The sequence below is a fragment of the Capricornis sumatraensis genome, chromosome 20, assembly GCF_032405125.1.
Source record: "Capricornis sumatraensis isolate serow.1 chromosome 20, serow.2, whole genome shotgun sequence".
Lineage (NCBI taxonomy): Eukaryota > Metazoa > Chordata > Mammalia > Artiodactyla > Bovidae > Capricornis > Capricornis sumatraensis.
In genome coordinates this window covers 53,885,054-54,020,839 of record NC_091088.1, presented here as the reverse complement: position 1 = coordinate 54,020,839, position 135,786 = coordinate 53,885,054, and the positions used below count along the sequence as shown (strand labels likewise).

The window sequence follows — 135,786 nt, the reverse complement described above, 5'->3', positions numbered from 1 at the left end:
CCAGTCATTAAGACCCTTTTTTGTATAGTTCTTCTGTGTATTCTTGCCACCTCCTTTTAATCTCTTTTGCTTCAATTAGTCCCTTATGGTTTCTGTCCCATCCCTTGAATGAAATGTGCCCTTGGTATCCAAATTTCTTGAAGAGATCTCTAGTCTTTCCCATTCTATTGTTTTCCTCTATTTCTTTGCATTCTTCACTCAAAAGGCTTTCTTACCTCTCCTTGCTGTTCTTTCAGTTCAGTTCAGTCACTCAGTTGTGTCCGACTCTTTGTGACCCCATGAATCTTAGCACGCCAGGCCTCCCTGTCCATCACCAACTCCTGGAGTTCATTTAAACTCATGTCCATCGAGTCGGTGATGCCATCCAACCATCTCATCCTCTGTCATCCCCTTCTCCTCCTGCCCCCAATCCCTCCCAGTATCAGAGTCTTTTCCAGTGAGTCAACTCTTCGCATGAGGGGGCCAAAGTATTGGAGCTTCAGCTTTAGCATCAGTCCTTCCAATAAACACCCAGGACTGATCTCCTTTAGAATGGACTGGTTGGATCGCCTTGCAGTCCAAGGGACTCTCAAGAGTCTTCTCCAACACCACAGTTCAAAAGCATCAATTCTTTGGCGCTCAGCTTTCTTCACAGTCCAATTCTCACATCCATACATGACCAATGGAAAAACCATAGCCTTGACTAGATGGACCTTTGTTGGCAAAGTAATGTCTCTGCTTTTCAATATGCTATCTAGGTTGGTCACAACTTTTCTTCCAAGGAGTAAGCGTCTTTTAATTTCATGGCTGCAGTCACCATCTGCAGTGATTTTGCAGCCCCAAAAAAATGAAGTCTGACACTGCTTCCACTGTTTCCCCATCTACTTCCCATGAAGTGATGGGACCAGATGCCATGATCTTAGTTTTCTGAATGTTGACCTTTAAGCCAACCTTTTCACTTTCCTCTTTCACTTTCATCAAGAAGCTCTTTAGCTCCTCTTCACTTTCTGCCATAAGGGTGGTGTCATCTGCATATCTGAGGTTACTGATATTTCTCCCGGCAATCTTGATTCCAGCTTGTGCTTCTTCCAACCCAGCGTTTCTCATGATGTACTCTGCATAGAAGTTAAACAAGCAGGGTGACAGTATACAGCCTTGACATACTCCTTTTCCTATTTGGAACCAGTCTGTTGTTCCATGTCCAGTTCTAACTGTTGCTTCCTGACCTGCATATAAGTTTCTCAAGAGGCAGGTCAGGTGGTCTGGTATTCCCATCTCTTTCAAAGTTTTCCAGTTTATTGTGATCCACACAGTCAAAGGCTTTGGCATAGTCAAGAAAGCAGAAATAGATGTTTTTCTGGAACTCTCTTGCTCTTTCGATGATCCAGCAGACGTTAGCAATTTGATCTCTGGTTCCTCTGCCTTTTCCAAAATCGGCTTGAACATCTGGAAGTTCACGGTTCACATATTGCTGAAGCCTTGCTGTTCTTTGGTACTCTGCATTCAAATGGGTATCTTTCCCTTTCTCCTTTGCGTTTCGCTTCTCGTCTCCTCTCAGCTCAGACAACCGCTTTGCCTTCTTGCATTTCTTTCTCTTTGGGATGGTTATCATCACTGCCTCCTGTACAATATTACAAACCTCCGTCCATAGTTATCTGTCTACCAGATCTAATCCCTTGAATCTATTCATCACCTCCACTGTATAATCATAAGGGATTTGATTTAGGTCGTGCCTGCATGGTCTAGTGGTTTTCCCTACTTTCTTCAGTTTTGCAATAAGGAGCTGATGATCTGAGTTACAGTCAGCTCCAGGTCTTGTTTTTGCTGATTGTCAGAAGCTTCTTCATCTTCTGCTGCAAAGAATATAATCAGTCTGATTTCGGTATTGACCATCTTGTGATGTCCATGTGTAGAGCCTTCTCTTGTGTTGTTGGAAGAGGGTGTTTGCCACTGGACCACTGAGGAAGTCCCTTCAACTCAGTGGGCAGCGGTTAAAGGGGGAGGGGCCAGGGGAGGGCTGGGAAGAAACCGATTGGGCTATGACAGGGGGCGGAGCTTGCATAGAACTCACAGGCTGTTTTGAGAGGCTGTGGGAAGGGGAACTGAGTAAATGGGCGGGGTCAAGGCTAGAGGATCCCAGAGGTAGCACCGCAGGGCGGGGCCAAAATTAAAGTCCAGTGATTCAAGAGATTTAAGAGAGGCAGGGCAGGGGACTAGGCCGCGGGAGGCTGAGAAGAAGCTGAGTGGATGCACTGAGCTGAGTGAGGCGGTCGGGGGGTGGGTCCACAAATGCTGCCTGCTGGGAGGAAGGGGCCGGTGGACAGAGCACATTAGGTAGTGGCGGGCTCTTTCCTGGGCAAGCTGGAGCGCGAATCTCTCGTATTTAACCCTATTATATCCCACAGAGGGCTTCAGAGGCTGGGAGGTGGAGCACGGCGGGAATGGCTGGGCCGTGGAAAAGAACCTCATAATGATGCCGGGCGCTCCTTCCCAGACCTGCTTCGTGACTTCGTTCGAGTGAGTGGCCCTTGATCACTGGGGCGAGGGAGGGGGAGCCCCACCCTACGGTCCTCATCCTCACCCTCACCCTCCGTCACACTCTCCTTCCCACGTGCATGTATTCAGCCATTCGACTAATAATTGTTAGCCTTGTGAATTCCCTCTTTTGTCAGTGACCTGTTCCTATTTTTAATACTTACTTTATTTATTTGGCTGCATCAGGTCTTAGTTGCGGCATACAAACTCTCAGTTGCAGCATGTGGGATCTAGTTCCCTGACCAGGGATCGAGCCCAGGCCCCCTGCACTGGGAGCATGGAGTCTTAGCCACTGGACCACCAGGGAAGTCCCTGCCTGTTCGTATTTTTATTAAGGTTGATGTCTTATTCTCGTTGATATACAAAAATTTCTGCATATTCTAGATGTCAGTTCTTTGTCCATCCTGGACATTACAGAAATCTCCCACTCTACCATATGAATTGTGTCCATGGTATTCTTTGTTATTTTCATATGATCAAATTCATCTTTTTGCTTTAGAATTTGTTTTTGAAATTTTGTTTAAAAAAATCCTTCCCTCCCCTTAGATCCTAACAGTATTCGCTTCTACTCTTTTCTAGTAACCTCATAGTTTTATCTTTTACATTTGGATCTTTAATCCACCTTTGAATGTGATGTTCGGTAAGGATCCAGTTTTTTTTGTTTTTCCCTCTACATACTGAGCCAGTTTTCCCAAGACCATGTACTAAAGAATCCTTCCTTTCACCATGGAATGTCAGCGCCACGTCCATCATTTATAAAGTTCCCATACATAGCTAGGTGTGTCCTTGAGGGCTCTGTTCTGGCCAGTTTATCAGTTCTCATGATAAATCACTATTTCTGTTATTATGGCACATTGCAGTTCAAGAAGGACTATTTACAAAGGTACAGGCAGAACACAAGAGATACTGCAGGACCCTAGGCTAGGGGAAGGGACATTATCACCCCTAGGCCTGGCAGGGTTAAAGGAGGAAACAGTTATCGAAACACGATGTCAGAGAAAGCTGGGAGGAGAGGGCACTGTGGAGAGGGTCCGTCCTTAGAGGGACACAAAGTCCCACTATGATCCCTTGGGAGGGAGCCAGGAGGATAAATACCCTGATTCCACTCTCTTCTCCCTTCTATCTGCTGCTAAACTTCCCATTGACTGACCCAACAGGAAGCAGAGGAGAAGGGAGACCCTTCCATACAAGCAACACAATCTTAGGCAGGGGGCCTCTTGAATCGTGAGGAGACCTCAGAACTCTCGCTCAGATGTCTACTATGGTGTGCCTCTATTTACATTCATGTTCTGATCCCCACAAATATAAGGGGCAAGTCTGCATACGGTCCAGCCTCCTGGCGCCACAGCGGAGTGAATGATGGAGGGGAATCTGAGAGGCTAACAGGGATGCCCACAGCCCTAAGGGGCTACTTCAGACAGGGTAGTCAGGGGAGGCTTCCAGGAGGAGGTGATTTCTGGGCTGTGATTTGAATGATGGAACTCTTGGCCCTCCACCCCGCATTATCCCCCTCTTCCTAGATGGTGCTTTAAGAGGCAGCTTGTGGACTTGGTGATGGAAGGGGTGTGGCAGGAGCTGCTCGACAGCGCCCAAATCGAGATCTGTGTGGCCGACTGGTGAGTGAAGAGTAGCAACCGGCCCGCACCGCCACCCCGGTGGAGGTGGCAGTTTTACAGAAGAGGCTCATTTCACACCGAGTCACCCCCACGGGCTGGCACTGCTATTGTGTCCCCTTCATAGTGAGGGTGAAAGAAGGGAAGCTATGCTCTCATAGTAGAGCCAGGGAGGGACGGACCTTTGGCGAGCCCAGGCTCTGGCTCCACCCTATGAACATCCAGGCTCCTCCCCCGGCTCTGGCTCCACCCCAGGAACACCCAGGCTCCTCCCCCAAGCTCTGGCCCCACCCCAGGAACACCCAGGTTCCTTCTCCAGGCTCTGGCTCCACCTCAGGGGCACCTAGGCTCCTCCCCCTAGGTTCCCAGGCCTTGCATCATCAAAGTTCCTGGAGGCCAGAGACATAAGTGGGTAGCAGAGACCTGAAGGCTCATCACCACCTGGCAGGTGGGGTGCCCGGGAGAACTGCGGCTGCATCTACCGGCTTCGGGTCCGCCTCCTGGACGTGTATGAAAATGAAGTGGTCAAGTTCTCGGCCTCACCCAACCCGGTCCTTCAGTGGACTGAGAGAGGCTGCAGACAGGTGGGTCCAGACCGCCTTCCACACCACCCTTGACCTGTCCAAAGGCACACCCACTTCTCACCCTGCTCAAATTCGGTTCTCAGCTCTCAGCACCACCATCTGTATCTATAATAACAGCTAACAATTATTAAGCCCTTATTACAGGCCTGTCCAAAAGTTTTACCCATTAATTCATTTCATTAGCACAATGGCCTAGTTATTCAATCGACATTTATTAAGCATCTAATGTAATGTGTACTGGTCACTGCTGTAGTTGCTCGGAATGCAGTGGTGAACCAAAATCCTTGCTGGAATGCATGTGGTGAACCAAAATCCTTGCTCCATCCCCATTCTAGAGTTGGGGAAACCGAGGGATGGAAGAGGCACCCAAACTCACCCTAAAGCATGCAGGGCTTGATTCAAAGCCACAGTGGCTCCTGAGCCTAAGCTGTCACGGTCATCATACCTCACTTACCAAAGTAAACTTTGGTCTTCTGGTTCAATTCCTGATCGCCTCCCTCCAAGCCCAACCCAACACTCAGACTCAGGATCTAGAAAGTGAAGGGAAGTCGCTCAGTCGTGTCCGACTCTTTGCAATCCCATGGACTGTAGTCTACCAGGCTTCTCTGTCCATTGGATTTTCCAGGCAAGAGTACTGGAGTGGATTGCCATTTCCTTCTCCAGGGGATCCTCCTGACCCAGGGATCGAATCCAGGTCTCCTGCATTGCAGGCAGACGCTTTACCCTCTGAGCCACCTTAAAAAGTGAATTAAAAAAAAAAAAGTGAGTCAGACCACGGATTTCACCTGCCTGTAACCCTCCCACGGCTATGTCTCAGAACAAAAGCCAATATCCTAACATGCAGTTATAAAAAGGAGTGCAGTACAGATTCACACCTCAACATGGGTGAGCCATGGAAACACTGTGCTAAATGAAAGAGGTCAGACACAAAGGCCATATATTGTATGATAGCATTTATATAAAATTTCAAGAATAAGCAAACCCTAGAGACACATGCAAAGAGCCAACTCACTGGAAAAGACTGATGCTGGGAAAGACTGAGGGCAGGAGAAAGGGGTGACAAAGGATGAAAGGGTTGGATGGTATCACCAAGTCAATGGACGTGAGTTCAACAAACTCCAGGAGACAGTTAAGGACAGGAAAGCCTGACATGCTGCAATCCATGGGGTTGCAAACAGTCAGACACGACTTAGTGACTGAACAACATAGAGACAAAAAGCAGATAGATTAGTGGTTGCCAGAGGACAGAGGGAGGGAGGAATTGGAAATGACAGCTAATGGATTTGAGGTTTTTTCCTAGGGTGATGAAATGTTCCAGATTTAGATAGTGGTGATGGTTGCATAACATTACAAATATGCCAAAAAAAAAAAAAAAAACCCCACTGAATTGCAGTCTTAAATGGTACGTTAGGTGAATTTGAATTTCAGCTCAATTTAAAAAATTACAAAAAAAGCCAGAAGCAAGGGACTTCCCTGTGGTTAAGACTCTGCTTCCACTACAGGAGGCATAAGTTCCATCCCTGGTGGGGGAACTAAGATCCCACAAGCCAAGTGGCATGGCCCCCCAAAATTAAAAGCCAGAAGCCAAAGTCCTTCTGGGGCCCATCTCAAATGCCCCACGCGATCTGCCCACTGCCTCCCTGACCCCCTTTCCTACTTCTCTCACTCTGCTTGAGGCATGCTGCCACCTCAGGGCTTTTGCACTGTTGCTCTGTCTGGATCACTCTTCCTCCAGATCCCCACCTCCACCAGGTTTCTGCTCAAATGTCATCTCAGTGCAGCCCTTGCTTACTCAAATTACAACCCCGCCCACATGCAGAATTTCCTCTGCCCTTTCCCTCCTCTGTCTTCAGCGTCAGAGTCCAGACTCTCAGCTTCAGCAGGAGATTTATTTATTTATTTTTGGCAGCAATGGGTCTTCATTGCTGCACAAAGGCTGTTCTCTAGTTGCAGCGAGCGGGGGTTACTCTCCAGTTACAGTGCATAGACTTCTCACAGCGGGGGCTTCTTTTGCTTCAGAGCACAGGCTCTAGGGTTTGTGGGTTCAGCAGCAGCAGCACACGGGCGTAGTTGCTCCAGGGCATGTGGGATCTTCCCAGACCTGAGCTCAAACCCATGTCCCCTGCCTTGGCAGGCAGATTCTTAACCACTGGACTAGAAGGAAGTCCCGGGATGAGCTCTTTGGGCTGCTTTCTGCATTGCGATATCCCCAGTGCCTGGAGTAGGGTCAGGTGATGGTGACGATGTGTCAAGGAGGCGGAGGAAGATGAGCCCCTGGAGCCTCACTCCCTCCCTCTTCTTCTCTGCGCAGGTCTCCCACGTCTTTACCAACTTTGGCAAGGGTATCCGCTACGTGTCTTTTGAGCAGTATGGAAGAGACACACGTTCCTGGGTGGGGCACTACGGCACCCTCGTGACCCACTCCAGTGTGAGGGTCAGGATCCGCCTGTCCTAGGCAACCAGCCTGACCCAGCCTTCCTGGACAGACCTCCATCTGCCAGACACTAACATCAATCAAGGGCGGCTTTTGCAGCCAGGAGCCAGAGAACGCCTGAGGAAGGGTTTAGGGAGGTCCTGTGTGGCCTGTTCCTGGCACTCCTCCAGTGAACCCCATTTGCTGCTACTTCAGCCAAGGAACCAGGGATCCAACCCAGGCTGGTCACTTGCTTCCCCAGGGCAGTGTCAAAGAGTAACTCAGAGACCTGTATTGTACTTGTAAAGTTCTTTTCCACACGTGTGCTAATCAGTTGATGCTGGTTTAGTCACCAAGTCGTGTCCAACTCTTGCGACCCCATGGACTGTAGCCCACCAGGCTCCTCTGTCTATGGGAATTCCCAGGCAAGAATACTGGATTGCCATTTCCTTCTCCAGGTGATCTTCCTGACCCAGGGATCAAACCCACATCTCCTGCATTGCAGGTGGATTCTTTAGTGACTGAGCCACCAGGGAAATCCTATCAGTTGATGTGTTAGTAGCTCAGTCGTGTCCAAGTCTTTGTGACCTCATGGACTGTAACCCACCAGGCTTCTCCATCCATGGGATTCTCCAGGTAAGCATACTGGAGTGGATGGCCATTCCCTTCTCCAGAGGATCTTCCCAACCCAGGGATCGAACCCACTGAGTCAAAAAACGAAGGCCAAGCCCAGGTTAAGAATAGAGGAATGCTGCTGACAATCCTGGACAAGGACTCTTGTCAGCATATTTTGGGGGTAAGGCAATTGCTGGCAGGGAGCAGAGGTTGTCCTCGGGGGACCGACAGGGGCCTCAAAGGGAACCCATCCTCTCGTTTGGGGGAGTCTCTGGGACTCAGTAGTGGGGCCCCTGCAAGCTCCTCCAGCACAGCACCCAACAGCACCTGTTCTCTGAGCCATACAGGTGCCATTTCTTTCAGAATTCCTAAGGCGCAGTCTGCACTGACCCCCAAACTATATCCTCTACCCCCACCTCCTGGCCCTGCGTCAGGCAGCCCTCCTTCTGCCAAGGTGACAGCCTCCTTTTCTCCACACTTGAGCCCACTTGGAGGACTCCAGGACCAAAGCTCCTTTGGTGTCTTCCACTGTTTCCCTAGCTGAGTGCAGCTGACAAGCTAGCTTAATAAAAAATTGGTGCAGAGCGTGAGCTGATGGGGGATTTTATCTGTAACTGATGTGCTTGTCTGCCCCCAGCTCTGATCCTAGAAGGCCGTGTGGGATATTTCCAAAAGTGAGAACCTCAGGTGTGCTAAGTGCCATGCAAGAAGTGGGTGAGCTTCGAGAACACAGATGGGTCACCAGGACTCAGCCAACAGCTCCCCTGCCTGTTCTCAGCTATTCTCCCAGCAGTTCTCAGGGAGGTACCCTGTTGTCACTACCATTTGGTCCAGAAGGAAACAGGTTCAGAGTTTAAAAGGCCTGCCCAGGGTCACCTCGCTGGGAAGTAGGGGAAGCCAGACTTGCACCAGACGTTGGGCTTCAGAGCCCAGTGATATATGCTCAGCTCCCAAATCTTAAAACCACGGGACTGCCCCAGTGGTCCAGTGGGCAAGACGCTGCACTTCCAGTCTGAGGGGAGAGAGTTCAATCGTTGGTAGAAGAATTAAGATCCCACATGCCCCACAGTGTGGCCAAAAAACAGAAAAAGAAACCTCTAACCTGGCCAAGCACGTGATCGGGTGAGGTCCGCATCACTCTCAGTGCCATGGAAATGGAGCCAGAGTGGGCAACAAATATACCTGGAGTCACAGAGCAAGGAAGAGGTGGAAGTAGGATTTGAACCCAGGTGTGTGTGTCTGAGCAGAGCCATGCACGCCAACCAATCCCGGCAACACCGCTTTGCCACCAACATTACAATTACTGCCACTTTTCAGATGAGGAAGCTTGACAGGAGGGCTTTCATGTCCAGGCCCTTGGCCTGAAGGGAGGGGAACGGGACTTCAGCGCTGCCCACCTGATTCCAAAGCTTATAACAGCAGTCACTGCATGTGCTATTATACATGTAAAAGCATCTGGTTTAATCGTCACCAAATCCAAGAGGGGATACTGTGAGCGGAGTTATTTTTTTTCTGGTGAAGGAAATTGAGGCCAGGGGAGATGTCCAGTTGCCAAGACCACAAAGAGGGTGAATACCACACAAGAGGGTTCAGGTCACATACCTTGGGGGCTGGGGTCTTTATTGCAACCCCTCCCCAGTAGATGGCAGTACAGAGTCTTGTCTCAGCAGAAGAGGTTGCTGGAGCCAGCATGAAGCCAAAGGTGTTGGGAGAGGGGCACCCAGGACCCCTATGGGTTAAGGGTCCACTGGTCTGGGCTTTGAACCCAGACCAGCTACTTCTAGAGCTGGACTTGCTTCCTGAGGGCACTGCAGGTGCACCAAGGGAAAGAAAGTTCTCCTGCGTGATGATCCACCCACCGGGTCCCCCACAGTCACTTCTTCTTCTGCACGTGGCCACAGTCGTACTTGCCGCGCACGACCTTGAGCTTGACACCCGGCAGGTCCTGCGTGCGGCCGCCCTCTACGAGGACCACGTGGTGCTCCTGCAGGTTGTGGCCCTCTCCAGGGATGAAGCAGACGGCCTCCCGGCCAGTGCTGAGCCTCACGCGGCAACACTTGCGGTTGGCTGAGTTGGGCTTCTTGGGCTTGCGGATAAAGGTGCGCAGGACCACGCCCTTCAGCTGTGGCCGGCCCTCCGTTGGGCCTGGTTTCGAAGGCGGAAACTTCGGGGGGCCCCGACGGTGTAGCTGGTTCAGGGTGGCCATGGGACGCATGGACCAAGGCCGGGGGGCCAGGGCTAGGCCTGGAAAGACAACCAAGAGGGCGGAAGAGGGATTATTATCCTAGCGAACAGATAATAGCATCAGCCACTCGCTCTTTTGTTCGAGATGCCGTTCCAAGTACTTCCCGGGGCTATATTTATGACTGGGGGTACTCATGGCTGAGAGTAATATTAATAGCATTTATGGAGCAATCACCATGTGTTGGGTTCTTTTTTGAGCATTTCGTAAGAATTAACTCACAGGTTTCCACTGGGTCCTGTACTGTTCTATGCATCATATCTATATTAACACACACCGCCCCACCGCCACCCTATGAGGCGGAGGGGAGGCTGGTCTCTGGGCCGTGTCACTCCTCCTCCTGTCACCCCGCTCCCATCCCCATGAGCAGATTCTGTCAACTGAGACTTCAAAACTGATCGGAATCCCCTTCCTCCTCCACAGCATCCACCCTGGTTCTGTCTACCCTTGATTCCCACTGGACTCTCCTGTCCTCCTCCTCCCAGGTCTCCCTATTTCTACTGTCCGCTCCCCACACGCAGCCAGAGGCACCCGGTGGACACTGAGTCAGATACATTCCTCCCCTGCTCAGAGCCTCCCTATGGCTCCATCTCAGTCAGATGAAGAGCCGTCCCCCACTTACCATAATTTAGGGACATGCTAAGGCCACGGAGAAGGCCGGACCAAGACATTCCACCGCCTGCAGAGTCCCTGTATAAGGGGTTAAGAGGAAGTGGCCTTCATTACTCTCCCTACTTAGTGAAATGAAAGTCACTCAGTCGTGTCCGACTCTTTGTGACCCCATGGACTATACAGGCCATGGAATTCTCCAGGCCAGAATACTGGAGTGGGCAGCCTTTCCCTTCTCCAGGGGATCTTCCCAACCCAAGAATCGAACCCAGGTGCCCCACACTGCAGGCGGATTCTTTACGAGCTGACCCACAATGGAACCCCAAATTCTCCCCCACCCTCCCTATTTAGCCTTCCGGTTAAATCTAACCAATTTCCTCTACCGTATAACCCCAACCCCTAACGCTGCTAACAACAGAAAGTCCCTCCGTAAATTTAGGCTTGCACTGAATAAGCTCTCGGGGAGCCAACTGTCTCTGCTCACATACAGAATAAAACGGGAACCTGAAGGGAGACCCCGGAGGTTTGGAGAACTCGAGATTTGTAGACCTTACAGACCCTAGCCAGGTCGCCGACACGCAGAAACCGATCTCTAGCTCGATCTGGGGACTACCCTGGCAGTGATTGGCTGGTTCTGCCTCTCGTGTACGCAGAAGCAGCGGGGAACAGAGAACGATTGGACAATGATAACGTCAATCTTGGGCAACTGTTCTCATTGAACTGTTTTTTTGAGGCATGGAAGGGCTTCACCCCTTCCAGGGTCTGATTGGCTAGTCTCGAGCAGACTAGCAGCTTTGTAATTGGTCTAAATGCGTAGTGGGCGGAACGAAGGGTGCCTGACTCCCTGTCCGCCTTCCAAGATGGCTGCGTCCGTAGTGCGGCGCTTGGGTCCTCTAGTGGCTGGTCGGTGCCTGCGGCTTCGAGGAGGCTGTGTCTGTAACCAGAGCTTCAAGAGAAGTTTCGCTACGGAGAGACAGGACCGGAACCTCCTGTACGAACACGCGCGTGAGGGGTACAGCGCGCTCCCTCAGCTGGATATGGAACCACTGTGCGCACACCCGGAAGATGCCGCGCGCGCGCTGGAGCTCCGCAAGGGGGAGTTGCGGTCGAAGGATCTGCCCGGCATCGTGAGTGCGCTTGCGCGGCCCAACCTCCGCGGGGCCTGTCCGCTTTGCCTATTGGCTGTTCGCTTTACGGACGAAATGGGCTTACAAGATACTATCCCGCAGAGGGCGTGCTGATCGCAAGAATTTTAGTTCCTTCCCAGTTTAGCCAATGTGATGTGCCTGGCATCTAAGTACGTGTCAGATACCACGGAGTGCTAAGGCCCTACTGTCCATATAGCCGTGATGCTCCTAGTCCATAAAGCGTACAGGGAACTTAGTGTCTTCTAGCGTCCTCTGTGCTCAGACCTCTTGACAGGCTTATGGTAAAGCCACAAAGGAAAACGGGAAACAGAGATATGAATCAGTGGATAAGGGGAGACTCTTGCCTTTGGGGAGTGAGAGGAAGAAGTTATGCACTTACCCCACAAGTATCAGGCAGTTGCTGCTCCTGCTGCTAAGTCGCTTCAGTCGTGTCCGACTCTGTGCCACCCCATAGACGGCAGCCCACCAGGCTCCCCCGTCCCCGGGATTCTCCAGGCAAGAACACTGGAGTGGGTTGCCATCTCCTTCTCCAATGCGTGAAAGTGAAAAGTGAAAGTGAAGTCACTCAGTCGTGTCTGACTCCCAGCGACCCCATGGACTGCGGCCCACCAGGCTCCTCCGTCCATGGGACTTCCCAGGCAAGAGTGCTGTTAAGTAGTGTTATTTTATGAACGAATGTGTTTTTGAACATGTTTAGGGATGGGGGAGCCTGGTGGGCTGCCGTCTATGCGGTCGCACAGGGTCGGACACGACTGAAGCGACTTAGCAGCAGCAGCAGCAGGGAGTGCATATGTTTTGTACCTGGTGTTGAGAATAAGGCAGTGAATATTAATATTCATACTACTGGGCTTCCCCGGTGGTTCAGACGGTAAAGAGACTGCCTGTAATGCAGGAGACCCAGGCTCGATCCCTAGGTCGGGAAGATTCCCTGGAGAAGGGCAGGGCTACCCACTCCAGGATTCTTGCCTGGAGAGTTCCATGGACAGAAGAGCCTGGCGGGCTACAGTCCATAGCATCGCAGAGTTGGACACAACTAAGCGACTAACACACACATTCATACTCTGCTGCTGCTGCTAAGTCGCTTCAGTCATGTCCGACCCGTGCGACCCCATAGACGGCAGCCCACCAGGCTCCCCCGTCCCTGGGATTCTCCAGACAAGAACACTGGAGTGGGTTGCCATTTCCTTCTCCGATGCCTGAAAGTGAAAAGTGAAAGTGAAGTCACTCAGTCATGCGACTCCTAGTGACCCCATGAACTGCAGCCCACCAGGTTCCTCCGTCCACGGGATTTTCCAGGCAAGAGTACTGGAGTGGGGTGCCATCGCCTTCTCCACATACTCACTCTACTACTGCTAATAAAGCCAGCACTTACATAATACTTCATGCTGGTGAACTAGGACTGAAATTAGCATATTTCTAGACCCTGCTGAAGTGCTGGGGGCGATAGGGACCCCAAATCCTCCCACCCCTCTCTTGGACCCCACACCCCCTCAATACATCCAATCTAGTATAAGTGCTTTATACAGATGAGTCTCCTTTAAGTTTCACAGCAACCCTGTGAGATGGGTGCCATTGTTTCCACAATTTTAACAGAGGGGAAACTAAGGCTCAGAGAAGTTAACTTGAAACAAACATATGGCAGTTCCTCAAAAAACTGAACAGAATTACCATGTAATCAAGCAATCCCACTTCTGAGTACATACCCACCCCCCCCCCAAAAAAAAAGAAAAAGAAAAAGCAGGGACTCAAACAGATACCTGTATGTTCATGTTTATAGCAGCATTATTCACAGTGCCCAAAAGGTAGAAGTAACCCAAGTGTCCACTAATCAATGAATGGATAAAGAAAATGTGGTAGGGACTTCACTGGTAATCCAGTGGTTAAGATGTTAATCCAGTGGTTCATGTTCCAAAGCAGAGGATGTAGGTTCGATCCCTGGCCAGGAAGCTAAGACCCCACAAGCACTGAGGCCAAAAAACCAAAACGTGAAACAGAAGCAATCCTGTAACCAATACAATAAAGACTTTAAAAATGGTCCACGTCAAAAAAAATCTTATAAAGGAAAATGTGGTAAATACTTGCAATGGAATAATATTCAGCCTTAAAAAGGAAGGGAATTCTGACACATGCTACAATGTGAGTACTCAGTTGATCAGTCATGTCTGCCTATTTCCAACTCCGTGGACTGTAGCCTGGCGGCCTCCTCTGTCTGTGAGATTTTCCAGCAAGAACACTAGAGTGGGTTGCCATTTCCTCTTCCAGGGGATCTTCCCGACCCCTGTGTCTGCTGCATTGCCAGGTGGATTCTTTAGCACTCAGCCACCTGGGAAGCTCATACTACAAAATGGATTTATCTTAAATATGTTGTGCTAGGTGAAGTAAGCCAGTCGCAAAAGGGCAAACACTATGTGACTCCAGTTCTGTGAGCCTTCTGGATTTGTCTCAGTCAAATCCACACAGACAGAATGTAGAATGGTAGTTGCCAGGGGCAGGAATGTCTAATGGGTACAGTTTCAGTTTGGGAAGGTTCAGTGGTTCCAGAGATGGGTAGTTGTGATGCTAGCACCATATAAACGTATTTAATGCCACTGAAATGTACACTTAAAAAACAGTTAATATGCAAAATTCTATGTATATTTTATCCCAGATCTCAACATGGCAGGAGCTGAGGCAGCTGCGGGAACAGATCCGGAGCCTGGAGGAGGAGAAGGGGGCCGTGACGGAGGCAGTGCGGGCCCTGGTGGTGAGCGCAGGGGTCCTAGGCAGGTGTGGGGCTGGCAGCAAGATGCCTCTGGCTACAGGTAGCTGGAAACCCAGTTTCAGGAGTTTGAAGGATATGGACATTCATCATCTCACACCACAACTGTCCAGGGCCAGGCATCCCTGGGGCTGATTCTTAACCACTGGACCACCAGGGAAGTCCCTAGCTCATCATCTGGGGGACACCAGGCAACAGCCTGACTGGGGAGCTCCTGCTCTCAGCCCATTTCACAGACCAGGATACCAAGGCTTGGAGAGGGGAAGAGATTTGCCCAAGAGCACACTCTGGTTGGCACCCAACTTTCAGTCCCAGTTCTGCCACATGCCCTGGTGCTCAGGACCACAGAAGGTTCCGAGGATCAAAGATTGTCGGTGTCAGGCCTCCATATGCATGCTCAAAGACTTTACCATGCCGAGTCTTAGTTCTCTCATCAACAAAATGGGAATCACATTGATACGAACCTCCTAGTGGGGGTTATGAAGAAAACGGATCATCTGAGAGTCCTCTGCACATGGCTAGACAGGAGGCAGCACTAAACTGAGCTACAGGGTGTGATTGCTGTTATGTTTTGCCTCCTCCCAGTTTTACTGATAGAGAAACTCGGGTTCAGAGTGGAGGAGGGCCCAGCCAGGCACTGACAGAACAAGGAATTCAGATCCCCTAGCCCTGACCTTTCACCCCTCTTTTCCCTCCCCCTCATCCCCAACTTCATCACTCTAATCACCTCCTCTTCTCTTTTCTACCAGGCAAACCAGGACAACAATGAAGTGCAGCAGGTACTACAGAGAGTTGATATCCTGTCCCTGATCAGGGGTGGGCAGCACACATAACCATTATCAGTCATAAAGTCTCCACTGTATATGATGGAAAATGTAACTCAAGTAGGAGTAAGAAAGATAACAACAGGCTCTGTTGATTCATAAAACTAAAAATCCTGGCTTCAGGTACAGCTGGATCCAGCTCCTGGCTCCTCCGTATTTGGTTCAGCTTTCTCCCCTTGGGGGAAGGAAAGACAAGGTCTGGTGCAAAGAGGACCATTTTCCTGATACTTCCAGACAAAGCCCTGGGGCTGATTGTCATGAGTTTGTCTTGGATCACATGCCTGTCATTAAGCCAATCACTTTGGCCGAGTGATGGAATGTTCTAGTAGGCCAAGCCAGAGTCATGTCCTTGTGGACGTGCCATGAGGTGGTGAGGGGAGGTTCCTGAAAGGAAATTCAGGATGTTGAGCCCGAAGAAGAAGCAACAAAGTCCACTGCAGAGGTTATCCTAGCCAGGACCCCACTCTCTCCTGGGCTGACCCGATGTGTCCCACTCCCAGGACCCCCAGTATCAGAGTCTGCGGGCACATGGCCGGGAGATCCGGAAGCAGCTCACACTCCTCTACCCCAAGGAGGCCCAGCTCGAAGAGCAGTTTTACCTGCGGGCACTGAGGCTGCCCAACCAGACCCACCCAGACGTGGTGAGCCCCTCGCCGGGTGGCAGGGGAGGCCAGGGCCCTGTCCGGCGCCCCCTTCCCTCTGACACCCACTGTTTCCCACAGCCTGTTGGGGATGAAAGCCAGGCCCGTGTGCTCCATGTCGTTGGAGACAAGCCAGGTAGGCCAGAGCCCAGGCTGGGGGACCCAGGCTGGGGGCGGGGGCTCCTAGGGTCTGGGACTGTGTCTGGAGCCTGTAAAGCCCTGGGCTTTCTCACACTGTCTCGTGCGTGTGTGTGTTCCTGTGTGTGCACGTGTGTGTGCGTGTGGCTGGCTCTTTCTCCTCTCTCTCTCCTTTTCTCTCCCTCCCTCTCCCCCCACTGTCTCTCTAATCCCCTTTCTCTCTATCCCCTGTTCCCTGTCTCTTCTCCTCTTACCCCATTGCTTTTCATCCACATACAGCTTTCTCCTTCCAACCCCGGGGCCACCTGGAAATAGCCGAGAAACTCGACATCATCCGTCAGAAGTGAGCCCCCCCTCCCAGACCCTGCCATTCAGCAACCCCCCACCCCAGCAGCTGGCTGCCGGCTCCACTTCACTGGGCTCAGCATGGGATATGGAACCACCAGGGCCTCGCCCGGCATGAATGTTTGATGACTGGCCTCCCGCCTGGCAGCTGGGCCTCTGCCCCAGGGTGCTTGAGTCCCCCTTCTTCCCCCACCAGCCCCAGCCCACAGGCCCCCACCTGTCTGCCCATCTGTCTCCCAGGCGCCTGTCGCACGTGTCTGGCCACCGCTCCTATTACCTGCGTGGGGCTGGGGCCCTCCTGCAGTACGGCCTGGTCAACTTCACACTCAACAAGCTCATCCACCGGGTATGGGCCAGGATGGGAGGGCTGCCTGGAGGGGGTGACATCGATGCTGAGGTCCAAAGGCTCAAGGTGGAGAGGAGGGGGTGACCTCTACTCCAGTCACTGTTTTCAGAGCTTGTGTGTATCATTGGCATACTTCATTCATAGGGCAGCGTTAAGAGGAGAGTGCTGTTACTGTCCCTTCTAGAGATGGAGAAGTTGAGGGAGGAACTGTCCAGGACCTCTGGCTCATGTGTGGGGCTGGCCTGAGAGCCTGCAGCTGTCACCATTGGCTCTCACTGCCAGCCTGCAGTGGACAGCGAGTGTTGGGGAAAGAACAGTGTCTGTTGAAACGGGGGGGGGTCAGCAAGGGCTGAGGGCTGGTCATGCAGCAACCGATGGGATGCTGGTCACAGTGAGGGGCTCGGACATGTCCTGAGGGCGCTGGGAGTCTCAGAGGGTGTTCACTGGTGGGGGACACAGTCAGATCTATACGGAGAACTACACCTCCACTGCCCTGTATGGTAACCTGAGTGAGGACATCGGGAGGCCCCAGTGATAGGGCCCCAGCACCCCAGGGCCAGCTCCATGCCCACTGCTCGGGCCTGCCTCAGTGTCCTCTCCAGTGGAATGGGCTTCAGAGTGACACGGGGCAGCTGTTAGCCCCCACGCAGTGTCTGTGCTTCAGGCCTGAGCTTGGGGTCTGGTGGGGGTCCTGGCTGTGCTCCTCACCCCTTCCCTACCCTTTCCCAGGGCTTCACCCCCATGACGGTGCCAGACCTTCTCCGAGGAGTTGTGTTTGTGAGTGAAGACTCTCCATTCCCCATGCCCAGCCGTGTGTCAGGCCCTGTTATGGGGCCCCCAGGCAGCAAGACCAGCCTGTCTCCCCCAAAGAAACTGCCCTGGGGCTGGGTTGAGGGGGTCGCGTCATAACAGGGAACTCGGGGTGAATCTGGGGCTTCCCAGGTGGCTCAGTGGTAAAGAATCTGCCTGCCAATGCAAGAGCTGTGGGTTTGATCCCTGGGTCAGGATAATCCCCTGGAGGAGGAAATGGCAACCCACTCCAGTCTTCTTGCCTGGAAAATTCCGTGGACAGAGGAGCCTGGCGGGCAGCAGTCCATGGGACCACAAAGAGTCAGACACGACTGAGTGACTGAGCGTGCACACGCATGCGGGGGGCTTCCCTTCCTTCCAGGGGAGGAGCAGGGGATGTGACGACAGAACGGGGGCCCCTGAGGTTACCTGTCCTCTGGCCTCCTCCCCAGGAAGGCTGTGGGATGACACCAAATGCCAAACCATCCCAAATTTACAACATCGACCCCTCCCGCTTCGAAGACCTCAACCTGGCCGGGACAGCAGAGGTGGGCCTTGCAGGTGAGAGCCACCTGGGGGCCAGAGCTGAGTGAGAGCCCCTCAGGGGTCCTCAGAGCGGAAGGGACCGGAAGGGGGCAGCCGGGAGCATCCCGGGGGTGGCGGCTGCACGGCCAGGGCCTACGTGTACAGTTGTATAGGTTGTTCCAGCCACGTGTCCTGACATGAGGTGGTGTCTGCCAGAAGGGACACCTTTTCTAATTCCCACAAAGGTTTCCTGTGGGTGGATGGATGGTGGCCCAGGCTGACCCCTTCTGTCCCCTTCTCCTCCTAGGCTACTTCATGGACCACTCCGTGGCCTTCAGGGACCTGCCAATCAGGTGATGCCCTGTTCCTTTAGAACTTGTCCCCATCTGTGACATCCCCTGTCCTCTCCCTGACCCCACTTACCCACCCCTCCGCCAGGATGGTTTGTTCCAGTACCTGCTACCGGGCGGAAACAGACACAGGGAAAGAGCCGTGGGGGCTGTATCGAGTACACCACTTCACCAAGGTTGGCATAGCTAGGACTGTGGCTGGGACACCCCAACAGCCTAGCGCCTCCTGACTCCTGTGCCCCTCACTCTGCCCCAGGTGGAAATGTTTGGGGTGACAGGCCCCGGGCTGGAGCAGAGCTCAGAGCTGCTGGAGGAGTTCCTGTCCCTTCAGATGGAGATCTTGACAGAGCTGGGCTTGCACTTCCGGTGCGGGGAGGGGCCAGGGGCTGAGGTGGATGGTGGGGTCTGGGGTCGGGGACAGAGGGTGAGGGGTGGGGAAAGGCTGGCTGGGTGCTCCCCCATCCTGAAAACCCTCACCGCCTCTTCTCCCCTACCCTCTTTTGCCCGTATTAAGATTGTATACAGGATGTCTACCTGTCAACCCATAAAAGCCTGTGTACGATTCAGTGTCGAGACCAGGTCCCTTGCCTCCCGTGACTCCCCGTCCCTAGCGTGCTGTCTCATCTGCCTAGTCCAAATGGCTTTTTGAAATACTGTTTCATTTACTTATTATTATTACTGGCGGTGCTGGGTCTTCATTGCTGTGCGGGCTTTCTCCAGTCGCAGCGAGTGGGGGCTACTTTAGTGGCCGTGTGCCGGCTTCTCGTTGCAGTGACTTCTCTCGCAGAGCATGGGCTCTGGAGTGCTTGAGTTTCCCTGGTTGCGACACGCGGGTTCAGGAGTTGCAGCTCCCGGGCTCCAGAGCGCAGGCCCAGGAGTTGTGGCTCCCGGGCTCCAGAGTGCAGGCCCAGGAGTTGCGGCGCGTGTACTTTGTTGCTCCACAGCATGTGGGATCTTCCTGGATCAGAGATCGAACCCATGTGCCCTGCATTGGCAGGTGGATTCTTAACCACTGAGCCCCCAGGGAAGCCCCAGGACGGCTTTTTACCTTCCAGTGGGAAGGGGAGGTTGGGAAGAGGGCACACCCCTTCCCTCTAAGGGGGTGACTGGACGTTGCGAGCCCCACGGCCTCGCTCACCCTGTCAGACAACACGTTTTCAGGAGAGGCTGAGGAGTGTGGACTTTTTTCTGGGTGACCCATTACAGAAATCTGGGGGTGCTGTTGCTATAGAAGGAAGAAGCGCCAGGTGAACAAACAGCCCGGTGACGTGGCCATCTCGTCCCCTTCGCCACCGTCAGCTCTTTATCACCTCCGTTTTCCTCTTTTGGGGCTTCCTCCCTTTCCGTCACCTCCCACTGCACCCCCCCCGCCCCACCTCTCACCCGCTACCCTTTGCCCTGTCTTTCTCCGGGGCTCCAGAGTCCTGGACATGCCCACACAGGAGCTGGGCCTGCCTGCCTACCGCAAGTTCGACATCGAGGCCTGGATGCCAGGGCGAGGCCGCTTCGGCGAGGTGAGCCCCCTGCCTGGCGGGGCCCTCAGAGTGAGAAAGAGGACCCTCCCCTCCACTGCCCCCCACGGCCCATCATCTCAGCCCACCCCACCCCCACGCCCAGGTCACCAGTGCTTCCAACTGCACGGACTTCCAGAGCCGCCGTCTACACATCATGTTCCAGACCGAGGCCGGGGAGCTGCAGTTTGCGCACACAGTGAGCCCACACCCTCGCCCGCCCTGCCCTGCACCCCCACGCCGGAGACCCACCACCGCAGCCCCTCCCCTGGGCCCGCTGGAGCCTGGATCTGAGCGTCCCCTCCTCTCAGGTGAACGCCACGGGCTGTGCTGTCCCTCGGCTCCTCATCGCCCTCCTGGAGAGCTATCAGCAGAAGGTGAGGGGCAGGGGTGGCGGGAGGGTCCCACGGTGGGAGGTGGAGGCCGGAGGCTGGAAGGCCGGCCGGGCAGCCGCCTGAGGCCTGCTCTCTCCCCAGGACGGCTCGGTGCTCGTGCCCCCTGCCCTCCAGCCCTACCTCGGCACCGATCGGATCACCACCCCCACCCACGTGCCTCTCCAGTACATCGGCCCCAACCAGCCCCAGAAGCCCAGGCTCCCGGGCCAGCCTGCCTCGAGCTGAGGACTCATCCTCGTTGGCCAGTAGGGTTGTCACCACTTCCTGGAGCTTAGGGGTCCCTGGGCCCCTGGGACCTGGTGTCCTGAGTCCCTTCTGATATCTACCTTCTTCATGTCCACTCCTCACCTGGGCCTCTGGGCTTCAGGGTCCACCTCTCCTATGCCTCTTTTTCCTGGGGATCAGTCAGAGACCCTGTTGTCATTGAGGGTCCCATCCTGCAGTGGGAAGCAGTAATTCCTCCAAGGGGACTTGGAGGTATGGGGGAGGGCAGAGAAGAGGGAGAGGAGGCCTCCATGCCTCCTTCCTTCTTCCCACCCTCAGTGGTTAAGAGAAGGTTCCCTAATAAGTAGTCAGAACAAAGGCTTGTGTGGGTCTGTGAGGGAGGGAGGTAGCCTGGCCGACTTGCCAGGGATGCTGGCCAGTTTCTCAGAGGTGCTGAACCATCCAGGGGTCTGTGGCTGCAGGGACCATGCCAGAAGTGTCCAGCACCCCCGGAGCAAGTAGAGGGTAGCTTGGGGGTCACTGAGGGAACCAAGAGGATGCTGAGGCCTCTCCCCTGACCCTGGGATAAGTGGCACCTCACACCCAACCTTCTGCCTCAGTCCCCAGCTCCAGGTGGGGCAGGAAGCAGCCTGAGCTCCGTGAAGCCAAAACCCACTCCTCCCCTTGGAGCCCCCACCTCCGTACCTGGAACTGCTGTAGCAGCTCCTCCAGCTGCAGCACTTCAGGTCATCCTCGGCTATTCTTACATCCACATCCCATCCTTCAGCAAACCCTGGCAGCTCCTCCTTCAAATTATTTCCAGGGGGTCTCTGGTTGCCCAGTGGTTAAGAATCCACTTGCCAATGCAGAGGACACAAGTTCGATCCCTGGTCTGGGAAGATCCCACGTGCCATGGAGCAACTAAGGCTGTCCTCCACAACTACTGAGCCCAAGCTCTGGAGCCCAGGAACTGCAACCACTGAGCCTGTGTGCCTAGAACCTGTGCTCTCTACAACCAGAGAAAGCCTGTATGCAGCAACGAAGACCCAGTGCAGCCAAAAATAAATAAATCTTAAAAAAAAAAAAAAAATTCCCAGATCCTGCCTTTGCTGCCTCGTCCCCTGTCCTGTCCATCCTTATATCTCCCGTTTGGAGAATCGTAGCCGCCTCTTCTTGCTTCCTGTCCCCCCACACAAAGCTAGAGGGACCCTGTGGGCAACTGCGTCAGGCCTCCCTGCTCAGAGCCCTCCTGTGGCTCCATCTCCCTGGGGGGGGAAGGACAAGTTGTCACCGGGGCCCCCGGGAACTGCCCCCCACCTTCCCCTTCTGCCGGCCTCTTCCCTGTTGTGCTCTGGCCGGCCCCACAACCTGCCTGCCTGTTCGCTCAGACTCAGTCCCAACTTAGGCCTCTGCACTCGCTCGACTCTTCTATCCTAGCTATTCTTCCCCTAAATCTTGTGCGATTGCCTGCATTTTATCCCTCAGGCCTTAGCCCAAATGTCACCTCCTCAGAGAGGCTCCCCTGACCAGCCTGGCCGAAGTAAAACCCCAGGCTCTAGCTGCCATGCTCCTGTGATGTGCCACAGCCGTTTCCTCCTTGCCTTTTTTTTTTTTTAATTTTTGACTGTGTTGGGGCTTGGCTGCAGTGCGAAGGCTTCTCCCTGGGTGTGGTATGCAGGCTCCAGAGCACGAGGGCTCAGCTGCCCCATGGCACGTGGGATCTTAGTTCCCTGGTCAGTAACCAAACCCACGTCCCTTGCACTGGAACATTAGAAGGCAGATTTTTTTTTTTTTTAATTTGACAGCCTCTGATCTTGGTTGCAGCATTGATCTTACTTTCAGCATGCAGGATCTTTCACTGTGGTACGTGGATTCCCTAGTTGTGGTGCGGGTGGGCTTCAGAAGTTGCCTCGAAGGCTTAGTTGGCCCTGGGGCATGTGGGACTTAGTTCCCTGACCAGGGATTGAACCTGTGTCCCCTGTATTGCAAGGCGGATTCTTAACTGCTGGACCACCACGGAAGTCCCTCCTCCTTCCTTGAGTGTTGTCTGTCTTCCCCTCTCCAAGAGGCCAGGGAGGTTTGCCCGTAGCCTCATTCTCTGTTGTAGCCCCAGGGTCTAGAAGAGGACTGGACATATAGTGTGTGTCTAATAAAAATTGCTGGGATGAAGGAGCTCGGGCCCGTGTAGTTCTCCGTGTCAGGCACCACCCAAGCTAATCTGTATGTGCATCACTTTAATCTTTCCCATCAACTGTGGAATAGGTTGTCACCAGCCCCGTTTCACAAGTGAGTTAACAGGTCTTGGATGAAGCAGTTGTCCCAGGGCTGCACTGCTGGTAGCAGAGGAGCTGGGACTCGGGTGGGGTCCAGTTACAACTCTGAGGAAGTAGATTTATGAGACCTGCTTTCCAGAAGGCAAGGGGTTGCCTGAGGATGGTCTGTAAGTGGCTACCTCTGCATTCAGAGCAGGTCACACCTCCCAGCGGGGCCTTAAGCTCATCATGCTAACACGTCCACTTCTTTGTGACCCTGTGGGCTGTAGCCTGCTCTGTCCATGGGATTCTCCAGGCAAGAACACTGAAGTGAGTAGCCATTCCCTTCTCCAAGGGATCTTCCTGATCCAGGGATTGAACCCAGGTCTCCTGCATTGCAGGCAGATTCTTTACTGTCTGAGCCACCAGGGGAGCCCCAGTCAGACCCTGTTTATGTGGGAAGAGAAGCCCCTACCCTCCAAGCAGGCATTCAGGGGCCGGAAGCTGGAGAGGAGGGTGCAGGGCAGCGCGCCCCCATGAATAATTGAGGGTCTCAGACAAACAGGTCTCTCTCCGCCCCGCAGCTGTTGCCCTGCCTCAGGCAGTGAGGGGGAGGTGGTGACATCACTTCCCTGTGGGGGCCACTCAACGGGGGAGGGCGGGTGTGGGTTATAAGGAGCTGCCACCCTGGGCACACAGCGCCAAGGACCCTGGTCTGCACGCCCTACCATGCAGCGCCAAGGGTCCACCATGCTGCTCGTGCTGTTGCTGCCTGGTCTGCTGGGGGCTGGTGAGTGCCAGAGATCAGGGCAACCTCAGCAGCCAGCTGGGGTAGCAGGGACTCAGGTGACCAGGGATGGGGACAGTGCACCCAGCGGGGCCAGACTAGAGCTTTCCTGACTGAGCTTCCAAGGAGAGCCAGTGCCCCTGGCAGGTGGGCTGGGGGGGGTGGGGGGAGTGTGGTGGACTTATGGGTACAGGGACGACCTCGGAGCTGGAATCAGCACCAGGGACAGTGCCTGGGGTCTGAGCCCAGCACCCACCTCCTTCCCCCACAGCCACCGCGGCTCCCCTGGCACCCAGACCCTCCAAGGAGGAGGTAAGGACTGTGGCCCTTTCACCCCACCTCATCTCCCTGGGACCCCAGCCCCCTCCACCATCTCCGTCTCCCTTCCAACCCTCCTACGCTCTCCTTCTCCCCACCTGCTCTGCCTTCAATCTCCCCTCTGACCCTTCACCCCCAGCTGACGCGCTGTCTGGCAGAGGTGATCACAGAAGTGCTGATGCTGGGCCAGGCGAGGCGAGGCCCCTGCCTGGCTCTCCTCCACAGAGGTAAGAGGTGCTCAGGCCCCAGTTTCTCTTAGGAGCCCCCGCCCCACCAGGGGTCTGCCCAGGGCTGCCTGGAGGCAGTGGCATCCCCTTCTCATCCCAGAGCCACTGTCTGGACTGGCACAGCACTGTTAAGCGTGTCCAGACTGAAGGAGCCTGGCCCACAGCCCCACCCTTTGGGCTCCCTGCAGGGGTACAGGATGGGGGCAGAGTGTCTCCCAGTACTGACCCTCCTCTCCCAGGTCTGGGCTGTCACCTGGGGGACCTCGGGCACCCCCACCCCCCGGAACTCGTCTAGGTCTGTCTCCTGATTAGCTGCACAGAGAACATCCCCTCTTTCCATCAGAAATGTATGAGACAGAGCCCTATGGCTGTCAGTCCACGGAAGAGAACGGCCTACTGGTTGGGGATTTTAAAAAGCCAGAGGCTGGGAAGACGAGGTCCAGCCAGGAGGTGAGGGACGAGGAAGAGGAGGAGGAGGCAGCAGAAAGGACCCACAAGTCTGAGGTGCGGGAACAGGCCGTCCGTGAGCAGCTCCACAGCCGGCTCCACCAGGAGGACCATGAAGAGGAGGAAGAGGAAGAAAAGAAGAGGGGGCCCATGGAGACCTTGGAGGGCCTGTGGAAGAAGCATCTGGAGGGCGGCAGAGACCCCCAGAAGCGCATGGCAGAGCAGGCCAGCGATGAGGAGACGGCCCAGTTCGAGGCCGAGGAGAAGGGAGTGCAGCTGCTGGGTGAGGGCCGCAGCCTGTGGCAGGGGGTCAAGGCGGGCGGAGAGAGACGCGAGGACCGCCACCACTCCCGCCAGCCAGAAGCCGAGCCCCAGCAGGAAGAGAAGGAAGAGGCTTCGGACAGGGAGGTGAGTGGAGGCGGCAGTGGGGGAGCAGGGTAGACCAGATGTCAGTGGACATCCTACCAAGTAGCCACCAACAGCAACATCCACCACGAATGGGCTGACACAAGGAGCAGGTAGCAACATCTAGGCGGGCCTTCCCCTGACCAGGAGGGCTTCCATGCCTACTTCCCGTACAGCAGCCAAGAGACCACCCTTATTGCCCAGAAGCGCCAGAGTTAGCTACCATCGCTAGTCTGTGACCAGTGTGTTGGCCCCATGAAAAGCAGCGGCCGTGCCCAGTTCACTGGGCCTAGGCGGACACCACTGGCGGGTCGTGGAGAGCAGAGCTGTCACATGATCAACAGCAGTGACAGAAACGGCCCTCACCTCACAGATGGATCACAGCATGCAAGCTGAGCGCCTTTGCTAGTCCTCTGTCAGCCCCACTGGCTATGGCAGACAACGTAGGCCTCACCGCTGGCCGTGTTAGCCCACGTGACTCTTCCAGGGTCAGCCAGCGGGGTCACTATCGTAGTCCATGACGACCAGGGAGACCGCTGCGGTTGCCACTGTGTGAACTGACCTGGCCCACATCTGTGGACAGCCCCTGAGGTGGCCTGCCTTTGAAGGTGGGTGCTGAGACCCCGCTTCTGTTGCCGCCAGGGGCACGATGTGGAGCGGCTGGAGCACGTGAGCGATGAGCTGAAGAAGGCGACGGAGGTGCTGCGAGAGGAGCTCAGGAGGGGGGGCTGACCCCTGACCGCACGTCCTCCTCCCCCACACACCCTATACGGCTTAGTACCGTTGATCCCCAACCTGTCACCCCACCCTGCTCCCCAACCGGCAGGAGAGGGGAGAAAGGTGTGCCTTGAAACCAGGCCTCAGGGGCCAAGTCTGAGCTGGGTGGAGGGGCTGGGCTCCGCCTGACTCAGGACACAGCCCGGATACCCTAACCCGCTCCAACCCCCGACCCCGAGTGAATAAAGCACAGAGAAAACCACCAAGGCTGATGGCGTCGCACTTGATTTCAGAGGGACGGGCTCAGGAACGACCTGGAGGCCTGGCAAGGCAACCGCTTATCTAGTCACTGGTTGTCGGAATTGACATTTTATTAAATTGGAAACTATTAACAGTTAAGTCAGATGGGGTCGTCAGGGAGCGGTTTTGACGCTGGGGTGGGAGGTAGCTGGTTGGGGCTCCGGCCACCGTGGACTATGATGTCGTCGTATTCATCCTGGGGGCAGAGGGGCCAGGCAGAGGGGTTCAGGCAGCTGCCACCTTGCCTGCTGCCCAAGTTACCCCACCCACTGTGGGAACTGGGTGCTGCGTCGAAGCCCGAGGTCCCCGCTCCTAAGTCTAAATCCCAGCTCCTAGTTCTCCCACCACTTCTTCCAAGGTCACCTGTGTTCTCCCGGCCCTGCGGCCTCTCCAGTCCTTCAGCCGCCACAGGGAGGTCTCCCCCTCTGCCCCACTTCCTCCTGCCTTTACCCAAATTCCTCAACCCTTGCCAGTCAGTGACAACCCCTGCCCACAGTCATGTCTCGCTGCCTGGGTTCTCCAAGGAAGCCCCTTCACCGGTGGCTGAGGTCGTTCCCCACCGCTGCCAGTGTTCGAATCACTGCTGCCCAAGGTCACCTTCCCGCAGCCTGCGTTCTCCCGCTCTTGCTCCCCGAAAAAAAAAATTCCTCCTGCGGCCATCCTCTGCTGCCTGTGTTTACCAACCACTATGACTGAGGTCTTATCTCTCTCTCTGCCTGAGTTCTGCCTCTGCCACTGCCTTCACTTCTCACCTGCCAGTGCCCGAGCTCTCCCCACCACCCCTGTCCAGGTCTCCCCTGATACCACCGGCACGGCTGCCTGAGTTCTCTAATCAGAGCAGCCCCAACGTCAGTGGCTCTCAGTGAGCTGCCTAATGTCTTCTCTCCCCCTTCCACCTGCCCGCTTTTACCCTGACCACCCAGCTGGGCCGCCCACTCTCTCCTGACTCACGCCCTCATCCCCGCTCTCGTCGCTACTGCTGCTGCTGCTGCTGCAGGGGCCAGGCTTGTCCTCGTCCTCAGGCTCTGGGGCTCCGTGAGCACGGAGGAGGCGGGCAAGGATGGCGTTGGGCCGAAGCGTGGCACTGCCGAGTGGGGTGCGGCCACCATACATGCGGACAGCGGGGTCAGCACCGGCCTTCAGGAGAAGCTCCAGTACATCAGCTGCTTGGGCCTCCACGGCCAAGTGCAGGGGGCTTCGGCCGCAGGTGGGCTCCTAAGGGGTGCAGCAGAGAGGTCACTGGGGCCCTGCCCAACTCGGGGATGACCCCCCACCCTGCCACACCTTCTCCGTAGGGTGGCTCACGGGTTTGTTGAGGTCAGCTCCTGCCTCCTGGAGCAGTCGGACCATCTCTGCATCTTTGTGGATGACAGCCACGTGGAGTGGGGTGTGGCCTAGGGACAGAGTGACCGATGTCAGGTGATGGAGGGGAGGGGACTGGGCCCCCAATGCCACCATCTTTGGGCAGGGTTTTGTAACCTGAGGTTGACGGAGTTTGGGGTCTGACTTCTGCATTCCTGGGTACATCAAAGAGGCCCTGTATTCCAAATCCCTTAAGTCTCAGGTGATCTGGAACTTGCTGGCAGTGCCAATGCCTGGGTTGTGGGGTTGTCTGGGGCCTAGGGGTGAAGAGCCCAGGAGCTTCGGACAGGGGAACTGAGTCTCTGGTCTTACTTCACAAAGAACCAGGTTCCAAAATTCCTGGGTCCATGTCCTTGGGGGGTGAGGTGGTCCTTGAACCCTGGATCCTGACCTTCCACCTGTGGTGGGGGTCTGGTCCCAAGTACTGAATAGTTGGGCTTAGAGATGGGGGAGGGCCCTGGGTAGACAGAATCTATTTTCCCATGAGGTCTGGCTGAGGACAGCTGTCCCTGAACCCCACTATCAGCCTCTGGGAACCTGAGTCGCCAGAGTTTCAGAGGGCCTGGCCTTTGAGTTCCCTTGTCCCAGGTGGGCTGGGGCCTGTGGTTCTCAATAACCTGGTGCTGAGCAGGCGTCCTTGGTTCTGATGCCTGGGTCCCTTGAGTATTGTTATTATTCCTGGGATTATTTCCCAAGGAGCCAAGCTCTGCATCAGGAGAGCTGAGCCCAGAGCCAGCTGTCCCCGCTCTTCTTGGGAGCCTGGGCCCTTCACGGTGACTGGGGACCCTCACCCTCATAGTTTTCAGCCTCCAGCTGCAGTTTCCAGTCTTCTTCACTCTCATCCTCTTCTTTCTCCATGTCAGGTTCAGAGTACAGGGCAATAGGGGTGTGGTCGGTGTCAGGGGTATGGTCAGAGCCCTGAGCGAGGTAGGTTTTGGGGGCTCCCCTGGGGTGCTGGGGGCGAGGCTGGAGCAGCACGCGAGCGCAGGCGTGGGCCCCCACGCGGCAGGACAGGTGCAGCGCCGTGTGGCCTCCACGCTCTGCCACCAGCAAATTGGCACCTGCTGCATACAACTTCTCTACCGCGGACGCCTCCTCCAGGATGGCCGCCAGGTGCAGGGCCGTCTGCAGGAGCAGAAGGTAGGGGTGAGGGGCCATACTGAGAATCCTGGCCCCCAAGCCCTACGCTGTCCACAGGCGGCTCACCTGGCCCAAGTCATTCTGCAGGTCCAGGTACTCGGTACCAGCTGCAAAGCCTAGGAGGAAGTCCAGGAAGGGCTCATGCTGATGAATCACCGCCAAGTGCAGTGCCCTGAGAACAAGGACCAGGGTCAGAAGGCAGAGGTCAAGTATTCTTTTTATGGTTTGCTTGCTTTCATTTCCAAGGCTAACCATTCAATATCATGGTAATCCAAGCCTATGCTCTAACCAGTAACACTGAAGAAGCTGAAGTTGAATGGTTCTATGAAGACCTACAAGACCTTTTAGAACTAACACCCAAAAAAGATGTCTTTTTCATTATAGGGGACAGGAATGCAAAAGTAGGAAGTCAAGAAAAACCTGAGTAACAGGCAAATTTGGCCTTGGAATGCAGAATGAAGCAGGGCAAAGGCTAATAGAGTTTTGCCAAGAGAACACACTGGTCATAGCAAACACCCTCTTCCAACAACACAAGTGAAGACTCTACACATGGACATCACCAGATGGTCAACATCGAAATCAGACTGATTATATTCTCTGCAGCCAAAGACAGAGAAGCTCTATACAGTCAGCAAAAACAAGACCGGGAGCTGACTGTGGCTCAGATCATGAACTCCTTATTGCCAAATTCAGACTTAAATTGAAGAAAGTAGGGAAAACCACTAGACCATTCAGGTATGACCTAAATCAAATCCCTTATGATTATACAGTGGAAGTGAGAAATAGATTTAAGGGACTAGGTCTGATAGACAGAGTGCCTGATGAACTATGGATGGAGGTTCATGACACTGTACAGAAGACAGGGATCAAGACCACCCCCATGGAAAAGAAATGCAAAAAAGCAAAATGGCTGTCTGAGGAAGCCTTACAAATAGCTGTGAAAAGAAGAGAAGCAAAAAGCAAAGGAGAAAAGGAAAGATATAAGCATCTGAATACAGAGTTCCAAAGAATAGCAAGGAGAGATAAGAAAGCCTTCTTCAGCAATCAATGCAAAGAAATAGAGGAAAACAACAAAATGGGAAAAACTAGAGATCTCTTCAAGAAAATTAGAGATACCAAGGGAACATTTCATGCAAAGATGGGCTCGATAAAGGACAGAAATGGTGTGGACCTAACAGAAGCAGAAGATATTAAGAAGAGATGGCAAGAATACACACAAGAACTGTACAAAAAAAAGCTTCACGACCCAGATAATCACGATGGTGTGATCATTCACCTAGAGCCAGACATCCTGGAATGTGAAGTCAAGTGGGCCTTGGAAAGCATCACTATGAACAAAGCTAGTGGAGGTGATGGAATTCAAGTAGAGCTATTTCAAATCCTGAAAGATGATGCTGTGAAAGTGCTGCACTCAATATGCCAGCAAGTTTGGAAAACTCAGCAGTGGCCACAGGACTGGAAAAGGTCAGTTTTCATTCCAATTCCAAGGAAAGGCAATGCCAAAGAATGCTCAAACTACTGCACAATTGCACTCATCTCACACACTAGTAAAGTAATGCTCAAAATTCTCCAAGCCAGGCTTCAGCAATACGTGAACCATGAACTTCCAGATGTTCAAGCTGGTTTTAGAAAAGGCAGAGGAACCAGAGATCAAATTGCCAACATCTGCTAGATCATTGAAAAAGCAAGAAAGTTCCAGAAAAACATCTATTTCTGCTTTATTGACTATGCCAAAGCCTTTGACTGTGTGGATCACAATAAACCGTGGAAAATTCTGAAAGAGATGGGAATACCAGACCACCTGACCTGTCTCTTGAGAAACCTATATGCATGTCAGGAAGCAACAGTTAGAACTGGACATGGAACAACAGACTGGTTCCAAATAGGAAAAGGAGTACATCAAGGCTGTGTACTGTCACCCTGCTTATTTAACTTGTATGCAGAGTACATCATGAGAAACGCTGGGCTGGAAGAAGCACAAGCTGGAATCAAGATTGCCGGGAGAAATATCAATAACCTTAGATATGCAGATGACACCACCCTTATGGCAGAAAGTGAAGAGGAACAAAAAAGCCTCTTGATGAAAGTGAAAGAGGAGAGTGAAAAAGTTGGCTTAAAGCTCAACATTCAGAAACCTAAGATATTGGCATCTGGTCCCATCACTTCATGGGAAATAGATGGGGAAACAGTGTCAGACTTCATTTTTTGGGCTCCAAAATCACTGCAGATGGTGATTGCAGCCAGGAAATTGGCTTCCCTGGTGGCTCAGAGTGTAAAGCGTCTGGCTGCAATGCAAGAGACCCGGGTTCGATCCCTGGGTAGGGAAGATCCCCTGGAGAAGGAAATGGCAACCCGCTCCAGTATTCTTTCCTTGAGAATTCCATGGACAGAGGAGCCTGGTGGGCTACAGTCCACGGGGTCACTAAGAGTCAGACATGACTGAACAACTTCACTTTCACTTTAGTCCTTGGAAGGAAAGTTATGACCAACCTAGACAGCATATTCAAAAGCAGAGACATTACTTTGCCAACAAAGGTCTGTCTAGTCAAGGCTATGGTTTTTCCAGTGGTCATGTATGGATATGAATGTTGGACTGTGAAGAAAGCTGAGTGCCGAAGAATTGATGCTTTTGAACTGTGGTGTTAGAGAAGACTCTTAAGAGTCCCTTGGACTGCAAGGAGATCCAACCAGTCCATCCTAAAGAGGATCAGTCCTGGGTGTTCATTGGAAGGACTGATGCTAAAGCCGAAACTCCAATGCTTTGGCCACTTCATGCGAAGAGCTGACTCATTGGAAAAGACCCTGATGCTGGGAGGGATTAGGAGCAGGAGGAGAAGGGGTCGAGAGGATGAGATGGCTGGATGGCATCACCAACTCTGTGGACATGAGTTTGAGTGAACTCCGAGAGTTGGTGATGGACAGGGAGGCCTGGCATGCTGCAAATCATAGGGTCGCAAAGAGTCGGACATGACTGAGCAACTGAACTGAACTGGGGATTTTTTCTTTGGTGGGTGGAGGGGTTGTTTGTTTGTTTTCCTTATGAGGACAAGCACTCTTGCATTCATTTCTTCAACAAACATGGAGGACCCACTGTGCGAAGCACGATGACCCACAGTTCTAGAACCAGCCGTCAGGAATCTGGGAGGGTCAGGTCAGAGTTAACTCAGCAAATTTATTTAATCAATGTGTTTTTTTGTTTTGCTTTGGTTTGGTTTGGTACTTTTTGTTTCTTTGGTGTTTTATTTCATTTTTCTGTCTTTGTTTTTGGCCACATATGGGATCTTAGGTCCCTAATCAGGGATGGAATCCTCGCCCCCTGCAGTGGAAGCATGGAGACTTAACCATTGGACCACCAGGGAGGTCTCCAATGTTTACTAAGTAGGACTTCTACTCTCTCCCAAGAAGAAGTAACATGGACCAGGTTTCAGGCCCATCTCAAATCCACCAAAAAAATCGACACAGGGACTTCCCTGGTGGTCCAGCGGCTAAGACTCTGTGCTCCCAAGGCAGGGGGCTAAGGTTCAATCGCTGATCAGGGAGCTAGATCCCACATGCTGCAACTAAGACCTGGTGCAGGCAAATAAATAAATATTTAAAAAAAAAAAAAACACACACACACACACACTACAGCACCTAAAATGAAAAATATGCTGGATGGCATTAACAACAGATTACATATTGCAGAAAACAGATTAGCAAACGTCAGGACTTCACAATAGCAACTGTCCAGAATGAAACACAAAGAGAAATATTTAAAAATGGAAAGAACGTCAGTGAGCCATGGGATATATCTGTACATAAGCAGCCCAATATATCTGTAACTGAGGTAAGCATGGGGCTTCCCCGGTGGCTCAGCAGTAAAGCACCTGCCTGCCAATGCAGGAGTCGCAGGAGACACAAGTCTGATCCCTGGGTCAGAAGATCCCCTGGAGGAGGGCATGGCAACCCACTCCAGTGTTCTTGCCTGGAGAATCCCACGGACAGAAGAGCCTGGTGGGCTATAGTCCATAGGGTCGCAAAGAGGCAGTCAGAGGAAAAGATACCTTAAGTACAGAGGAATAAAAATAAGCATGACAGCAGATTTCACAAAGGAAATAATGCAAGAGAACACAGCGGAGCCGCTTCTTTCAAGTACTCAAAGACAGGCTGTCAACCTAGAATTCTTTAACCCAGCCAATATATTTTTCAAAGACAGAGACAAAAATACATGCTTTCCACTACACAAAAGTTGAAGGAACTCATCACCAGCCGACCCACATCACAAGAAACGTCCAAGGAAACTTGTGAGCAAAAAGGAAAATGACATGAAATGAAAATATGGAAAACAAAAGAATAAAGAACCCTGAAAACAGTCACTATATGGGTAAGTACATAAGATTTTTTCTTTCTCAATATGTAAATCTCCTATCTTCTGATAGGGTTTAAAAAGAAATGAGTGTTTAAGCAAAAGTAACAACGTCTAAAGTTTAGAATACACGGATAAAGGAAATCTGTGACAGCAACACACTGAAGGCCAGGAAGAGACAAATGGAAACACACGATTCTAAGGTTCTTTTATGTTATGAGAAGGAGCACAACAGCACTTGAAGGTGGCACATAATAAAGTTAAAGTGGGGACTTCCCTGGTGGCCCAGTGGTTAAGAATCTGCCGTGCGATGCAGGGGACGCAGGTTCGATCCCTGGTTGGGGAGCATGTACTAAGCCCACGGGCCACTAGAAGCCCTAAAGCAGGAGTCAGCAAACATTTTCTGTAAAGGGCCAGATAAATAATTCAGGCTTAGTGGATGCTATGGTCTGTCTATTACTATTCGGCTCTGCTGTTAGCATACAAAAGCAGCCATTTGTGATATGTATTGATAAATGAATGGGCGGCATGGCGGGATTCTAACAGAACTTACTTTACGGAGTCTAAAATTTGGATTTCATGTCATTTTCACTTGCCATGAAATGTTCTTCTTTTGATTTTGTTCCAACCAGTTAAAAATGTAAAAAACCATGCTTAGCTCACAGCCATACAAAAGCTGGTGCCTGGCTGGATTTTGCCTGGAAACCAGTTTGCCAACCTATCTTTCCCAGCAACCAGTAAAATAAAAAATAATGAGTAAAAGGTAACAAGCCGACAAAACAAATACAATGGAACAAAATGTGCTCATTCCAAAAGGCAGGAAAAAAAGATAAACAAAGGAGAGATAAGTAGAAAACTAATAACAAGATGACAGACATAACCATATCAATAATTAATTAAACACAAATAGTCTAAACACTCCAATTAAAAGGTAGACACTGGACTTCCCTGGTGGTCTAGTGGTTAAGAATCCACCTGCCAATGCACTGGCAGGCAGGGGGCATGGGTTTGATCCCTGGTCTGGGAAGATTCCACATGCCGTGGGGCAACTAATGCCATGTGCCACAACTGCCTGTGTTCTCTAGAGCCCGTGCTCCCCAACAAGAGAGACCACCACTATGCGAAGCCTGCACAGCACAGCTAGAGAGCAGACCCCGCTCACCACAGCTAGAGAGCAGACCCCGCTCACCACAACTAGACAAAGCCTGTGCACAGCAACCAAGACCCAGTGCAGCCAAAAAGAAACAGCTAAATAAACACAAATTTTTAAAAACGGAGAAGCTGTCAGAGTGGATAAAAAAGCAAAACCTAGGGTCTTCCCTGATGGTTTAGTGGTTAAGACGTTGCACTTCCAATGCAGAGGGCCAGGGTTCAATCCCTGGTCAGGGAACAAGATCCCCCATGCTGCAACTAGGAGCCGATGCAGCCAAATAAATTAAAAATAAACATTTGAAAAAAAAAAAAAAGCAAAACCTAACTATATGATGCCTACAAGTAACAGCTTTTCAAATAAATTTAAAACTAGGTTAAGAATAAAAAGATGGAAAAAGATATACCATACTAACGCCTGTCAGTCAAAAGTAAGTAGGAGTTTTTTAAAATAAGAGTAGATTTCAGAGCAAGGAATATTACCCGGGATAGTGCAGATTATTTCACAATGATAAAGAGGTCAGTTCAGGAAGAGGACACAATAAACCTAAACATTTGCACTCCTTATAACAGAGCATCCAATCACATGAAGGAAAACGTGACAAAACAACAAGGAAACCCACAATTATTACTGAAGATTTCAATACCTTACTCTCAATAACTGATAGACCAAGTAGACAGAAATTACCAGCAAGGATATAGTAGACTTGGAAAAGAGAAGAACCAAAGAAACCAGCACAGGACTTACAGGTCTAGTGCTAAAGAATCCACCTGCCAAGGTAGGGAACACAGGCTCAGTCTTTAACCCGGGAAGATCCCACATGCCTCGGGGAAACTAAGCCAACGCGAAGCAACTCCGCAACAAGAGAAGCCACCAAAATGAGAGGCCCTCACACCGCAACTAGAGAAAGTCCGTGGGCAGCAAGAAAGACGAAGCACAGCCCAAAGTAAATCAATAAAAGTTTTAGAAAAGAAACCCATACAACCTCTAACTGACATCTGGAGAACTACACTCAACAACAAGATAACAGACATTCTTTTCAACTGCACACACAATAGAATTTAACTAAAAACCAATAAAAGGAAGGTATTTGGAATATCTGGAAACTAAATAACATACTCCTAAATAATCCACCGCCCAAAGAAGAAATCAAAGGAGAAATTAGAAACTATACTGAATTAAGTGGAAATGAAAGCACAGCACATTAGAATTGATGAGATACAGCTAACGCACTACTTCGGGAAATTTACATGAATCCTATATTAGAAAAATAGGAAGGCCTCAAATCAATGACCTCAGCTTTCACCTTAAGAAACTAGAAAAAGAACAAAAATAAGCTCAAAGTAAGCAGAAGAAAGTAAATAACGAAAGTCAAAACAGAGATAAACACAACTGAAAGCAAAAAAAGAGACGAGAGAAAATAAATGAAAGCACAGCTGGTTCTCTGAGAAGACCGGTGTTTCTTGAGCGCCTCCTATGGGTCAAACACTGTTCTGTCACTGGGGCTACGGCAGTAAACACAACACACAAAAACCCCGGGTACATTCCCTCAATTAGGTCTTTATGACGTCGTTCCTTCTACCTGGAATACTCTCCCCAGATAATCTACTTGTCTCATTCTTTCCTGCTTTATTTTTCACCAAGGAAATTACTGTCTTCTGACATACCATTTTTCTTTCGTTCGTTTTTCTGTCTGTTTCTTCTCTCTCTCCTCTCTCTTTCCAACTTTGTGTCTATACGGCTTTCTGTTTCTTTCTTTCCTTCTCTCTTTCTTTTTTGTTCCTCCTACTGTTCCTTTCTTCCTTCCTGTCAGTCTGTCTGCCCTTCCATTTATAGACCCCCCACACTAGAACGTAAGCTCCACAAGGCATAAGTTGTTGTGCTTTCTTCACTGCCTTATCACCAGCATCTACAACTGGGCCTGAAACGCTGTAGGTGCTAGATAAATACTTGTTTAACAGATGAATCCTTGCTGTCAAAGAGTTTACATTTTCTCTTTCAATGTAGGATTTGAAGATCAGTGCTCAGAAAGTGGGAGATCTTAGAGTCAAAAGCCAAATGTCAATTTTGGAAATCAAAATTTAAAGCTCCTAAATTAGGAGCTAAGGATCAAAGATCATTATTTGGAGGTAAGATGTCAGAAGGAGCCTGTGAGCTATAGTTTTAAGATAGGTCTCAGGACTGGGGTCAGGAAGCTCAAATTGAGTTTTGAATGTGGAATCAATCAATGGATATGAAACTCTGAGGGCCAAAGTTTCAGAAAGGACGGGGTTATGATAAAAACTAGCTTGGAAATTGATTTTATCAAGGGTTAGACTTGGGGGTTAGAGGTCAGAGTAAGCATTAGAAGACAGATTTAGGATTAAGAGTTTGGAAAATCAGTATCAGGGACTAACAGGGAATCAGATGTGGGATCCTAAGGCTCGGTGTGGCAGGCTAAGGTTCACTCACGTGTCGCCATCCTCAGTGACGTAGCCGAAAACGAGGGGCGCCCACGACAGCCCCGGGCCCAGCTCCGCGCCTAGCCCAGGTCCTCCGGGGGCCGCCGCGTCCGGACCCAGAGAGCCCAGGCCGCTGTCGCACCATTCATCGGCGTCCGCAGCTTTCCCCAAACACGCGACCCCGGCCATAACCCCCAAAGCCTCAGGGGACCCCAGCGGCTGCCCGCCAGTCGCTGGGCTCTGCCTGGAATTCTGGCGCTTCCGCCCTGCTGGGAATTCCCCAACACTCCCCCCGGACTCATCCAATCAGAGTCGGCTAAATAGTAAACGCCCCGCCCTCATACTACACCGTGACCAATCAGAGTATTCAGATGGACTGCGACTCTCTACCCTTTCCCACTCATTCCGCGCGCCCTTTACCAACATGGCTGCGGACGCGAGGCACTCTGGGATTTGTAGTCCGGCTCTCGCGCGTCTCCTCGTACCTCAGAGGGGCACGCTCCGGACGTTTTTCTATGCCTCCTGGGAGTTGTAGTTCTTTGACCTATCTCGGCCCCCTCCTGTTTCCGGTGCCGTCACGGGATAGAGCAGTCGGTGACAGTCCCGAGGGCCCCCGCCCCGCGCCCATGGCCGATCCGGATCGTGAGTCGGGGGCCCTGGTGGGAGGGTCGGGCCGCGCCGGGGCCTGGCTGAGGGCTGCAGGCCCCGGGGCCCGAGGGCGGGAGTGGTGGGGCAGGAGATGGGGGCTGCATGGAGGGGAATGAGGTTCAGGGAGCCGTTGTGATACATATAGCTGGATAGATTGGTGGGTTTCTGGGTCGCGAGGTTTTAAGGGTCCGTTTGCCACGTCCCCTAAGTGACTAATGATAGCGTGTGTCTCGCACCTTAGTTGCTAAGGACCCTTGTTACTAGGGACTTAGAATACCGCTGTCCGGGTTGCTAAGGGTACCTGGTTGTTAGTGGAAACTGTAGGGTGCTGGGGACCCCTGGTGTCCCCTCCTATCTCTTCCTTCCTCTTCTAAACCTGCCATCTCGTCCTTCCGTTCCGCCCCCACCACCTCTTCTTGCAAACTTGCCTCCAGGCCCAGTATCCCTTATCTTCTCTTTCTTTCCACATTTTCTTCTGCTTGTAAGCCTAACCCTCCCAGCGCACGCTCACACACTGCTGTGTCCCTCCTAACTCCTCCTAAGTCTTCCGTCATGCCCTAGTATGCTTTGCTTTCTTTTCGCTTTCCTAAGCCTCCGTGTCCCAGCCTCTTTGTCCTTCACCAACCACCTCTCCTCCCAGCACTCTCCACTCTAATAAGATCTGCTTTTCTTCCTTTCCCCCCCTCCATCTACTCCCTTTTGATACCCCCACCCCGTATAACTAGGTTGGAGGTCTTGTTGCCCCTCTCTGCACCCCCACTTGGAAGCCCTTCATTCCCCCTTAACCACTCCCTTCCCTGTAACCACGTCTGCTCCCCCTCCTCCCCCAGCCTCTGACCCTGAGGAGACCCAGGCAGGGAAGGTGCAGGAGGCTCAGGTGAGATGGGGACAAGGGTGGAGGGAAGGAGAGAGATGGACTTCCCACGCCCCACACCGGGGGGAGGTGGCAGAGGGGAGTCAGATACCCCAGGGCCCTCAGCTCACTGCCCCAGCTCCTCACCCCGCCTCGCCTTGTGGTTCAGCTCCTGGGGGAATGGTGGGTTCTGGGGCCTGTCAGAGAAGGGTGTGTGGCCTCAAGCCTAGGCCTGCCCTTGCAAACTTTCCTTTCTCCCTGCACACCCCTCCTACCCGCCTTCCCTCCTGAACCTCGTTCCCAGTGGGCATGGAAGAGATTTGGTTCCTGAATTCACAGATCTCACAGACGTCTGACTCGACACTGACTCTACTGGTGATCATGAAAGTAGCGCAGGGCACTTTGGGAGCGCAGAGTAAACCGTGTGAGATCACACAGATTCCGGCCAATCCCTTCCCGGCAAGAGTCCACAGGCTGATCTCAGAGTCAGACTGAGATACAGCACATGGTAGTCAGTGGAGAGTAACTTAGGATTTTCTTAGGTAAGGTGAGAAGTGGTGTCCCAGGCAGAGGGTATCCTGGGGGGCATGAAAGAGTGTCATGTGTTCAGGACTCAGGTGGCTGATTACCTTGATGGTTAGCATTTACTGAGTATTTAAGCCAGCTGGGTACTCTGCTTTGTATTTGATGGGCATCCTAGCATCCCGGGGGCAGCAGTGGAGGGGAGGAGTACAGGTCTACTGTGGTTATTTTATAGCCAAGGAATTGGGAACTGAGTTCTTTAACAACTTGTCCTCTGTCCATTGGCTAGAAGAGCAGGGACAGGTTTTTAACCCTCAGCGCCTTGACATATTGCCTCCCAGAAACTTCACTGGAAGCAGGGGTCACAGAGGCTCCACCATCACCTTCAACTTCCCCCTGAGACCAAGTTGCTCCCACATGCTGGGCAGGGCCCTCGCCTCCTTCCACAGAGCTTCACTGTCTGCAGCCTGAAAGCGTGCCAGCCCACCCACAGACACGAGGTCGCGGTTCACATGTAGGGCAGAGCAGAAGCTGTGACGAGAGCGCCCCACAGATGCACGGCTGAGCCACACCAGGGGGACAAGAGCTCCCTGTCAGGCCAGGCTTCTGCCTCGCCTAGCTCCCAAAGCCTGGCCACTGTCAGAGAAAAAGGTTTCATGTGGAAAAGGGACCCTCAGTCCCAAAGAGAGAGATCCGAGGGTGTAAATTGCAGCATTGTGCAATACAGCCGAACTGGAAACAGCCCAAACGACTGTCAGTTGATGGGTTAAATGAACTATGAACCGTACAATGCAACACTCTGTAGCTGGCGGGTCCGTGATATATTGTTTGGTGGAAAATGCGAGGCGCAGCATTGTACTGTGGGGTGACCCATTTCTGGGGAAATAATGAGTTTTCAGTTCAGTTCAGTCGCTCAGTCGTGTCCAACTCTGCGACTCCATGGAGTGCAGCATGCCGGGCTTCCCTGTCCATCGCCAATTCAGAGAAAGAAATCTGGAGTAATTACCATTGTACTGTTAATAGTGGCTATCTTGAAGGGGAGGATGGGGTGGGGGAGGCGGGGCTGTGGGTGAAGGACTCAGGAGGCAAGCACCTTCAAGTTATACACTGCCTAATGGTCAGAGTTTTGTAAAGCTTATAGATACAATCTTAAAGCAAGGAAACCTGGCTTTCCTGGTGGCTCAGACAGTAAAGAATCTGCCTGCAATGTGGGAGACCTGGGTTGGGAAGATACCCTGGAGAAGGGCATGGCAACCCACTCCAATATTCTTGCCTGGAGAATCCTATGGACAGAGGAGCCTGGCGGGCTACAGTCCATGGGGTTGCAAAGAATCAGACACGACTGAGGGACTTCAAACATTTTTACCCAGTGGTGACCGTGAAAAATCCCAGACTTCTTCGAGCAGGCATCATGGTAAACGCCACAGATGTTTGTGATCAGATGATTAAACTGGGGAAGCCAAAGAGAAGGGCCTTTGATGTGGAGGGGAAAGGGTGGACCCAGACAGGTCAACACAGAGAGAGGAGGAGAGTCAATCAGAGATGGAGACTGAGACTGGGAGCTAGGGCGGAGGCTGGGGCAGGGCCCCTGGAGGGACAGGCTGGCCCACATGGAGCCCCGGGGAGAGGCATGCTATGGCAGGAGGGCAGGCGAGGGAGGCAGGAGACATCTGGCAAACACGGGGACAGGAGCCACACTGAGTTAGGGCCCCAGCAGGAGGAGCAGGTTTGGAAGAGATACTGAGGTCAGTCTGGGACACCGTGAGAGTGAGGGGTCTGGGGTCACACTTAGGGGGAGGCATCCGGGGGCTGCAGAAACCCTGGATCTGGAGACAGAAAGGTGGCATCCTCAGAAACTAGGCTGAGACCACTGGCGTGCATGGGGGAGCTGACCCAGGGAAGGCGGACAGAGACGGGAGGGAGGGCCTGGGACAGAGTCCCAGACCCGCGATTTGGCCGCCTGGCCGAGGAGAGGAGTTGATAAAGGAGATGGAAGGGTTGGAAAGGTGGAGTGGGAAGGCTTTAAGCCAGAGGGCTGACGGCGCAGGGTGAGGACCGAGGCGTTTCTACCAGCATTATTGACGTAGCTGATGCGGGCTGCGGGGCGGCTGGGCAGGGCAGGGGACTGGAGGGGATATGAGGTGAGGACGTGGACAATGGGAGGTGACGAGAGCAGTCACAAGCACTTCCTGAGCACTCGCCACCACCGCCGCCCCCAACCAGGGCTGTTCTGAGAGCCTCACATAGGAACTAACTTCTCACAGCCCTCCAGGTGGCCTTCCTCAGTCCTCCGAGCTCCACTTGTGAGAGCTCAGAAAAAACGCAGTCACCCACAGGAGGCCGCACTCTTCTCGAGTTGCAGAGTTGGATTTCCAACACAGGCGGCCTGTCCCACAGCCCACACGCGCCCCCAGCACGCTCCCCGCTGCCCTTCACTCCCTCGGGCCCACCTCCCAGCCCCAGCCTTTCCCCGGAACCCTGGTGTCATCCCCTCTTCCCCTCCCTAACCCCACTTCTGGGGCCTCGTCACCCCACCTCCACCCCTTCCAGGATTCAGATTCAGACACTGAGGCAGGAGCCGCTGGCGGAGAAGCAGAGAGTGAGTATCTGCCTTGGGAGCACGGTTCTGGGGGGTGCTGGAGGGCAGTTTAAGGCAGGGATCCGGCTGGTGACATGCAAAGTGTAAAACAGATGCAGCGTTTCAGGATCCCTGGCCTGGCCAGGCATCCAACTGTTAGTCGTGGGAAGACAGGAGACCCCAGGGCTGGGCAGGGGAACTCAGGGCCTCTGTGTCCCCTTGAACAAACACCCACCCAACCGCTGTCTCTCTTCTTTTTGGGCAGTGGACTTCCTGCGGAATTTCTTCTCCCAGACTCTGGGCCTGGGCACCCAGAAGGAGCGACTCCTAGACGAACTAACCCTGGAAGGAGTGAGCCGCTACATGCAGAGCGAGCGCTGTGAGTTCCCCGCCCTGGGCCCCTTCCTGCGTGACCCCGCCGCTTCTTCTCATGACTTCTCAGCCCCAAACCATTCACAGCTTACATCTGCAAGTCGCAAGAAACCCAACTCAAACTGTCTGGTGCCAAAAAGGGAGTGTGTTGATCCTGTAACTGTTGATCCTGGAGTGGCTGGATTCAGCAACTTCTATGCTGAGCCCTTTCTGGCTCTTCTCTGTATTGGGAGCTCCTAGAAGCTGTAAAAACAAGTTCCACCAGCCTAGCAGCTCCCACTGAAAAACAGCATTTTTCTCCCAGTGGTTCAAGCACAAGAGCAGAGATTGGCTCCTATTGGCCCAGCTTGGGTCACAGTCCTACTCGCCGAACCAATCACCATGTCTCTATTGGTCAGGCTTGCTTATTAGAGTGAAGATGATGATAATAGTAGTTACCTTATAAGATTATGGAATAGACTCTTCCCCCAGGGATCCCCATGGCTTCCTCCCTTCTCTTTGGGACCACATGGACTGTAGCCTGCCAGGCTCCTCTGGCCATGAGATTCTCCAGGCAAGAATACTGGAGTGGGTTGCCATGCCCTTCTCCAGGGGATCTTCCTGAGCCAGGGATCAAACCCTTGTCTCCTGCATTGCAGGCAGACTCTTTACCGTCTGAGCCACCAGGGAAGCCCCAGGATTATAAAGAAGGATTACATAAATTCATAGATGTAAATGCCTGAAACAGAGCAAGTGTTGCCTAAGTGTGCCCCGTGACGATTCTTATAAGAGGCTTGTTCTGGGTGTGGTGTAGAGATCTTTTTACCAGGTCACTGGGTAATTTATGTTTCTTGCCTCGAGTTGAGGTCACCAGAGTCTGAGAAACCGAGCCCTAAGCAGTCCTTGACGAACAATCGACCCTTGGAGGGTCGTGAACAGCCTACTGTTGAGGACGTCTCCTGCAGTTTCCCTGTCCTCTAGCTGCTGCCATCTCTCCACAGGCAGCCAGGCCGGACACCTGAGCCTCCCCCTCCTGGGGGTCCTCACCCTGATGGCCTTCATCCATCTCCTGCCTTTGTTGTTGTCATTTAGTCAAATTATGTCTGACTCTTTTGCAATGCCACAGATTGTAGCCCGCCAGGCTCCTCTGTCCATAGGATTTCCCAGGCAAGAATACTGGAGTCAGTTGCCCTTTCCTTCTCCAGGGGATCTTCCTGACCCAGGGATCAAACCCTCATCGCCCACGTTGGCAGGTGGATTCTTTACCACGGAGCTACTCAGGAAGCCCCATCTTCTGGCTTGGGTGGGCCCCAAAGAGAATACAGGCAGTGGCTATAAAGCTTTCGTTCCGCCCGTCCTCCTGCACCTGGGTTTTAGAATAATTGATGGTGCCTGTGAGGGGATAGTAATAAATAATAACAATGAATTGGGCTCTCACCTTTTGCCAGGCACTGGGCTGTGCACTTGGGAGGCGCCCCCTCATATGGTCTTCACAGGAGACCTGTGAGGAGTCAGCTGGGCAGAAGGGGAAACTGAGACACAGAGAGGTTGTAACCTGGGGCAGCTTACACAGCTGGCGAGAGTGCACACTCACTCCCGTCCACTGGGTCTGCCAGGCCTGGTCCGATGGCATCCTGACACCCCAGAGGCCCTCACACTCGTGTGCGTCCATCAGCCGACTGACAGATGCCAAGGTTGCTGCGTGGCAGGGCTGCCAGCCAGCCACCAGAGAGGCAGTCAGGCTATTTCTGCACAGCCTGCATGCTTGTGAAATGATTCCACCTCTCCCCTCCCACATTTTCCCATCTTTTCCAAAAGCTGGTGACATTGGGGGAACAAAGTGCGTATAGGGATACAAATCACGAGTCTGAAGTAGTTGAGTACTAGTGTCTCGAAGAATCATTAGTGCTAGGCATTGATCTCAGCTTCTCAGGAGAGAATTCCTTCTCTCAACAGCCCCCACGAAGCCAGTACAGTGATTGTGCCCATTTTACAGAGCAGGAAGCTAAAGCCCCGTGTGGTGATCTGAACTAAGACCCACCCCTGCCCCACCCCCTCCACAACTCTGCTGGTGCACAGGAAAGCAGGGATTGGAAGCCCTTATCCACTCTGCTGCTCGCTGGGTGTGAGCTGAGAATGGCCCAGCTTGGATCCTCACTTGAAAATTAATTGACTTCTGGTGGCTAACATGCATTTGATTATAGAGGGAAGGAATAGGATGGAGGAATGTGTATCGTATGTTGGAAACAGATGGCTGTACAATATTGTGTCCAGGAGATAAAGAGGTGGCCAGAGATTTTTTTTCACAATAACCTGCAGCACTTCCGGGGGAACACACCCTCCTGGCCTTCTCCCTAAGATCTACCTCTCACGAAGATCTCCTATGTTTGTCTAGATCTAGCTAGGAGGAGAAATTTCTCTCCAAGTGGCCTTTCAATGAATCTTACTACACTGGTGTCATCTTAACCAATGGATTCTTTGACCTCATGCTGGCTCTTCCCTCAGTTAACTGTATGACCCCTTCCCCTGTCTAAGCCTCGGTTTCCTCATCTGTAAAATGGGAATGTTAACACCACCCACCTTGAAATGGCTGGGAGAGCCATTCAGGGATCTGGAGTGCTCGCCGCAGGGCCTGGCACAGAGTAAATGGCTTCAGGGACTGTGATAGGTGAAATTACTTAAAAGGTAAGAATGGGAAGGGGAAACATTGCTCTTTTTTTTTCAAACTTTACTTTCTTAATCATTACATTCAGTCTCTGATAATATATCTGATTATTAGACAGCAATGCCACTAATAAGTTTTTTAAGTTGTCAAAAATCAATTGTAAACATCAGCTCAGTACTTAATTTATGGCAAAGACAACTCTCTTAAGGTAAATGGTTCATATTTTGGAGGAATGTTTGATCTTCAAAACAACAGTAAACAAAGGTAAGTTGAAAAAGAGAAATGCACACGCTGCCTAAACTCTCCTCCTCCAGGTCGCAGGGTCATCTGCTTGGTGGGAGCTGGAATCTCCACTTGTAAGTGCTCCCCTCCCCCAAAAGCCACTTCCTGGTTGGGGTGCCCCTGCGAGGGCCTGGGGAGGAGCTGTGTTGGGGGGTGTGAAAGAAAAGGGGCCAGAGTCCCTTATTGATTACCCCTCCTCTCCCAGCTGCGGGCATCCCTGACTTTCGATCCCCAAACACGGGCCTCTACGCCAACCTGGAGAAATACCGTCTTCCCTACCCGGAGGCCATCTTTGAAATCAGCTACTTCAAGGTGCGTGTCACACAGGGAGGAAGGTCTGTAGTAATGAGGGGTGGACAGGGCCTCCTGGCTCCTGCTCACATCTCACCAGGGGCATCTGGGTGCCCGCCTGCCCTCCGGCTCTCTCTCCCACAGAAGCATCCAGAGCCCTTCTTTGCTCTTGCCAAGGAACTCTATCCTGGCCAGTTCAAGGTGAGCTCTTTTTTGTGGAAGTGGGGACAGGAAAAATTGGGAGCCAGCAGGCATGGGAAGGATCCCTTCAGGGCCCTTTAGACAAATATCCTACAGCTATTAAATACATGGGCCCTGGTGGCCTAATCGTTAGGATTCTGGGTTTTCACTGCCATGGCCCAGGTTCAGTCCCTGGTCAGGAAACTGAGATCCTGCAAGCCTTGAAGCATAGTAAAAAACAAAACAAAACAGTGTGGGCTTTGGGCCCAGACTACCTGAGTCCAAGTCCTGTTCTCTCATTTCCTGCTCTTATGTCCTTGGACCTCAGTTTTCCCATCTGTAAAATGGAGCAGATAATAGTCCATGAAAAGAAATGCTGTGAGGCTTAAATGAGCTAATGATACATGTAAGAGCCCAGACTCTGGAGCCAGGCTGCTTCTGTGCTAACGCCGACTCCACAGTTTGTGTGACTTTGGCCAGCCAGTCACCCTCCCTGAGCCTCAGTTCCCTACCAGTGAAACGGGGATAATGAAGGTCTGTGCCTCATGGTGTGAAGATTCCATGAGGAGAAACAGGTCTGGAACAGTTCCCGGCACAGGGCGGTCTGCATTCAGCATTGCCGTGCTTGCTTCCCTCCAGCCCACCATCTGCCACTACCTCATCCGCCTGCTGAAGGAAAAAGGACTGCTCCTGCGCTGCTACACACAGGTAGGTAGGACCTCGGGCATCCTGGGAGGAAGCGGGCGGGCAGGAGGGGTCAAGAGCTCAGGCCGCAGCCTCTCTGTTGTGTGACTTGCAGTCAGTCACGTCGCCTCTCTCAGCCTTAGTTTCCCTTTCTATGAGACAGAGGCCAGGGACTTCCCTGGCAATCCAGAGGTTACGACTCCATGCTGCTTCCAATGCAGGAGCACAGGTTTGATCGCTGTTCAGGGAACAAGGATTCCACATGCCACACAGGATGGAGGAAAAAAAAAAAGCAGAGGCCAGAACCACTTCACCCTCTCAGGCCTGTGGTAACGTGGCAGTGACCTCCCTCAGGGCCACCCCATGAGTACTGAGAAAGGACCCCTTCTCTGAGCAGACACCTTTGGCACCATAGTTTTTTGGGTTTTCCATCAGATGATCTGAAGTGACTTGGTCTAGGATGATCACTGAAGCGTAAAAGTGTTAGTCGCTCAGTCGTGTCTGACTCTTTGTGACCCCATGGACTGTAGCCCACCAGGCTCCTCTGTCCATGGGATTTCTCAGGCAAGAATACTGGAGTGGGTTGCCATTTCCTTCTCCAGGGGATCTTCCCCATCCAGGGATTGAAGCCAGGTCTCCCACGTTGCAGGCAGATTCTTTACCATCTGAGCCATCAGGGAAGCCCAACACGGTCGCTGCACCCTGACAATTTTCCAGTTGGTGGCTATAGAATCTTAAGAAAGGGGCACCTTCTTATAATTTGCACAAAGGCCTTGTGTGGGCCATGGGGCCACGGCTTATGTATGTCAGGCACTTAGCTGAGGGCCTCACCGAGAGGTCCTCAGGTAAGGACAGCTCACATTCTTGACTTCCTAGTTGGTGAGACTTTGGGGTCTCGCACAGCCGATAGTGGAAAGTGTGTCTCTACTTGTGTTTTATAAATACGTGTTGAATTACATGATCTGCTAGAGCAGTGATACCATGCCCGCTCTAATTCACATCTCAGAACCCGAATTTATAAAATAGAGAGAGAACCCATGGGTAGAAATAGGTGTTCTGTTATTTTCTTCCTGGCCGGGCAATCTGGACCCTGCAGCCTCAGAATCTGCCACCAGGGGGAGGATGAAGTCTTTTTGTTCAGGTCCAGAATTCTCCGAAGGGGGCAGGTACTCCCACCCAGGGCTGGTAGGGGTTGGGGGGGAGCCCCAGGTCAGGATAGACTTGACCTTTTGCCCATGGAATGCACTCAGGCATGATACGAACAGCTCACCTGAAGCCAAGCACCTTCTGTGTGTGATTTCATGAAATCTTCACCGTGGCCCTGCTGTCAGTCCTGTTCGTCAGCTTCTGTCCCGGTGTTTACTGAGTGCCAACAAGTGCCAGGCTGTACAGGCAGTAGACAGAAGGAGCAGACATCCCTGCCCTCCTGGAGCTGACACTAGGGTGGGGAGGGACAGTGGACGAGAAGGATGAGTCAAGTATCTAGTCTGAGATGTTAATGCTTAATGTTCATGTTAACGCTGAGATGTCTATGGAGCACTGGGCTGAGCAGAAAAGGGGAATTGGAAGTTCTGTGTGTGAGTGGGGAGAAGGGTGCTGTTGTGAACAATAAGTCAGGGAAGGCCTCACAGAAAAAAGGGACATTTAAACAAAGACCTGTAGGAGGGGAGGGAGGGAGCCATGGGATCATCTCAGGGAGAGGAGCAAAGGGAACAGCCAGTGCAAAGGCCCTGAGGTGAGGCTGCACTCGGCATGTCCAAATAGCTGGATCTGAGTGAGCGAGGACAGCAGTAGGAAAGCACAGAGGAGATGAGGTCAGGGAGGTGACAGGTGGGCCATGTGGGCATTTGGGGCCCACCGGGAGGGCTTTGTCCTTTGCCTAGTGGGAGATGGAACCACAGGAGTCCTCTGGACAGGGCCAAGACGTGACCTGCCCCAGGTGTTCACAGGGTCCCTCTGGCTGCATGTGGAGGACAGACTGTGGGAGGGAGCAATGGGGGTAGGGATGGGTACAGAGGCCAGGAAGGGGGCTGCAGTGATGGTCCAAGCAGGAGAGGATGGAGGCTGGGCCAGGGAGGGGGCTGTCCAAGGGGAGAAGTGGGTGACTTGTGAACCCGTTTTGAAGGTGGAACTAACAGGACTTGCTGTTGGATTGAATGAACAGTTCTTGAGAGAAGCAGAAGAGTCAGGGATGGCTGGACATCTCTCAGCCTGAGCACCTGCTGTCTTTTACTGAGAGAGTGGGATGTGCAGGCCTTGGGGGCAGAGGAGGAGTTTGGCTGAAGGCACATTGAGGTTGAGATGCCCATTAGACAGTCACATGGAGCTGTAGGCGGATAGACAGCCAGACACTAAGGCTTCTGGACTCGAGCTGGAGAGCAAAGAGACCAGGAGATCACAGGGGTCCCAGCATGAGAAACACAGGGCCAGGACCACGTGGTTCATCCCAGATGCTCAGAGGGCTGACTCCCCAGCTCCATATGAGGCACTCCCCTCCCCTGCCCCAAACCATGAAAGCACAGCAGCTACAGGGTATTTTTACATGAAAGCCAACATGAATATGTTCTGGGGTCAGTGTGAAATGTGGTGGCATTTCCCCTTACTTAGAATACTTCACACACAGACTTAAGTCTACATATATATTCACACTGGCGCATTACATTACACACAGCTGGAAACATTTTTTCCACTCTCATGTTTCATGAAACCATTCTGTTTTTCAACTCCTCCTCACCCTCTTCTTCAACCTCAGCCCCTTTTTGAGACATTGACCCAGTTTTCTGCAACAAGCTGTCTTCAGGTCTTCCTGATTGTAACGATGTAGCACTTTTGAAGAGATGCTATTTTTATCTCAAGACACAAGGATCCATTCAAACAGAAGAACAGTTGTCTCCTTCAGTCAAGTCACTGTGATCTCCACTCTTTTGAATCTATATCTGTGGCATTCACATTATACACTGGATTTATAGTCAGCTTTCTTTTCCTTAAGCCCTTATCTAGAAGACCCTTCCTTATACTCAGCCACATAGCAGCTTCATGCTTTTTATTAATTAAAAAAAAACCTCCCATTTATAGGGGAGGAGCCTATTTGTTTTTGGCTGTGCTGGGTCTTCTTGCTGCACAGGCTTTTCTCTAGTTGCAGCAAGCGGGAGCTGCTCTCTCGTTGCCGTGCAGGGGCTTCTCGTTGCAGTGACTTCTCTTGTTGTGGAGCACAGACTTCAGGGGCTTTGTTTGGGCTCCAGTAGTTGCTCAGTTGTCCCTAGTTGTCCCTTGGCAGGTGGGATCTTTCCAGACCAGGGATCAAATTCACATCGGCATCGGCACACGAATGTTTTAACACTGAGCCACTGGAGAAGCACAATTCATGCTTTTTAAAAACATGTCAGTCAGAGACATGATGTCTTGAAACCAAAAGTGAGCTAAGGTTTGACAATCAAAAGAGATTACAGATGAAAACTCAGACTTCAGGCTCCTCTTGCAGATCTGGAAGAGCTGGCTGCACCCTGGGTGGCTTTCTAGGGGGAGTGGAGGGGGGAGCAGTTGACTAGAGCTGAGTGACCCACCTCCTCACAACACCCTGTTCCCTGCCTGGCACTGAGGCCAGACGCCAGCTGCTCTGTGTCTCCATGCGGTCATTGCTGCTTGTCCTTTATACTGAGCCTCTTGGGCCGAAGTCCCCAGCCCCAGCTTCCCTCCCTGGGGGCCACTACTGTTGCCTGCTTCTTGGGTTTCCTTTGAAAATAGTCCACACTTAGGCAAGCAAACAAAAAAATTCATATGTTGACTTTTTCCACATCTTGTACACAGGGCCTTCTAACATCTTGAAGAGATTCCTTCATACTAGTACATATGGGTCAGCCACATCATTTTTTTTTTAAGATAGATTTATTTTTTCAAGATTTGTTTGTTTTTTGGCTGCACTGAGTCTGTGTTCCTACATGTGGGCTCTCTCTAGTTGCCATGAGCAGGGGCTGCCCTTCGTTGGTTGCACGCTAGTTGAAGAGTGCATTCTAGTTGCGCTCTTCATTATGGTGCCAAGGCTCCTCGATGCGCTGGCTTCAGAAGTTGTGGTGCATGGGCTCTAGAGCACAGGCTCAGTAGTTGTGACGCTTGGGCTCAGTTGCCCCAAGGCTTGTGGAATCTTCCCAGCCCAGGGATCGAACTCATGTCCCCTGCATCGTCAGCAGACGCTTAACCACTAGAACACTCAGGAAATCTGGGCACATTCTTTTTTTCTTTTTGGCTGTGCTCACAGCTTGCAAGATCTTAGTTCCCCAACCAGGGATTGAACCCAGGCCATGGCAGTGAAAGGACCAAGTCCTAACCACTGGACAACCAGGGAACTCCCCAGCCGCATTTGTTTTTGTTATTTGTGGGTGCCCATCAAAAGTGGCATCAAGGGACTTCCCTGGTGGTCCAGTGGCTGACTCCAAGCTCCCAGTGCAGAGAGCCTAGGTTCTATCCCTGGTCAGGGAACAAAATCCTACATGCCACAACCAAAGACCCTGCATGCACCAACGAAGATCAAAGATCTCTCATGCCACAACCTGGTGCAACCAAATAGATAACTTCTCTTAAGAGGCATCAAAAGGTAACACAGAGGCCCGTAGGTAGTCCTTTGATATGCCATTTAGTTATTTGCATGAGTAGTAGTGAGTAGTGTTAGCTGTTCAGTCATGTCCAGCTCTCTGCGATCCTATGCACGGACTGTAGCCCACCAGGCTCCTCTGTCCATGAGATTCTCCAGGCAAGAATACTGGAGTGGGCTGCCATTCCTTTCTCCAGGGGAATCTTCCCCACCCAGCCATCGAACCCAGGTTTCCCTCCTTCTTTACCATCCGAGCACCTGGGAAGCCCAGTTATTTGCATACACACTGCTTACTCGCGTGTGAGGAAGCTGGTAAACTAAGTCCAGGAACAAAGGCAAAACTAGCATTTCTACCAGGCTGGGGCAAGGGAAAGCTGCAGAAAGTCTGGAAACAGAGACTCTTGTCTGCATGTTTTGGGGATAAACTGATGGCTGACTGGAAGCAGAGCGGGCAGTTGGAAATGGAATGGTGGTTCACAGAGTCTCTGGGAAACCTTATTGGGTCAGCTGTGGACCGCACGTTCCTGGCCATCTCTGTAACATCTGCTAGGTCCTCCAGAAGCCCCTGCCTCAGTGGCATTTCTCGTGGGCAAACAAAAGCTGCTCCAAAATGGCTGGAAAAAGCACAAATGTGAAAGAGACAAATATCCTTGTGTGTTGACTAAGGAAAGTAATTCTGTCTGAAAAGAATTTAATATACTATCTATGCAGCAGATCACAGTAAGAAACCCAACTGTTAAATAGGAAAACTGTAACTAAAACTCAAAAAAACTTCCTGATTCATTGATTTGTGTTAATATCTGGCCAAGCCTGCCACAGACAGCTGTGCAGGTTGGGTACTGCACAAGGATGCCAGATCTGAGAGGGTTGTGTTTACAGCAGAGACACTGAAGATCGGTACATTTATTTCACCAAATTTCTGGCCGGTGCCACTAGAGAGTCTGGTTCTAACAGAACAAATTTTCCGCAAAAGGAAAGGAAAATGACCTGGTTTTGCAGAAAAACACCAGGGCTAGTTGGTGGCAGTGGCCTGGGTTCATAGGCACTTGAATTTGGGCCCCTGCCTTGAAGCATCCATGACTTACTTTTCAGAGGCACCATCGGGGGAAACAAAGAGTTTTAGACACACCCCTGCCTCTCCCCTCCTCTCTTCTCAGCCTATCCCACTTGCCTCTCTCAGCTGCAGTCCCCTGCTCTGTCTTCTGACCCCTGGGAGGGGACGGTGGTTCACTCCTGACCCGCTCCCCTCCGTGTCTCCCTCCAGAACATAGACACCCTGGAGCGAGTGGCTGGGCTGGAGCCCGAAGACCTGGTGGAGGCCCACGGCACCTTCTACACGTCCCACTGCATCAGCTCAGGCTGCCGGCAGGAGTACTCACTGAGCTGGATGAAAGGTGAGGGGCTGGAGGTTACCCCCGAGGGCAGGCTTCTGTCCCCTGTCTGCTCCTCAGCACCAGGGAAAGGGTCTCCATACGCAGACACCAGCTCTGTCCTGTGCAGTTCTGTAGCTCTTCCTTTCTCTCTCTCTTTTTAAAATTTATTTGTTTATGTATTTGGCTGTGCTAGGTTTCAGTCGAGGCATGCAGGATCTTTGATCTTTATTATAGCATGTGGGGTCTTTAGTTGGGGCATGTGGGATCTAGTTCCCTGACCAGGAATCGAACCCAGGCCTCCTGCATTGGGAGTGTGGAGTCTCCGTCACTGGACTCCCAGGGAAGTCCCTGCAGCTCTTTTTAGCAGGTAATGGCAGCCCCTAAAGATGTGAGGTGGCAGTGGGGGTTCTCTGCTCCCAAGCCCATCTCATAGCCAGGGTATAATGGATGCAGGCTCCAGACACGGCAACGTGTGTTAGTATACCAGCCTCCATGTGGTCATGCAGCCTGTTGGATGAGGTCATGAAACGCTAGCCCTTTGTCCTTTGGGTGTTCTGACCCCTTCTTATATGAAGGCCTCATCCAGGCCAACACAACTGCATTCTAAGAAGAGCAGAAGTATCTAAGAGAACCTTCTGGGGTCAAGGGCATGTTCTATGTATATCTTCACTGTCCAACATAGCAGCCATCTGCTCATGAGGCAACTGAGCTCTTATAATGTGGCTAAAATGAGCAAGGAGCCGAATCTCTAACTTTCTTCAGCTTGTATTAATTAAAACGTAAAAGCCACATGTGGCTCTAACCACCATATTGGACAGCACTGCCCCAGAGACACAGGGTTCAGCCAGCCCATTAGCTGGATTCAGGTGAGCGGAGTCCATGACATGTGAAGTTGCACACAACGCTGGTATGAAGTTTGGGTAGGGGCTGTCTCTAAGGGAAGAGACTCCAGGGCTTGCTAAAGTCATTGTCCCTGTTCACGTGAGGGCAGAGTGTCCAAAAAGAGAAGAAGAAAAACCCAGTCAATCCACATTTCTAGAATGCCAGTGAGAGTTGATTTCTGATATCCATTGTGCTAATTAAGAAGCCACTTATTTCATCCATGCAAACCCATTTCTGACCTTCTTTATGCTGATTTCACAAAGCCTCTGGTGTCCATGTGGGACAAGGACAGCTGCAGTGCTGATAGTAGGGCTTTGGGAGTGTAGCCCTTCTGACAAAATGCCAGCTGACTGCCCTTGGGGCAAGGGTTCCTGAATAGCCCAAGTGCAAGCAGCTGGGGGTCATGTACAATTAACATTACCCCATTATCTGTCCCTTCCAGCAGTAACACAAGCATCACCCACAAAATATGAGCTGTCAATGCAGAAATATTTTAAAGTAAATGGCAGACCTTAATGCATTGCTCTATATAAATATTTGTTGAAGGAATGAGTGAATATTTGAATGAACAAGCAAGGATTCTGTGGGTTGCAAGTGACAGAGGCCTTTACAGCTTTGATCAATAAGCAATGAGGAGGATTGTCCTAGCATGGTGTGTGTGTTGAGGAGAGGGGGTCTGTCACCGAGCCTAAGAGTGGGAAGCACCTGGACTTAAGGTTTTGTCCCCATCCCAGGATTATCTGCATAATTCTTCCCTCTCTGCCACTGACCTAGCACCTACCAGGTCTCTCTGACCTGACGCGTGATGGAAGTAGGGCTGCCCTCAAGGGCCCATGGGAAGGGCTTCCCCGGTGGCTCAGTGGTAAAGAATCCACCTGCCAGTGCAGGAGACGTAGGTTTGATCTCTGATCTGGGAAGATCCCACGTGCTGTGGAGCAACTAAGCCCCATGTGTGCGCCACAACTATTGAGCCAGTGCTCTAGAGTCCGGCAGCCTCAACTACTGAAGCCCATGCGCCCTAGAACCCATGCTCCAAGAAAAGCCACCTCAATGAGAAGCTCATGCGCCACAACTAAAAAGTAGCCCCCACTCACCGAAACTAGAGGAAAGCCCGTGTAGCAGTGAAGACCTAGCACAGCCAAAAATCAATAAATTAAAAAAAAAAAAAAAAAAAAGACCCACGGGAAGAACTTCACCCCCAAGTCCAGATTCCCCAAGTTGGGGGTTGGTGGAACCCAGTTGCCCCTTTTGGGGACAAGTGTCTGCTTGTTTGTTCTTTCATGTAATAGCTGTGGACTGGTGCTGGGAAGAGGTCCTCCCTGGGCAGGGCAAACGCCCCAGGAGGCTCCTCCATGACTGAGATGTGTTTGTATTGACAATGAAGGGGGTGGCGCGGGCAGGCTGCAGCCCCAACCCAGAGCCTCTTACCTCCTCCTCCTCCTCCCCTTCCCCACGCCCAGAGAAGATCTTCTCCGAGGTGACTCCCAAGTGTGAGAAATGTCAGAGCATAGTGAAGCCTGGTGAGCCTTGGGGCCTGGGACCCTGCACACCCGCTAACCCCTTCCCAAGAAGGCCACGCTCCCCATCCATCCACCCGACCCTGGTCACCCTCTCTCCCTGACTAGGGAGAGGGGGTGCCATAGCCCCCTGGCCTATTCCCCACTGCCCCATCCACACTCCTGCCCCCGCCCTGGGGTCTGCCTTCTGCTCCTGCCTGTTCTCTCTCCCCCTCCCTGTCTCTGTCCGCTGCTTTTTCACCATCTCTTTCTGTCCCCATGTCTGTCTGTCCATCTGTCTCCCCCTCAGATATCGTGTTCTTCGGCGAGAACCTCCCAGCGCGTTTCTTCTCCTGCATGCAGTCAGTAAGTGTCCAGGCCGCCCCGTCTCAGCCCACGCGGGGGCAGCCTAGGTCCTGCCCTGCGGCAGGTGGCTTCCCCAAGTAGCTGCGGGTGGGCTTGCAGTCGGGGGCGGGGGCCGGCAGCTGACCTCACTGGCCGCTCCCGCTTTGTAGGACTTCCTGAAGGTGGACCTCCTTATCATCATGGGCACCTCCCTGCAGGTGCAGCCCTTCGCATCCCTCATTGGCAAGTAGGTTGGGGGCTGGGGCTGTGGGGGGCTGCTGGGAGGCTGGGGGAGCCACGACAGGCCCTCACCACTCAGATCACCGTTCCCCAGGGCTCCCCTGTCAACCCCGCGCCTGCTCATCAACAAGGAGAAGACTGGCCAGGTGAGTCCTCTTTGTCCTACCCCCCCCACCCCCACACACGAGCCCCACATCACCTCCCCCAGGCCCCCTGGGAACCAGGGGACAGGTCTCTGGGGAAGCCCAATGCTCAGACCTGGGGATCTTGAATCCTCAGGGTCAGATTCCAGGCTATCCCCACTCCAGGCCTCTGGGTCAGTCACCCTTTTTTGTCTTCTTTTTCGTCTATAGTAGGCCTTCGTTGCTGTACTTGGGCTCCCTCTAGTTGCCACTAGCAGGGGCTACTCTAACTGCATTGCATGGCGGGCTTCGCATTGCGGTGGCTTCTCTTGTTGCAGAGCACAGCCTCTAGGGTACGGGCTCAGTAGTTGGGGTACACGGGCTTAGTCATCCCGCAGCATGTGGGATCCTCCCAGACCAGGAATGGAACCCATGTCCCCTACATTGGCAGGCGGATTCTTAACCATTGGCCTGCCAGGAAGTCTCATTCACCCTTTCGAGGGGATGATAGAACCCCAGCTCAAAGCAACTTAAGCCAAAACAGGAACCTTAGCTTCCTGTGACTGAAGAGTCTGGGCTTGCTGGTCCCCGGGCCGGCAGTGGTGCCATCAGGAGTCACTGTGCCGTGTCTCAGCCCCCTTTTCAAACTGAGGTGACCTCTGTCCCAGGAGGGGCTCCCTCCCGGGGACAGCTGTTTCCTCCAGCAGGCAAAAAACATACTGTGTGGCAGACACTGTGCTCAGCATTTTCTCTGTATTAACCCACTGATAGCATCATCCTAGGAATGGGTGTGTTGATTACCCCCACTCTACAGAGAAGGAAACTGAGGTTCAGAGAGGCCAGGCCACTTGAGTGAAGTCACAGAGCTGGGATTCAAACCCAGGCCCCCTGGCTCCAGAGTCTGTGCTCTGAGCTCCCCCTCCCCCACAGACTGACCCTTTCCTCGGGATGATGATGGCCCTCGGAGGAGGCATGGACTTTGACTCCAAGAAGGCCTACAGGTGAGGCCCTTGCCTGCAGCGGGGTGAGGTGGAGCCTGGGAGGGACAGGGCCCAGGTGGGAGGGAAGGCACGGAGGCAAAGGACAGGCAGAGCCACCAGTGCTGGGACAAGCCTGGGAGCTTTGACTCTTCCCTCGCCCTCAGGGACGTGGCCTGGCTGGGTGACTGCGACCAGGGCTGCCTGGCCCTTGCCGACCTCCTCGGCTGGAAGGTGAGGAGCTATCACCCCAGCTCACCCCAAGCCCAGTCCCTGGATCCCCCTCCCACAGGTCCTCTGACCCAATGACACATGATGACCTCTGACCTCTGTGAACTTTGCCCCCTGCAGAAGGAGCTGGAGGACCTTGTTCGGAAGGAGCATGCAAGCATAGATGCCCAGTCGGGGTCTCGGTCCCCCAACCCCACTCCTTCAGCTTCCCCCAGGAATTCTCCACCACCTCCCACCAAGGAGGAGCCCAGGACCACTGAGGGAGAGACACCCCAGTGACCACTGCGTCTCCCAGGCAGGACCCCCAGCCTTGGGACCGCTGAGCCCCAACCAGCCCTGGCCCTCCTCTAACTTACAGCTCTTTTCTGGGGAGCTCAGAACATTTCTTCAATGTATTAACGATTCCCTCCCAAAACTGGTGTCCCAGCACCCCTGACCTCAGCAAATCTCTAACATTCTTGGGGGCAGAGGCTTGGGCAGCCTGTCTCTAACAGCCCACAGCCTCTAACCACCCCTACGGCTGAGGATCAGCCCCCCTAATCTCTAACTGCTCACAGGGCCACGGGTAACTCCAAACTGCTAACTGTCCCAGGACAAGAGTCCCAGGGCCCACACGCTCTCTACTGCTCCCAAGGGTCCCTGGTCAAGTAGATGAAACCTAACCTACCCTGGGTTGGGGGTTGTGCCCTCCATGCACCCAGTGGGGAGATCCAAGCCTCAAGGCCTCCCAGGCCTCTGCCTCCAACTCTGAAAGTGGGTGCTAGGCCCCCTCTCTTGGGTCCCACTTCCTATGTGGGGGTGGGCAGATGGTGTTGCTTATTAGAGATGAATTAAAAACAAAAAACAACTAACGATTAGCTGTCTGGCCTCGCTGTTCTTTTCTGGGGCCCAGAGGGAAGCTGCCGGAGGAAGGGGGTTAGATCTCCGGCCGCTAAGGAAACCATCATGAGAAGCAGCGTGAAGAGTGCTGAAAGGTGCTGAGAGCGGGCTCGGGGCCGTGGGAGCCTTGTGTTGTGGCTGTTATCCCTGGACTCCCAGGCACCTGCCAGAGTCCCTTCCTCCAAAGCCGGGTCACCCAAGGCCTGAGCCCCCAGAAAGAGGGAGGAGGGTCCCTTTCAGATCCCCCCAGCCCCGCCTCTTCCCCTGCCAGCTCAGCTTCCTCTCTCTCTCCGTGAGGAACTTTCACTTCCTGCTACTTCAGGCCTCCCCTCGGAGAACAGGTAGGGGCCCCCAGGGGACCGAGCAGCTGGCATCACCACCCCCCTCCGCTACACTGACCCGCAGCCTCCCTGTGGCATCAGGCAGCTGGCCCTGTCACACCCTGCCCAGCACCCCTTATCTCCTTCTGCCTTCTCATGGGCCCCAGGCAAGCCTCTGCCTCCCTCTCCCCACCCTTCCTGCCTGCTCTCCCCTAGGCAGGGCACCTGCTCTCTGTCCCCCACTTCCTAACACCCTGGACTTCGGGACAGTGGGCTGATGGACTGATTTAGCTGTTTATTATGCATCCCTTATACCCACCCCAAGAAGAAGGGAAGCCCCTGGGAGCAGGGGCCTATTCTGCCCATCACCCTTTCCCCAGGCACCTAACTGTGGTCCTGTACTTCGGTAAATATCTGTTGGATGTACGGGCACACGGATGGATGGATGGAAGGACCTAGGATTCCTGCTCCTGGGACTGCTGCAAGGAAAATATTTTAGAATGCCCTCCTTAACTGATAACCCACCATAGGGAGCTATACCAGGTTAAGAGTTGGGATCCAGTGGCTACGGGGACAGATGTGTGACAAAGCAGAAAGAGTAAAATGCCAATAGTAGAATCTAGGTAGTGGGTACATAAATGTTCCCTGTAAAATCATTTCAATTTTTTTAAATTTGCTTATTTTGGCCGCGCTGGGTCTTTGTTTGGGCCTGAGGGCTTCTCTTGTTGAGGACCATGGTCTAGAACTCCTGGGCTCAGTATTTGCAGCGCACATGGGCTTACTTGCTCTGCAGCATGGTATCTTGGGCTTCCCTGGTGGCCCAGAAGGTAAAGAGTCTACCTGCAATATGGGAGACCCACATTCGATCCCTGAGTGGGGACAATCCCCTGGAGAAGCGAATGGCAACCCACTCCAGTACTCTTGCCTGGGAAATCCCACAGACAGAGGAGGCTGTGGCGGGCGACAGTCTGTGGGGTCGCAGAGTCCCACACGACTGAGCGACTAGCACTTTCACTTGCGTGTGGGGTCTTAGTTCCCCGACCAGGGATAAAAGCTGAACCCCCTGCATGGGAAGGCCGATTCTTAACCACTGGACCACCAGGGAAGTTCCTATTTTAATTCTTCTGTTTGAGACCTCTCATGATAAAACCTTGGGGGAAAATATTTGAAGGCCCCTTTGTGATCAGGGAAGGGAGGAAGAAGAGACATCCTATAGTGTGATAAACATATTATCACATTTACAGAGTGTCTACAATGGGCAGAGCCCTTTTCCAGGCCCTGGGTTTTGACAATGGTTGTTATTCATTTGGTCCCCTTTCATAAGGCTTTCCTGGATGTTAAAATATAAAATAGCCTCCTGTTATTGCTGCTAGTCACTAAGTCCTGTCCAACTCTTTTGTGATCCTATGGACTGTAGGCTCCTCTGTCCATAGAATTTCCCAGGGCAGAATACTGGAGTAGGGGACTTCCCTGGTAGTCCAGTAGCTAAGACTGCACGCTCCCAGTGCAGGTGGCCCACGTTTGATCCCCTGTCAGGGAACTAGATCCCTGGCATCCCTTCTGCATGCCACAGCTGAAGAAACTGCAGGCTGCAGCAAACGCTGAAGATCCCACATGCCGCAAATAAGACCTGGTGCAGCCAAGTAAATATTTTGTTAATTAAAAAAAAAAAGAATACTGGAGTGGGTTGCCATTTCATTCTCCAGGGGATCAGTCTGACCCAGGCATCAAATCCTCTTCTGCATTGGCAGGCAGATTCTTTACAGCTGAGCACCTGGGCTTCCCTAAAAAAATATTACCCTACCACTTGGTAAATAGCTGCTATTTTGAGTCCTCTTCCTTTCCCCCTACCTCCCCGTCCCTCTCCCCCTACCGACCTCCCCGCTAGGATCCCCAGATCTCCCCACCACCCAGGAACTGAAGAATTAACACCTGGCACAGCGAGGGGTCTCAAGTCCATCCTGGTTGGTCCAGGTCTCTGCCATGTGGGTTGTAAATATTTGGAATATTACCCCTGGGCTGGAGCAGCCTTGAGACATACTTTCCTCCCTGCCAGAGGCCAGACCATGGCTCCCTGGCCTCCTGCACGCTGAGGATGACGGCCCAGCCAGAGGACAAGGCCTCAGCAGGCCCCACGGACCGGGAGAGGTGAGGGTTGCTGAGGCTGTCTCCGCCTCCCTGGATTCAGAAGCCCCTTCCATCCAAGTCCCACCCACCCCCAGGCAGGACCCAGAACCCCATCTCTGACCCTTTGCCCCCAGGCTTCCCCTTCCTGTACCTCTGACCCCATCTCAAAGTCCAACTGCCTTCCTCTGTCCCCTGGTCTCCTGGTCCCTGCCTGTCCCAGACTAATCCCATCACAGGCGAATGGAGCTGGCGAGACCCCCTTAAGGGTCCTTGGGACCCCAGAGTCACTCCTTCGCCTTCAGAGGACATGGGGGGTGTGGCAGATCCCAGAGCTGGATGCCCACAGTGCGAAAGCCCTTCTGGACCTGTGGCCACCAGGGGTAAGTACTCACCCCTAGGCACCCTCTCTGACCCTCCCCATGATACCCTGAACCAGTTAGGACCCTGCCGGTTGCCAGTGACAAGCACAACACAAACCGGGCAAACCGAAGCCCTGCTTATTGATTCACATGACTGAAAAGACCAGTGAAAGTGAAAGTGTTAGTCGCCCAGTCATGGCCGAGTCTCTGTGACCCCATGGACTGTAACCTGCCAGGCTCCTCTGTCTTTGGGATTTTCCAGGCAAGCATACTGGAGTGGGTAGTCATTCCCTTCTCCAAGGGATCTTCCCCGGGATAGAACTCGGGTCTTCTGCATTATAAGCAGATTCTTTACCATCTCAGCCACCAGGGAAGCACAAAAAGTCCAGAAGTAAAAGTAATTTTATGGATGTCTGGATCTTGAACATCAGACAATATATATATTTCTCTTCATCCCATTTCTTGGCTTTTTTTTTTTTAACCACACTGCACAGCTTCTGAGATCTTAATTTCCTGACCAAGGCTTGAACCCAGACCCCCTGCAATGGAAGTGCAGAGTCCTAACACTGGACCTCCAGGGAATTCCTTGGTTTGCTTTAAACTTTGGGAAATTCTAAATATTTTTCAATGCAAATAAACACTTGTTCTTCAATATCTCTGGCTTTTATCTTTCTAACTTAACCAGAAAGACAGCTAAAGGTTCTAGTTCTGCTCCTCAAACGACATCAAGGACATCTCAGCAGTTCTCCTAGACTTCCTTTATGGTTGCCCAGCGGCTGCCCCAGACCCAAGCACATGTGTGCATTCCAGGCAGGAGGAAGGAAGAAAGGAGGCACCAGCTGCATTTTTTCCTTTTACCAGCAAAAACAAAAGCCTTCACAATTGATTCAGAATATACAGACAAGGCCCAGGTAGCACTATTTTTTAAAAGTTCACCTGGAAAGGATTCCCTGGCAGTCCAGTGGTTAGGACTCTGAGCTTCCACTGCTGAGGGCTCGGGTTTGATCCCTGGTGGAGGAACTAAGATCCTACAAGCCATGCTGTGCAGCCATAAAGCAAACAAACCAAAAAATAAAAGCTCTCCTGGGAATTACGCAGCCGAGGTGAGAACCAGTGCCTACATTGATCACTACCTATCTGCTATGGCTGGGCCTGTTAATGCCCTGAACGAAGCTAGAGGTCTGCAAGGAGTAGGGAATAGATTTGGATAAAGCAATTCTAGATGGCTGGCCCAAGCACAGGGCCACATCTTACTTACCAGGTTAGCAACCCCAGTGTAAAAAGAGGCCTCTTTCCAAAGAGCTCCTGTGGGAGATTTCCATTGGCTGCATTTGGTTCATATGCCCATCTCTGAACCAGCCACAGTGGTCAGAGAACACTCAATCCTACTGGCTAGGTCAGGTCACGGACCCACCCTTAGGGCTCTTGGGAGAGTTAGTCCAACCTGCAGGACCTAGAGTAGAGAGTGGAATAGAGTTTTCTAAAGGAAATTTGGAGTGTGGGACTCAAAATAAAGGAAATGGACACTAGGCAGGCAATAGTAATAGACTTCTGCAGCATTCCTCTTCAACTTGGCCTTTGTCTCCCTTCCCCCAGAGTTTCCTGGTCATAGGACATGATCCCGGACAGGTCCTGGTGTTGAAGACAGGACCTTCATCAGGGGAAGTCAACACCTACCAGATCCAGAAGCTTCCTGGAGGTAAGGAGCCTACCCTCAAGTTTCCAGTCTACAACAAATTTATCACCAAGATCAGTCATTTTTCATTGTAAAATATCTCCTGAATCTTCCTAATCCTCTCTACATCCATCACCCTAATCCTAACCACCATCACCTCTTGCCCAGACAATTGCAGTGGCCACATTCCTTGTCTCTGTGCTCCCACCCTTTTCTTCCTGCAGTCCATTCTGGACATAGCAGCCAGAGTGGTATTTTCAAACATCAACAAGATGTTATACATTCCTGCCTTCAACCCTGCAAAGGACATGCAACATCTTTAAAAAAAAAAAAAAAAAGAAAGTGAAGTCACTCAGTCGTGTCCGACTCTGCGACCCCGTGGACTGTAGCCTACTAGGCTCCTCCATCCATGGGATTCTCCAGGCAAGAATACTGGAGTAGGTTGCCATTTCCTTCTCCAGGAGATATTCCCAACACAGAGATCAAACCCAGGTCTCCCACATTGCAAGCAGACGCTTTACTCTCTGAGAAAGTCAAAGAAGGGAAGCCCTGCAACATTTTAGATAAACATTAAACTCCTCATGGGACTTCCCTGCTGGTCCAGTGGTTGAGACTCCATGCTCCCAATGCTGGAGGCCCGGGTTCAATCCCTGGTTGAGAAACTAGATCCTGCATGCTGCAACTGTTTTCATGCCAAAATGAAGAGCCCATAGGCTGCAACTAAGACCCAGTATGGCCAAATAAATAAATATTAAAAAAATAAACTCCTTATCATTGCCTATAAGATTATGAGCACTTGCTCATAAGTAGTGAGCACTTGCTCACTACTGCCCGTCATTCTCTCTGCTCTATAGACTGTTTTTTTGAGCAGGCTCTTGCAGGCTAAATGTGTCCTAACTTCAGGGCCTTTGTATTTGTTTTTCCTGTATGAGTGCCCTTCCTTGAATGGCTAGTTTAGTCTCCATCCTTTCGACCTCTATAGAAATGTAATCTTCTTTGACCACCACAGATAACGATAGCCCTAGTCACTTTCAATCACTCTCTATTTCATTTCTGGCACTCAATACACTATACACTTAGCATTATTTGTTTGCTCATTCATTTTCATCTCCCTCCACTAAAAGGTATGCTACAGGCAGGCAGTGAATGTATCTGCCTTTTGACAAATGTATCTCCAATGCCTGAAAATAGTTATCTTAATAAATGTTGCCTAATGAATGAATCATATTTGGTGGCATAAGTGGGATGCTAGCATAAGAACACAGGAAAAGAAGGGGACTGCAACGGCTAGAAATTTTTCTGTTCTGAAGGTTCTTGGGGGGAACTGCAGGATTGGGGAAGAGAGAGTCCCAGAAAAAAGAATGCTGCTACCCCTCAAGTTTTCTAACTTATTCCTTCTTGCCTTTTTTCCCTTCCACTACCCCAGGTGTGTGTCTGGAATCCTCTAAGCTCTGCATGCCAGATCTGCCCCATCTCCTGGCCTTCCTATCAGCCAGCAGGTACAGGTCATCCATCAAATGTGCTAAGGAAGATCCTTCCCTATGACACCCCACCCACACTGTGGCTCCTGCTTATCTTTTCTCAGGGATATTTTGCCTAGAACATTGCTCTTGCCCCCTCCTACCCTGAGGCCTGAAGACCAAAACACAGGTGAGACATGATTCTCTAAGGAAGAAAGAGCCCACCTATCCACCTCCTCGGTCCAGGAGGATGGTACCTAGGGGACTGAACTACGGGGTTTGAGGGAGGATAAAGGGGACTGTGAACTGAAGGGGGACTGGAGGGGCTTCCCTGGTGGCTCAGATGGTAAAGAATCCGCCCACAATGCGGGAGACCTTTGTTCGTTCCCTAGGTTGGGAAGATCCCCTGGAGGAGGACATGGCAACCCACTCCAGTATTCTTGCCTAGAGAATCCCCATGGACAGGGGAACTTGGCAGACTACAGTCCATGGCATTGCAAAGAGTTGGACACAAGTGGGCGACTAAGCCCACAGCACAAGGGGACCTGAAAAAGTTGAGGGGGGTGGTGCTCAGCTCCTGGGTCTGAGTGAGGAGGTACCAGGAACTGAATCCCAGTTCCTCTCATAATGAGGCTGAACACTAAGACTCCAAGGCTGGCCCCTTGGACACCTCACTCCTGCTGTCCCCCAGATCCTCTGCAGACTGACAGCAACCAACTCAACACCTCAAGGAGGGTGGTCTTCCTGGTGAACAAGCTCTACCTGGAGACCCACAGAGGATGCGGGATGGAGCAGACCCTGGCAGAGACAACTCCAGAGACTGCGGAGAGACACGGTCCAGGTTAGATAAGCAGGCCCGGGGCCCCTGAGGGATGAAGGAGCTGCTGCTGCTCTTCTGCAGAACCCAACTCTCTCCTCACATCAGCCCCCAGGAACCCAGCCCCTCACCGTGTCTCCTGGGTGGAAGGCCCACTCAGCCCAGAGGAACACCATCTTAGGCCAGCTCTGGCCAGCCTGGTGGAGGAGAAGGAGGAAAAGGAGGAGGAGGATGACCAAGACGATGAAGAAGGACCTGAGGACATGCTCACTCAGCACGTCCGGGCTCTAGCCAGGGCCCGGAGCAGCTACGTGGCCAAGCAGTTCCGGGGCTTCCGGGCACGCCTCACCTCAGATGCTGGGGGCCCCCACAGGCCTGGGGACCCGGCCACAGAGCTGCTTCAGGACGTCCGGCACCTCCTTACTGACCTCCAGGATCATTTAGCGAAGGATCCCGATGTCAGGGCTGTCTTCGCAAGCAGGGGGCCTGGGGCCCCCCAGAAGGAGGAGGATCTAGGTAAGGGGGAGGGCTGAGAGGGAACTGAGAACCCCCACAGGTTCACACTTGCCTTCTCTTGGCCCTGCATCGGTGTTCACATCCAACTTCGTTCTCTCCATCTCTGAGCACATCTGTTTCCTTTTCTACTCACGCTCCCTGTCCCACATGTAGCAACACCTGCTCTGTTCACCACTGCTCCGTTTCACGCATATGTGACAGCGCATATTGTCTCTCCCAAGCGGCTGTTCATTCCCAGGATCCTTCTTCCATATGTGCTCACACTTACGTGTACACAAGTGGGTGGACAGAGACTAGGGAGGGGTGGTGATTGGTGATGGTGGGTCAGTGGAGAGAAAGTGGCATGGGTCAACCTGGCGGCCCTGCCTAACCCCATCTCAACCCCTACAGGCCCCGCAGTGGAGGCGGCCTTGTACCGCGCGGTGCTGGCGCCTCTGAAGCCCGCCCTGTGGATGCGACTCCGCACGCTCCGCGCCTCACAGCTGCGGCAACTACGGCGGCGACAGGTAGCCCTGCGGGCAGAGGCGGGGCCTCCGGGAGCCCAGGGGGCGGGGCGTGAGAGGCGAAGCCCCGCCCCCGCCCTACGGAGCCGCATTCATGCGCGCCTGGCGCACCTCCACGCGGCCTGCGTCCCGCGCCGCAAGGTGTCGCTCCTGCTGGCGGTGTGCAGTGACGTCTACGAGGGTCTGGCTCGTGGGGAGAACCAAGGTAAAGCAGGGTTCTTGAGTCTACCTGTATGTGGAGTGACTTGAGGGTTGTGGGAGCCGGGCAGCAGGCGGCTGTGCGCACGTCGAGCGGGAGAAGACGGCAAGCTCTACGCGGACCCGGGGTGAGGGTGGTTTGCATACGCAAAGTGGAAGGGTAGCCGGCACTCGCAGTCTTGGGGATGGGATGGAAGTTGCCAGCACGTCCCCTCCAACCCCAGAGCTTGTCCTTCCCTCCCTTAGAGCCCCTGGGGGCCGACGCATTCCTGCCAGCGCTGACAGAGGAACTGATCTGGAGTCCAGACATTGGGGAGACGCAGCTGGACGTAGAGTTTCTCATGGAGCTCCTGGATCCGGACGAACTACGGGGAGAAGGTGAGCCCCCAGCCCCAGAACCCCGGGACCCGACGAGGGGCGCCCTGGGCCCCCTGCCTGCAGTGGGAGGGAAGGCAGGCAACCTGCGGGGGTTGGGGAGGGGGCGGGCTTCGGGGGAGTTGAGATGGCTGCGCTGACCTCCTCTTCTTGTCCATAGCCGGGTACTACCTGACCACGTGGTTTGGGGCGCTGTACCACATTGCCCACTACGAGCCTGACACGGCCCGCGCGCCCAAGGGCCTCAGCTCTGAGGTCCGAGCCTCCCTGCGCCAGTGGCACCGCAGGCGGACCCTGCACAGACAGAGCCCCGCCGGGGACCAGGTGATCACTCCTCAGGACTGCGGGTGGCAGGGAGGGCTGGACCTGTTTCCTTTCTGACCCAGGCTCCTGCCTCTCTCCGCAGGCCAAGCTGCCCTTTGAGGAACCATGGGCGATAGAGATTATGCGAGAGACCAAAGATGATTAGAGATCTCAGACCCTTCTGCCCCACAAGCAAGATTCAGGAGGCATCTGGGACAGCACCAACTTCTGACCCCTGTCGTTTAGAGGCAGGGATTTCCAGGAAAAGGAAACAGGTCTGAGGAAAGACCTCTGAACCTTTACACTGGCTGTTCCTGTTCCTGGCATGCCATTCCCCATTATCCACCTTGCTCCTTCCTTCCCTTTTTTCAGACCCTTTAGGTAGACATCACCTTCTCAGTGAAGCTCTCTCAGGCACTGCTGTCTAAAACTACAGCTTCTCTGACTGGATCCTCCCTGGGGTAAACAGAATAATGCCCCTCCCAAGATGTCCACCTGCTAATACCCATAATCTGTGAATATTTTACCTTAAGTGGTAAAAGGGACTTTGAAAAGTGATAGTGTTAGTCTCTCAGTCGTGTCCAACTCTTTGCGACCCCATGAACTGTAGCCCACCAGGCTCCTCTGTCCATTGGATTTCCCAGGCAAGAATACTGGAGTGGATTGCCATTCCCGTCTCCTAGAAATCTTCCTGACCCAGGGTTCAGACCTGGGTGTCCTGCATTGCAGGTGAATTCTTTACCATAAGCGCCACCAGAGAAGCCCAAGAGGGACTTTGCTGATGTGATTAAATTCAGGATCTTGCGATGGGGAGACTATCCTGGATTCAGGTGGGCCCAATGTAAATCCCTTATAAGAGGGAGGCAGGGAGATCAGAGTCAGAGGAAGAGATATGATGATGCACACACAGATTGGAGCGATGTGGCTAGGAGCCAAAGAATGTAGGCATCCTCTAGAAGCTGGAAAAGACAAGGAATGGATTTTCCCCTGGAATCTTAGAGGGGACTCAGCCTTTGACTTTGTTTGTTTCTTAAAACTGAAGTATAGTTAATTTACAATGTTGTGTTAGTTTTAAGAATATTTAAAGAATACATATGTGTATATATATATATATTCTTCAGATTCTTTTCCATTACAGGTTATTATGAGATGCTAAGTACAGTGCCCTGTGCTATGCACTTGGTCCTTGTTGTTTACCTATCTTATATACAGTACTCAGTCGCTCCAGTTGTGTCCAACTCTTTGCGACCCCATGGACCGTAGCCTGCCAAGCACCAAGCTCCTCTGTCCATGGGATTCTCCAGGCAAGAATACTGGAGTGGGTATTTTTTTAAATATTTATTTTATTTATTTGGCTGTGCTGGGTCTTAGTTGAGGCCTGAGGGGATTTTCAGTTGCAGCATGTGAACTGTTAGTTGCAACATGTGGGAAAAGTCTAGTTCCCTGACCAGGGATCAGCCCCCTCACCGGGAGTGCAGTGTTAGCCTGTGGACTACCAGGAAAGTCCCAACGTGGTCTTTCTTTGGCGTGTGTGTCTGCGTTTTAATCTCCTCTTTGTGTAAGGACACCACTCATGTTGCATCCCTGGAGAAGGAAATGGCAACCCACTCCAGTACTCTCGCCTGGAAAATCCCATGGACAGAGAAGCCTGGTAGACTACAGTCCATGGGATCGCAAAGAGTCGGACACGACTGAGCGACTTCACTTTCTTTCTTTCTTTTCTTTCATGTTGCATCAGAGCCCATCTGTATGACTTCACTTTCACTTAATCACCTCTTAAAAACCCTTTCTCCAAATGTAATCATACTCTGAGTTCCGGGGGTTAAGACTTCAACATATAAATTTGGGGAGGGGACACAATTCAGCTTTTTGATGCTCTGTGGGCAGTATCTTGAGACCCTGAATAACTTGTCCACCAACAACTTTTTAGCCCATGCTCTCAGCACCTCTCCTTGATCCTTGCTGAATCATTGGGTTTATTTGTACTATTCTATTCTGTTTATGGCCGTTTTCCACTTCCTGGAGTGAAATGATGTTTCCTGTATAAATAAACGTGTTTAATTTTTTGAAAAGTGAATCGATTTAAAGAAAACGATTAACTAGCTAAGTGTATAGGTGACACATGGATACGAGGCAAAGTATGGGAAAGTGAAACTAAAAGGCTGATGTTTGGAGTATCATTGGTTAATTACGGCTTTGGCTTCACTCTGAAGCTCTGGGCTTCTTCCTGGATATCTGCTTTTGGACTCCCATTCCCATAATGTCCCAAACTGGCCACAGCATCTCCCAGAAACCCATTCCTCCTTCTAGTCCACATTTCAGGGGTCCCGTATGATCCCCAAGTCCCTAGACCAGAGCCCAAGCCTCACCCTGGACCCTTCCTCTCCTCCCTCTTTCCCACACTTCCTCCCCTTCCACAGCTCCATCATGGTCCAAGCCCCAGCCTCCCCCTGCCTCCTGGCTCCCAGTCCTGGGAATCCTGCCTCATGCCCTCCAAGTGGCAGCCAGAGGAAATTTTAAAAATAGATCGGAGGTCTACCTCTCAGGCCAAAAATTAGGTTTGTAAGAAACACAATTTTTTTTTTTTTAATTCTTTGAAATCTAAGTTGAGCCCTCCTTCCACTATGTTGGGAAGAAATTTTAACGTGAGAGGAAATTTTGTTTGTTTAATAGCATAAGCCTCCCACTTCCCCCTGGTTCATCCTAGGCCCTAGTGACAGAAGTCAGCTGGAGACAACCCACCATCTTGATCTTGAGGCCTCATCCTGCAGTTCCACCATTTGCCTGGGTCACATGACCCAGCTCACTCCAGGAGAAGGCCTGAGCACTGCCCAGGGCCCTGGAAACCCACAGGTTCCCAGAGGACCTGCCAGACTCTCATCTCCTCCCACTCACCCCCTCATCACCTGCTCCAACCTCACTCACCTCCTCATTGCTCCCCACACCTGCCAGGCAGCCACCCAGCCCAGGGCCTTTGCCGGACTTTCCTCTACCTGTGTTGGAGGAGAAGGGGGAGCGAGAGAATGGTCACATCACAGGTCTTGATGGGGCAGGCTGCCAAAGATTCAGGATGGGCGGCCAAGTTATGGTCCATGGCTTCAGGCAGAAAAGAATTTAAGAGCAAGCTGCGGTAAAGTGAAAGCAACTTTATTTAGAGAGAAACACGCTCCACAAGCAGAAGTAGGGTCACCTCAGAAACTGAAAGCAATCTTGGGAAACACACATTCCATAGACAGAATGTGTGTCATCTCAGGTGAGAGAGGCTCTGGAGTATGGGGGCGGCGAGTGTTAGTTTTTATAGGCTGGGTAATTTCATATGCTAATGAACAAACAATATTCTAACTATTTGGGGGAAGGGGCAGGGATTTCCAGGAATTGGGCCACTACTGCCCTCATTTTGGCCTTTTATGGTCAGCCTTGGAACTGTCATGGTGCCTGTGGGTGTGTCATTTAACATATGCTAATGTATTACAGACAGGACTGAGCGGCTGAACTGAATGTATTACAATGAGCACATAAGGCTCAGTTTGTTGTTGTGGCAGTGGTTGTTTAGTTGTTCAACTTGTCCAACTCTTGCAGCCCCATGGATGGTAGCCTGCCAGGCTCCTCTGTCCATGTGATTTCCCAGGCAAGAATACTGGAGCCGGTTGCCATTTCCTTCTCCAGGGGATCTTCCCTACCCAGAGATCGAACTCGCATCTCTGCATCATCTTCTCTATGACTTCTCAAAAAGTGCAGCCTCCCTTCCTGTTTATCTTGTTAGGGAACCATTGACCAAAACCACATGCCTTGGCCAGGCATGATGCTAACTGCTTGCCTGAATTGTCTCAAAGCAGGAGGTCCTGATTAAAAAAAAAAAAAACAGGGTGCTGTCACCGATAAGTAACCAGAATTCAGGAGGAGATAAAAGGAGGGAGGACACACCAGCCCATTTTATGTCTTGTAAAAAAAAACTAACTCAGAAGAATTTGCTACTGCTACTGATGCTGTGTCCTGCCAACCTCCCAGAATCTTCCTTGCTGGAATCCATCTTGGTTGAAAGATGCACTCGGCAACCAGGAAGGACCCTGAGTCAGAATGATTGGCCAGAGACAATCTGGAAACTAATCCCATCACCATAAAACCTGAGAGTGCAAGCCATGTGGCAGAGCAGCTCTCCTGGGTTCCCTTAACCTGCTGCTCTCCACCTGGGCGCCCCTTCCCAATAAAGTCTCTTGCTTTATCAGCAAGGGTGTCTCCTCAAACAATTCATCTCTGAATGTTAGAAAAGAGTCCTCACTCAGACCCTGGAAGTGTTGCATGGAGAAGTCAATTCTGATTCCATGTTGAAACAGTTTCTCTGACTTGCTTTCCATTGCTTTTATGATGATGATCATACATAATGGCCTGCCTCAGAGAATCCTGCCCCTCTGCCTGACAATTAAAGTGCCTTTGTTCAGAACCCTGTGCACCTGTAGGTGGCAGGAAGGAAGAAATTAACATATCTTCCTGAGGTTTACAATTCTAGGGGATATTTGCAAGATTAATGACTATGTTTCTGTGTTTCCTTATCTCTTCATCTCTGATATTTAAAAGAACCTGGTATCCAGATCCAGATAAGATGGTTATTTTAAGACATTAGCCTGCCATCTTGGTCAGCCAGCTCTCTAAATAAAGTCGAATTCCTTGCCTCAGCCCCTTGTCTTGATGGCCTAGGACCAGTAGAAAGAGCTTGGACTTGGTAACAGAAGCAGTCCCTCTTCCTGCAACAATCTGATACTATGTATCAATTATTCTCAGCAGCAATTTGTTAAAAATACAAATTCTGTAAATAAATGCTCACAAGTATGGTCAATGGAGAAGGCAATGGCAACCCACTCCAGTACTCTTGCCTGGAAAATCCCATGGATGGAGGAGCCTGGTGGGCTGCAGTCCATGGGGTCGCTAAGAGTCGGACACGACTGAGTGACTTCACTTTCACTTTTCACTTTCATGCATTGAAGGAAATGGCAACCCACTCCAGTGTTCTTGCCTGGAGAATCTCAGGGATGGGGGAGCCTGGTGGGCTGCCATCTGTGGGGTCGCACAGAGTCAGACATGACTGAAGAGACTTAGCAGCAGCAGCAGCAGCAGCAGCAGCAGCAAGTATGGTCAAATGATTTTTGACAAGGGTTTCATATCATTTGACTGGGGAAGAATAGTCTTTTCAATGAATGGAGTTGGGAAAACTGGATGGATACCCACGTGCAAAAGAATTAAGTTGGGGGACTTCTCTTGCAGTCCAGTGGTTAATACTTCATGCTTCCATTTCAGGGGGCTGGGTTAGATCCCTGGTCAGGGAACTAAGATCCCTCATACTGTGCAGCACAGCCAAGAAAATTAAAAAAAAAAAATTTTTTTTTTAAAGAATAAAGTTGGACCCTTTTCTAAAAACGTATACAAAAATTAACCTGAAATGGATGAAAGACCTAAATGTAAAAACTATAAATCTATTAGAGGAAAACATAGGGGGAAAGTCCTGTGACATTAGATTTGGCAGTGATTTCTTGGATATGACACCAAAAGGACAGGCAACAAAGATTAACTGGAATACATCAAAAATTTTAAAGTGTGGGGAATTCCCTGGCATTCCAGTGGTTAAGACTTGTTGCTTTCACTGTTGTAGGCCTGGTTTCAGTCCCTTCTAAGGGAACTAAGATGCCGCAAGCCACACAGCATGGCCAGAGGGGTGGGGGGCTGGTGGGGGGGTGGGGGTGGTGGAGGGGGTGGTGGTGGTGGGGGTGTGGGGAGTATGCATTAAAGGAAACAATCAACAGAATGTAAAATCAACCCATGGAATAGGGGAAAGTATCCACAAATCATAAGGGATTAATATCCAGAATATATATGATATATATATATATATATATATATGATTTCTAAAACTCAGCAACAACAACAACAAAACCCAAACAATAAAAATTTTTTTTTAACAGGCAAAGGAATTAAATGGAGATTTCCCCAAAAAAGATATGCATGTGGCTAAAAGGCTCATGAAAAGATAACGTGCTCAGTGGTGTCCAACCCTTTTGAGATCCCATGGACTGTAGCCCACTAGGCTCCTCTGTTTATGGGAATTCCCAGGCAAGTATATTGGAGCAGGTTGCCATTTCCTCCTCCAGGGGATCTTCCCGACCCAGAGATCGAACCCACATCTCCTGCATTGCAAGCAGATTCTCTACCGCCAAGCCATCAGAGAAGCCTTGAAAAGATAATAAATATCTCTCATCATTCAAGAAGTGCAAATCAAAATCACTACAAGCCACCATTTCATGACCCTTAAAGAGGCATGGTATATGAGACAGTCATTTCCTAGGCAGGTTGATAAGAAGTCTAGGGGTCCCCAAGGAGAGAGGGGTCTGGAATTCTCAAGGAGGAAGAAAGGACAAACTTTTTTTTTTCCTTCTCTACATTCCTTAGGATTATAGAACAACAATGTATTCTGCCTGAGGACAGTCTCTGGATTAAACCTTCTGGCTAATTCTGTAAATTATGGGAGTAGACCTGCTCTTTACAAGGATTATATAACTACAATGTATTCTGCCTAAGGACAGTCTCTGGATTAAACCTTCTGGCTAATTCTGTTATCTTAAAATGTAAATTATGGGAGTAGGTCTGGTGAGGTCTTTACAACCTCCAGACATTCTTTGGATTCATTGGAGAGTATATAAACTCATTGATAACACTAATAAGCGGGTACTCTTTCTGCCCCCTTCTGATGCCTATGTCAGAAGCTTTCTCTATCTCCTTTATACTTTAATAAAACTTTATTACACAAAAGCTCTGAGCGATCAAGCCTCGTCTCTGGCCCCGGATTGAGTTCTTCTCCTCCGGGGGCCAAGAATCCCGGCGTCGTGATTCAACAACAACCTTTCAGTATGTTTCGCTTATTTATTCTCTGGCTCCCCAGCAACCCAAGGGTAGATACTAACTGTTTAGTGGCTTGCCTGCCTGCTGGAGGAGGTCTTCAAGAGAACACACATAACTGCCAGTTGACCCGAGAGCTGGACCCAGGCCATCAGAAGCTCCTCACCCCCTCCCCTGTCCTTGGAATGTACACTGCCCACTCTTCCCACAATGGGAGTTGTTCCAAGGGTACACAACCCTGGGAAAGTAGGGTGTTGAGACCATCTAGATGGTATACCTGACGGCCCAGTCAAGGCCTCTGTACATATAATTTGAAGATTCTTGCAGGTGGGTGCAGAGATCTGCTCATCTTTTGCTGCCCAAGATAAGCCTCCTATGAACCTTCCCTTGCTTGTTACACCTGCCGTCTACCACCAGGTTTGCTCTGGTGACTCAGACAGCAAAGGATCTGCCTGCAAGGCAAGAGACCCGAGTTCGACCCCCGAGTCACAAAGAGCCCCTGCAGAAGGAAATGGCAACCCACTCCAGTATTCTTGCCTGGAGAATTTCATGGACAGAGGAGTCTGGCAAGCTACGGTCCACGGGGTCACAAAGAGTCGGACGGGACTGAGCGACTAACACTTTCACTTTTCTATCTGGACATCCCTCTTTCTTGGCATCTTCTGACCCTCTATGTCCAGAGGCCAGTTTGTGAATCAACAATGCCACAACCTTAGGAGGTAAAGATGGTATTATCAGCATCCCCTTTTCACAGTGTAAGACTCAGAGATAAGGGGTCTTGCCCAGGCCACATAGTTAGGAAATGGCAGAGCCGGAATTTGGACCAGGTCATCTGTCTGTTAGCGTGTGTGTGGTCCCAACCTAGAAAACCAACTCACCTGGGCTGAGAGAAGTTCTAAGTCGAACACCAGCTGCCCAAGAGTGGGAATTTTGTGCGTCTTGGTCACTACTGAATCCCCAGTGTCTAGAACAGGGTCTGGCAGTACCCAGTAAATAGTTGTCTGATCAAGGAATAAATGAATTAAAATAAATACTAAATTTTCAACCAGCTTATTATTGTTGTTGTTAAAAGTAATAGAAGTTGAGGGCTTCCCTGGTAGCTCAGTAGTGAAGAATCCACACGCCAATGCAGGAGACACCGGTTCCATCCCTCGTTGGGGAAGAGCTACTGAGCCTGTGCTCTAGAGCTCAGGAGCTGCAACTACTGAGCCTACACACCCCAGCTACTGAATTGTGTACGCCCTACAGCCTGTGCTCTGAAGCAAGAGAAGCCACTGCAATGAGAAGATCACAGCTAGAGAGTAGCCCCTGCTCTCCACAACTAGAGAAAAGCCTGAGCAGCAGCAAAGGCCTCACATAGCCATAAGTAAATAAATAATATATTTTTTTTAAGTAATAGAAGTTGGTTGGACACTGTGGTACACTACTTTGGAAAATGACTTTTCTTTAAAAGTTAAATATATACCCACCATATGATCCAGGCATTCCACTCCTGGGTATATACGCTAAAAAAAAAATGAAAAATATCTACACAAAGACTTGTACATCAGGACTTCCCTGGTGGTCCTGTGGTTAAGACTGCAAGCTTCCAGTGCACTGGGTCCAGGTTCGATCCCTGGTCAGGGAACTAGATCTCACATGCCACAACCAAGCTCCAGTTCAGCCAAATAAGTAGGATTAAAAAAAAAAAAAAAAAAGACATGCACATCGATGTTCACACCACCCTCATTTGTAATTGCCAAAAATTACAAATAACCTAAATGTCCACCAGTGGGTGACTCGTAAACAAATTGTGGTGACTTGATAAATAAACTATTGTATGCAATGGAACAGTACTCAGAAATAAAAAGAATGCATTATTGCTAAACATATACGAATCTCAAAAGAATTATACTGAAGGAAAAAAGCCAGACATGAGAGTACATCCTATAGAAAATCATTCTAAAAAAATGCAAACTAACCAATAGTGATAGAAAGTAGATTGGTGCTTGTCTGGGGATGTGTGTGTGTGGAAGGGTGAGGGATGAAGTGTTTATCAAGAAGCAGGAGGAAATTCAGACATGATGGATATGTTCATTGCTTTTGCGTCATTATCTTTTTTTTTTTTTGATGTTCTTCAGAACACACATTTAACTTATTTATTTATTTTCAATTTTTGTTGTTTTTATGGTTAAGCCATCGCTGCTGCTGCTGCTTCTTTTTTTGTTGTTATTTATTTGGCTGCACTGGGTCTTAGTTGTGGCACATGGGAACTTCCATCCTCTTTGTAGCATGTGGGAATCTTTTAGTTGTGGCATGGGGGATTCAGCTCCCTGATCGGGGATCAAAACCAGGCCCCTGCATTGGGAGCATAGAGTCTTAGCTACTGGCCCACCAGAGAAGTCAGCTTTTTTTTTTTTAATTGAAGGATAGTTGATTTACAATATTGTGTTAGCGTCAGGTATAGAGCACAGTGTTTCAGTTATACGCGTATATATTCTTTTGCAGACTCCCTTTTTAATTTTTTAAATTAATTTATTTTTTATTGAAGTATAGTTGATTTACAACGTCAATGTGTTAGCTTCCAGTGTACAGCTAAGTGATTCATATATTATATATATACATATATATGCATGTGTGCAGGCTAAATTGCTCCAGTCATGTCTGACTCTTTGCAACAATATGGATTGTAACAAGGCTCCTTTGTCCATGGGATTCTCCTCGCAAAAATACTGGACTGGGTTGCCATTCCCTTCTCCAGGGGATCTTCCTGACCCAGGGATTGAACTCCTGCATTGGCAGGTGGGTTCTTTACTGCTAGCGTCACCTGGGAAGTCTGTGTGTATGTATGTGTGTGTGTGTGTATACATATATATATACTCTCTTTTTCAGATTCTTTTCCCGTATGGGCTATCATGAAATATTGAGTATAGTTCCCTGTGCTGTACAATAGTAGGTCTTTTGTTTCTTTGGGTCATTATCTGGACTGTGGTGGTATTTTCACAGGTTTATATGTAAGTCAAAACTCATCAACTGTATACTTTATAGTTTTAATTTTATTTTTTTAAATTACTTTTGTCTGCACTGTGTGGCATGTGGGATCCTAATTCCTTGACCAGGTATCGAACTTGCACCCCCTGCACTGGACGTTAGGAGTCTCAGCTACTGGACTGCCAGGGAAGTCCCCATCAACTGTATACTTTGAATATGTATGGTTTCTTGAAAGTCAGGCATATCTTAGTAAAGCTTGAGGAAAATTAAGTCACAACTCTGTAATGCAACTGAGAATTTTTCCCCTACCAGGCCAGCTTTACCCATTAACCCCTAAAGGCATCTGAGTTTTCAATTTGAGGCCCAACAGACCATGAAGCTATTTCCGTTCAAAGCCCTGAAGAGGCTTTAAAAAAAGAAACCTGACCTATTCCTGCTTTGGGGCTTCTCACATTTCTCTCCTGAGACCCTGAGCCCACAGGAGACCAATTTCTTGAATAGGTGAAGAAAAAAAATTAGATTATGCATAGGGGGAAAAAAAAAGAAGCTCAGCAGATGGGAACATGGCTAGTTACCCCACTTAAAAGTGGGGAGGTGGAGTGGGCGGTGAAGATGCAGGAGAGGGGATGTGGGGGGAGGGTGGCTGTGGTTCTCTCAGGAAGCAAGAAGAAAGGCACTGTTGAGCAGAATATGCTGTTAGAAGGTTTGCTTATTTTATTTTATTTATTTGGCTGTTCTGGGCGTTAGTTGCAGCACATGGGATCTTCAGTCTTTGTTTTGGCATGTGGTATCTAGTTCCTGATCAGGATGGAACCCGGGCCCTGTGCATTGGGAGCATGGCGTCTTAGCCACCGGACAACCAGGGAAGACTCGCTGGTAGAGATTTGAGAAGATCTGACATATTCTCTGGGAGAGTCAGGGGATGTGTGTATGTGTGCGTGTGTGCGTCTATGTGCACGCGCATGCACGCTTCGTTGCTCAGTCATGTCCGACTCTTTGCCACCCCATGGACTGTAGCCCGCCAGGCACCTCTGTCCAGGGGGATTCTCTAGGCAAGAATACTGGAGTGGGTTGCCGTGCCCTCCTCCAGGGGATCTTCTCAACCCAGGAATTGAACCCAGGTCTCCTGCATGGCAGGCGAATTCTTTACCATTTGAGGCACGAGGGAAGCCCAAGAGACCGGGGACACAGGAAAATTTATTACACACCATTGTGCATCCATTCCAAGTCTATGGGAATGAATTTAAGGTGAGACCGGTTAACATGATTGTATATTTTTCTCCACCCACATTCACCTGCACAGATGCAGGCATGTGATAGATGGAACCTTAGATTTAATAAGGATTGTGGTTTTGCAAGATGAGTAGGGTGGAGTGTATAGAGAATGGGCATAAGCTTGGGTGCAGTGATTACAGTGGTTGGTCAAGGAATTTAATCTGTGGGAAGGTACGAGGGAGCTGAGCGACCATGGAAACATGGTAGGGCTAATGAATTATTGGAGTTGAGCTTCTGAAAGGAATGAAATAGATGGGCAATAGGTACAGAGTAACACACATGAAATTGAGCTTCTAAAGAGGCCATGGTTAGTGAGACAAGGTCTAAGTATGGCCATGGGAGGGACACACAATATCATAAATCCACTATACTTCAATTTTAAAAATTATTGGGACTTCCCTGGTTGGTGGTCCAGTGGTTAAGAATCGGTGAATCTACTACACGGGACATGGGCTTGATCCCTGGTCCAGGAACTTAGATCCCACAAGTCATGCAGCGGTCAAAAAGTAAATACATAAATAAAATTTTAAAATTAAAAAAAAATTGTGTGTGTTTTTAAGGCTACAAGCCAGCGGCACCCCCACCTCCCTCTGGACTGGGTTTTGCTTTAAGTGTTCTAGAGTGGTTATGCACACCCCCAACACTGACATGGACACACTCCCAGGAGAGCTGGTCCTGGGAGGCCATGGAACAGGTCTTTGTCAAATGGAGAGGGAGAAGAGAGTCTCCTTAAAAATGCAGCATCTCTTAGTGGATAGAGGACCAAAAATAGCTGGGGATGTTGGCCACCGCTATGAGCCCTGCAGGCATTATTTGTGCCTCAGTGGTAGAGAATCAACTTGCAATGCCGGAGATGCAGGTTTGATCCCTGGGTCAGGAAGATCCCCTGGAGAAGGAAATGGCAACGCACTCGAGAATGTTTGCCTGGAAAATCCCATGGACAGAGGAGCCTGGCCGGGTACAGTTTAGGGGGTTGCAAGGGTTGGACATGATTGAGTGACTAAACCGCCATGAGCCCCGCAGTGGGGGTAGTTTTGAATCATGAGGAATTTTGACCCCTCAGACCATCCTGTGAGCTCAAAGTTCAAAACACATCCATAACCTGCTCACTTCAATCCCTCCACGCCTCCCATCCTGATCTCTTCCACCTTCTCCAGCCTTTCCCTTGACTCAGCCTCCTCACTGTCTTCCTGCTCCCATCTCACCTCCCAGTCAGTTTGCCGCACCCACAGCCCACAGCCGCAGGGCTCCCATGAACACCTGATCCCGACCAGGGCCCTCCCCTGCTCATGACCATCCTGAGACCTCATCTCAAAATCCTCCCCTCCCTGTGGCCCAGGAATACACTCACAAACTGCCCTCTCCCTGTTCCCTGATGTCATCACTTAGCATTTACCCCTTCCTCCCTTTACTCCTGCCACAAAGTGTCAGTCGCTCAGCAGTGTCTGATTCTTTGTGACCCCATGGACTGTAGCCTGGAGACTTCTCTGTCCAGGGGATTCTCCAGGTAAGAATATTGTAGAATACTGGTAGCCATTCTCTTCTCCAGGGGATCTTTCTGACCCAGGGATCAAATCCCGATCTCCTGCATGGTGGACAGATTCTTTACTACCTGAGCCAACAGGGAAGCCCCAATTCCTGGAACACATCAGGTTCACAGTCACCTCAGGGCCTTTGCACTGGATGTTCCCTTGGAATGCTCGTCCCCCAGCATCCACATGACCTCCTCTCTCTCCACTTCAGGGCTTTGCTAAAGTGTCATCTTGTAAATAATAATAATAATAAAATAGAGACTTCCCTGGTGTCCAGTGGTTAAGGCTTTGTGCTTCCAAAGCAGGGGGCTCAGGTTCAATCCCTGGTTGGGGAACTAAGTGTGGCATAGCCAAAAGATTTTTTAATTTTTTTAAATACAATAATAAAATAAATATCATCTTCTCAGTGAGGCTTCCCCTGAACACCCTTCTGAGCCAACTGCCCTCATGCACGTCTCATCCTCCTTCTCTATTTTACTGTCTTCATAGCAGTTATCATCATCTGATACACGTTTTACTTGAAGATTGTGCATCTTTTACACTAGATTGTAAACTCCAGGAAGAAGGGAGTTTTTCCCTATCTTGTTCATCATTTTATCCCAGATGCCCCAATTAGTGTGAGCTCAATAAACATCTGTTATATGAATGGTCCTTGGAGGAATTAAAACATACCTACTTCTGGCTCCCAAAGAGCCCAGATGCCAGTAAGGTGACAAAAATTAAATAATTAGATATTTTCACGTCAATAAGAGCAAAGATGGGAAATCATGATTATGTATAGGGGCTAACTAGGCAGGGTGCTCAGCAAGTGACATTTGAGCCAAGGCCTGTCAAATGAGGAGCAAAGATTTGGGAGAAAAGTGTTCTCTAGACAGACTAGTAGCCAGTGCAGCGTCACGAATGAGCTTTGGGTATTTGATGAACAGAAGGAAAACCAGTGTTAATGCCATGTGGAGGACAAGGGGAAAGGGTTAGGCGTGGATTTAGATGGGCCCACAAAAGGTTAGATTATGCCCTGGAGGTGCTAAGGAGGGGAGGATTTGTTTTTTCAGAGGCTAGTTAATCTTCAGCTGGTCTTTCCCTTCTCCCGGCCTCAGTCTCTGAACTGGAGGTAGATCTGAGGTCCCGTTTGGACATTCTCAGCACCTCTCAAGACCAGCCAACGATGCAGGTTGAGTGCACCTGCACCCAAACTCAACAGAGGCCCCAGAATGCGAAATCACTTTTCCAACGCCACAGAGCTAGTAGGTTCACCGCCCACATCTGAAAGCTGACAGTCTGACCCCGGGACCCACGCTCTTAATCTCCAGGGTATACTGCAGCCCCACCCCACCCCCACTCCATAACCATAACAGGCACTGCAGTGGTTATGCGTCTTTGCGGCAAATTCTTCTGTATCTGCCACTTACAAGCGGTGGGATCCTGGGTTAGTTGCTAGCGTCCCCTGAGCTCATTTCCCCGTCTGTATAATGAGCACCCCAACATTCACCTCAACCAACACAACACTTGGCTGACCAGGAGCAAAGAGGCATTGATTCCCAAACAACTGTGCTACTTTCTGTGAGGGATGTGGGGCGGGTGTTGAGAGGTTGGGGTTGTTTGGGGAAAAGGGACGCGGAGTCTTCCCATCCTCTCTTTGCGTTGTTTCCTCCATTCAGTTGCAGGGCAACTCTCGGTCTCCCCCCGCAACAACCCCCCCACGTTTTTTTTCCCCCCGCTGGAAAAAGGTCGTGGTCCCTTTAAGGCCCGCCCCTCCCTCCCCCAAAACTTCCCAGTGTCTGCTCTCTTTTCGATCTCGGACGGCCGGCCAGGCTCGCCGCCGAACTGGTAGGGGATGGGGGCGAGGGGTCAGGGAGGGGTGCGGGGGCATCCCACGGAGGCGCCGCCTCGGGCCCGCGGCCGCGGTCGGCGTGCAACGGGTGGGGGAGGGGCGGAGGTTGGGAGCTCGGGGGTGCAGATAACGCGGCCGTTCGGTCGCCCGCCGTGGACGCGCTCGAGGGGGCGAGCGGCCTGGAACGTGTTGCGAGGGGGACGGTTCCGCCGCATCCCGTCGGCGCGCGCCGGCGCGAGGGGCGTCCGGGCCAGGCGCGGGGGCGGGGAGGGGAGGGGCCCCTTCTCTTCCCCTCCCCCCACCGCATTCCTCTGACGTCGGGACCTCGGCGACCCCGCCCTTCAGTCCGACCCGCCCCGCCTTAATTCCGTCGCTCGGATCACGTGTTGGAGGCGCTGCGCCGTCCCCCGTCTCCTTTTGGCCGGCCCGTTCGGATCTTTCCGGAGTGACTGAGAGCTGATTTAGATCCAGATCAGCCTACCCCAACTTTCATCTCCCCAAACTCACAGAGCTACCAAGCCGATCTCACTCTCTTAGTGCCACTGACCCCATTTCAAACTTAGTTTCCAAGAGGACACCCTATTTCAGGAAGCCCCTTTCGCCCGAGTGGAAAGGTTCCGTAGCATCTTTAGCCTCTTCCATTCTCCTTCCCTTCCCCCCACCCCGGCTCCACCCCCGGACCCCTCACCCCCGCCCCCGCCCCCCCCCGCCGCCAGCAGACAGCCCCGTAAATTTATAGAGTTCTTTGGGCCGGATCCTAGGGTCAACCCCGGACCCCGCCACCCCCGCTCCAGGCGTTGGCCGTCGTTGGACCCTAGAGACTGGGTGGGTGTTCTCTGCGTGGGTAGCCCTACCCGTCCCAGAGGAAATGAGGCCCGTCGAACACTTAGAACACCATAACTGCTCGCCTTTGCCGAGTAGCTAGCTAGCACTGTGCAGGGTGCTGTGCCTGGCGCTTGGTGGCGGGCGGGGTCGGGGGCAGCTTCTCTAAGACCAACACACAGATCACACAAGCACTTTCATGCTACGAAAAAGGGCATTCACCAAACTGACAACCCAGAATAGTAAGGACTGTTGAGTGAAAACCGTTGGCCTGAGCGATCAGGGGTTATCATGAGGGAAACCGAGGGTCTGGGATGGTAGGGCCAAGAATGCTTTTCAGAGTGAACAGAGCACGAACAAGAGAAATTTTAGAATTTTAATCCCTAATTCTGGCCGGAGGGATAGTGGATGAAAGTGTTCTAGTTCGAAGAGCCTGCTCGGGCATAGATCGAGAGGTGCGAGAAAGATTCTTCCCTTTCTGCAAACTAAAAGGAGTTATTTGTGGTTGAATTTAGACGTGAAGTGGTGAAAGGACGCGGGCGAATTGGACAGGGTCATAAGATAGACAGCAGCAGCAAATGGTTTAATAGTGAGGAAAAGGGTCAAATTGAGTTCAAAAATGTTTTTCCCTCTAAAATTGTGAAGGTTAGCAATGGAGAGGAATAGGAGATAGGGATCGGTACAGAGCTGCACTGGCAATTGCCCTTCTAAGAGTCTACCCTGCCGATGCTGCTCACAGGAGTCAACACACACTCTTGGTGCTCCAGGCCTTCCCTCCTCTGGAGGGTCGCCCCGCCTCTGGAGGTGACCGAACGTGATTCGCGCATGCGTCCTCGGCCCCGATCCTTTCGTAGACTGCGCCAAAGTGGATTCCCCTTTTTCACCCAATCAGGGGTCACCAGTGGGCCTAACATCTAGTAAGAGGACTCTTTCCACTCTCAATTGACTAATCGGGCGTCTAGCTGGAGATCGGCGTCTGTAGTAGCCATTGGAGAGAGGCAAAGGGAGGGGCCGTCTTGTCTCCTTGTGGAGAGGCACGGGGAGGTAGTAACCGTGACTGAAAGTCTAAGGGGGCTTTTGGCTAGATGGATTACCGAGAAAAACCAATGAAAGTGGGAAGGAGGCGGGGCTTTTGACAGTGAGGGTGTGCTGCTCCTATCAGGTACTCCTAAGGAAGCCATGCCGTGCCAGAAATCCAACCAATCAAGTTAGAGTTTATTTTAAGGCGGCGGGGCCAGAGAAATGACTGGCAGAGAGCTCTCGCCTATAAGGAGTGTCTCAGACAAACGAGGGCGGGCACTCCTGCAGAAGGGCGTGCGCTTTACCCAGTAGGCGCGCAAGGCGTATGGAGGCTTCCCCTCCCCCCGCGGCGGGACCAGTGGCTCCCCCTATCGGGTGGGGGCGGCGGGTGACGGGCGTGTCCCTCCCCCAATGAGAGGCGGGGGGAGGCGGGTTCTGCGCCGCCATGTCGCGGAGGCTGCTGCCCCGGGCGGAGAAGCGGCGTCGGCGGCTGGAGCAGAGGCAGCAGCCGGACGAGCAGCGGAGGCGGTCCGGAGCGATGGTGAAGATGGCGGCGGCGGGCGGCGGAGGCGGCGGTGGCCGTTACTACGGCGGCGGCAGTGAGGGCGGCCGGGCCCCCAAACGGCTCAAGACTGACAACGCCGGCGACCAGCATGGAGGCGGCGGCGGCGGCGGCGGAGGAGCCGGGGCGGCGGGCGGTGGCGGCGGGGTGAGGCCAGGGTCCTGGACGCCGGAGATCGCCGGGCAGGGAGGGAAATTTTCTCACTTTGAGGGCATTTATTTGTTGGGGGGCTGTGCGCACGCGCCCAGGCTCTCGCCCTGTAGAAGGGGTGGGGGAGGGGCGGGCGTTGGGCAAACGGCGGGGTTTGCGCGAGGACAAGCGCTTGCGCGTGCGCGCTCTACAGAGCGGGGTGTAGGGGGGCGGAGGAAGCTGCTCGCGCTGCAGGTGGTGCAGTGCGCAGGCGTCGCGGGCTGGCATGTGGAGGCCGGGCACGCGGCCGGGCCGTTTTTTTTTTCTTTATCATTCTCTTCTCTTGCCCTATGCGCAGGCGCACTTCTCCTGTCCGGGCCTCGTGGGCGGTTGTGCGGGGGATGGGGGGGTGGGGGGGGGACTGCTTGAGCGGGAACTAGTGGGTGGTGGCCTTTTCCGCGCCTGAGTTGGGTATTATGCCTGAACGCTGTTTAGTTTTTGTAGCGTCATGTTTTGTCTCAATACAGAAATTTATTTACTTGAGGGTATTTACCCAGATCAAAGTATGCCTCGTTTTGTCGACATTGAAAACCGGAAGAAAAAAGTTGTGAAAGGTCTTTTTAGATATTTGGAAGTTGAACCATGCTTTGGAGTCATCACAAGTTTGCTTACAGTTTCTGGGGTTAAATGGGTGCGGTAGGTTTGGTGAACGAAAATGTTCCCTGAGGGGTGGGCGCTTTGGAAGGGATTCAGCCTCTTCAGTGTCCTACGTCGAAAAGACAACCAATTGTTACTTCTGGCTTGGAGCCCATTTTTTCTTCCCTGGAAGTTCATGAAATCCTGTCCGGTTCAGCCATTTGCAGGGTTTTCCAGGGTTTAGTGGCGCCCTGTAGCTGTGATTTACAGGCATTTAAACCGTGCGAGAAGCTTCATTGCATGCATAATAAAGGTATTTTAATACTTAACACTCTTCTGTGAGATAAAGAATGTTATTAACTATTACACATTTGATCTTGTAGCTAAACTAGGGAGCAGCTGGGGTTAGAACTGAAGAGGGCTGTGGAACTCCAAATCGCTGAGCTGGTAACCTCAGGCGGGTGTGGTGCCTGTGGTTTGTGTGGTTCATTCCTGAAATAGAATCCAATTCTGCCCCTGTTACATGGGCTTCTGCCTAGTGGTTCTCAGACGGGAGGCTGGGCCCAGAGCCCAGGAGAGGTGGAGAAGCTTAACTTTCCTCTTGATTCTCAGAGACATTTGTCTGTGGGTGGAGAAATACTTCCCCTGGGAAGGGAAGTGTCCTGGTTTTTAGTGATAGGTGGTTTTGGTTTTTTTTTTAAGACTTTCTTCACCCTCTTTTTCCTTAGTTTGGTCTAGGTAGTATTTTTCAATACAGATTTTGGTGGGAGAGTAAAGACTAGAGGCAGTCAGGACTGGCCAGGATGCCACAGCATCTGAGGCACCTGCTGGACCTGGGGATGAGTGGTGGGGAACAGCAGTGTTAGGCTGTGTGGTGATGGCATGTTCCTCCAATAGAGGATGGGCAAAGAAGCTCGGGTGAATGGAAAGGGAATGTCCTGGTTCAGGCTGCAGCAGAAAATTGAGTCCCCTTTCCAAGCCACTCTTCCCACATTTCTTTGGTCAGTTGGAAGAGATTGGTTCTGGGAAGAATGAATTAGTAAGATGGGGCTTGAGATTTCCTTCGTCTCCCATTTTGTTTTCTTCAGAAGTTAACAGTAAGAGCCATTAGTCAAGTGACCATCCACTTAGGCCTTCTGCTCTGCTGACCCAGAATCCTTTTGGGATGATTGGTTGAATTGCTGTTCCTTATTGTCTGCCATGTATGTTCTTCCTGGGTGACACGCAAATGTCTTATCCATCTGAGTCCCCAACAGTGCAGAAGCCAGTAGGCCACCATCTTGTACAGCAGAAAGTAAAGTCTTGGTTTTGCTTCCTTTCTCAGGAGAACTACGATGACCCGCATAAAACCCCTGCCTCCCCAGTTGTTCACATCAGGGGCCTGATTGACGGTGTGGTGGAAGCTGACCTTGTGGAGGCCTTGCAGGAGTTTGGACCCATCAGGTACTCAGTCAGAGGCCAGGGGTTGGGCTTGGGTATTCAAATGAGTTAACTCCTTGGTGTCCTATGTGTCACCGGGTTTCTGGTTGCAAGTAACCTATTTCAATTTCAGTCCAGATTCCTTTAGCTAGGTTCTGAGGCTTCACTACTCTTGGGGTTAGCCGTTGTACTTTGGATAAGTTACAGCAAGTTCTGTGCCAAAGACTGTAATGCCAAAGCTGCAGACACCTTTTGCTTGTCATGCCATTTCCGGCAAGGGGTGTAAGGTACAGGTCAGGATGCCATGACAGGGTGCAGAGCACTCGAGAGGCCAGGGGGCAATCAGCTCACAGAAGGTTGAGGCTGTCCTCTGACTCTCATCGTCTCCATCCCCCTATGATGATTGCAACCTGTGTTCTCTCTGCCAGCTATGTGGTGGTGATGCCTAAAAAGAGACAGGCATTGGTGGAGTTTGAAGATGTGTTGGGGGCTTGCAACGCCGTGAACTACGCAGCCGACAACCAGATCTACATTGCGGGCCACCCAGCTTTTGTCAATTACTCTACCAGCCAGAAAATCTCCCGTCCCGGGGACTCGGATGACTCCCGGAGCGTCAACAGTGTGCTTCTCTTTACCATCCTAAACCCCATCTATTCCATTACCACGGTGCGTGCCAGTGGGTATTTGGTGATCATCTTCTGTAGAGTCTCTCTCCCGCCATTTCTCCCTGTTCCCTCTCCCCTGAGTCAGACCAATTGGCTGGTGCCTTTTCATCTTGCCCGTCTTTGCTTTTTACAGGATGTTCTTTATACTATCTGTAATCCTTGTGGTCCTGTCCAGAGAATTGTGATTTTCCGGAAGAATGGCGTCCAGGCCATGGTGGAATATCCTTTGCTGGGAAATGGGTGTTCCTTGAGATGGGAGCTCACAGGAGTCCGTATTTTCAAGCAGCGTGTGTCTCCTGAAAACCTGCCTTGTGCCAGATGCCTCCATAGAGCCCATGGTCTCCTGGAAGGGTTAGTTAATAAACAATCACGTGTAAACAGATGACCCTTGAACAGCACAGGCTTGAACTCTGGATCCTCTTAAGGTGCATTTCACTTACTAAGTGCATACTTCAGTAGGAGGTTATCTGTAGTTGGTTAAATATGTTGGTTTTCAACTGCACAGAGATCGGTATCTGTAAAACACACCCATGTTTAAGGGTTAATTGTGTAGTGTGAAAGTGCAGTGCAGAGTTTAAAGCGTGAAGGGAAGGAAGAGCATGCTATGAGCTATAAGGGGAAGGAATTTACAGAGGTTCTGGGAAGGTCTCTGAGGAAGTGACCTCCTGTTTTCATGTGGAGGTGGGAACTGATAGATGCGCCACTGAGGACACCAGCTCTGCAGAGGTCTGCAAGTGGGCAGGCGCTTAGTGTTGGAGAAAGCAAACAACCTGACAACTGAGGAGTAGCCAACAGCGGGTTCCCTAAGACATCGGAAGAAGTTAGGGTGGCCCAGGCAGTGGGGTGAAGCTTGGATCAGGGTGCACAGGGAGCTCACTGATGGGTTTTTCAGGACAGGAACATAATCTTGTTGACATTTCAGATGTTCAGGCTTAGTCAAGACATGTAGCATGAGGGGAGGATTGGGCTGAAGAAGGTGGTTTGACCTTTGATGGTGACAGAGAAGGCTGATGCTAATATCTGGGTTGCGGGGGGAGTACAAGTCATAGAACTCTAGCTAGTGTCTCTGCTTCAGCGCAGCACTCTACCATAGTCTCCATAGGAGTGGCTATGGGCAGTGAGCTCACCCCAGAGCCCAGTTGGAGCTGTCTTTGGGTGCTGCCTTGCCCTCATTCTTCTTTGGCCCAACTTGAGCTCTTTATGAAAAGCTCTTGGGATGGGACTTTGCCTTAACTTGATTCACGTTTGACTCTGTACAGAGTGCCCAGCGAGCTAAGGCCTCACTCAACGGGGCTGACATCTACTCAGGCTGTTGCACTCTGAAGATAGAATATGCCAAGGTAGGTCTGGGAAATGGCTGCTCCTTTTCCACTTCTCAGGTGAGCCTAGGGCCTGGCTGATCTCAAGCTTTGTTTTGTCCCTGCAGCCTACACGCTTAAACGTGTTCAAGAATGATCAGGATACTTGGGACTACACAAACCCCAATCTCAGTGGACAAGGTAATCCTGATGGCCGCTTTATTCTAAACACACCCGCCTTGCCTTCACTTGACTAGCTCACTTCATAGACCTGGGCTCAGGGTTATGTAATGCCATTGGGCTCCCTGTGGACATGGGAGGGCCTTAAGGATCAGCTCTTGGAGAATGCACTCCTGTGGAAGAGGGTAAATAAGGGGCCTCTAGGTCCTAGCTGCTGCTTGCGGCCCTTTGACGCAGCTGAGGATGCAGGGTCAAGGCAGAGGCCTGGGTGGGGTGGGGAACAGTAGAGGCCCTGGCAATGGCCTGCAAACCAGTGGCGGCTCCCAGGCAGGTTCCACTGCTCACCTTCTCGGAGCCTGCTTAGGGTCACTGACTCCATTCTCACTGGGCTAGGAGTGGCCCTCTTGCTCTCCACCATTGACAGGGTCTGCTTGTGGGGAGCGAGACGGGGGAGGGTGATGAGGGCTCCCAGGCCTTTGCAGCAGAGCCTTTGAGCAAATTGACCTTGTGGAGTTCAGACGCCCCGGATTGGAGTGGGGCAGACACGCCTTGCCTCACTTGTAAGGGGACGCAACGTCTCTGCAGGGGCCCCAAATGGACAACCCTCTTCCTAGAATCTCTCAAGAATGGTTTGCCTTGGATAGGAGAGAGAGGTGGAGCATTGCCTTTGAAAAACAGCAGCACCCCCTCAGCCAAACCACCCGTCTGTTTCTGTTTTGGTCTGATTGTTTGGACTAGGCCATGGGCTGAGGGAGGTGGCTGGTCGCTGACATCTCACTGGCCCTGGGAAGCCAGAGGCGCCTGTTCTTAGGCAGGCCTGTCCTGCTTGCCCTTGCTGCTGGGAAGCCGTGGGCCGGGTGGGCTAGACTCTTCCCCAGGACCCTCACAATGGGCGCTGTGGGGCAGGCTGCCCCCTCCAGAGATCAGAGGCAAATTGGTGACCAAGTGAATGTACCAGAGCGGGCAATGGCATTACATGACTGCTAACAGAAACACGGCAACCAACCATTTCTTCTCCAAGGAACATAAGTAGAAGATGTGCAGACCGGCAGGGGCTAGTGGCAGGGGCTGGCTGTGCATTGGTTTTGATGCCTCTCAGCTTTGGCCGCCCCCAGGCCCGGGGTCAAAAAAAAAAACGAGAGCTGATGAGGTGACCTGGAGTGAGGGCGGTGCTTCGCCACCCCCTCGGGAACCAGACTTCAGCGGCTCTGCCTCTGCACATTGCTCACCAACACACAGGGTAGAAACCACTAGCTCTTCCTGGAGAGAACAGAACACGCAGCCTCCACCACGTCCCCAGAAACAGCCGCAGACTTGAGCTCACTACATCAAGAACACCACCACACCGCGCTCCAAGGAACAGCTACAAGCACAGAGACAGAGGCAGACAGAGACAAAGAAAGAGACGCAACATGGCAGCAGACACTGCTTTTTTACTAAACATTAAAAAAAAAGTCAAAATCCAAGCAAACTTGAACCCGAAAATGTACACAGAAGTAGGAAACACAGAGAACAGAGCTCTCCCAGCCAGCCAGCGGCGCTCTTTTCGGAGAACGATTCATAGACTGAAGTAGATTCCATGGGCCTCCAAGACAATAGGATCCTCTCCATTCCTCGCCATGTGGGTTTGTTTTTTTTTTGTTTGTTTTTTTAAGTCCTTTGGTTTGGGGAGGGCCTTCTTTTTTTTTCTTTTGTGTTTTGATATTTTTTTTTTCTGCAGTCATCGGCTGCCAACATAATCTGCACCAGCTGGAGATCAGAAACCAAAAAAAAAAAAAAACCACAACAACAGCAAAAAAAAAAATCAAAAAGTCAAAACAGACCTAAAACCAAACAGCTCAGAGGTACACAGTTACCTGCTGGCGGGTAACCAGGCGCGCTCCCAAGGCCAAAAGTGCGGGCGTAGTGGGGCCACTGGCACACCTTACAACCAGGAGACACGCACACGGAGCTACACAGCCAGCAGCACCGCACTGCAGCACACTGTGAGGAGTGACAACACGGAGGGACACTACCCACTGCATACACCTTTATTTTCCACTGTTCTGGTATCTTCTGAGGACAGAACATCTGTGAGCCATTTTTGACTTAAATCGAGACATTGACTTTTAAAACAATTCTTTAAAAAAAAAAAATTGTAGCGGATGTGTACCGTAACTTGTATTTATGACTGTAAAACCATGTGATGCAGGGTCGCAGTGTATGTTTGGTGGGACGCCATCTTTCAGAACTGTGCTAACTCACTGTTGAAGCGTCCAATGGTAAGAGAAAATACAGATTTGTTTTTTGTGACAAATGGATATTGTACTCTGTACTTCTGCTGTAAGTAGCCCTTTTCCATCTTTGTAATGACTGTTGGAAAACAAAACCCAGGCCGGGTGGCAGGAAAGGGCAGTGGCCCCAAGCCCTGGGTTTTTGGAGTCAGCCAGGCCTGGGTTCAAATCCCGGCTCAGTCACTAACTTGCTTTGTGACCTTGGGCCACAGTGTCTTAACTGCTCAGTTAAAAACTAAGTGCTCATTATCCTTATCTGTGAAATGGGACAAAAACATTAGTACCTACCTCATAGGGTTGTTGTGAGGAATTTAAGAAACGATGATGTCTGTCTGTAAAGTGCTTAGCACCGTGTCTGCCATTTGAAGTGCTAAGTTAAGGTAGCGATTATGAACTGTAGCTGGGGGTGGGGCAGGGTGGATCTGCGCCATTGTCTTGAGACTGTTGATGCCTGTACATGATGCTCATTTGAATTGGTTCTGATGATGCCCTGTTTTGTCCTTTCCTACAGTCCCTCTCCTTGGGGTGAACATGATGGGGGGGAGGGTGGCTGGGACCAGATTGGAGAAAATCATCTCTAGAGAGCGGCCCTAGCGCTTGTAGAACCTTGGGGCTTCAAGGGCCTGATTTTACCTTTCTGCTCCTCCCTGAATTACTTTATGGCTCTTAACTTCTTTGCCGTTTCGGGGAGTTACTTTAGAAAGCTGTTCCTGGCCCCCAGTCAACTTCCATAGTGGCTGCAAGTTCCCCAGAGCGCCCAAGAGCTGACCTCCTGTCAGAGCTCTGGGAAGTGAGAAGTCCAGAATCTGGCTTCATCCTTCACTGAGAAAGGAAAGCAACCTGCTTGCAGTGGGCAGGGGTGGGGGAGGGACGGTGGGCTCCTGCCTTGAGACCTGGGCTTCATGCCCACCCTGGATCTGGACCTGGGAAGGACGTCCCAGTAACCCTTTTGAGGAAGGGAAGGCTGGTGCCCAGGGCCTCAGGAGCCAAGGGACACTGAGACTATGCCCTTCAGTCAGGAGGGAGGGAGATGCCCATTTCCGAGTCAGCCTCTGACTGTTCTCTCTGTCTACAGGTGACCCTGGCAGCAACCCTAACAAACGCCAGAGGCAGCCCCCTCTACTGGGAGATCACCCCGCAGAATATGGTGAGGGCAGGGGGTTCCCCTCCGTGGACTCCCGTGGCTCATGTGCCCCTGCCCGCCGCCCGACACGCAAATTCTCACCCGTCCTCCCTCTCTTTCCTTCCCACCCCCCAGGAGGGCCCCACGGTGGGTACCACAGCCATTACCATGATGAGGGCTACGGGCCCCCCCCACCTCACTACGAAGGGAGAAGGATGGGCCCACCAGTGGGGGGTCACCGCCGGGGCCCAAGTCGCTACGGCCCCCAGTATGGGCACCCCCCACCCCCTCCCCCACCACCCGAGTATGGCCCCCACGCCGACAGCCCTGTGCTCATGGTCTATGGCTTGGATCAATCTAAGATGAACTGTGACCGGGTCTTCAATGTCTTCTGCTTGTATGGCAATGTGGAGAAGGTGAGCTTCTGCTAGGACCGCTGCTTTCCTAATAGACCTGACAGGCCCAAGGGAGGCTCTGATCCTCTGACCCCTCAGTGAGCAAAGAGTGGGCAGGAGCCTCTTTAGAAGCAAGCAGGTCCAGGGAGGGTAATAGGATTTTCTCTGGAACGCTTCAGGTGATAACAGCAACACTGAGCCCTCTGCCTTAACCAGGGGTAACAGGTGACTGGGGCTGCCTGGTGACTGCCGACCTCAGACTAGGTGGTTTCTGCTGTCAAACCCATCTGGGTCCTGAAAGCCTTTTGCTTTGCAGCCCCTGACCTAGCCTGTTGTTAATATCAGCAGCTGTTGCTGCTGCTACTGCTGCCAAGTTGCTTCAGTCGTGTCTGACTCTGTGCGACCCTATAGACGGCAGCCCATCAGGCTCCACTGTCCCTGGGATTCTCCAGGCAAGAACACTGGAGTGGGTTGCCATTTCCTTCTCCAATGCTAGCACATGTCAAATATTCTTGCTGTATCAGGACGCTGTTAAAGGTGCTGTGAGTTGCTTAAATTCATTATAAGAATCCTTAATGAGACAAGCAGGGGAATTGAAAGCATCGGGGGCAGCAGATAAACTTGTCCAGGTTCACATGCCTTTATGTGGAAGCAGGACTTCTAGCTGGTACTACTGTTTTCAGTGTTTGTATAACAACCACAACTCAGTATTTATACATATTCTGTGTTGATGGGAGTAGGTACTTTTTACCCCCTGTGGCCGCTTTTCTGTTGTGCTTCATTAAATGACCCATTCATGGGTTGGGTCCTGCCATCAGGGAAATAGTGCCGAGTGAGTCTCTGCTGCCCAACTTGCGCTCAGCACTTGCTTCCCTGGTGGCTCAGAGGTTAAAGCGTCTGCCTCCAATGTGGGAGACCCGGGTTCGATCCCTGGGTCGGGAAGATCCCCTGGAGAAGGAAATGGCAACCCACTCCAGTATTCTTGCCTGGAGAATCCCATGGACTGAGGAGCCTGGTGGGCTGCAGTCCACGGGGTCACAAAGAGTCGGACACGACTGAGTGACTTGACTTGACTTGACTTGCTGTGGATCAGGCCAGTGTCTCTGTCCACCTGTCTCAACAAGTGAGGCAGAAGCCTAGATCCAGAGCAGGAGTTGACTTGCTTTTAACTAACTAGGAAGGGTCTGGAGAGGGGTCTCTGGTACCTGGCCAGTAGTGCTGACTGTGACTGCTCTTCTCAAGGTGAAATTCATGAAAAGCAAGCCGGGGGCTGCCATGGTGGAGATGGCGGATGGCTATGCTGTGGACCGGGCCATCACTCACCTCAACAACAACTTCATGTTTGGGCAGAAGCTGAATGTCTGGTAGATACCCAGTCTCTGTGGGCTTGGGAGGTGTGGAGAGGGACTGAGGAGAGGGGAAGGGCAGTGGAGCCCACTCTGGACAGGGGTCAGAGGCGCACAGAGCAGCCAGGTGCTTAGCCAGGCTGGCATTGGGTGTGATGGAAGTGTCTGTTAGCCTCTCTTCGCTGTGGAGCAGGGCCCTGCGAGGCACACAGTGCTGTCAGATGGGAAAGCCACAGTAGCAGGTGGGGGACAGCTTGAGGTCTGACGGGGCTCCGCTTCTGTCTGTCAGTGTCTCCAAGCAACCAGCCATCATGCCCGGTCAGTCATACGGGCTAGAAGACGGGTCCTGCAGTTACAAAGACTTCAGTGAATCAAGGAACAACCGGTTCTCCACTCCAGAGCAGGCAGCCAAGAACCGCATCCAGCACCCTAGCAACGTGCTGCACTTCTTCAATGCCCCTCTGGAGGTGACTGAAGAGAACTTCTTTGAGGTGGGTGCTGCAGAGTTGATCCCTCAGCACAGCCATCTGAGGAGGCCATCCGTTTTCTTTTTTTATTTTTTAACAAATCTCTATTGAGCTCGCACTCTTTTGGGCTCTGGGTAGAGTGCTGGGCACATGTCAGGGACCAAGAAAGGCTCAGAACGGCACCTAGCAGCAGTGGAGTCTGCTGTGCTCTCTGCATCTTCGGCAAGGTAGAGGGGCTACTCATCTGCTTCGCGGGATTCTTCCTTGTCTAGATGGTAGGTTGGTGATTGGAGCCCAGTCTTGAAACATCCTCGCTGTCAGGCCCTCTGGGGTCTAGATGAGATGAGAAGGGAGGGTCCCATTACAGTGCCCTCGGGAACCAGGCAGCTTCAGGGAAGGGTGGGAGTCTGACTGCTGATTTGGACTTTGGGCCTTACTCTGGCCTGAGGTGTTGCTATTCAGTTCAGCAAACATTTACTTAGTACCTGCAACACACCCAAATTACGGCTGAAGATGGGAAATTTAAAAAGCAGTTTTCCAGTGTTTGACAACATAATAGAGTGTTATACTTCAGTCTTTGGGGAGGGGGATCATAGGGATACCTTAGAGTGTGTGAGAAAAGCTTAGCAACTCCTTGTCCAGAAAAATGCAGATATTTGGTTGTGGGCTTGCATTCCACCGTGTGGCACTTCTTGTGTTCCTGAGTCTGTTTTCTCTCTCTCTTGCAGATCTGCGATGAGTTGGGAGTGAAGCGGCCATCTTCTGTGAAAGTATTCTCAGGCAAAAGTGAGTGAAATGCCCCGCCTACCTCCACTGTTCTCTGGTTGTACACAGGCAGCTCCCTGGCTCCTGCTCAGATCAGCCTAAAACCTTCATTTTCCCGTCAGGTGAACGCAGCTCCTCTGGACTGCTGGAGTGGGAATCCAAGAGTGATGCCCTGGAGACTCTGGGCTTCCTGAACCATTACCAGATGAAAAACCCAAGTGAGTATCTGTGTGTCCTGCAGTCATCCCCCTTGTGGCCTAGTGGGTTGGCTGGCTTCCGGCCAGAGCTGTCCTTCCTACCGTCAAGACAGGGCCCCAGAGAATTCCTTCTTGTCGCTGACACAGGCAGGTGGGACCTGGTCGCCAGGAGAGCAGCCTGCTGTTCCACATGGGAGGACCAGCCTAGCCGCTTGCAGCCACCCACTCTGCCAGCTTGGGAGTTGCTTAGGCTTGTTCTCCAGGGAGCTGGCATTCTGTGTGCGTCAGAGGCTGGCTCACATAATACCCAGGAAAAGGGGGGGTGTACTAGCCAGCAAGTAAAATTCACCTACCCAGTTCCTGGGCAGGCCTATCCTCATGCACCAGCTAAAGAGCTGGGAATGGGATCCTCCTTGCAGTTAAGGAACAGAAGGAGGAATGCCTTGTGGATTTGGCTTGTTTTTGAATCTCAAAACTGGCAAGGATGAGTTAGACCCCCGGATTGCAGAAAAAGATGTGTGCAAAACCAGGGAAACGGGGGGAGTGGGGAGGCTCCAGAAAGGGGCCCAGTCATGTGGCTCTCTCTCTTACAGATGGGCCATACCCGTACACTCTGAAGTTGTGTTTCTCCACCGCTCAGCACGCCTCCTAATTAGGTGCCTAAGAAGAGTCCCATCTGAGCAGGAAAACATTTCTTTCTTTTCTGCTGTTTCGTTTCTTTTTTCTTTTCTGCAAATGTTCCTGTATTCCTTTTTTTAAATGCTAGTTTAGTAGAGGCTTTAACCATAATGGACTGGCTGGAAGTCTGAAGGGGGAGGGGAGGGGGAACTGATATCTCCCAAGATTAACCTTCACTTTTTAAAAATTATTGTACATGTGATTTTTTTTTTTTTTCCTGTTCATACATTTGTGCTGCCCATGTACTCTTGGCACATTTCAATAAAATTGTTTGGAAAATAAAGGTCACTTTCTGGGATTCTGGGGTGTGTCTGCTTCCCTCCCACTCAGTCTTCTGAAGGCGGGCAGGATGGCTAGGAACAGCTGCAGCCTCCAGAGGGACGGACCCAGCTCCGAGGAGCAGTGTGGGCCAGAGCTGTGGCTTGGGGATGATGCTGGGAATTCTGAGTCTTTTTTTTTTGTCTACAAGGGAAGTTTTCCAATTTGTGTGTCTTTTAACAAAATGCATTGTACTGTACAGTGATCTCCTATCACATGCGGGGCAACCTTCTTATCTTTACTCCTAATGTGTGGATGTGTCATAGTTCACTTGGTCCTGAAGGTAATTTCCGATTGTTTGGTTTTGCAAACAGTACTGTGATGTATATCTTTACACAAACTTCTTAAGCAACTTCTCTGATACTGATCTAGGAGTAAATTCCTAGCAGTGGAATTGTTGGATTAAAGGGTATGTTCAATTACTGTTGATACTCCCTGATAGCAGTGAGTGGGAACAAAGTCCAGTGCCTCGTGTATGTGTATCCCCCACTTGGATGTGTATCACCACCTTGGGGATTTCCTGTAGAGTTTTTAAACAGTATCTACTGAAGTCAAGTGACATCAGATAAACTGCTTCATCAGGGTTGAAACTTAAGAGAACCTCTAAACAAAGAAACTACAGTCACTTGGCAGCCATAACTTACAAAATCTACTAGGTTTTAAGCTACTTGGGTAAAAAGTAAATTTACCTACTCTGACTCCCAGGGGCACTCGGCTTTCATCCCCACGTTATATTTCCTAGGTAGCCTGTGCATAAGTTTACTCAAACTCACGTCCATTGAGTCAGTGATGCCATCCAATCATCTCGTCCTGTCAACCCCCTTCTGCCTTCAATTGTTTCACAACTGTCTTTTTATACCAACCTAACTAAATGTACTACCTCTTTAAATTTCTCTCAAATCTTGGTACCTGCTTAGTAGTTCCAGATAACCAGTTCTCTGTCTTCCAAAAGAGCTTTACCATCTGACATGTGAAGAAGGCAAAATGGGACTTAGCTAGCAAGTCAAGGGTGCAGCCAAAAGAGAAAGACAGCAAAATATTCATTTCAATCCCATGTGTCAGGGACACCTGTTCACCTCCTACAAGAGCATACTTAAGCACTTCAATAGCACTTAAAAAAAAAAAACAAAACAGGCTTTAGAGTGCTGGCTCAGAAATAGTGGCCCAGGGGCTTGGTTGCTCCATAGCGTGTGGAATCTAACCTGACCACTGATCCAACCTGTCCCTTGCATAGCAGGGTGGATTCTTTACCACTGGAGCCCCAGGGAAGCCCCAGTTTTGCTTTGTTTTTTTAATACTCTAGGGCTAACTAGCTTTTTCCAAAGTCATTTTATTTTTGAAAGAAGTTTCAACGTGTACTTACTGTACATATAAATCCCCTCTTTAGCACTCCTGAAGCTCAGAGATCTTCAACTAGTGACTTCTCCCCAGCCAATTTCTTCTGCATACAAATGTAAAATAGACCCGGAGCAAGTGAGGAGGTAGATGTAACAGTAAGACCCCCGCCCCCAGCAGCCTACGAGGGGCCTTGGTTTAGGGAGATAGACGTGAAGATGGGCTTCCCTGGTGGCTCAGTCAGTAAGGAACCCTCCTGCAGTGCAGGAGAACCGGGTTCTTTGGGTGTGGTGGGGCAACTCAGATTACACAGAGTTTAACATTGGGCCGTTCACATTCCCTTATGTGGGTAACTTTGGTGGGAACTATTTTTTCCTTTTTAGTTCAGTCGCTCAGTCGTGTCCAACTCTTTGCGACCCCATGAATTGCAGCACACCAGGCCTCCCTGTCCATCACCAACTCCCGGAGTTCACTCAGACTCACGTCCATCAAGTCAGTGATGCCATCCAGCCATCTCATTCTCTGTCGTCCCCTTCTCCTCCTGCCCCCAATCTCTCCCAGCATCAGGGTCTTTTCCACTGAGTCAACTCTTCACCTGAGGTGGCCAAAGTATTGGAGCTTCAGCTTTAGCACCAGTCCTTCCAATGAACACCCAGGACTGATCTTTAGGATGGACTGGTTGGACCTCCTTCCAGTCCAAGGGACTCTCAAGAGTCTTCTCCAACACCACAGTTCAAAAGCATCAATTCTTCGGTGCTCGGCCTTCTTCACAGTCCAACTCTCACATCCATACATGACTACTGGAAAAACCATAGCCTTGACTAGACGGACCTATGTTGGCAAAGTAATGTCTCTGCTTTTGAATACACTATCTAGGTTGGTCATAACTTTCCTTCCAAGGAGTAAGCGTCTTTTAATTTCATGGCTGCAGTCACCATCTGCAGTGATTTTGGAGCCCCAGAAAATAAAATCTGACACTGTTTCCACTGTTTCCCAATCTATTTGCCATGAAGTGATGGGACCAGATGCCATGATCTTAGTTTTCTGAACGTTAAGCTTAAAGCCAATTTTTTCACCCTCCTGTTTCACTTTCATCAAGAAGCTTTTTAGTTCCTCTTCACTTTCGGCCATAAGGGTGGTGTCATCTGCATATCTGAGGTTATTGATATTTCTCCTGGCTATGGTACAAAGGCATGATTGCAAACTTGAGAGGTCGGCAGTTATTTCGCCATTATGCCCGTGGACGTTCAGTTGTCTCCAGTTTCTCCTTTATGAAACAGCTGTGATGAACTTTGTACAGAATGTTCAAAAGCAGTGTGAACTATTTTCTTAGGCCAGGTTCCTAGTGGATTAAAGGTTTCATGTCAAATCACTCTAATGGCCGGCGAATTTAGAAGACTGTTTCCGGTTGCCCTTGATAAAGATGGCGGAAAGGGGAACCGTCTCCGCCGTCAGCCTGCGGCTTCGATGCCCTCACCAAACATGGCGGCCTCTTGTCCCCGCCCCCATAAGCTTACTCCCGTCGCGTTACACCACCAGTCAGTAGCAATGGCGGCAGCGATTGCGGCTTTTCGGCGATTCGGCGACTTGCTTACCCGGCGTAAGTCACCTCTTGATCTTTGAGGGGTCCGTTGAGCTGTCGTCCTGTCATCGCGACAGTTGGGCGGAGAGGCCTGTCCAGGGTCACCCAGGGTTCGAACCCCTTATTAAACTAACGGGTCTATGTGCCCCCATCCAGAGGGCTTCTGGCTTACAGTTGGGCCGCTGACAAGCTCAGTGTACTCAGTCTGGAGTGAGTACCACGATCACAGGGCTTTCTGGGTGGCGCTAGTGGTAAAGAACCTGCCTCCCAATGCAGGAGACTGAGAGACACGGGTTCGATTCCCGGGTCGGGAAGATCCCCTGAAGAAGGGCACAGCAACCCACTCCAGTATTCTTGCCTGGAGAATCCAATGGACAGAGGAGCCTAACGGGCTATGGCCCAGAGGGGTTGCAAAGAGTCAGACACAACTGAAGCAACTTAGCGTGCACCACAATCGTGGGTCTGAAGTGATCCTCAGACTGAGGCCACTGATAAATACACCTGAATCTTAAACTCTGGTGGTGGTGGTGGTGCTTTAGTCACTCCGTGGCATCTGGCTCTTGTGACACCATGGACTGTAGCCTTCCAGGCTCCTCTGTCCATGGGATTTCCCAGGCAAGAAAACAGGAGTGGGTTGCCATTTTCTTTTCCAGGGGATCTTCCTAATCAAGGCGGTGGAACCCGGTCCTCCTGCATTGCAGGCAGATTCTTTACCGAGTGAGCCACTAGGGAAGCCCATCTTAAAGTCTATATCCCCTAAACCAAGGCCTCTCATAGCCGTGTGTCCCCCAACCTAGTGTCAACTGAGATGTGTACCCTCTGCTCTTGAAGGTGCTGTGCCCCATATTCAGGGTCATCAAAGGCACTTCCTACCTCTGTCTCCCCAGGACTGACAGCCTCCACCAACCTGGGTCTCAGCCTTCGCCCAATGAGTGCCTCTGCACAAGAGGAAGCCTCCAAAGCATCCCCAGAGGAAGCCCCAGGCCACAGCTATGAGTCCCTGCGGGTGACAGCTGCCCAGAAACATGTTCTGCATGTGCAACTAAACCGGCCTGAGAAGAGAAACGCCATGAACAAGGCCTTCTGGAGGTCTGGCCTGCAGATCCTGGAGGCCTGCCTGCACGGGGAGGCAGGGGCTGAGGGACTGGGCAGGGGAGGGCCTGAGGGCAGGGGATTCCCACCCCAACACAGCCCTTCCTCCTTTCCCCCTCCGCAGAGAGATGGTGGTATGCTTCAACAAGATTGCAGAAGACTCTGACTGTCGTGTGGTGGTGATCTCTGGTGCAGGAAAAATGTTCACTTCAGGTACCAGCTGCTCTCCACACCCACCCCTGCCAGTCTCCCCTGCTCCTGGGAATAGAATAATGCTTCATAATCAGGGTTTTAAGCAGCTTCTAAATTCTGCTTTGTATGCATGCTAAGTTGCTTCAGTTGTCCGACTCTTTGCAACCCATGGACTGTAGCCCACCAGGCTCCTCTGTCCATGGGGATTCTCCAGGAAAGAATACTGGGGTGAGTGGCTGTGCCCTTCTCCAGGGGATCTTCCTGACCCAGGGATCGAACCCATGTCTCATATGTCTCCTGAATTGGCAGGCAGGTTCTTTACCACTAGCGCCACCTTTTACTTTGAGAAAGTGAAAGAAAGTGAAGTCACTCAGTCGTGTCCAACTCTTTGCAACCTCATGGAGACCAGGCTCCTCTGTCCATGGGATTTTCTAGGCAAGAATACTGGAGTGGGTTGCCATTTCCTTCTCCAGGGAATCTTCCCGACCCAGGGATCAAAGCCAGGTCTCCCACATTGTAGACAGACGCTTTACCGTCTGAGCCACCAGGGAAGCTCTTATTTGGGGAAGGTCTACTTAAATCATTTTCAAATGTAGAAATTAGTCCAACAAAAGACAGGATCATGGGCTCTAAAGTCTGGGTTTTCACGCTGAATCTATGGCCTTGATCAAGGCCCTTGACCTCTCAGTCTTTTTTGTGTGTGTCAATAAAATGTGTTGTGATAATTACATGCTTTCTGGGGATTTCCCTATCAGTCCAGTGTTAGGATTTGGTGCTTTCACTGCAGGGGCCCAGGTTCAGTCCCTGGTTGGCGACTGAAGATCCTGCCAGCTGCACATGAAGTGGCCAAAACCTTTTCTTCTTGAATACATGCTTTTGTGCAATTAATTTTGAACCTACATGAACTGATTTTCTGTTAATGTCTGTTGGGTCTTTTGATTGTCCCACAAGTCTATTCTTCAGGTTGGATAATTTCCATAGATCAGGTTCATCGTCTCCTTTGTCATCTCTCTTCTGTTGTTAAACCCATCTAGTGATTTTTTTTTTTTTAATTTCAAGGTGTAAAAAACCCAATATTGCAGAGCGCGGTAACATGAGATATGCCTGTATCGTAGTTTCCACTCTTTTTTTATAGTTCCCATTCTTCTGCTGAAGTTTCATATCTTTTTATTCGTCGCAATCATATTTTTATTTGTGTCATTCAGCATGGTTACAATGGCTGTTTTTAAAATCCTGTCTCCTGATCCCAACATCAGGGCCGCCTTGGGGGGTCAATCTCTGTTTATTACCTTTTCTCTTGAAAAAAAAAATGGGTCTCATTTTCCTGTTTCTTTGTTTTTGGAGTAAGGTTGGATTGCATGTATCCTGGATGTTGGACTATGGGAGAAAATGATGTGGAAATTCTAGACCCTATTACATAATTCCAGAGTGCTGAATTTCCTGTTTTAGCAGCTAAGTTGATGTCAGTTTTTAAATCTCTTTGCTGGGCTGTAGGTCTGGTTCATGGGATCTCTTGTTATAGAGATTTGGGCAGAGCTCATACACAGAATCTGGGGCTCCCCTCTCTGGCTGTCTGCTTTCTGGAATTTCCCCCCCCTCATTTTCCATCAGTTGAGGTCCCCCTGGGCTCTGTCCTGTGGTTCTTCAGGCACAACTTCACCCTGTACTCAGGTTAAATTTTAAAAAAACAGGTAACCCACTTGGCTGGTTCCTTCTAGAAGAATCTGCTTGGTGCCCTCAGGTAATTGGACCTTGTTCACCTAGGGCACATAGTTGGCATCTGTGGGAGGCTCCATGCCAGAAGTGAAGGGTCACATACACTGATTTCTGCACAGGGCCCAGCCCAGTGCTGGGGACCCGGCGGTGACTGAGATAGCCCCAGGCCCTGCCCCTCATTCAGTGGGGAAGACTGGACATGAAACAATGTATTCTTTGTGTTTCCTCTCTTTCCTTCTGTTCCCTCTGTTCTTTCTATTCCTCTGTAACATTTTCGCGTGTCCCTTGTTTCCTTTTTCTGTTCTCCTTCATTTCTTTGTTCATCCATTCAACATTCAGTGACATCACTCCAGTGTCAGCTCCCTTCCTGGGTGACACCAGCCTTGAAATAGGACAGGATGAGGGTTCATCTCTAGCTGTGCCAGGCCAGAGGTCCTCATCTTTGAGCTGTTAGTTGATTGTGCCCATTTCGTCCCATTTTCAACCTAAAGGCCAGAAAGAAGACATTCAGTTTAATTAGCAGTTTTAAAGATTGAATGAAACTGCTAATTAAAAAAAAAAAAACAGTCCAGACTTATTTACATTTGTGGAGTGTCTCTAAGCACTTTACACCTGTTAATTAATTCTTACCACAGCCCTATGAGACAAGCTCAGTCATCATCCCCATTTGATAGAGGCGGAAACTGAGACCCACAGAGAGGAAGAAGTGTACCCAGTCCTCACTGTTAGGATTTTTGAATGTGGGCTGCCTGGCTGCAGAATCCTTGCCCTTCACCACTGAGTGACTATGGCCCAGGTGTGTGGCAAGCTGATTTAGAGTATTCCTGGCCCAGTAACCAGCCACCTGCCACCTCCACACACCTTCACCTCTCTGTGAGCTTCTGATCTGAAGACAACGGAGATGCTATGAGCACCCATGGGTGCAGTGGTAAAGAATCCACCTGCCAGGCAGGAGACACAGGTTCGATCCCTGTGTTGGGAAGATCCCCTGGAGAAGGACATGGCAACCCACTCCAGTATTCTTGCCTGAGAAATCCCACAGACAGAGGAGCCTGGCAGGCTACAGTCCATGGGGTGGCAAAGAGTTGGACACAACTTAGCAACTCATCTCCCCCCTCATCAGGTTGCATCAAGGATTAAATGAGTTAACAGGCACCAGATGTTAACTCATGTGAAACTTTTATTGATGTAGCTGTTATTCTTGATGATGATGAATAACTTAATTGTGACGATGAATGAGATCTGAAACATTTAGAGGTTCCCAGGGAGCGAGATGGGAGACTCCTCAAAAACAAGTTCTGGCTCTGGAGGGGAAAGACCTCGTGCCATAATCTGGGGCCCTTTATTCCAAGGGGTTGCAGACAACCACCCATGTCTGAATATCCAAGTAGGGCAGATAAACCAGCAAAGCCAGTGGGAGGAGGTGTCGCAAGTTGCCGAGCTGAGCTTGTTCTGGGAGTAAGCGTGGTTCCCACTGAGTCATACAAGCTTCTCAGACCTGGTATAGAAGCCAGCAGATGCCTGCAGACTGATGCAGGCGGTTCTGGCCTTGGCGGAGATGGAGTGTATAATAATAGGAACTGTTGTGATGCCATTACATGCCAGGCACTGCTCAAAGCGCCATGAGCTCTGTCTCTTGAATCCTTGCAGCCCCATGAGCTCTCGGGAGGGTTTTAGCCTCAATTTTCAGAGCAGAGACCCAGAGGATGGAGTGAACTGGCTGAGGTCACACAGAGTTCTTTTTTCTTTTTTAAAAATAATTTTATTGTATTTATTTATTTTTGGCTGTTCTGGGTCTTCATTGCTGCAAGGGCTTTTCTCTAGTTGTGGCGAGCAGGGGCCACTCTCTAGCTGTTGCATGAGGGCCTCTCATCGCGATGGCTTCTCTTGTTGCGGAGCAGGGGCTCTAGGGTGCAAGGGCTTCCGTAGTCGCAGCTCCTGAGTTCTGGAGTGCAGGTTCAGTAGTTGGGGTGCCCTGGCTTAGTCACTCCACAGCATGGGGGGGGGTCTCCCTGGCCCAGGGATCGAACCCGTGTCACCTGCATTGGCAGACGGATTCTTTACCACTGAGCCACCGGGGAAGCCCTACTTTATTTTTATTTGAAGGATAATGGGGTTATATCCTACTCATATTTAACTTGCACGAATTCAGCTCTACCCTGAGTCAGCACTCCTCTGTCCTCACTCATTTAAACAAGTTGCAGAGGCCACAAAGCTATAGAGGGTCAGGGGTGTGGCCGAATGTGGGACTGATTTTTCCAGCTTTGTCAAATTGCGCTGTTCAAACAAGCGAAAGGATGAGAATGATTAACCTCAGGGAGAGGTTAATGCTGCTCAGAACCATCCTGTGGCTCCATCTCACTCAGAGTCAAAGCCAAGGCCTCCTTTTGGCCCACAAGGCCCCACCGAATCTGCCTCTGTTACCTCCCTGACCTTGGCTCTTCCTGCTCTCCTTGCTCACTCTGCTCCACTGCGCTGGCCTCCTCCATGGTCCTCGCGCAGACACCAGGGGCACTCCTACCACAGGGCCTCTGCACTGGCTGTCCCTAACATTGAGAGCTCTCTTATCCCGGGTATCTGTACAGTTCCCTCCCTCTGGTCCTTCAGATCTTTACTCATATGTCACCATTTCAGTGAGAGGGTCCCTGACCACCCGAGTTAATACTGCAACAGCCCTCACTGCACATGGCGTGTGCATGCGCATGCACGCACACACACACACACACACACTTACACTCACACTCCATTCCATTTCCCTCCTTTAATTTTTTTAGTACTTTTCTCCCCTGGACAAAATGAGTTTTCTCATTTGTTTGTTTCCCCCGTAGAAGAGCAGCCCCCTGGGGGCAGAGGTTGTTGTCTGTGTTGTTCACTTATTGAGCACCTGCTGTGTACTAAGCTGTGTTAGGCACGGGGATAGAGTGGGAGACAAAAAGCCAAACTCCTTGCGCGCACACACGTGCCCGTGCATGTGTATGTGTGTGTGGGTAGCTGACCTCTGCTCGTGGATCTCACATCCTAGAGAGGGAGACAGGCACACAATTATGTGATAACAAGAGGGCAGTGTGGAAGGCATGGCAGAGAAAGGAGATGAAGGGTGACAGGCTGCTATTGAGCCATGGTTGGGTGGGGGGGCCTCCCTGAGGAGGTGGACTTTACCCTGTGGCTTGAACAGTGTGATGGAGTCAGTCTTGAGACCATTGCTGGGGAAAGGCTGCTCTAGGCAGAGGGAGAACTAGGCATGAAGGCCCCAGGAAGGGAATGTGTTTTTATTGTAATGCATTATTGTAACAGCTGGTGGAGGTCTGCGTGCCCAGTGGAATAGGTTAGAAATGGGGCTTGTGCAGAGTTGGTAAGGTCCTGGTATAAGATCTCGCATTTTATTCTATATGAGAGGGATGGATGGATGGGAAGGAGAGGGCCCTGAGGTGATCACAAGGGCCCTGAGGCTGCGTGTGGGGAACAGAATGTGGGAGCAGGTCAGTGGAGGAAAAGGTCAGACTTGGGATTGTCTTAAGGTTGGAGTGACAAAGATTGCTCCATTTCTGACCTCCCCATCTCAGGAACCATTACCACCTTTGATGAAATTAGCGTTAGTTGCTCAAGTCATGTCCGACTCTTTGAGATCCCATGGACTGTAGCCCAGTCCACAGAGGAGCCAGCCCCTCTGTCCATGGGATTTTCCAGCAAGAATACTGGAGTGGGTTGCCATTTCCTCCTCCACAGGATCTTCCCAACCCAGGGATCGAACCCAGTCTCCTGCATTGCAGGCAGATTCTTTACCACCCAGAGCTGGCTGCATGGCTCTGGGTTTGAAATCTCAGTTCCACTGCTCACAAGCCAGGGTGACCTTGGGCAAGCGACTTAAGCTCCCTGTGCCTCAGTTTCTCACCCGATAACATGGAGATAGTAATAGGACCTACCTCAGAGGATCACTGTGAGGCTAAAGTGAGCAGAGACTCAATATGTGTTAACTTGTATTGCCTTCACACCCCAAACGCGACCCCTCCAGAAGACCTGTGTGAGTTGCTTTCTCCACTGTGGTGGTTTGCCTGGCCTATGACCTCTAGCTGGGGCAATGGGTAGGGCCTGGGAGGCTAGGTGAGCCTCCCCCCATCTCCCCACCAGGTATCGACCTCATGGACATGGCTTCAGACCTCCTTCAGCCCGCAGGTGACGACACGGCCCGCATCAGCTGGCACCTTCATAGCCTCCTCACCAGATACCAAGAGACCTTCAGTGTCATCGAGAAGGTGACTCTGGGAATCTAGCAGGGTGTCCCCCCAACCTGCTGCTCCAGAACCAGCCTTGACCCTGCCCCTTCTGTCCCCTTCCAGTGCCCTAAGCCGGTGATCGCTGCCATCCATGGAGGCTGCATCGGCGGAGGTTGAGTCTGAACCCACCCACCCCAGATCTGTTGCTAGTTAGACTTTGCCCCAAGGCGCAAGCCCATGGTCTGGGTGTGGGGGTGGGTCAGTCCTGTGGTTGTTCAGTGTCTCTGGCCTCTACTTCCCAGGAGTGGATCTCATCACTGCCTGTGACATCCGATACAGTACCCGGGATTCTTTCTTCCAAGTGAAGGTGAGCCATTCTCCCAAGCTTCTGCTCCCTTGGTCCTACTGAGGGCTGAGAAATGAGTGGCAGAGCCGGGTCAGAGCAGGGATGGAGCAAGCTAAAGGGGGTGGGAGTGAGCCTCGATGGCTTCATAGAAAAGTTAGAATTGAATCTTAAAAAGTAAAACTTGGCCACGGGGGACATCAAGGGGAGGTCACGGAGTCAGTGTGAGGTCAAGAGTGAGTCAATGTGTGGGGCAGGGGAAGAGGCTGGGGTCTTTGCTCGAGTCAGCGCTGGAGGGGGTGGGAGGCAGGATGGAGCTCATGGATGGAGGGGTTCAGGGCAAGGCTTTTCCTGGAGATAGATGCAGCTGACTTCAGAGTTGGGAGGACAGGGGAGTTGGAAGGTGGGCTATATTCTAGAGCGAAGGAACCTATATGGGCAAAAGTCTGGATGGAAATGAAAAGGGGTGTTTGGGAGGGGCGTCTCCAAGGTGAGAGTGTGGTGGGACTCAGGTAAATACGGAGTTTCGCTGCCACTGAGGCTGCAGTGGGGACAATACTGGGCAGAAACCAAGCACTAACACTGTCGCTTCCCCCAGGAGGTGGACATAGGTTTGGCGGCAGATGTGGGAACCCTGCAGCGACTGCCCAAAGTCATCGGGAACCAGAGGTGGGTGAGGGGAGCCTGGACAAGGGGACAGCAGAGCATCTCCTAAACAGGATGCCATCCTCTCGCATGTCCTGCCATCTTGCAGCCTTGTCAACGAGCTGGCCTACACTGCCCGCAAGATGATGGCTGATGAGGCCCTGGAGAGTGGACTGGTCAGGTAGGGGCTGAGGCCTGTGCTGGATAAGAATTCAGGGCAGCCAGACTTGGGTGGGGCTCCTTGGATTCCCATGCACCTTAACTCACGGATTCCAAGTGGCCTCCTCTCTCTGGGTGGAGTTTACTGCCCTGCTCCGGTTGGTCCGTTTCACCAGCGCTGTCTTCCACTTTCTACTGCAATTGGTCACTTCTTTGTCCATGGGAGGGAGAGAAGAGCTCTTCTCAGATTGCCTGATTTCCAATTTCTTTCATCCTCAGCCGGCTCTTCCCAGACAAGGAGAGCATGCTTGATGCGGCTTTCACCTTGGCAGCTGAGATTTCCAGCAAGAGCCCCGTGGCGGTGCAGAGCACAAAAATCAACCTGCTCTACTCCCGCGACCATTCGGTGACGGAGAGCCTCAACTATATGGTGAGACTCTCCATCCAACCAATCACACCCATCTCTGATTCCCCGAGTGACCAATCAGGGCCCAGCGTCCCTTTACAGGCCTTGTCCTCTGATTGGCTCGCTGCTATCTCCCTCCCATTTTTCATTGGTCCAACGAAAATCTTCCTGTATCCTTTCTATTACCGGCTGCCATCTTTATCCAGAAATCCTGGAACATGAGCATGCTACAAACAAAAGACGTCATGAAGTCTGTCCAGGCCGCAATAGAGAAGAAGGCTCTGAAGACCATCACCTTCTCCAAGCTCTGAGAGGCCTGTCGTCCCAGGTCTTGGCGCAGGGGTCTGGCTTTGCCCCGCCTCCTGCCTGCATGTTCTTGTTCATGGAAAGGGAGGATTCGTAAAGATGGTCCAGCTTGCTGTCTTCTCAAGTCTCCCAGTTTATACCTTTATGACACATTTCTTCCTGCCTTATCGTTGCCCCACGAACAATAAAGCAATGTAAAGAACCCGGTGTCCTTGTTGGAAAGAGAGGCGAGGCAGAAAGAGTAGGTAGTACAGTGACCCTGGGGGCTCTAAGGACCACGGTTGTGTTGAATGTTGGGAATAGAGATTTGACCGATTGGGAATGGGAGCTGTGAAGGTGATGACCATTCAGAGTTTGGTGGGCAGGCCAGGCCAGCCCTGTTAGAAAGTCATGTGACTCCCTTTAGGTTGACCAGGCTACAGATGGTGTCCGTGCCTGCTTCATGCTTAAGGGCAGAGTCTACCCTGCCTGGTACTCACTCACCGCAGAACATAGTGGGGTCCGGTGCTGGAGTGTGGTTAGGAGTCAACTGCTACACACTCTTGGGCCAACTGCCTCACTTTAAGCTTCGAGTTTTCCATAGGTAATCTCAACCTCCTGGGGAATTAGGACTTTCACTGTGGTGGCCCAGGGTTCTATCCCTAGTCGGGGAGCTAAGATCACACAAGCCTGGTGGCACCGCCAAAAAAATTAATTAAAAAAAACTAGCCTGGATTTGTTTGGAATGAGAGCAAAGTATTATTTTCCCTCTGTCTTTTTAGTGTTCTAGCATTAATTGGTTTCTTGTATATGCCACATCCTATTCTGAATATTTATTTAGTGATTCCTTTCAAGGACCCTATGAGGTTGATACTATTAATATTCTCCCATTTAACAGACGGGCAAATGGGCAAATTGAAGTGAAGGCACTGACCCAAGATCAAACAGCCAAGAAATGGCAGAGGAAGGAATTCAACCCAGAGCTTCTGGCTCCAGAAGTCAGTGATCTAAAGCGCTACATATATGATACAACGTACATAGAGCTATGCAGTGGGCAAGCAATAAATTTAGGTCTTTTCACAGTTCCTGGGAGTACCAAGAGTGCCCAGGTCCTCCCTGCTTTCACTTTTTTCATTGCCCATCTGTTCTGGGCCACTCCTTTTAGCCTTGCCCTGCCCAACCTTCCTGGCCTCACCTTCCCTCTGCCAACAAAGGTCCAGTCAGGTTTTATGGACTCTGATAAGGGCCAAAGTTCACCAGCACTTCCTCTTTGCAAAAGAGCCTAGAGGGGCTCTGAGCTGAGTCGCACCAGGTGTGGCCCCAATGATCTGGATGGTGGTTGGTCACTCGTGAGGCTGGTAAGAAAAGGGAGCCTGGGATGTGGAGAAGAGGGACCCCACCATGGACCCTGCCCTGTAGCCACACCCTTATCCTCAGGTATAAGAGCCACCCACCACCTGCTTGCTGCCACCATTCACAACTCCTGCAGCTTTCCTCACAGGAGAACTCACCAGCCCAGCCTCTCAAGATGGCCTTTGTCCCTGCACCAGGCTACCAGCCCACCTACAACCCGGTGAGATACTGTAACCCCAGGCTTAGCTCCACCCGGACCTCCATGCACCAATTTATCCTCATCCTGAGCCTCAGAGGCACCCATCTGTGACCCTTGGGGCTGATTTACCCAATAGTGACCCTGGAGCCTGACTTACTCCCACTCTTGTCTCAGGCTATTTGCTTCCATCTCTAACTCAGCTCTCTTCATCTCACTGATGCCTCCCACTTTGGTTTCCTCTCTCTTGCTTGATGGAGTGGGGCTGGAGGGGCTTCTGAATAAGTGGTAAGGGCTGCAATAGGCAGATGGCCTTTGAGGCCCCTCACCTGACCCCATCTGCAGACGCTGCCCTACCACAACCCCATACCAGGAGGTCTCAGAGTTGGAATGTCCATTTACATCCAAGGAGTGGCTAGCGAGCACATGAAGAGGTAAGACCCTCCCCTGTGCCTGGCGCGCAAAGGAGGAAGTGGGGAGGGGAGGTGGTGACTACAAACGGGGCTTCCAGCCCAAATGCAGGAGGCCTGCTTCCCTTCCTCCACCCTGGCTGAGAAGAGGACTCTATGTCACTGCATCAGAGGGCCTCTCCAGCCCTGGTCTGGAGAGTCCAGGGCTTGGTGATCAGATCAGGAGGGGGAGACCCTGGGGACTGGGAGGTGTTAGGGAGACTCACTATGACAGGTGGCCCCAAACTTGGGACACTGGATTGGAATTGATGGGCATGATAGCATGAATTAAGATCACAGGCTCAGAACTGGTCCGCCTGAATTCACATCCCAGATCTGTCACTTACCAACAGTGTGACTGGGAAAGCTCTGTGTGCTTTACTTTCTCATCTGTAAAATGAGTTTTGAGGATTCAGTGTGCAAAGTAGTATAATCAGTGCTACAATAACTTAGCTTTTTAAAAAATGTTATTTCATTAATTTATTTACTTTTGGCTGCCCTGGGTCTTCATTGCTGCATACAGGCTTTCCTCTATTGCAGCGAGTGGGGATGACTCTCTAGTGGCAGTGTGCAGGCTTCTTACTGTGGTGGCTTAGCTTGATGTGAAGCACAGGCTCTAGAGCTCGGGCTTCAATAGTTGTGACGCATGGGCTCAGTAGTTGCTGCTCACGAGCTTAGTTCCCCTGGCACATGTGGAATCTTCCCAGACTGGGGATTGAACCCGTGTCCCCTTCACTGGCAGGCAGAGTCCCAACCACTAGGACATCAGAGAAGTCCTTAGATTTTTTTATGGCTTTAAAATAGGATCGTCGTTTCTTTGTTCATTTTTTATACATCCACGGAGCACCCACTCTGTGCCTAGACTCTGGGAACAGAGCAGTCAACAGGACAAAGATCCCTGGAGGTGACATCCTAGTAGAGGAGATGGATAAAAAATAAATTTAACTCAAATATACAATTTGGCAAATGGTGATAAATGCTATGGAGACAAATAAGGAGAGAAGAGAGATGGGGAACAGATGTGGGGGAGAGGATGTGGCATTGTCCCATTAAATAAGGTGGCCAGGGAAGGGAACTTTTCAGCAAAGACCTGAAGGAGGTGAGGGAGGGAGTCTGGGGTGTATCTGAGGTGTATCTGAGTGCAAAGTCCTCGGGCAGGTGTGTGCCTGCCCCCTTGCAGTTATTTGTGGGATGCTGATGTGAAGTGAGCTGTGCAAAGTGCTCGGATTTCGGTCTTCCGGATGACAGAGAATGAGATGGTTGGATGGCATCAACTGACTCCATGGACATGAGTCTGAGCAAGCTCCAGGAGTTGGTGATGGACAGGGAAGCCTGACATGCAGCAGTCCATGGGGTTGCAAAGAGGACTGAGCAACTGAACTGAACTGAGAGTCCCTCTGGCTGCACGTGGGGAATGGGCTTCAGGAACTGGGGAAGGGGATAAATAGACTTGAACTGATAGATTCAAGTTTGCCGGGGCAAACTCAGGAGTCCCTGGGGGGGGCGGTCCTATTTGAAACTGGGTGGCGGAAGGGTTTCTCTTAAGGACAGGGAGTGAGCGAAGGGGTGGCGGTGGGAAACTGACCCTTGGAGTGCGGCCAGGGGTACAGCCCTCCGTGTCCCGCCAGGTTCTTCGTGAACTTCGAGGTGGGGCAGGGCCAAGGGGCAGACGTCGCCTTCCACTTCAATCCCCGCTTTGATGGCTGGGATAAGGTGGTCTTGAACTCGAAGCAGAAAGGCTCGTGGGGCAACGAGGAGAGGAAAATGAGCATGCCCTTCCGCAAGGGCGCGGCCTTCGAGCTGGTGTTCATGGTCACGACGGAGCACTTCAAGGTCAGAGCCGTGGGGGCGGGGCCTCCCCTCCCTGGGGGCGGGGCCTCCCCGCCCCGCTCCTCCCTCCCTCCTTTTCTTCCTTCCTTCCTGTCTGTCTGCCTGCCTGCCTTTCTTCCCCTACTCCCTCCCACTCGCCGTTTCTTTTTTTTTCCTCTCTCCCTTTCCCCTCCCTCCTCCCTTTTATCTTTTCTTTTCCTTCTTTCCTGCCTATCAAACAATTCTCTCCTTTTCTTTTAATTTTTTTCTCATTAAAATTTTTTTAAAATAAAAATTCTCTCATCTCTTTTTCTTATACCCATTCCTCCACCGTGGAGAGCCTTCTGACATGTTTCGCGTTTATCATCTTGCCCCTCTGTGTTCTTGCGAGATTCAGATTTGTGTTAGTCGGTTCAGTCGTATCCAACTCTTTGCCACCCCATGGACTGCAGCCCGCCAGGCTCCTCTGTCCCTGAAATTCTCCAGGCAAGAATACTGGAGTGGGTTGCCCTTCTCCTCAAGGGATCTTCCTGACCCAGGCGTCGAAACCAGGTGTCCCACATTGCAGGCAGACTCTAACTTCTGAGCCGCTAGGGAAACCCAAACACACAAAAGGAAGCACGGAATTCTGGGAAACCCTCCCCTCCTGGGCCAGGGCTGATAGCTGTCAACTCCAAGTCTGTCTGCTCCCATCTCCACCTGCCACTTCCCTTCCCCTATTATTTAACAGCAAATCCTAGATATCATATAATTTCATTCATAAATATTTTTGTTTTTAAAAACACAGGCAGGCTGCCACTGTCAGACCTAAAAAAATGTTCAGTTCTTCCTTAGGGTCATCACACACCCAGTGATCTCATCATATCATGAATGCCGTAATGTTTGACGTTGTCTACATTTTGTTTGAATCAGCATCCAAAAAAGGCCCACATAATGTGATTGATTACTATTATGGGAAAAATTTTAAAGTATTTATTAAAGTGTGACCCAAGTACAGAAAACTGCAAACACAGCTGACTTGTTCACAAAGAGAGCACACTGTGTAACTAGCTCCTAGATGGAGAAACAGAGCCCTCCTAGTCCCCTCAGCCCCAGGGGCGGCCTTGATCCTGATTGTGTGATCTGATCTGTTTCTGCGACTTTGTTTTTTTAAGTTTGTATGCCCCCATGCTATGTATTCCCCTCTACTTTCCTCATTGGTTGTGTGTGTGTGCGTGTGAGTGAGAGAGAGGCTCCCTGTGTTGCTCTGTCTCACTTGGTCTGGCCCTTTTGATGGCTGTCTAGTACTCCCTGTGTCTACCCTCTGAGTTCTCTCCATCCCCTGCCTCTGGCTCCCCATAAATGACATGTGGTGGAGCCGGTGAACATCCGTCCCCGCCTGGCCTGTGAGGGAAGTCTCCTCCTACCTGGACCTTATCTGCCCTCTTATGGGCACCAGATTTCCAACCTCATCACCAGAGGTTAACATCACTGCTTGAGTTCAGACACCGGCACTGGTTCAAGTCTGAGCTTTGCCGTTCCCCAGCATGTGACTTTGAACTGGTCTCCCTACCACCTGGAGCCTCTGCTTTCCTGAACAACAGAGACAGTGCCTGGTCCTGCCTCCAGTCACCATATTGATGTCAGTGGGTCAAGCGTTTGGCATGTAGGAAGCTCTCGGTCCTGGGGAGCTTAGCTCTGTAAATAGAACCTTGATGGCTCAAAGTATTCTGAGATGTGCTAACCGTGCAAGTCTGTGCACATGATTTTCCACAGTGCCTGTGACATGCCTTCCCAACAATCCCAGAGTGAGATCTCATTTTACAGATGGGAAAAACAAAGGCTCAGAGAAGCTAGTGACTTACCTGAGGTCACACAGCCAAGACCACGTTAGGGCTAGACCTCAAACCCAGTCATTTGGTGCCAAAACTAGGACTCTGATTCAATTTTCCCCCAGTCTCCATCCTCAGTCTGAATTCTCCATGCTTATCCACCCACCAATCTGTGAGCTGACTTTTGACCTCAGTTTGACCTTTGACCAGTGGACTTAAGATTCCTGACTCTGAAACTGTGTCAGCTCACCCTTAAGACTTTTGACCCCATGTCAAAAAGCTCCCTATTGCCTGCTTCCTGTTTCTACCTTCCCAAGGTCGTGGGTGCCGACTCTGACCTTACCCCTGCCCTCCAGGTGGTGGTGAATGGGACTCCCTTCTATGAGTTTAAGCACCGGATCCCGCTGCAGATGGTCACCCACCTGCATGTGGATGGTGACCTGATGCTTCAATCAATTAACTTCATCGGAGGCCAGCCTCCCTCAAACCAGGTGTGTGGTGTCTCTCTCTCCTGTCTGCTTGTTCCCTTCCTTAATGGTCATGTTTACTTATTTCCTGGGCACTTTCTCTGTGCCAGACCCACTGCTGGGCGATTCCATGGACCCAGTGGCAACCAAGACAGTCTACTGGCTCTGTCACAGATGGTGCTGGCCACAGGCGGTCAGTGTGGGGGTGGGAGGTATACAGGGGATTTGGAGAGTCTTTGTTTCTTTTTCTAAGGTATTTGAACCATTTTATACACCATCATTTTGTTTTATTTATTTTTACTTATTTTTTGGCTGTGCCACTTGGCTTACAAGATCCTTGTTCCCTGACCAGGGATTGAACCCTGGCCCTTGGTAGTGAAAGTGCAGAGTCCCAACCTCTGGACCATCCGGGAATTCCCTGCAGGGTCTTAAGGAAGGACTTTCTGAAGAAGAAATAGGTGTGTGAGCTGAGTCAGAAAGCACAGACCCAGTGACCAAGAAACCCACTCCCAGGTCCATAGTGAACGACTGGCCACCAAAACACAGGCACTAGAACCCCCCAGCAGCACAGCTTGGAGCGGCTCTGACTCCATACCCCTGGCATGAGCTTTAGCTGAGGGCTCTCCCCTTCCCAACCTGTGAGTCCCCCAGTCCCTCCCAGGGGAAAGGACTCTCTGACGATCATCAGCCCCATTCTACAGATGTGGGAACTGAGGCACGGAGAGCTTAAGTAACTTGCCCAAGGTCTTGGACCTTGTAATTGGCAGAGGCACAGATCAAACCACTCGCTCCTCTGCCTCCCCAGTGAGGAATGTCTTCATCCCTAAGGTAACCTCGGGCCTATGGTAACCTCATTTTACTCTTGTGCTCCATCAATGTATTTTATTATTTTTTTGAATTTTTATTTATTTATTTTTGGCCTCACTGCCAAAAATGAGGGAATTCCCTCAGCAATGTATCTTCAAAAAAAAAAAAAAAAAAGGGAATTCCCTGGTGGTCCAGGGATTACCACTCTGTTCTTTCACTCCTGAGCACTTGGGTTCAATCCCTGGTCGGGGAACTAAGATCCCACCAAATGCACAATACAGGCAGGAGAAAAAAAAAAAAAAGGAAGCTATTTTTTAAAACTGGCTTAACACAGAAGTTCAAGGCAGAAAGGAGTTCATTAGAAACAGAGAGAAAGGGTGAATAAAAATTGTCTAGATGAGGGAAAAGGTTTTCCGGGCACAAGAAGCCACAGTTGAGAAGGTGAGGGCGAGTGAGACAGAAACAGAAGCAGGGAGAGCCAGAGACTGTGAAAGAGAGAGTCTCACACAGCCTAAAACAGCCCGAGACAGACAGGGGAGGAAGGAACTTGACTGGTAAAAGCACCCTGCTGGCCTCAGGGTGGTCACATAGAGTGAGGGGCAAGTCATGGTTGGCGATGCGGTAAGCAGAGTATTGTGTGGGCTTGGGAGGTGTTCTGAGGGTGCTCACTTTACTGCGGAGGGAGGAGAGGAGTGGATGAGGTTCCTGGGGTAGCAGGAAGCCAGGACAGGGCAGGCACAAGAATAGAATTTATCAGCCTTGTCCTAAAGAGGTGGGGTGAGGTGCACTGATGATCCCTAAACTTGATGAGTTCTCCGCCATGAATGAGCCACCTGGGTATACCCAGAGTTCCCATGGATGGTGGTGGTGGGCTGCCCTGGGGCAGGCATCCTTGACACCTTCCAGGCCCTAGATTGGGGCCCCCCTCATTGCCTCCTTCTCCTCTGTGCCCACAGATGCCCATGCCTGCTCAGGCGTACCCAGTAAGTACCTGCTGGTGGGTGATGGACTTCCCCTCGAGGTGGGGGTTCAGGGGCTGAGGAGGCCCTGGGCCCCCCAGCCTCTCACCACTCATGTCTTCCTTCTATCCACATAGAATCCCGGACAGTACTATCAGCAACAAAGCAGACTGCCTGTAAGTGGGACGGTGTATGGCCATTCGGGTGCTGGGTGGTAAGAGCTGGGGGGTGGTCAGATCGGATCCCCAACTGTATTAATCCAGCACCTAGAGATATGCCTGCATGTGGTAGTAGTTATTGTTTAGTCGCTCAGTCGTGTCTGAATGTTTGTGACCCCAGAGACTGTAGCCCGCCAGGCTCCTCTGTCCATGGGATTCTCCAGGCAAGAATACTGGAGTGGGTTGCCATTTCCTTCTCCGGGCAAACTTCCCAACTCAGGGACTGAACCCACATCTCCTGCGTTGGCAGGTGGATTCTTTACCTCTGAGCCATCAGGGACGGCCCCTGTATGCCATAGATGTGCCCTAATTTTTGTCGAATATTACAGAATAGTATCTCTTCTTCCTTACTTCACAGACCATGGAGGGACCCCCAGCCTTCAACCCGGTAAGGTCTCTGGCGGGAGTTTAGGGTTCTGTGGGGGCAGCTTGTGGGAAAACAGGAGTGGGAGGTCCTGAACCACTGGGAGCCCTGAGAAGGTCGGAAACAGAACGGCCAGAGCACATTTGGGACGGGAGGTGGGTGGGGAGAAGGTAGAATTGGTGGTTGGAGTCAGTGGGGCTTGGAGGTTTGGAGCGTTTCCCAAGATAAGTGAATGCTCCTCTCTGAAAATTCATCCCTGCCTCTGGCTTCTGGGGACCTGAGAGATATTGGGATATTGTGTTTTCTTTCTACAGCCCGTGCCATTTAATGGGAGACTGCAAGGGGGGCTTATAGCTCGAAGAACCATCATTATCAAGGGCTACATACCCCCCACAGCCAAGAGGTACAGAATCGAGATTGAGGTGCAGAATCTCTCGCCATCATCGCTCAAACCTAGGAGTCTGAGCCCTCAACCCCCTCCTCCATTGGAGACCCGGGTGTCCAGGCCCCAGTTCCCTCCTTCCTGGGGGAGCAAGGTGCTCCCCCAGCCCCCCTCCCATACCCCCATCTTACTCCTGCCTTCCTCTCTGCCCCTAGCTTTGTCATCAACTTCAAGGTGGGATCCTCTGGGGACGTGGCTCTGCACATTAACCCCCGCATGACCGAGGGCGCAGTGGTTCGGAACAGCTTTCTGAATGGCTCCTGGGGATCTGAGGAGAGGAATGTCCCCTACAACCCGTTTGGTCCTGGACAGTTCTTTGATGTGAGTCTGGGGTCTCTTTCCCTGCTTCCCTCCGAAGCATCTGTCCTGGCCCTGGCCTCATGCCTGCCCTTCTCCCTGCAGCTGTCTGTTCGTTGTGGCGCAGACCGCTTCAAGGTCTATGCCAACGGCCAGCACCTCTTCGACTTCTCCCATCGACTCTCAGCCTTCCAGAGGGTGGACTTGGTGGAAATCCACGGTGATGTCACCTTGTCCTACGTCCAGATCTGATCTATCCCTGGGGCCATAACCCTTGGGAACACAGAGGAAGATCCTGTAGGACCCTTTCTAAGCCCCTAATAAAATGTCTGAGGGTGTCTCATGAGTGTATGTGACTCCTTTCACTTCCCTCATTGTCTCTTTCTTTTTGATTCAGTCATGGCCTGTCCATTCAGCCATCCAGCCATCTGGTCATCCATTTTCTCATCATAATAAATCTAGGCCTTTGAGTGTATCAGCCCATTCACTCCTCACAATGCCAGTAGGTAGGAACTATTGCTATCTTCCATGTGTAAATGATGAGGAAACAGGCAAAGAAAAATGAAGTTCACTGCCTAAGGTCACAGAGTCCATAAACGGCAGAACCAGGATTCAAATCAAGGTGGTCTGGCTCCCAAGGCTACGTGCTCAACCACTGTGTAGTCTTGTAGTGGGAATTCCTAATAATGTACTTTTATAGCCTTGAGAAATTTCATAGAAATAGCACCTGAAAAAACAGTATATATTAAGAAATCATGTTAATGACTATCTTTCATGTTTTTCTTAAGAATAATCACCTTGTTACAAACCCCAAGGCCAGACCCAGAAGGGAATATGACTGGGATCATGAAAGCATGGACCTTGAAACACCGGGTTGGCACCAGGCATGAACGCTGCCTATGGACTTGCTAATTGTTCCCGAGACTAGCCCAGAAGGGAACAGCCTGGGATAAACACAAGGAAATCTGGACTAAGTCAGTGTAGTTCATTAAGTTTAGAAGTACGTAATTAACATAACATGTGTCTTGAGAAAGATAAGATCTGAGAAAGTCTTGTCGTCTGCAATTAGGAATAAAAGCTGGACTCAGAGTGGACTCTGCCCCTCAGTCCAACAGAGGCTGCAGTTCCCCTGACCCATTGCACCAGATTTCATGTTCTGTCTTCATTCTCGTCACATGCTCCTGGACCACTAGGGCAACATAACCTGTTGTCCTATCCACCACTATATCCATCTAACCGAAAGTCCATAAATCTATTCAACATCCAAATATCTGCTGCTGCTGCTAAGCCACTTCAGTCGTGTCCGACTCTGTGCAACCCCATAGACAGCAGCCCGCCAAGCTCCCCCGTCCCTTGGATTCTCCAGGCGGATTCTCCAGGCAAGAACACTGGAGTGGGTTGCCATTTCCTTTTCCAATGCATGAAAGTGAAAAGTGAAAGTGGAATCGCTCAGTCATGTCTGACTCTTAGCAACCCCATGGACTGCACCCTACCAGGCTCCTCCATCCATAGGATTTTCCAGGCAAGAGTACTGGAGTGGGGTGCCATTGTCTTCTCTGTCCAAATATCTAGCCACTCGCTAATCCATTTATCCATCTGTTCAGCCATCTTTTCATCCAACCCTTCATCCATCCACCCATCCATTCATCTCTCCACCTATCTCTCTCATCATCCAGCAATATTTCTAAAACAGTCATGCAAGCATATGTTCATCCATCCACCTAAATATCCAACCATTCATTCACTCATCAGTCAGTCTTCCTCTCCATTTATCCATTCAGCTATCTGTCCATCCGCTCATCATCCGATCCTTCACCCATCCATCTCTTCAAGCATCTATTTGCTCATTTACTAGTCCATATGCCTATCCATTCAGCCATCCTTACATCCAAATTTCATTCACACATTCATCTCTTCACTCCTTCATTTGTCCATGCAATTCTCTGCCTTACAGCACATCCATCCATCCATCCATTTGTCCATTCACCTCTCCATCCAGTCATCCATTCATTTCTCCATTTATATCTATCCAGTCATCCACTCATCTCTTCATGATTCATTCCCAACTGTGTACTCACCCATTTATCTCTTCATATGTTCACTAACCATCTGCCATTTATTCAGACATCCCTTTATCATCACCTTTGTGTTGATTTAGCAATTCATTTATTTATACTTTCATGCATCCATTTATTCCCTCTTATTCTTTTACTCACTCACTTGCTTGCTCTCATATCCAGTTATTTGTCAGTGCCCACTCAGTTGCTCATTCAGTTTATTGTCTCATTCATTCACCTAGTCTAGTTCTCAAACAGTTCTACATCACAATCTCCTGGGGAGCTTTTAAAAAATAATGATATCCCAACCCATGATTAAACTATATAAAAACTATATAAAAATAGTTATTAAACTATAGTTTAATAGTTTATATTAAACTATATAAAAATACCGTTTTTGTAGGTTTAAAAGTGCTTAAATATCAATCATTCTGTATGTTCCAGCCTGGTATATCAGTAGCAGGTTCCAGGCATCAATATGTTCATTTAGTTCTCCAGATGATTCTGTGGATTTGTCAGACTCTGATAAAAGATGTTCTAGGGGCCCTTAGACCCTGGATGGATGCTAGGAGGAGTCAGGAAGGGAGGAGGGATGACCTGGGCAACCTCCAGGCCGAGGCTCCTCCTTCTGGACTCTCTCTTGTCGCACTGAACAGTCACTGCCCAGGAATGGCCATGGAGATACACATCAGACGTGAGCCTAGAGGAGCTTAGGGAGAGGGGCCCCCAAAGAGCTGCGGAGGTCGTGTCTGGTTTTGTATCACTGCGGCAAAATGTCTGAAGAAATAATGGCTGCAAACTTACCCAATTTCATGGAAGACATTAGATTCTAGATCCAAGAAGCTCAATGTGCTGCAAGTAGGATAGATACAAAGAGATCCGTACCTAGACCCAACACAGTCAAACTGCTGGAAGGAGGAGAAAGGACAAGGACAGTTTTGAAAGCTGCAAGTGGAAAACAGCTCCACACAAACAGGGGAACAGCATGTGTTTACAGAAACAACCAACTGTTCACAGAAACAATGGAGGCCAGAATGCAGCTGAATGACTTATTCAGAGTGCTAAAGAAAAGAAAACTGTCAATAATTCTATATTCAACAAAACTAGATTTTAAAACTGAAGGCAAGGGACTTCCTGGTGGTCCAGTGGTTAAGAATCCTCCTGCCAATGCAGAGGATGAGGGTTCAATCCCTGGTTGGGGAACTAAATTCTCACATGCCCCAGGGCAGCTAAGCCCATGGGCCACACCACAGAGCACTCTGTAGCCCATTTGCCACAACTACAGGGAAGCCAGCGTGCTGCAACAAAGGATCCTGCAGGCCACAGCAAGGTTCCACATACCACATCTAAGACCCAACACAGCCAAAAATAATAAAACAGCTCAATAAATATAAAAAAACAAAACTGAAGGCAAAAGAAAGACATTCTCAGGTAGACAAAAATCAGTTCATTGTGAGCTGATCTACCCTGTTGGAAATGCTAAAGAAAGTCCTTCACTTTGAAAGAAAATGACATCAAATCCGCAGGAAGAAAAAAATGAAGAATCCTAGAAATTATAAATATGTGGATAAACATTTTTTTAAATGAATGTTTTTCTTTGTTTTTTTTTTTTCTTTGAAAATGTGATTGTAAAAGTGGAAGTTATAACACTATGTTGTAGAGTGCATAACATATATGGATGGGATGTAACAACAATAGCACAAAATAAGGTGAGAAATGGAGATAGGGTGGAACAAGTCTGCTATAGTTTACTGGAATTCAATATGTATTAACCTAAAGTTGACTGTGATAATTTACAGTGTAAATATTGTCATCCCTAGAGTGACCGTTTAAGAATCAGCTTTCAAAATATATAGTTTTTTTAAAAATCAACGGAGGAATTTAAATAGTATACTAAAAGTTGTTTAACATGGAAGAAGGTAGTGAAGGAGTCACAGAGAGTGAAAACAGACAGCAAAACGGCAGCCATAAAGCCAACCATATCAATCATGACCTCAAGCGTGAATGAAATAAACATTCCAACCAAAAGTCAGAGACCATCTGTGGTAGTTAGCTTCCAAAGTGGCCTCCAACGATACTCACACCCTTGCGTGAACACCTCCCAAACTACCAGTGTTGCTGCGTATGACTAGAGGAATGTGGCAGAAGCAGCGGCACAAACTGGGTTATGAGACCCTGCAGCTTCTGTCTTGGCTTGTTCTGTTGCCGACGCTTTTCCATCACTCCTCCCCGAGGAGTCAGGAACTTCTTGAACGGTCCTAGGTAAGTGTTCATGTGGCAAGAGACTGAACTCCTGCCAGCACTCACATGTGTGAGCCCTCTTTGGAGAAGCTCTTCCAATCCCAGTCAAGCCTTTCGAATAGGGGTTGCAAACTTTTTCTATAATGTTGTTGTGTTGTTTAGTTACTAAGTCGTGTCCAACTCTTTGCCACCCCATGGACTGCAGCTGGCCAAGCTCCTCTGTCCATGGGATTTTCCAGGCAAGAACACTGGAGTGGGTTGCCATTTCCCTCTCTAGGAGATCTTCCCAACCCAGATTCAAACCAGAGTCTCTTGCACTGGCAGGCAGATTCTTTACTGCTAAGTTGCCAAGCCATATAGTAAACCCGTTAGGCGTTGTGGGTGACCTGAAAAATTCCTGAAATCCACTGGTGAAGCACAAAAGCAGCCAATAGGCAATATATAAATGAAAGAGCATGACTATGTCCCAATAAAACTATTTATGGACACTGAAATGTGTATTTCACATCATTTTCAGTGTTGTGAAATATTCTTTTTTTTTTTTTTTCACTTTTTCCCAGCTATTTTAAAGTATGGAGATCATTCTTAGATTGTGAGTCTTACAAATACAGGCATTGGGTGGATTTAGCCCACTGCCATAGTTTGCCAAAACTTCTTTCGGATGATAGTAACTTCACTGATAGTTTAACTGTAGCTTCATGAAAACTCAGCACCACAACCACCTAGTTAAGCCACTCCTGGACTCCAAACTTCAGAAACGGTAAGGCAATAAATATGCGTTATTTTATGATGTTAATGGGATAATCTGTTATGAAGCAATAGATAATAATACGCTGTCAGCCTGAATAAGAAAGTCAGACCCAAGCATATGCTTATTTGTACTTTAGATCTAACTTTTTAGACATAAAAAAGTTGAAAATAAAAGGATAAGAAAAACACCATGCTAACAGTAAGAATGAGGACAAAATTGGTATCAGTGCAATAGATGTTAAAAAAATTTTACTAGAGACAAAGAAGAACATTTCATAATGATACAAGGGTCAATACATCAAACATACACATCAAAGATACACATGTAGGGAACTGCCTAGAGCTCCAGTGGTTAGGACTTGGCGAGTTCGCCACAGCGGGGCAGGGATTCTATCCTTGGTCAGGGAACTAAGATCCTGCATCCCCAGAGGCATGGCAAAGACAAACAAAAAACAATAAAAAAAACCCCAAACACATGTATATTGCTAAGTGACAAAACCAAGGTGAGTAGGTGGAGAGCTCAATTTTATGCAGGGAGGGGCGGGAAAACTGCATATGCATGAGTTTAGGAGTATAGAGAGGACTTCCTTGGTGGTCCAGTGGTTAAGAATCTGCCTTGTAATGCAGGGGACACTGGTTCCACCCCTGGTCTGGGAAGATTCCACGTGCCAAGGGACAACCGGGCTGGTGTGCCACGAATACTGAAGCCCACCTGCCCCAGAGCCCATCGTCCACAAGAGAAGCTATCACATCTAGAGTAGCCCGAGCCCCGGAGCTAGACAGTAGCTCCGCTCACCACAACTAGAGAGCAGCAATGAAGACCCGGCACAGCCAAAAAGTAAGTAAATAATAAAATATTTATATATATTAAAAAGGTAGATAACAAAACATATTTTAAAACAAGAAGTACAGAGTTTTAGGAAGAAACACAAGAAATGAACACATTGGTAACAGAAGTTTATTCTTATAAAGGAGGACTTTCATATGCATGTTTTATATATTTATATTTCTCTGTTTTGAAATGACAAACACAGAAAGTTGTAAGCACAGTACAAACTTTTCTTTTTCCTATATGCATTTGAGCCTTAGTTGCCAATATGTTGCCTGATCGCCTTCAAATACTTTACTGGGTATTTCCACACAAACAAGAACGTTCTCTTGCATGTCCACTGTAAGGCCACAGTGAAAATGAGGAAATCTACGTGGATGGATGCTGCTGCTGCTGCTGCTGCTGCTGCTAAGTCACTTCAGTCGTGTCCGACTCTGTGCGACCCCATAGACGGCAGCCCACCAGGCTCCCCCATCCCTGGGATTCTCCAGGCAAGAACAGTGGAGTGGGTTGATGGATAACTATCACCTATTCTGAAGAGCCCAATCGCATTTACCATGGTGCCAATGACTACTTTTCACTGCAAACTTGGAAATTTGTATCGTAAGTGTATGTGTGTACATGTGTGTTTACTTGCTCAGTGTTGTTAGACTCTTTGTTACCCCATGGACTGTAGCCCGCCAGGCTCCTCTGTCCACGGGGATTCTCCAGGCAAGAATACTGGAGTGGGTTGCCATTTCCTCCTCCAGGGTATCTTCCTGACCCAGGGATCAAGTCTGGGTATCTTGCGTTGCACTCAGATTCTTTACCATCTGAGCCACCAGATCTCTTCTGTGTGTGTGTGTGTGTGTGTGTGTGTGTGTGTACATGTCTCTGGTAGCTCAGATGGTAAAGAATTTGCCTACAATGCGGGAGACCTGGATTCGATCCCTGGGTTGGGAAGATCCCCTAGAGGAGGGCATGGCAACCCACTCCAGTATTCTTGCCTGGAGAATCGCCACGGACAGAGAAGTCTGGCAGGCTACAGTCTGTGGGGTCACAGAGTCTGACAAGACAGAGCGACTAAGCACAGCAGGTATATATCCTTGAACAGGCAAAAACAAAAACAAAAAAATGAGCCCAGGGGACCAGGGGAATTCAGACTTTCCCAGGTCTTCCACTGGGAGAGGGGAGCCTTGATTCAACGATTCATCCAGAGACACACTCACAAGAGCCGGACCTGGGGTGGGGTGACTTCAGCCGAAGGGTCTCAAGGGGCAGAAGAAAGGGCCCAGAAAAGGCTGAAGCCCCGCGCGGCAGGGCTTGGTCTTCCCACCACCCTAGGTTCAGTCGGGAGCCAGTCCCAGCTTGCTGAGCCTCTGTTCTTAAGCCGAGGCTCAGCAAGTTTTAAACTTCTGTAGCGGACATGGAATTTTCCAGGCAAGAACACTGAAATGGGTTGCTATTGCCTACGCCAGGGGATTTTCCCAATCCGAGGATCAGAACCCACGTCTCTTACATCTTCCATGGACACGGAAGCTGGGTGCATCCCGCCAGAGGCGCGGCCTCTGATTTTTCCAGAACCCAGCCCAGCCCTCCGTGCGCGGCTGGCACCCTGCACCCTCCCGGCTCCATCTGCAGGTGACAGCCCCGGCAGCTGCGAGCGCCTCGCTGAGGGGGTTGGGGGTGATCGCGTGGCCCTGGCTACGCCCGCCCCCCACCAGAGCCCTTCAGTGGCGGCCCAGAGAACCCCTGAAACCAGATAATCCCAACCTGGAGGTCGCGGGGTGCGAACAGTGCGGGGAGACTGGGCGTCTGCAGGGACCCAGCTCCCCCTTTCCCGTAGAATCTCGGGTAAGACCGGGTTGGGGATGGGACGCTCGCGGCCTTCGGGTGAGCCCAGGAGGACGAAGTGTGTGGACCCACTCGACATGGGAGACTCGCCCTTCGCGTCCCGCGTCTCCTCCGCCGGGAGGCTGGCGCTCCAGTGCGCTTCTGCCCCGAGGCACAAAGGGCGGGAGCCTGTCCCGACCCGACTGCCAGAAGTCTGGGAGGCAGGCGAAGTCCGATTTGCTTCCGAACCGCTCGTGAAGCCAACTGCAGCCGCCTGGAGGTGGGGGAAGCTGGGGAGAGACAAGAAGCTGGGAATCCGCGCAGGGAGCCTGAGATTCACTCACCTGAGGTCCCCAAGACGCCTGATTGCAGACGAACCGATTGGGGCGCCAAGGGAAGACGTGTGTGTGTGTGTGTGTGTGTGTGTGTGTGTGTGTGTTTGTGGATGTGCTCAATCGCTCGGTCGTGTCCAACACTTTGCGACCCCATGGACTACAGGCTTTTCTGTCCATGGGATTTCCCAGGCAAGAACACTGGAGTGGGTTGCCGTGTCCTCCGGGGATATTCCGACCCTGAGATTGAAACCGCGATTCCTGCCTTGGCAGGCTGCTGGAGCCACCAGGAAAGCCAAGGGAGGGCTCAGAAAGGGAAAGTCGCTCCGTGTGTCCGACTCTTTGCGACCCCATGGACTTTATGGTCCATGGAAATCTCCAGGCCAGAATCCTGGAGTGGGTAGCGTTTCCCTCCTCCAGGAGATCTTCCCAACCCGGAGATCGAACCTAGGTCTCCCGCATTGCGGGTGGATTCTTTACCAGCTGAGCCGCAAGGGAAGCCCAAGAATACTGCAATGGGTAGCCTATCCCTTCTCCAGTGGATCTTCCCGACCCAGATATCGAACCCGGGTTCCCTGCACTGGAGGCGGATTCTTTACTCAGTTATCAGGGAAGCCCATGAGGGAGGGTCCCTCCAAACTCTTATCGGCTCACCCTCATCGCACTACCACCTGGCTGCTCCGCAAAGTGCAGCAGGAAGGCGAGTCAAAGCCCCACCCCCACCAGATCGCGACCCTCCCTAGGCTCCTAGGGACAGCACCTGCCTTGTTCTGGGAGATCTAGGCCTAGACCCGCCCCCGCTAGGGCATTGCTGTGTGACCTTTAATCAGTGTCTTCACCTCTCTGAACCTGCTACTCGCGTCCATATGAAAGAGACACTGACGCAAGAGAGGCGCACGGATGAGCGACTAAGGACTTTATTTGCCATCCAAGACCCCTGCCCCTCGGTCTCCGCCCGCCCTCCTGGGAAGGCTCAGAAGATCTTCACCAACTCCAGCTGCAGGTCCCCGCCCACCTCCAACGCGCGCACGCGCCCTGGCGGGATCCGGTACCGGAAGTGGTGGTATTCAGAGTCTGCGATCACCGCCTGCAGGGGCGAGGAGGTGCTTAAGGTTCCCCAGGCAACTGCGGGGTCATTCCCGCCTCGTATCCACGCGGCGTGACCTGGACACTCAGGGAACCCTGTCAGGCCCCAGGGTCTCTTTGGGGAAATGGCTACTGTTCACTGTAACCCATCGTCCTGAGGATTAAATGAATTTATTGTTGACACCTGAGTGCTTTTAAGGTTTAGCTGTGCATGTGGTCGCCACATTGCTGGGGTTCATTGCCTCCCTCGACGTGCAGATTGGAAGTGAAGACTGCCTGGGTGGTAGCGGATCTGCAGCGACCACACCCTGCACTTTCCCTGTCTCCCAATCCATCCATTCTCCTGCCCCAGAGCCGCTACCTCGGTCTCCAATGGACAAGGAATAGAATCCAGTATGTCTACACCTCCCGGCTGGAAACCCACCTTTTGGGGACTTGGCTCTCCCTCTCTGGTCCTTGGCACTGCTACACGCCTGCTCTCTGACACTAGTGCGCTTGCGCCAGGGGAGGTGAGGAACTGGGGAGGCCCTGCCCAGCCTTGGCCACACCTTTGCTCCCAACCTCTGCCAAGGGCCTTCCTGGCCTTGCCAAGGGAAGAGACGGGGGTGTTGGAGCCCGCCCTGTGGAAGAGACGCACCTTGAAGCCTTCTTCAGTGGCAATGAGGAGGACGTCGAAGGGCTGCCCTCGCTGGAAGGGAATGCCTGAGCCCCGCTCCTCTGCACCCCAGGTGCCGCGCTCCAGGGTGTTGAAGACCACCGTGGACTCATCCAGGCGGGGGTTGAAATGCAGGGCGGCATCACTGCCTGGTTCCTCACTGCACAGCAGGTTCACGTAGAACCTGGCAGATGGTGGAAGAGAGGGGCGTCCAATAGAGAATTAACCCTACGCCAGAGCATATTTAGAGGGACCTGAGAGCCACACCAGGGGAAAAGGGGTGATGGACTGGAGGCCATGGACACACATCTACCTAGACCAGGGCTTGGGTCCCCCTCATTTCCAGAGTCTGAGAGGACCAAGGAGTCAAGGTCCTGAAGACGAGGGTGCTCCCGGTTCACAGAGGGCTGAGAACAAGACGAGGGACCCCAGTATTCCCAGGCACTGTAGATTCTCAGAGATCCTGAAGATTCGACCCAGGTAGTGGTAGGATTGATTGCTTATGCCTTCCATATGCCCAGGGCACCTCTGATTCACAGATGGTATTTCCAAAGTGGCTGTGGACTCAGACTGGATGTCATATGATTGCCCTGGAATGCCCAGATTCTTGGAATGATGTAGGGACCCCACCTGCACAGTCATGGGACAGATAAGTGAAGACATCAGATTCCAGAAGGGCAGAAATAGCCTGAGGATTCCAAGATCCTGGTGGGCAAAGTTGGCCTGGGGCTTTGTTCTCTGGGCTGTAAAAGTGGGGTTCACTGAGCCTGGAAACCTCCCACCCGTTACTGCTGAGGCTCGGGGGGTCTCACCTGCCAGCCTTGTCGGGGACTAAACCACGAATTCTCAGCACGGTGCCCACTCGGATGCCCTCAGGCAGCGCGGTCTTGTGGGGGACGTTCTGCAGCAGCCAGAGTGGATCAGGGAGGCAGAGGAGAGAGACAAGTGGGTCAGCTGTGGGGAGAACATGAGCAGGACCCAGAGCAGCAGAATCAGAGAGAAGAAAGGGCACAGAGACACGGGAAAGAGAGCCAGGGGCCCAGAGGAACACTGGGACTCAGCAGGCAGATACTCAGAGGCACAGAAAGATAGACAGCAGGGGGAACCAATGGGGGGAGGGGTGGGAGCATGGGGATGGATTGGGTGAGCCCAGAAACCACAGCCCAGAACATCCTGGCACACCGGGACACCCACTTTCTCCTTGAAACAGGAGCCCTCAGCCAAGCGCCAGCCCCTCCCCTCTGCCAGTGCAGCCTTGGGTCCAAACCCCTCAAGCCCCCACACCGCGAGTACTCACAAAGCTCCCGGCCATGGCTGCAACAGCGGGATGGCAGTGGCGGTGGGGGTATGGCTGCTGGGACCTTAAGTCAAAGCAGGGCGTGCCTGGCCCTGGTGACTCACCCTTTCCACACCCACCACCCACACCTGGCACAGACGCTGGCCCTGGGGGGATGCTGGCCCAGCACCCTCTTTCCAGGGCCTCTGATACCCCTGCCATCCTGAGGGTTCCCAGGTGTACGGTCCCTCCCCTTTGAGTTAATAGTGATAGGAACAGTTAACAATAACCATAACAGCACAGCATGGAAGGCTTGTTGAGACACCATCCCTCCAGCCCTACCTTCCTGCTGCCGGGTGGAGAGAGAAGACTCTCACATCCATTTCATCATGGAAAACCTGAGTCCTGAGAGGTGAAGCCGTGAGCTGAAACTCTGCACCCTCTCTCGCTGGTTAGGACCTGCTGCCTAGGGCTAAGGATGGGTCTCCCCTGAAATTCCAGTTGATGCTTCTGTAATATAATAATAACCATGGCACCAGGATAATGATAGGAAAGGCAGCCAAGAGAGACAGGATCTTCTGCCCAGTGGTCAAAGCTGTATCCTTGGTGCCTAGTGCAGTGCCTGGCACACAGTAAGTGCTCAGTAAATGTGGATGAAAGAAAGAAGGAAAGATAATGAGAAGTGCCACCGACAAAGCCTCGGGGTTGCCTAGCACGTGGGAGAGACTACCGATCTCCGACAGGCCACTGAGCATAGGGCCACTGATCACCCTTATGTGACAGACAAGGAAACTGAGGCTCAGAAAGGAGAAGCAGTTTGCCCGAGAAACACAGCTAACCAGAACCATGTAGCCTGTGTGTCTGGCTTTCTTCATCTCTGGAAGCTCCTCTCTGGTTTATTCTGTCTGCAGGATGCCCTAGACCCCCTGTGTCTCTGGCTGCCCTGTGTCTCTGTCTCCCCCTGTCTCTGACTCTCTCTCTCACGTGTGCCTGTCTGTTTCTCTTCTTTGAGCCTCTCTCCTTCCAAAATTGCGTCTTCTCTCCCACCTGGTGTTCAGGACCAGGGGTGAGGGAGGGGGAAGAGGACCACCCAGACTCAGGTCACAGGAGATAAAAAAGTGGGAACCCCAGGTCCTTTTCCAGTTCCCACAGCCCAAGACTCCAGGAAGGGAACACAGGTATGAAGGGTGGGGTGAGAAAGAAAATCCTGGAAAGGGTTTGAGGCTAGAGGCAGATGGGTCCCCCTAGGGTAAAGCAGTTGGAGAGTCATTCTCTGTTGAACGAAACTCCAAGACAAGAATAGCAGGACAATAAAGGGAGGAAGCTGGGCTCTGCTCAGACCAGAAATTTCTCGTTTCTGAAGTCAGGAGACCTCCCCGATCACATGTGCACAGAAAAGGGTCCTTGCAGGCCAATGGGGGAGCAATGTCAAGGGATGCTCTACCCAGAAGCCTTTGTGGTAGGATCCATCTTGACCAAGAGATGTGTGCGCACAGATTGAAGGATCCTGAGATTACCGAATATGGATTGTGAACCAGGCAAATCAAAATGATTGGCCAAAGGAGAACTGGCAGAAATGCCCCATATAAGTGACTTAAAATGCAATGTGGGTCCACTCAGGGACTTTCCCTCTGAGTCCGCCCATGGTCCTTCCACACATGCCTTACTCTTCCTCTTAATAAACACTTTACTTGCTTCACTACTTCCATCTTTGTGGAAATTCTTTTCTGCAAAGTCGAAGGGCCAGGGCCCTTGTCCCTGACCACTGGTCTCATCGCTAGGATCTGGTGGCCTCACCGCCACAACTCAGCCTCCGTCTCTGGCTGGGAACCCAAGCCCCGATCCAAGCCGCTGGCGCCCGAGATCAGGTTCTGGAAGGCAGGGAACAGGAGAGGGGGGGAGCGAGCAGAAACCCCTCCTAGCAGCTTGCTGCTGCTGCTGCTGCTAAGTCGCTTCAGTCGTGTCCGACTCTGTGCGACCCCATAGATGGCAGCCCACCAGGCTCCCTCGTCCCTGGGATTCTCCAGGCAAGAATACTGGAGTGGGTTGCCATTTCCTTCTGCAATGCATGAAAGTGAAAAGTGAAGTCGCTCAGTCGTGTCCAACTCCTAGCAGCTTAGCAGCCCACAACTCTGTGTCCCTCTCCCCACCCCACCCACCCTCCCAGTTGGTACCCCACCCAGCAGAGGGAGAAGAGGCCTGGGGCCGAGCCAGGAATGGAGACTTTGGGTGGAGACAAGACAACTCAGAAGTTGATCCACCGCCCTCAGCCTCTCAGGCCTGCCAGCCTCCCTCCAGCCCCATCACCACACAGTTGGTACAGCTGGGGGTGGGGGCGTGGCAAGCGTCTCAGATAGGAAGGGTGTGCAGCTGCATTTAGGTGGGGGCTGCAGGTACCCCCATTTGGCAGAGAACAAAGTGGGCTTAGAGAGAGCCAGCCTTTCTCCAAGGCCTCATGGTCTGTGTGCCAAGGACACCCCACATCGTGATTTAATTAGAAAGAATAGTAGGGTTTGAGGTGGTAACACCAGCATCTGTTCGGATGGAGAGTTTCCCAGAAGGATGGGTTCTGTTACTCTGATCCATAATCGTGTCCCCTTTGCAGGCCTCCTTCCATACATTGCTGTGTATCCATCCCACTAGCTCATCTTTGTCTTGATTTCTTCATTGTCTCTGGCTGTTTCTTCACATGCTGCCAACCTGTATGTCCAGGCTTGTTTCTGATGTTTGGTCAGATATTTGCATTCAATCTGTTATCAGTTTGATTGCTGGTTCATTTCTCATAACTCAGATATGGGCACCCTGGATGCATTCTTAATCATTTATGTTATCTTCTGTCAGTTCTGGAATAATATACTTGGTAGCACTTTTTTTTTTTTTCACTTCTAAATAAGCTGGGCTTCCCTGGTGGCTCAGGTGGTAAAGTGTCTGCCTGCAATATGGGAGGCCCAGGTTCAATCCCTGGGTTGGGAAGATCCCCTGGAGAAGGAAATGGCAATCCACTCCAGTGCTCTTGCCTGGAAAATCCCATGGACAGAGAAGCCTGGTAGGCTACAGTTCTACCAGGGGTCCAAAGAGTTGGACACAACTGAGCAACTTCACTTCACTTCAAATAAGTGGTGAACGTGTTTATTTCCCAAGACTCTTTTTGTTTTCCCAAGCTGTATGTCACATTCATAAATTATCCAGATTTTAACAGAATACTTCCCTGAGTCTTGACAATATACAGACCTGGGCAGCCACCACCCCAACTAAGGTTTAATCAAGGCAGCTTGACCCCCTCCACCTGCCCCAGGACAGTGTCATTCCTCAGCAGTTAGGAGCCAACTTGTTCATTTGCCATGAAAAGAAAAATTTTTTTTAAATGGAAAGAATTTTTTTTTTAATGGATGCCCAGTGGGCCGAGCATGCTGACTTTCCTCTCCTTCAGAAATAACTGGGGCAAAAAAAAAAAAAAAATTAATTGCACGCATGGTGGTTGTAGCAATTGACAATCCCAGGCTCTGTCCATGTCAGCTTCTTGATGACTTTAGGTCAGTTTTCATATTCAGTGAAGATAATTCAGGGGCTGCTTTGGTTTTGTAAATTAGTTTACCAATGAGGAAAGTGACACGTTTTCAAAATCTGATTAAAGCCCTGCCATGCTTGGCTTGCAGGATCTTATTCCATCACCAGAAACTGACCTCAGACCCTCGGCAGTGAAAACACCGAGTCTTAATCACCGGGCCCCCAGGGAATGAAGGGAATGCTCCCAAATCTGACTCTTCCTGAAGCAGTTAAGTCCATTGGATACCTTTTAGTTTTATTTATAAAGATAGTAAGATGTACCAATCCAATCACTTGCTAAGGAGGAGAATTTTCAGTCATACTTGGAGGGGGAGGGGACTGAGGGGCACTGCTCCCCTAGGGCTGGATCAGCTGGGATATCAAAAGGAACCCTGAGAAGAGTGCCCAGTAGAGGCTGACCCTCGGGATAAGAGTAAAGGGAGAAGCCCAACCCCACCTGGGAGGAGGTGTCCATGCAGGGCAAGGGGGCAGCCGGATGAGAGTCGGGGGGAGGAAATGCCCTGTGGGTGTCATGGATGGAGGCAGGTACAGATTTGGACCAAAGAAATGCACCATGATGCTGAACTGGAATTTGAGGTGTCCTTTTGAACTAATGATTTCATGAGTTGGAGGGCTTTTTTGAAGAGGGTTCTTTCAATTTTTAAAAAAAATTCTGTTAAAATAGAAAACCATGGGATTTATCTTTTTTTTTTTGGCTGCTAGGCTTGCAGGATCTTAGTTTCCCAACTAGGGATTGAACCAGCACCCCCTGCATTGGAAGGTAAAGTCTCAACCAGGAAAGTCCCTTTCAACCATTTTTTAAAGTTTATTTATTTTTAACTGAAGGATAATTGCTTTACAGTATTGTATTGGCTTCTACCAAGCATCAGCATGAATCAGCCATAGGTTTACCTGTGTCCCCTCCCACTTGAACATCCCTCCCACCTCCCTCCCAATCCCACTCCTCCAGGTTGTTACCAAGCCTCAGTTTGAGTTTCCTGAGTTATTAACGGCTTTTTAAAGGTACAGTTTGGACTTTCCCTGGTGGTCTAGCAAATAAGACTCCACACTACCAGTGCCTAGGATGTAGGTTCTATCCCTGGTCGGGGGAACTAAGATCTCACATGCTAGGCGTGCAGGGGTGGAAGAATAAAAATTAAAAAAATAAATATACAGTTCAGCGGCACTAATGGTAGAGAATCCCCCCGCCAATGCAGGAGATGCAAGAGACATGGGTTCCATCCCCAGGTAGGGAAGATCTCCTGGAGTAGAAAGTAGTAAACCACTCCTGTATTCTTCCCTGGAAAATTCCATGGACAGAGGAACCTGGTGGGCTATAGTCCATGAGGCTACGAAGATTTGGACACGACTGAACACACACACACACACAAGCATATTCACATTGAATATCCCCAGATGAGGACTTGGAGAGCAATGGAGACAAGAAGAACCTCTCTGGAGGCGGAGCCAGAGCCAGCCTTTGGTCTTCATGTCCAGTGGGCTTGACCTATGCCATGGGCCAGTGTCTGCTACAAGTTTCCACGCTCTCCTGTTTCTGAGTAAGAAGCTTCTCCCACCTTAGTGTATTGGGTGTCTGGGCCCAGACTCAGCTGGGCTTGTCAAAGAGGAATATATCTTCCATCAAAATCCCGGACTCTGTGTTGGACACGGAGCTTAAACTTGTCTGCTCTAAGACAGGGAGGTGAATGGTCTGGGTAGGAGAAGAACAGTACATGTGAATCTCATCGTGGCCAAAGGGTCGACTGTAGCAGGGAGCACCAGTTGACCATCCACTATTTATTATCTTCCGTTCTTTCTTTCTTCCTTACTTCCTCCCTCCCTTTCTTATTTATTTCTTTCTCTTTTTGGCACCCTGCACAGTCTCCACAGTCAAAGCTCCGAGTCTTAATCACTGGACCGCCAGGGAATTCCTATCACTTTCTTTCTTAGTCAAAGACTCTTGACTCAATCCAGGATGGCAGTGTGGCTGTTCCAGTGACTTTGGTTGTGAAGCTGATTGCCCCAAAGCCTTGCAGCTTCAGATGACCATTGGAGGTGGGGCTCATGGCTGCTGTAGGTCAAGAGTCTGGATGGGGCACATGGGAATGGCTTGTCTTAGTCCATGATGTCTGGGCAACCTCGAGTGCTAGAGGCTGGGATCATCTGGGCCTCCTGCACTTACCCTCCCTAGGAAGCCTGAGCATCCTCAGAGAAGCCGGACTACCTCCAAAATCTAGCACCCTTTCAGCGAACCTGGTGAAACCTGCCTCTTTGTTTCCTTTTAAAGATTTTAAATTTTTTTTAATGTTTACATGATTTGAATGGATATTAATATGATGTGTGCCAATTGCTACTTTATTTACTTATGTATTTGTATCGGAATTTAGTTGCTTTAAAGTGTTGTCTTAGTGTCTGCTATGCAGCATAGTGAATCAGCTGTATGTTCACGTATGGCCCCTCTTTTTTGGATTTCCTTCCCATTTAGATCACCACAGAGCACTGAGTAGTTTCCTGCGCTATGCAGTAGGTTTTCATTAGCCATCTGTTTTATACATAGTTTCAATAGTGTATACATGTCCGTCCCAATCTCTCAATTCATTCCACCCTCCCTTTGCCCACTTGGTGTCCATACCTTTGTTCTCTACATCTGTGTCTATTTCTGCTTTGCAAATAGGTTCATCTGTGCCGTTTTTCTAGATTCCTCGTCTATGTCCTAATGTATGGTGCTTGTTTTTCTCTTTCTTACTTCATTTTGTATATCACTCCCTAGGTCCATCCATTATTTATAATAGATTATAAATAGATAATCTATTCATTGCTCCTTCTGGATTTTCTGTAGGGAAAATATATTGATATTATTATTGATAAGAATATATTGATATTATATATGGACTCCCACTCAGGTGCCACAGGTGACACTGGTTTTATCCCTGGGTTGAGAAGATCCCCTGGGGAGGAAGTGGCAACCCACTCCAGTATTCTTGCCTGGGAAATCCCACGAACAGAGAAGCCTGGTGGGCTTCAGTCCACGGGCTTGATAAGGGTCGCACACCACTAAAGCGACTGAACGGGCACACACAAAGAGAAAGAGGCTGTAGCTCTCTTGCATCTCCTCGCCTCCTCCCTACGCTGGGTTCACATGCCCTCTTACCATTTACCAGCAGACTTATAAAGTCACCGTGGCTAGAGCAGTGTTCAGTGTTCCCATTCGTGTGAGTCTGTTGGCACAATTCTCCAGCCAGCCACGTCGTGTATCTGTGAAGGTTCTCCTCTGTGTATAACTATGTTCTCCCTGGAATTACCAATCATCTTGTTTTGTATTTGTTTAGCTTTCTCTGCGCGTGCGTGCTCAATTGTGTCTGACTCTGTGACCCCACGGACTGTAGCCCATCAGGCTTCTCTGTCCATGGAGTTTTCCAGGCAAGAATACTGGAGTGGGTTGCCATTTCCTCCTCCAGGGCATCTTCCTGACCCGGGGATTGAACCCGCGTCTCCTGCATCTCCTTCACTGCAGGCGAATTCTTTACCTCTGAGCCCAGGGGAAGCCTTCAGTACTTTCCGATGCACCGCATTTTCCATCAGTTTCACTTTCTTGGAGATTTTGCCCGAAACTTGCCTTTACTCCAGTCCTCTATTTCCTCCTGGGTGGAAAGGTGGTTGAAGCTCCCCAGTAGCTGTCTTTGTGCACAGCTGTCACTTCTCAGCCTCACATTTTTAGTCCTGGAGAAGCACCTGGTGCCGTGGATTCCTGGGCTGGGCCGTTCCGCGGTTCTGAATTAATGAGTTTCTTCTCTACTTTTTCAACTCCTGCCTAGGATTCAATTTCTGGGGTCTACTAAGTTACCATATATTCAGTACCTAAATTTGTCTTCTCTCTCCTTTTCTTTGTCCCTGAGGGTTTACACCTTTAAAAAATCCTTTAGGGACTTCCATGGTGGTCCAGTGGCTAAGACCCTGTGCTCCCAACGCAGGGGTTCCTGGTTCAATCCCTGGTCAGGGAACTAGACCCCGTGTACTGCAATTAAGGCCCAGCACAGCCAAATTAATTAATTAAAATATTTTCTAAAAATCCTTTAAAACATAATGGTTTAGGGCCAGAAGTCTGAGATCATTTTTTTTTTGGCTCCGCATCTCCTGACTATGTGAACTGAAGACAGTTGCTTTTCTCTTTATGTTGGTAAACCGGGGGTAACAGTGGTCCCTACTGCAGAGATAAGATGAGAGTGAGAAGCTAAACGGTGAATGTCGATAAAGTGCCTAGAGCTGTGTGACACACACCAGGATGTGCCCTTTGCACTGGAGTGGCTGCTGCTAGTGGGGTTCAGGAAGAGAGTCACATTATACACTATTGCTGGTTAGCACATCACTCCAACCTAGAAGCTTAAAATACCATTTCCTTTTGCTCAGGGATCCTGTGAGTGAGGAGTTCAAACAGGGTATAGTAGGGACAGCTTGTTTCTGCTTCTCAATGTCGGGGGCCTTAGCTGGGAAGACTCAGTGGTTGGGGTTGATGTGAAAGCTTGGGGCTGGATCATCTGGAGGCTTATTCACTCAAAAGTCCATCTGTTAGTCAATGCTGGTGGTTGACTGGGATCTCAGCTGCATGGACTGGTGGACATGAACAATTTCTGGATGGCTTGCACTTCCTCATAATATGGCTGCTCACATAGCAGCTCAGGGTTCCAAAAGGACCATCCCAGGTGACAGGATGGCAACCTTTCCTGATACAGTCTCACTTCTGCTGTACTCCATTGGTTGAAATGAGTCAGAAGCCCACCCGGACCCAAGCAGAGGTGCTGTAGGATACCCATCCCCACTCCGTGGGAAAGTTGGCAAAGTTGTATATCATAGAAAAGCCTGTGGGACATGAGATAGTCTTGTGGCCATCTTTGGAAACTACAATTCATCACATTTCTCAAACTTTTATATATCTTTGTAAATTTTTATTTATTTATTTTTGGCTGGGCTGGGTCTTCGTTGCTGCAAGGGCTTTCTCTAGTCACAGTGCGTGGCCTTCTCGTTGCGGTGACTTCTCTTGTTGCAGAGCGTGGGCTCTCGGGTATGTGGATCAGCAGTTTTGGCTCCAGGGCTCTAGAGCACAGGCTCAGTAGTTGTGGTGCGCAGGCTTAGGTGCTCTGTAGCATATGGCATCTTCCCAGACCAGGGACAGAACCCATGCCTCCTGCATTGGCAGGTGGATTCTTTACCACTGAGCCACCAGGGAAGCCCTCCTTTAAATAGATATATATTTGGCTGCATCAGGTCTTAGCTGCTCTGCGGCATATGGGATCTTAGTTACCCAAGCAGGGATCAGACCTGGGTTCCCTGCAATGGGAGCATGGAGTCTTAGCCACTGGGACACCAGGGAAAGGGAAGTCCCCCTTCCCTAGTTTTCTTGCCTACCAGGGCCACAATGCTTGTAGATATTCAAATGACAGCAGATTATGGTCTGCACATCTCTTGTCTTGCCTGACTTCATGATCAGACTTTTGTAATGCACTTTGTTATTGTCAGAACGTCCCTGGTGTCTCAGATGGTAGAGAATTTGCCTACAGTATGGAGATCCGGGTTTGATTCCTTGGTCAGGAAGGAAGATCTGGAGAAGGGAATGGCTACCCCCTCCAGTTACCCCTGACCTGGAATTGAACTGAGGCTCCAGCAGTGAAAGTCCAGCAGAGTCTGAACCACTGGGCTACCGGGGAATTCCCAATATGTAAGTTTTTGTGTGGATGTATGTTACATTTTTCTTGGGTATATACCAAGAAAGGAAAAACAACCAAGGAATGGGGTTGTTGGTCACTGGGTAAGTTCACATTTAATCTTTGGGGAACTGCTGGAGTGTTTTCTATAGCTGCACTATTTTACATTCCCACCAGCAAATTAAGAGGGTTCCAGCTTCTCCATATCCTTCTTTAAGAAATATTTACTTATTTATTCGGCTGTGTAAAGTCTTAGTTGCGGCATACAGGATCCAGTTCCC

General features: G+C 51.0%; 11 protein-coding genes and 1 non-coding gene across 20 annotated transcripts in view; 9 read left to right on the top strand and 3 right to left on the bottom strand.

The window, feature by feature from the left end:
• The window catches only part of LOC138096433 (F-box only protein 17), a 10,035-nt gene extending 2,435 nt beyond the window's left edge, over window positions 1–7,600 (top strand). The window contains exons 2-5 of the mRNA XM_068992632.1: window positions 2,385–2,496; window positions 4,035–4,130; window positions 4,576–4,711; window positions 7,023–7,600. Coding sequence (XP_068848733.1) covers window positions 2,385–2,496; window positions 4,035–4,130; window positions 4,576–4,711; window positions 7,023–7,166 — 488 coding nt within the window. The 3' untranslated portion in view covers window positions 7,167–7,600. The remainder of the gene's footprint in view (window positions 1–2,384; window positions 2,497–4,034; window positions 4,131–4,575; window positions 4,712–7,022) is intronic.
• A 1,635-nt stretch (window positions 7,601–9,235) lies between these two features.
• On the bottom strand, window positions 9,236–11,182 carry MRPS12 (mitochondrial ribosomal protein S12). 3 transcript variants are annotated; one of them, XM_068992808.1, is made up of 3 exons: window positions 11,149–11,182; window positions 10,604–10,671; window positions 9,236–9,983 (listed from the first exon to the last, which is right to left on the bottom strand). In XM_068992808.1, exons 2-3 carry the CDS (start codon window positions 10,650–10,652, stop codon window positions 9,613–9,615), a joined length of 420 nt encoding a protein of 139 aa, XP_068848909.1. In that variant the 5' UTR covers window positions 10,653–10,671; window positions 11,149–11,182; the 3' UTR covers window positions 9,236–9,612. The 3 variants fall into 3 exon arrangements, with proteins under 3 accessions (XP_068848909.1, XP_068848910.1, XP_068848911.1); XM_068992809.1 differs by having other exon boundaries at window positions 11,079–11,155; XM_068992810.1 differs by having other exon boundaries at window positions 11,095–11,151.
• A 268-nt stretch (window positions 11,183–11,450) lies between these two features.
• SARS2 (seryl-tRNA synthetase 2, mitochondrial) lies at window positions 11,451–21,900 on the top strand. The gene is made up of 16 exons (XM_068992139.1): window positions 11,451–11,717; window positions 14,386–14,481; window positions 15,246–15,275; window positions 15,821–15,961; window positions 16,043–16,097; window positions 16,379–16,442; window positions 16,685–16,790; window positions 17,520–17,567; window positions 18,032–18,140; window positions 18,412–18,457; window positions 18,543–18,630; window positions 18,711–18,820; window positions 19,875–19,968; window positions 20,072–20,164; window positions 20,277–20,342; window positions 20,442–21,900. Exons 1-16 carry the CDS (start codon window positions 11,451–11,453, stop codon window positions 20,583–20,585), a joined length of 1,557 nt encoding a protein of 518 aa, XP_068848240.1. The 3' UTR covers window positions 20,586–21,900.
• A 303-nt stretch (window positions 21,901–22,203) lies between these two features.
• On the top strand, window positions 22,204–25,854 carry CCER2 (coiled-coil glutamate rich protein 2). 2 transcript variants are annotated; one of them, XM_068992897.1, is made up of 5 exons: window positions 22,204–23,146; window positions 23,875–23,915; window positions 24,061–24,148; window positions 24,492–25,003; window positions 25,643–25,854. In XM_068992897.1, the coding sequence occupies exons 3-5, from the start codon at window positions 24,100–24,102 to the stop codon at window positions 25,730–25,732; spliced, it is 651 nt and encodes a 216-aa protein (XP_068848998.1). In that variant the 5' UTR covers window positions 22,204–23,146; window positions 23,875–23,915; window positions 24,061–24,099; the 3' UTR covers window positions 25,733–25,854. The 2 variants fall into 2 exon arrangements, with proteins under 2 accessions (XP_068848998.1, XP_068848997.1); XM_068992896.1 differs by lacking the exon at window positions 22,204–23,146 and adding an exon at window positions 23,546–23,606.
• A 228-nt stretch (window positions 25,855–26,082) lies between these two features.
• NFKBIB (NFKB inhibitor beta) lies at window positions 26,083–36,679 on the bottom strand. 2 transcript variants are annotated; one of them, XM_068992587.1, is made up of 6 exons: window positions 36,466–36,679; window positions 28,586–28,691; window positions 28,171–28,504; window positions 27,323–27,411; window positions 26,969–27,232; window positions 26,083–26,213 (listed from the first exon to the last, which is right to left on the bottom strand). In XM_068992587.1, the coding sequence occupies exons 1-6, from the start codon at window positions 36,642–36,644 to the stop codon at window positions 26,118–26,120; spliced, it is 1,068 nt and encodes a 355-aa protein (XP_068848688.1). In that variant the 5' UTR covers window positions 36,645–36,679; the 3' UTR covers window positions 26,083–26,117. The 2 variants fall into 2 exon arrangements, with proteins under 2 accessions (XP_068848688.1, XP_068848689.1); XM_068992588.1 differs by having other exon boundaries at window positions 28,171–28,231.
• On the top strand, window positions 34,182–34,254 carry TRNAG-UCC (transfer RNA glycine (anticodon UCC)). The gene has a single exon. It is a non-coding gene; the product is annotated as a tRNA-Gly (tRNA).
• A 350-nt stretch (window positions 36,680–37,029) lies between the features above and the next one.
• SIRT2 (sirtuin 2) lies at window positions 37,030–56,575 on the top strand. Of its 2 annotated transcripts, XM_068991900.1 has the most exons (16): window positions 37,030–37,097; window positions 37,934–37,980; window positions 41,029–41,077; window positions 41,322–41,435; window positions 44,387–44,428; window positions 44,560–44,666; window positions 44,790–44,846; window positions 45,465–45,533; window positions 51,362–51,491; window positions 53,813–53,872; window positions 54,159–54,214; window positions 54,364–54,440; window positions 54,528–54,579; window positions 55,486–55,556; window positions 55,700–55,766; window positions 55,884–56,575. In XM_068991900.1, exons 1-16 carry the CDS (start codon window positions 37,082–37,084, stop codon window positions 56,040–56,042), a joined length of 1,173 nt encoding a protein of 390 aa, XP_068848001.1. In that variant the 5' UTR covers window positions 37,030–37,081; the 3' UTR covers window positions 56,043–56,575. The 2 variants fall into 2 exon arrangements, with proteins under 2 accessions (XP_068848001.1, XP_068848002.1); XM_068991901.1 differs by lacking the exon at window positions 37,934–37,980 and having other exon boundaries at window positions 37,045–37,097.
• Window positions 56,576–59,043: 2,468 nt separating this feature from the next.
• RINL (Ras and Rab interactor like) lies at window positions 59,044–66,345 on the top strand. The gene is made up of 11 exons (XM_068992275.1): window positions 59,044–59,110; window positions 59,310–59,469; window positions 61,045–61,147; window positions 62,550–62,622; window positions 62,709–62,773; window positions 63,275–63,424; window positions 63,509–63,916; window positions 64,307–64,624; window positions 64,864–64,995; window positions 65,153–65,316; window positions 65,399–66,345. The coding sequence occupies exons 1-11, from the start codon at window positions 59,058–59,060 to the stop codon at window positions 65,459–65,461; spliced, it is 1,689 nt and encodes a 562-aa protein (XP_068848376.1). The 5' UTR covers window positions 59,044–59,057; the 3' UTR covers window positions 65,462–66,345.
• A 13,408-nt stretch (window positions 66,346–79,753) lies between these two features.
• HNRNPL (heterogeneous nuclear ribonucleoprotein L) lies at window positions 79,754–94,035 on the top strand. Of its 3 annotated transcripts, none has more exons than XM_068991794.1 (13): window positions 79,754–79,784; window positions 84,282–84,400; window positions 84,805–85,042; window positions 85,175–85,260; window positions 86,285–86,381; window positions 86,468–86,540; window positions 89,868–89,939; window positions 90,051–90,331; window positions 91,553–91,674; window positions 91,946–92,147; window positions 92,852–92,909; window positions 93,011–93,106; window positions 93,679–94,035. In XM_068991794.1, the coding sequence occupies exons 3-13, from the start codon at window positions 84,818–84,820 to the stop codon at window positions 93,735–93,737; spliced, it is 1,371 nt and encodes a 456-aa protein (XP_068847895.1). In that variant the 5' UTR covers window positions 79,754–79,784; window positions 84,282–84,400; window positions 84,805–84,817; the 3' UTR covers window positions 93,738–94,035. The 3 variants fall into 3 exon arrangements, with proteins under 3 accessions (XP_068847895.1, XP_068847894.1, XP_068847893.1); XM_068991793.1 differs by lacking the exon at window positions 79,754–79,784 and adding an exon at window positions 82,076–82,339; XM_068991792.1 differs by lacking the exon at window positions 79,754–79,784 and adding an exon at window positions 82,076–82,339 and having other exon boundaries at window positions 89,868–90,331.
• A 2,901-nt stretch (window positions 94,036–96,936) lies between these two features.
• On the top strand, window positions 96,937–106,264 carry ECH1 (enoyl-CoA hydratase 1). Its single transcript, XM_068992644.1, has 10 exons — window positions 96,937–97,016; window positions 97,886–98,087; window positions 98,215–98,303; window positions 104,127–104,251; window positions 104,336–104,384; window positions 104,515–104,579; window positions 105,154–105,224; window positions 105,310–105,381; window positions 105,639–105,789; window positions 105,972–106,264. The coding sequence occupies exons 1-10, from the start codon at window positions 96,965–96,967 to the stop codon at window positions 106,074–106,076; spliced, it is 981 nt and encodes a 326-aa protein (XP_068848745.1). The 5' UTR covers window positions 96,937–96,964; the 3' UTR covers window positions 106,077–106,264.
• Window positions 106,265–106,979: 715 nt separating this feature from the next.
• LGALS4 (galectin 4) lies at window positions 106,980–115,474 on the top strand. 2 transcript variants are annotated; one of them, XM_068992407.1, is made up of 11 exons: window positions 106,980–107,048; window positions 107,552–107,623; window positions 107,945–108,033; window positions 109,677–109,881; window positions 112,025–112,159; window positions 113,899–113,925; window positions 114,039–114,077; window positions 114,478–114,507; window positions 114,798–114,886; window positions 115,081–115,246; window positions 115,328–115,474. In XM_068992407.1, the coding sequence occupies exons 2-11, from the start codon at window positions 107,579–107,581 to the stop codon at window positions 115,472–115,474; spliced, it is 972 nt and encodes a 323-aa protein (XP_068848508.1). In that variant the 5' UTR covers window positions 106,980–107,048; window positions 107,552–107,578. The 2 variants fall into 2 exon arrangements, with proteins under 2 accessions (XP_068848508.1, XP_068848507.1); XM_068992406.1 differs by having other exon boundaries at window positions 106,994–107,623; window positions 113,899–113,943.
• Window positions 115,475–124,216: 8,742 nt separating this feature from the next.
• On the bottom strand, window positions 124,217–126,296 carry LOC138096717 (galectin-7-like). Its single transcript, XM_068992997.1, has 4 exons — window positions 126,282–126,296; window positions 125,797–125,885; window positions 124,967–125,168; window positions 124,217–124,330 (listed from the first exon to the last, which is right to left on the bottom strand). The coding sequence occupies exons 1-4, from the start codon at window positions 126,294–126,296 to the stop codon at window positions 124,217–124,219; spliced, it is 420 nt and encodes a 139-aa protein (XP_068849098.1).
• Window positions 126,297–135,786: the final 9,490 nt, after the last annotated feature.

Bases quoted from the DNA above. Each gene is read 5' to 3' on its own strand.
- MRPS12 (XM_068992808.1), bottom strand. From the start codon at position 10,652: ATGTCTTGGTCCGGCCTTCTCCGTGGCCTTAGCATGTCCCTAAATTAT. The intron at 9,984-10,603 runs GTAAGTGGGGGA...TTGTCTTTCCAG, and splicing joins TAGCATGTCCCTAAATTATG to GCCTAGCCCTGGCCCCCCGG.
- SARS2 (XM_068992139.1), top strand. From the start codon at position 11,451: ATGGCTGCGTCCGTAGTGCGGCGCTTGGGTCCTCTAGTGGCTGGTCGG. The intron at 14,482-15,245 runs GTGAGCGCAGGG...CTTTTCTACCAG, and splicing joins AGGCAGTGCGGGCCCTGGTG to GCAAACCAGGACAACAATGA. The intron at 18,141-18,411 runs GTGAGAGCCACC...TTCTCCTCCTAG, and splicing joins AGCAGAGGTGGGCCTTGCAG to GCTACTTCATGGACCACTCC.
- CCER2 (XM_068992896.1), top strand. From the start codon at position 23,546: ATGCAGCGCCAAGGGTCCACCATGCTGCTCGTGCTGTTGCTGCCTGGT. The intron at 23,607-23,874 runs GTGAGTGCCAGA...CTTCCCCCACAG, and splicing joins GCCTGGTCTGCTGGGGGCTG to CCACCGCGGCTCCCCTGGCA. The intron at 25,004-25,642 runs GTGAGTGGAGGC...TGTTGCCGCCAG, and splicing joins AAGAGGCTTCGGACAGGGAG to GGGCACGATGTGGAGCGGCT.
- NFKBIB (XM_068992587.1), bottom strand. From the start codon at position 36,644: ATGGCCGGGGTCGCGTGTTTGGGGAAAGCTGCGGACGCCGATGAATGG. The intron at 28,505-28,585 runs GTGAGCCGCCTG...CTGCTCCTGCAG, and splicing joins TGCAGAATGACTTGGGCCAG to ACGGCCCTGCACCTGGCGGC. The intron at 27,412-28,170 runs GTGAGGGTCCCC...CTCTGTCCCTAG, and splicing joins GGAGGCTGAAAACTATGAGG to GCCACACCCCACTCCACGTG.
- SIRT2 (XM_068991900.1), top strand. The intron at 44,667-44,789 runs GTGCGTGTCACA...TCTCTCCCACAG, and splicing joins TTGAAATCAGCTACTTCAAG to AAGCATCCAGAGCCCTTCTT. The intron at 54,215-54,363 runs GTAAGTGTCCAG...CCCGCTTTGTAG, and splicing joins TCTTCTCCTGCATGCAGTCA to GACTTCCTGAAGGTGGACCT.
- RINL (XM_068992275.1), top strand. From the start codon at position 59,058: ATGACGGCCCAGCCAGAGGACAAGGCCTCAGCAGGCCCCACGGACCGG. The intron at 63,425-63,508 runs GTTAGATAAGCA...TCCTCACATCAG, and splicing joins TGCGGAGAGACACGGTCCAG to CCCCCAGGAACCCAGCCCCT. The intron at 64,625-64,863 runs GTAAAGCAGGGT...TCCCTCCCTTAG, and splicing joins GGCTCGTGGGGAGAACCAAG to AGCCCCTGGGGGCCGACGCA.
- HNRNPL (XM_068991792.1), top strand. From the start codon at position 82,076: ATGTCGCGGAGGCTGCTGCCCCGGGCGGAGAAGCGGCGTCGGCGGCTG. The intron at 85,261-86,284 runs ATATCCTTTGCT...AACTTGATTCAC, and splicing joins GGCGTCCAGGCCATGGTGGA to GTTTGACTCTGTACAGAGTG. The intron at 92,148-92,851 runs GTGGGTGCTGCA...TCTCTCTTGCAG, and splicing joins CTGAAGAGAACTTCTTTGAG to ATCTGCGATGAGTTGGGAGT.
- ECH1 (XM_068992644.1), top strand. From the start codon at position 96,965: ATGGCGGCAGCGATTGCGGCTTTTCGGCGATTCGGCGACTTGCTTACC. The intron at 98,088-98,214 runs GTCTGGCCTGCA...CCCCCTCCGCAG, and splicing joins ATGAACAAGGCCTTCTGGAG to AGAGATGGTGGTATGCTTCA. The intron at 104,580-105,153 runs GTGAGCCATTCT...CGCTTCCCCCAG, and splicing joins ATTCTTTCTTCCAAGTGAAG to GAGGTGGACATAGGTTTGGC.
- LGALS4 (XM_068992406.1), top strand. From the start codon at position 107,429: ATGTGGAGAAGAGGGACCCCACCATGGACCCTGCCCTGTAGCCACACC. The intron at 107,624-107,944 runs GTGAGATACTGT...CCCCATCTGCAG, and splicing joins ACCAGCCCACCTACAACCCG to ACGCTGCCCTACCACAACCC. The intron at 112,160-113,898 runs GTGTGTGGTGTC...CTGTGCCCACAG, and splicing joins GCCAGCCTCCCTCAAACCAG to ATGCCCATGCCTGCTCAGGC.
- LOC138096717 (XM_068992997.1), bottom strand. The intron at 125,169-125,796 runs GTGAGACCCCCC...ACCATCTGCCAG, and splicing joins GTCCCCGACAAGGCTGGCAG to GTTCTACGTGAACCTGCTGT. The intron at 124,331-124,966 runs GTGCGTCTCTTC...TCGCCCCTGCAG, and splicing joins CCACTGAAGAAGGCTTCAAG to GCGGTGATCGCAGACTCTGA.